The sequence below is a fragment of the Poecilia reticulata genome, chromosome 4, assembly GCF_904066995.2.
Source record: "Poecilia reticulata chromosome 4, P_reticulata-male-v2, whole genome shotgun sequence".
In the NCBI taxonomy this organism is placed as follows: Eukaryota; Metazoa; Chordata; class Actinopteri; order Cyprinodontiformes; family Poeciliidae; genus Poecilia; species Poecilia reticulata.
In genome coordinates, this window is record NC_088833.1 from 528,576 (window position 1) to 669,038 (window position 140,463).

General features: G+C 42.6%; 10 protein-coding genes and 4 pseudogenes across 20 annotated transcripts in view; 6 read left to right on the top strand and 8 right to left on the bottom strand.

The window, feature by feature from the left end:
- Window positions 1-4,512: 4,512 nt before the first annotated feature.
- LOC145551331 (NLR family CARD domain-containing protein 3-like) lies at window positions 4,513-21,172 on the bottom strand. Its single transcript, XM_081605817.1, has 11 exons — window positions 20,342-21,172; window positions 18,458-18,563; window positions 18,307-18,381; window positions 17,960-18,070; window positions 17,075-17,153; window positions 16,747-16,969; window positions 11,577-13,332; window positions 7,551-7,730; window positions 6,436-6,609; window positions 5,774-5,926; window positions 4,513-5,262 (listed from the first exon to the last, which is right to left on the bottom strand). Exons 2-11 carry the CDS (start codon window positions 18,487-18,489, stop codon window positions 5,247-5,249), a joined length of 2,799 nt encoding a protein of 932 aa, XP_081461943.1. The 5' UTR covers window positions 18,490-18,563; window positions 20,342-21,172; the 3' UTR covers window positions 4,513-5,246.
- A 1,435-nt stretch (window positions 21,173-22,607) lies between these two features.
- On the bottom strand, window positions 22,608-45,104 carry LOC145551332 (NACHT, LRR and PYD domains-containing protein 3-like; annotated as a pseudogene). Its single transcript, XR_014087139.1, has 10 exons — window positions 44,961-45,104; window positions 42,365-42,470; window positions 42,214-42,288; window positions 40,984-41,977; window positions 40,657-40,878; window positions 35,287-37,039; window positions 33,343-33,528; window positions 32,232-32,405; window positions 31,568-31,718; window positions 22,608-22,719 (listed from the first exon to the last, which is right to left on the bottom strand). The product of XR_014087139.1 is annotated as an NACHT, LRR and PYD domains-containing protein 3-like (transcript).
- A 1,335-nt stretch (window positions 45,105-46,439) lies between these two features.
- Window positions 46,440-47,281, top strand: LOC145551333 (uncharacterized; annotated as a pseudogene). Its single transcript, XR_014087140.1, has 2 exons — window positions 46,440-46,673; window positions 46,748-47,281. The product of XR_014087140.1 is annotated as an uncharacterized LOC145551333 (transcript).
- Window positions 47,282-49,600: 2,319 nt separating this feature from the next.
- Window positions 49,601-57,138, bottom strand: LOC145551261 (uncharacterized). Its single transcript, XM_081605748.1, has 2 exons — window positions 56,657-57,138; window positions 49,601-51,790 (listed from the first exon to the last, which is right to left on the bottom strand). The coding sequence occupies exon 2, from the start codon at window positions 51,773-51,775 to the stop codon at window positions 49,721-49,723; it is 2,055 nt and encodes a 684-aa protein (XP_081461874.1). The 5' UTR covers window positions 51,776-51,790; window positions 56,657-57,138; the 3' UTR covers window positions 49,601-49,720.
- A 3,355-nt stretch (window positions 57,139-60,493) lies between these two features.
- On the bottom strand, window positions 60,494-64,963 carry LOC145551267 (uncharacterized). Its single transcript, XM_081605762.1, has 2 exons — window positions 64,566-64,963; window positions 60,494-62,715 (listed from the first exon to the last, which is right to left on the bottom strand). Exons 1-2 carry the CDS (start codon window positions 64,735-64,737, stop codon window positions 61,331-61,333), a joined length of 1,557 nt encoding a protein of 518 aa, XP_081461888.1. The 5' UTR covers window positions 64,738-64,963; the 3' UTR covers window positions 60,494-61,330.
- Window positions 64,964-66,763: 1,800 nt separating this feature from the next.
- Window positions 66,764-77,046, top strand: LOC103463220 (uncharacterized). Its single transcript, XM_008406457.3, has 2 exons — window positions 66,764-68,607; window positions 70,910-77,046. Exon 2 carries the CDS (start codon window positions 70,925-70,927, stop codon window positions 72,917-72,919), a length of 1,995 nt encoding a protein of 664 aa, XP_008404679.2. The 5' UTR covers window positions 66,764-68,607; window positions 70,910-70,924; the 3' UTR covers window positions 72,920-77,046.
- Window positions 77,047-77,989: 943 nt separating this feature from the next.
- LOC103463250 (uncharacterized) lies at window positions 77,990-93,519 on the top strand (annotated as a pseudogene). The gene is made up of 2 exons (XR_014087093.1): window positions 77,990-78,626; window positions 92,709-93,519. The product of XR_014087093.1 is annotated as an uncharacterized LOC103463250 (transcript).
- Window positions 81,896-91,664, top strand: LOC108166219 (uncharacterized). The gene is made up of 2 exons (XM_081605744.1): window positions 81,896-82,601; window positions 86,991-91,664. The coding sequence occupies exon 2, from the start codon at window positions 87,192-87,194 to the stop codon at window positions 89,463-89,465; it is 2,274 nt and encodes a 757-aa protein (XP_081461870.1). The 5' UTR covers window positions 81,896-82,601; window positions 86,991-87,191; the 3' UTR covers window positions 89,466-91,664.
- Window positions 93,520-101,551: 8,032 nt separating the features above from the next.
- Window positions 101,552-106,711, bottom strand: LOC145547532 (uncharacterized; annotated as a pseudogene). Its single transcript, XR_014087090.1, has 3 exons — window positions 106,100-106,711; window positions 104,287-104,394; window positions 101,552-104,028 (listed from the first exon to the last, which is right to left on the bottom strand). The product of XR_014087090.1 is annotated as an uncharacterized LOC145547532 (transcript).
- A 484-nt stretch (window positions 106,712-107,195) lies between these two features.
- Window positions 107,196-112,561, top strand: LOC145551270 (tetraspanin-33-like). Of its 2 annotated transcripts, XM_081605772.1 has the most exons (8): window positions 107,198-107,684; window positions 108,142-108,199; window positions 108,534-108,658; window positions 109,858-109,932; window positions 109,999-110,094; window positions 110,161-110,289; window positions 111,579-111,740; window positions 112,068-112,561. In XM_081605772.1, exons 1-8 carry the CDS (start codon window positions 107,520-107,522, stop codon window positions 112,209-112,211), a joined length of 954 nt encoding a protein of 317 aa, XP_081461898.1. In that variant the 5' UTR covers window positions 107,198-107,519; the 3' UTR covers window positions 112,212-112,561. The 2 variants fall into 2 exon arrangements, with proteins under 2 accessions (XP_081461897.1, XP_081461898.1); XM_081605771.1 differs by having other exon boundaries at window positions 107,196-107,684; window positions 109,858-110,094.
- A 1,706-nt stretch (window positions 112,562-114,267) lies between these two features.
- On the bottom strand, window positions 114,268-125,208 carry LOC145551263 (excitatory amino acid transporter 5-like). Of its 2 annotated transcripts, XM_081605751.1 has the most exons (12): window positions 124,728-125,208; window positions 123,738-123,817; window positions 121,869-122,084; window positions 120,358-120,400; window positions 120,070-120,277; window positions 117,884-117,983; window positions 117,531-117,617; window positions 117,384-117,452; window positions 117,125-117,319; window positions 116,857-116,991; window positions 116,675-116,777; window positions 114,268-114,867 (listed from the first exon to the last, which is right to left on the bottom strand). In XM_081605751.1, exons 1-12 carry the CDS (start codon window positions 125,115-125,117, stop codon window positions 114,691-114,693), a joined length of 1,803 nt encoding a protein of 600 aa, XP_081461877.1. In that variant the 5' UTR covers window positions 125,118-125,208; the 3' UTR covers window positions 114,268-114,690. The 2 variants fall into 2 exon arrangements, with proteins under 2 accessions (XP_081461877.1, XP_081461876.1); XM_081605750.1 differs by having other exon boundaries at window positions 117,384-117,617.
- Window positions 125,209-126,816: 1,608 nt separating this feature from the next.
- LOC145551272 (zinc transporter ZIP3-like) lies at window positions 126,817-130,321 on the bottom strand. 3 transcript variants are annotated; one of them, XM_081605777.1, is made up of 3 exons: window positions 129,780-130,321; window positions 128,208-128,501; window positions 126,817-127,554 (listed from the first exon to the last, which is right to left on the bottom strand). In XM_081605777.1, the coding sequence occupies exons 2-3, from the start codon at window positions 128,412-128,414 to the stop codon at window positions 126,847-126,849; spliced, it is 915 nt and encodes a 304-aa protein (XP_081461903.1). In that variant the 5' UTR covers window positions 128,415-128,501; window positions 129,780-130,321; the 3' UTR covers window positions 126,817-126,846. The 3 variants fall into 3 exon arrangements, with proteins under 3 accessions (XP_081461903.1, XP_081461905.1, XP_081461904.1); XM_081605779.1 differs by having other exon boundaries at window positions 129,771-129,846; XM_081605778.1 differs by lacking the exon at window positions 129,780-130,321 and adding an exon at window positions 128,645-129,403.
- An 863-nt stretch (window positions 130,322-131,184) lies between these two features.
- On the bottom strand, window positions 131,185-137,556 carry LOC145551286 (small glutamine-rich tetratricopeptide repeat-containing protein alpha-like). Its single transcript, XM_081605807.1, has 13 exons — window positions 137,434-137,556; window positions 134,598-134,720; window positions 134,411-134,514; window positions 134,254-134,344; window positions 134,074-134,173; window positions 133,899-134,003; window positions 133,218-133,353; window positions 133,078-133,143; window positions 132,373-132,410; window positions 132,148-132,299; window positions 132,016-132,088; window positions 131,818-131,941; window positions 131,185-131,568 (listed from the first exon to the last, which is right to left on the bottom strand). Exons 2-12 carry the CDS (start codon window positions 134,695-134,697, stop codon window positions 131,830-131,832), a joined length of 1,077 nt encoding a protein of 358 aa, XP_081461933.1. The 5' UTR covers window positions 134,698-134,720; window positions 137,434-137,556; the 3' UTR covers window positions 131,185-131,568; window positions 131,818-131,829.
- A 1,976-nt stretch (window positions 137,557-139,532) lies between these two features.
- LOC145551280 (uncharacterized) overlaps window positions 139,533-140,463 on the top strand; it is a 3,494-nt gene continuing 2,563 nt past the window's right edge. Inside the window, exons 1-3 of one of the 3 annotated variants that reach the window (XM_081605794.1) lie at window positions 139,533-139,599; window positions 139,819-140,272; window positions 140,449-140,463. The exon at window positions 140,449-140,463 is cut by the window's right edge and continues 2,563 nt beyond it. The gene's annotated coding sequence lies outside the window, so the exon portion shown is untranslated. Of the gene's footprint in view, window positions 140,273-140,448 lie in introns of all 3 variants that reach the window. The other 2 variants (XM_081605793.1, XM_081605795.1) reach the window with 2 other exon arrangements.

The window sequence follows — 140,463 nt, forward strand, 5'->3', positions numbered from 1 at the left end:
GGAAGTGTTGAAATGAGGGGACAGAAGTGAACTGATTGAACGACAGAAGCAATAATGGCCGCCTTGCTCCAAACGCTGATGGGGAATCTCTTGACAAATGGCCGCCGGGCCCTGTGAGCGGGAAGAGTCCCTCACTCATCAATACTCACAGAAGAGAAACAAGCCGGACCGGACCAGAGGGGCTCCTTTAGTTTGGGAATGTAATTGTGACATTTGAACAACTTTTGCCAGGTTTTGTAGGTTTTCTGGTGGAACGAAACGGCCCAGATGTCTTTAGGGAGCCTTTACATGAGGCACATAATCAATATTCATTAAGAGAAAAATGAGCTTTTTATGACAGAAATAAAAAACTGGAAGCAAAAAGTACGAGTAATAACACTATTATCTTTATCATTAGCATCCGATGCCTCAAGAAAGCATTATGTAGTGTTTTTATATTTAAAGGGGCTCTATTATGCTAAATTCACATTTTGCACATTTTTGTACTTGTGTTTGGGTTTCACTGTTTCTAAAAACGCCCCGTTACCTAGCAACCCTACTAGAGCCCAGCCCCATTACCTAGCAACCCTACCAGAGCCCAGCCCCGTTACCTAACAACCCTACCAGAGCCCAGCCCCGTTACCTAGCAACCCCACCAGAGCCCAGCCCCGTTACCTAGCAACCCTACCAGAGTCCAGCCCCGTTACCTAGCAACCCAACCAGAGCCCAGCCCGTTACCTAGCAACCCAACCAGAGCCCAGCCCCGTTACCTAGCAACCCCACCAGAGCCCAGCCCCATTACCTAGCAACCCTACCAGAGTCCAGCCCCGTTACCTAGCAACCCAACCAGAGCCCAGCCCCGTTACCTAGCAACCCAACCAGAGCCCAGCCCAGTTACCTAGCAACCCTACCAGAGCCCAGCCCCGTTACCTAGCAACCCTACCAGAGTCCAGCCCCGTTACCTAGCAACCCAACCAGAGCCCAGCCCCGTTACCTAGCAACCCAACCAGAGCCCAGCCCAGTTACCTAGCAACCCTACCAGAGCCCAGCCCCATTACCTAGCAACCCTACCAGAGCCCAGCCTCGTTACCTAGCAACCCAAGCTGAACTACAGCACATTTGGTCAGTTGGATTTATGCACTGTACAATGGCTGCTGGAAAGACAAGTGTTTGTTGTTGACTTACCGTCCAGAAACCACTTGCTGCTTTCTTGTTGGTTGTGAAGGAGGTTCCACTTCTACTATTCAAGGATGTACAGTTGTACTATTGCACATCTGTTTGCAGCCATTTTCATTTCCGAGTGTAAACGTTGAGTCGGGGAGCGTGGCTAGGTGCAGCACATTTGGATTTAAAGTGGCAAGTGGCCATAAAACGACTCTTACTGAAAGAAGCTCAAATAGGTAGAAGAAAAGAAAATGTCTCTAAAAGGCCCTTTGGTCTGAGCGTGTCTGGAATTTATGTGTCAGATTAGATGGTGAGAGTCTGTGGATATCATCAGTTTTTATTTTAGTTATTGATTTAGCTTTGAATTCAGGTTTGGTCTTTGACTAGGCCATTTTAACACATGAATGTTCTTTGAGTTAAACAATTCCTCTATAGTTCTGACTGCACATTTAGGCTGTTGAACCATTTTCATACGTGTAGATCTTGAAAGTATAACTTATCTTCCAAGACTGGAAAACTATTTTCTGTTTTGATGAATTTTGCTTTAAAGCTTTGGTAAAATGTAGTATTTTAAATCCATGCATCACTTACAGCATCTGCAACTGGGGATATCAGAGCTCTGAGCCAGTTTAGATGAAAATATCCTACCCTGGCTAACTTTGAGAGTCAAAGTCTGGAAAACATTTAAACTAAAAACATTTATTGTTAATCAGCTTCAACCAGCTGAGATCAGGACCTCAAGCAGGTAGAACCACCTAAAGAACAATTAATACAATTAAAAAGTCAATGAAGCTTTTAAAAATATTAAACTGTAGTAAACAGAAGATTATTTTACATTTTTGTTTTTGCCAGACTCGCTCTCTAAAGCCCTCATGTGGTCACACATAGTAACTACACACTAAAATCCTTCAAACTTATGTAGAAGAATATAATTATGTTAATAGTTAAAAGTTATGTTAATTCACATTAAGATATGTTTTACTGAAAAGGAATGCATTATGTCGAATGTGCTGAGTCAATCTGACCCAGGAAGTTGTTGTGCAAGGAATTCCTGGCAAGTGTCCTTTCATTAATATTATTAATGAAAGGACACTTGCCATTAATATTATTAATATTATTAATTGAGTTGTTATTGCAGAAGGTTTTGGTGTGTCTCTTTTCCTTCCATTGTGCGTTGCACGAAAATGGAACAAAATCAGAACATGGAAAGGATGTCTGTTTGAACAGATAAGAACTAACAAATTGACTAATGGTCCTCTGAAGGAGCAGATTTAACTTCCACGAGGTCAAACCCAGAATTCTTGGAACTTCCAACACACACTCAACGTAAAACAGAGCCAGAAGCAGAATTCAGAACACCATTGGTCAGACGGTTTCCAGTACACAATAGCAGACTGAAACCGTAAAAATGCTCGAAGCCAGAAGCAAAAGACAAGACATTTTGGATTCTGAGACGATGAAAATGAGATGATGAAAATGTAATGTGTGATGCCGCAGATGTGCATTAAATGTCTTCCTGGTTGCCAGTGAGCCGGAGAGAATGGAGTTTTGTGTATCGTTTCTTAATTCATGAGTTTATCACCTTTGAATTCCTCCATAAAGTGGTGACCCCGACGTGATTCCTTTATTGTATTGTCACAGTTTTGTTCAATTCTGATTGACGTTGTTCCTTCACTGAGTGATAGTGGGGAGGAATGTTGAGGTGGTAATAATATGACATGGACAATATGTTAAATGTATATGGAAGGTCCTCATGCGCAGGTCACATGTGAGTTATTAATGGGACTTTAGAATCCAATAAGGAGCATCAAGGATTTCTCCATACAAGTAATGAAGACCTTTAATTGGAACATGTTGTACTATAAGATACTGCTCAGTTTTCCTGTCTTCTCAGGGCAACCAGAGTGACTGGCTGTTCAGGGACCCTCTGTGTGTTGGACTCAGAGACTCATGGACATGGGAATGTGATGGGACCCTGAACCTGGACAGCGAGAAGGCAGAGTAATAAAATCAAGGAAACATCAACCCGGAGCAACAATTTGCTTCTGCGACCGAGGACAGGACCTGTACTACACAACGCTGCACTGCATTGCTGCAGAGAAGTCAAGCTTACTACTACTCGGTTCAAACCAAGCCGATTGTCCTATGATGGTGTTTGAGTAGAAATCATTGTGGGTACCATGGTCATTGATTTCACTGGTGCCTGAGGGTGGTTGCCTGGAGGGCCATAGGATAATGTTTCCCCTCGGATGAAAGGATTGTCAGAGAGGGTTTTTCGATCCTATACCAATGGAACCTATGACCATGGGAGAGCAATGCACTACAGATTAACTAGAAAATAAGTGTACTTATTTTAGGGGGGAATGTTGAGGAATATAATTATGTTAATAGTTAAAAGTTATGTTAATTCACATTAAGATATGTTTTACTAAAAAGGAATTCAGTAAGATTGAATGATGAATCGGTTTAATGATAAAATCACGACCGATTATCAGTGAACTGAAGGACAGACTCCATTGTTCAGCATCAGAGTTTAGATCTGCAGCTGCTGATAATCAGTTTGTGTTTAAAACGAGCTGCTGCTTAAACCTGTTAGCATCGTTAGCATCGTTAGCTCCGCTCAGAGTCTCTGCCGGCTGACAGAGAAACCATTACAGTGAACCCAGGAGAAGAATCTGCCTTCATTTATATCACTGGGAACCAGTTAACCTGCTAGTCTGAAGCTGGTAACCAGTTAACCTGCTAGTCTGAAGCTGGGAACCAGTTAGCCTGGGAACCAGTTAACCTGCTAGTCTGAAGCTGGGAACCAGTTAACCTGCCAGTCTGAAGCTGGAAAACAGTTAACCTGCTAGTTTGAAGCTGGAAACCAATTAACCTGCTAGTCTGAAGCTGAGAACTAGTTAACCTGCTGGTCTGAAGCTGGAAACCAGTTAACCTGTTAGTGTGAAGCTGGAAACCAGTTAGCCTGGGCACCAGTTAGCCTGCTAGTCTGAAGCTTGGAGCCAGTTAACCTGCTAGACTGAAGCTGGAAACCAGTTAACCTGCTAGTCTGAAGCTGGAAACCAGTTAACCTGCTAGTCTGAAGCTGGGAACCAGTTAACCTGCTAGTCTGAAGCTGGGAACCAGTTAACCTGCTAGTCTGAAGCTGGGAACCAGTTAGCTCGTGTATTTTATTTAAATATTCTTGGTCTAAATAATGAAAATAAACTGCTGTCTAAATTAGAAGCTTAAAGCTCAGATCAACTGAACAGGATGTTTCTGTTGTTACTAAATAAACCTGTCAAAGTAAAAATGAACTTTAATATATTTTCTTTGTTGATCCGAATACAAAAAGCTGGACAGCATGAAGGATTAAAGTAAAAGGTGCAGTTATTATATTTGTACAAAGATCATTATTAAAATCTTTATTAACCAAATAACACATATTAGGTTAGAAGAAATATAAAAATAACATAAACCAATCAGCACATTATCCCAGTGATTCTCTGAGGTCTGAATAAGTCAATATAATCACAGTAAAGAGCCTGATGTGACACATCGAGTCCTAAAGTTCTCTAGAAAACTTAAAAACATGAAACATGGAGTTAAAAAAGTAAAACACAAAACAATCAGAGTTTCTGTGGGACATCCAGTTCTAAACTGGTTCAACTGGTTTCTGTGATGGAAGCTGAAGTTTCTCTGCAGTTTCCAGTAAAGCATCTTTTTATCTGTGGAGCTTTGAGGAACATTTTCCTGTCAGCAGAAGAAGAAGCAGCAGAGAAAAGAGGTTTGAATGTCTTTCATGATTCAGAGCTGAACTGAAATGATTCCCATGTTTCCATCTCAGACCATTTCTGGTTCCAGGATGAAAATGAACCAGAGAGAAAAAAGATCAACTTTCCAGTTGAATCCAGTTCAGATCAAAACTCCATGAAGCCTCTAAATGGAGCCCAGTTTGAATCGGATCTTTATTGATCCAAAGAGACAAACAACATCAGACACTAAATGACAGACATCTTGGAGGTCAGAGGTCATCATCAGGATCCAGTCAGAGTCTCTTTAGACTCAAACTGCTGCAGCTTCAACCTCTGAGGATCAGCAGGACACAGAGACCGTTCTCTACTTTACAGAGATCTGATCCTGCAGAGAGAAGAAGGATCAGATCAGTGAGTGTTTCCAGCCTCTCTCCTGCAGCAGTCAGTGACGCAGCACATCCAGTAGACGGTTTCCAGGCTGCAGTCAGACTGATCTCAGAGCTGTGACCAAGATGAACCTGATCATTTGTTTCCTGTTGAACTGAGAGAACAAGCAGATCTGAGATCAGATCTGCTGCTGCCACAGTCTGATGAATGAGGACCACTGTCTCTAGACATGCTGGACGGCTGGACGCTGGAGTCCAGCTGGACGTCCTGGAGACATGGACACAGCAACAACACTCATCTTCACACCAACACAAACACAGGAACACAGCAAGCTGCTGCTGCTCTGATTGGCTGGTTGCTGTCTCTGTGTCCAATCAGGAAGCCTGAACCATTCTCCTCCCACTGAGAAGCTGCAGCTTTACTGGGAACACTGGAGCTTTGCTCTGAAGCTAACTGGGTTTAGCTCAACATGCTGACAGCAGCTGGACTCACTACAAACATTTACTTACAGTAAAGTCTCTACAAAACGTTTCAGCTGCTGAACATCTGAATCCTTCAGGTTGTTTCCCTCCAGGTCCAGATATGTCAGACGGAGGCTGTTGGACTTCAGAGCTGAGGCCAGAAAATCACAGCTGATCTTTGACAACCTGCAGCTCATCAACCTGAATAAAGAATAAAAGATGAGCTGAAGCCAACAGGATGCAGGTGAACCAGTCCAACAGAACCAGTTAAAGATTCTCATGAATATTAAAACCAACAAGCTGCTGCTTCAATAAAGACCTGCTGACTTCAGAACCAGAACCAGGTACTGGGTCATGATGTGTTGGAGGATTTTAGTCAGTAAAATCATTCCAGGTTCTGATCAAAGTGTTGAAGCATCAATCATTGATTATTGATTTGTTCCTGTCAGATTCCAGGAATTCACTTTTCTAGACTGGGTTGAATGACCTTTGACCTGCTTGACCTGAGGGGGATTTCTACACACTGGGGGTCCGAATGCTGTCCTGTTCTGACCTCAGATCAGCAGGTCCAACTCAGAGGGACTAAATTAAACTCTGGATCCAGGAACAAACTCAGAAAATATTGATTAGATCAGAAGAAATGAACTTTGATTTATGATCAATTATAGATAATTATTCACTCAAATATCAATAATTATATAATTACAAACCTCAATCTCTCCAGTCTGCAGCCTTCAGTCTGTAGAAAACCACAGAGCTCCTTCAGTCCAGAACCTTCCAGGTTGGTTCCGTCCAGGTCCAGCCATGTCAGATGGGTCGGGTTGGACTTCAGAGCTGAGAACAGAGACGTCCAGCTGGTTTCTGACAAACTGCAGCTCCACAATCTGAATAAAGAATAAAAGATGAGCTGAAGCAACAGGATGCAGTTAAAACTGAAAAATGAACAAATAAATAAAAACGTAGAAAATGAATTTCTCTGAATGTAAAAGAAACTTGATGAACTGATTCTAACATCTGATCCAGTCAAACTGGGTTAAAGAGTCCAAACCAGCAGAACCAGAACATTTGATCAACAAAGAAACTCAAAGTTTCTCTGAGCAGCAGCCTGGATGAGGTGAGCTATTTCTGCTGGTTCTGATCATCAGCTGGAGACCCGACTTGGTAACCGGATCAGAACCACTCAGTTTATCCATGAATGGCTTTGGGTTCTTCTTAAAGCTGCTGAAATCAATGGAGGCCATTATTTCCTCAGGAGACGAGACGTGATGAAGCTTCATCACAGAGACGAGGCTCCAACCGACTGAAGAGGACGGTTCCTCTCTGACCCGGCCCAACAGAACCACAGCTTCAGGACAGAGGGAGGAACCTGCTGCTGCAAACCTCACTGTCATTCAGCTCATCTAGATTTGCTTTTCTACAATCAGTCACTTCTTAGATGTTTCATTAATGGTGATCTGAACTGGTCAGTGTTTGTGGCTCGACTGGAGGATCAACATTTCATTCTGGATGTAAAGATGAGAATCAGAAATAAAACCATCTGAATCTTTACCAACCAAACTGAAACATCTCCATCATTAATTCACTTCATTTGGATTATTTTACTCAGTTTGTTCATCAGTCAGAAACATTTTAAAAACTGAGAAACAAAGTTCAATAACCTCAAAGTCTGAAATGAGAAAATAATTCATTTATAAGGTTAAATGTTTTAGACATTTTATTCTGACATTTAAACATGTTGGTTTAAAATATTACAATAAAATTATTAATTAAACTAAGAACTAAAGTATCAATGAATGATTTTATTGTATAAATAGAGAAAACAAACCTCAGAATCTCCACTTTACTGACTGAACTCTCCAGAATCTCAGACAGATTCTTCACATCAGAATCTCCACCTTCAGTTATGAAGATCTGATTTATGTCCAGTTCAGTCAGATGTTGGTTGGACTTCAGAGCTGAAGCCAAAACTTCACATTCAGCCTTTTGGATCCTACAGCCACCAAGTCTGTGATGAGAGAAGAAATAAATTCAGTTCTAATGAAATCAATCTGGATCATAAACAGGTAAAATATGATAACAGTGATGTCATCATCTGATCAACATCTGATCTTCAGTTTCCCGAGTTTGACCCGACAGAGAGTCTGTGCAGCTCCTGACTACAGTCCAGGTTCTGGTTCTGGTTCTGGTCCAGGCTTCATGTCCTCAGACCTTCAGCTCAGTCAGATGTTGAAGATCTTCTATCATCTGTGAAGGAAAGTTCAGTTTCTCTGCAGCATCAGAGCCTCAAAGGAGCTGCAGCAGCTGATGCAGAGGCTGACTGAGCTGGATGAAGGAAACTACTGGAGATGATGGAGAGGAGGAGGAGCTGCTCACAGCTCTGACTTGGACTAGACCGTTTGGCTCCTTGAGATCTTCCATCCAGCAGGAAGTGAGTTATAAATGAAGTGAGCAGAGCAGGAAGTCCAGCCTGCTGTGGACCTCTGGCCTCTCTGGGTTTGTTTAGCCCATATCTGCTGCTGCAGCATCTAGAATCCACCTCATCATTAATAATAGTAGCATATTCTATAGAAACGTGGCTCCCAGCAGCAGATGATTAAATTCTGCCACAGAGGAAACTGGGAGCAGACCAGACACATGATGCTCCCAGTTGTGTCTCCGTCCATCTGCTGGATTTGATGCTTTAACAAAGTAGAAAGTGGACAGTCGTCAACCTGCTTCAGCTAAAAGCTGCAGATTGTTCTGGTCGTCCTGCAGAGCAGCAGCAGAACCGGTCCTGCTGCTCCTTCAGGTCTGGACCGTCCTCTGTTGGTCTGAGAGGAACTGGGACAAACTGGTTGGACGAGGGACACATGTCTCTGCAGTGGTCTGTCCATCGTCTCAGAGGAACAAAGGTTTGGATGTCAGAAGAAATTGTTGCTAAACTCCTAAAAAGCTGAAGAGCAAAACCCCTGGAGGAGACGGAGCGTTTGGGTCCAGCAGCATCTTCATGGTGAAGCAGTGAAAGTTCTCCAGGAACTAAAGAGGCTGGGATGTCTAAAGAGGTGAAGCTCATGTCTCTGCAGGTCTTCATGGAGGACAGCTAACAGCTTCAACAGAGGCTGCAGATGAAGAGCTGATGAGGAAAATGGCTCCAGCTCTGGAAGCAGATTCTCAGAGCTTTGGGAGGATCTGACAGAAACCAGGACTTTTTCTGGAACCAGACAACAATCACCACATTTTGGTCTCACACTCTAAAAAGTGTTTTTTGGGCTGAAGTTCATCTTATGGACTTATTGACATTAATTTAACTTAATTCTTTTGCTGTTGCTATGCCAACTTACTTTTTGTGTTCATTTAACACAAAACTTACACTAAATAGTTGAATCAACTTAATTGAATTGCTTCCAGAGGTAACAAACAATTCAATTAAGTTTATCCAACTTAATTTATTAAGTTTAACCAATTCAATATATTCTAATCATCCAACTCAATTTGTTAATTTTATTTAAGTATGTTTAAGATAACAGGTTTAAGTCACTCTTTTTAAATATCTTAATCTGAAGCATTAGTGTAATAATGTAGCTTTTGTAATGAAATATAATTTACTCTGTTGGAATTATTTTCACTCTTTGCTGTCAATAGCAGAGTTGACAAACTGTAATATATATATACTGCTCAAAAAAATAAAGGGAACACTCAAATAACACATCCTAGATCTGAATGAATGAAATATTCTCATTGAATATTTTGTTATGTGCAAAGTTGAATGTGCTGACAGCAGGTGAAATTGATGGTCAATCAGTGTTGCTTCCTAAGTGGACAGTTTGATTTCACAGAAGTTTGATTTACTTGGATAAATCAAACTTATAGTGTTGTTTAAGTGTTCCCTTTATTTTTTGAGCAGTGTATATTCTCTGGAAAAAAAGTAAGAAAAATATGTAGTTTAATTTTTGACAATGATTGATTTATAAATCCAATGTCATTTCTCAATAACGTATAAAAAATACAGGAAAATTATTTGTTTGTCTTGAAATATTAAATGTACATTAAATTATGGAATTATGTAAATATATTATTTAATAAAACACTGTAAAAGTGTGTCTGTTCATCAATTTCAATATAAAATTATCAGAATCATTTCTATCAAATAAAACATTGTGCTCTTTATTCAGAAATGCCCCAAAACAATTAAATAATCACATCAAAAGTTAGAAACTCTCTTTAGTCATATCTTTGATTGCCAAATATATTAATGTGTGAGAAAATGTGTCAATGGCAGGAATTAACTTAAAATACTTTGTAGAACGGCACTTTATAAAGTTCGGTCCATTTACCTGCATTAGCTACTGGCAGAGATGCCACATTCAATATGGCGGACGCTGTGACGTATCGCAGCAATGGGCCGACCCCCTCCATGACCTTTGACCCGCTCCATGAGGCGTCTACGTATTAATGTCTATGAGCGAAGGCCGCCAAGCAAAGAGGGCAGGAGTTTGCGGACTTGTTGAATCACAGATCCAAGTCAACCTGTGTAAAACTGGATGATCTTGTAGATGAGCAGAGAGGCAGCCGGTAAGACATGAGCTGTATTGTTATGAGATCGGACCGCAAAGTTGTCTACATTCCTCCAGCCAGGCTTCCAGTTTGGCCGATCAGATCATTAACACCTAATAGTGACGCTTGCCGTTCATTGATTGATGGACTTTTATGATTGAATTGTTTATTGTATTGATGAAATGGATTTTTGTACCGAGTTTGTTAATTCATTTATCATCTACTTGAAAGAATAATTTAAAGCTAAATTTATAATAAATATTTATTATTAATGTTGAGAAGCTGATGTTTGTATGTTAGGGTTAGGGTTATTTTTACATGTATGAAATGTAAAATAAATATTAACTTGAAATGCACTTTAAAGTTAAGCTTAAAGTTAACATAAGTTTAGTTACTTGTGTATTTAATTTTGATTACTTTATATGTTTATGTGATGGGTTGCTTGGTATTATCTAATTTGCCATTTCCTTTGCAATTGAGTGAAATTAATTTAAACAGATTAGTAATTATTATTTTTTGGGTTTGTTTAAAGGTTTTTACCTGCACTTTCTGGATCAACGGTGAACATGTCCATACACTGTAAAATAAATGGAAGTAAAAGCAAGGAAAACTGTTTGGTCTTTCGAGTAAATCCCTGTCATTAAGAGTCTCCATGGGATCATCAATCCCTTTTCAAGTGGGGAATTTGCACAGTTTAAAAAGAACTTGACAATAAACTTAATTGAATTGTTTTTTACCCATAGAAGCAATTCAATTAAGTTGGTTCAACTTTTCTTTTAGAGTGCAGTTACAAACTCAGAGGAAACTAGTGGAGGAGGAAGAGGTGAGGATGATGACGGGATGAGGAAGATCAACACTGTTCACAAAGTTTATAATTAATGCAATGGTTTATTTCAATGGTCCAACTTTCCATCAAACCTAAACAATTATTTTATAAAAACAGTCAAAGATCCTAAAAGGTGAATTATGGAGCAGCAGCTCAATGAGTGAAGAGTTTAAAGTTTAAAAAGTCTCTCTGGCTGATTGGATCTTAGAGAAAATAGACATTTTCTAGAGTTCAGGGTTTTCTATTCATTTCAATCTGAAAACTGATAAAAAGTTAAATATTTTTAAAATGATTAAAATGTCTAAAACACCAGAAGCAGCAGCTGTCTTGGATGAACTGAATGTTCAGGTGTTTGAATGGCTGAAATCATCCAGAGGATGAAAGAAATAGATAAAGGCCAAAAACATCCAGAATCAACTTAAAGAAAGAAGAAGAAACAGGAGGTTAATAGTGCTGAATCAGCATTCACACAATGAAAACATCTGGACTCACCGAGCCTTTCTGCAGTTTCTCACAGCTGGAACCAGTCTCCGTCGTCCATACTCTGATGTTTTGTACTTCTCCAGGTCCAACTCATCCAGAACCTCTGACATCTGCAGCATGAAGGCCAGAGCTGAACAGTCAGTCTCTGAGAGTTTCTTCCCTGAATCCAGCAGCCGTTGGATCTCCTGATAAAATGAGAGGTCATTCATCTCCACCAGACAGTAGAAGATGTTGATGCTTCTGTCAGCAGAGATTCTATCAGTGTTCATCCACTTCAGGTTGGTGATGATTCTCTGGATGGTTTCTGGACGGTTCTCTGTCTGACCCAGCAGATCTTCTAAGAGTCTCTGGTTGGACTCCACAGTGAGACCATGAAGGAAGCGGACAAACAGGTCCAGGTGGCCATTTTCACTGCTGAGGGATTTCTCCATGACTTTCTTCATGAACTCATCTAGAGATGTTTTGTTGTATTCTACTGCCAGGAATGTCTTGATCACCTCTGACCTTCTGCTGGTGAAGCAGTGGAGCATGTAAACTGCAGCCAGAAACTCCTGGATGCTCAGATGAACAAAGCAGTAGACGGAGATGTTTTGCGTTCCGCTCTCCTTTTTAAACATCTGAGTGAAAACTCCTGAGAACAACGCAACATCTTTAATGACGATGCCAAACCTATCAAGATCTTTGTCATAGAAGATCAAGTTTCCCTCCAGCAGCTGATCTAAAGCCAGACTACCTAGAGACTCAATCAGCTTCTTGTTCTCTGGACTCCAGATATCTTTTGTCTTTCGCTGTCCATGAATTTTTTTCTCCTTGATTGTGAACTGAAGCAGCAGGAACGTGATGTACATCTCAGTCAGGGTCTTGGGCAGCTCTCCTCCCTCTCTGGTCTCCATCACATCCTCCAGAACTTTAGCAGTGATCCAGCAGAAAACTGGGATGTGACACATGATGTGGAGACTTTTTGATTTCTGGATGTGGGAGATGATCCTGCTGACCTTCTCTTTATCTCTGAATCTCTTCCTGAAGTACTCCTCCTTCTGGGAGTCAGTGAACCCTCTGACCTCTGTTACCATGCCGACGCACTCAGCAGGGATCTGATTGGCTGCTGCAGGTCGTGTGGTTATCCAGAGGAGAGCAGAGGGAAGCAGTTTCCCCCAGATGAGGTTTGTCAGCAGAACATCCACTGAGCTGGACTCTGTAGCATCAGTCAGGATCTCCTTGTTGTGGAAGTCCAGTGGAAGTCTGCTCTCATCCAAGCCATCAAAGATGAACAGAACCTGGAACTTTTTAAAGCTGTGGATTCCTGCGTCTTTAATATCTTCAAAGAAGTGATGAATCAGTTCCACCAAGCTGAACTTTTCTTCTTTCAGTACATTCAGCTCTCTGAAAGTGAATGGAAATATAAACTGGATGTTCTGGTTGGTTCTGCCTTCAGCCCAGTCCAGAGTGAACTTCTGTGTTAACAGTGTTTTCCCAATGCCAGCCACTCCCATGGTCATCACTGTTCTGATTGGTTCATCACTTCCAGGTGGGGCTTTAAAGATGTCTTCTCTTCTGATTGTTTCTTGTTTCCTGGATGCTGTTTCAATCCGTCTGACCTCATGTTCCTGGTTGACCTCTCTAGTTAACCCCTCTGTGATGTGGAGCTCTGTGTAGATCTGGTTCAGAACCGTTTTATTTCCAGGTTCAGCAACGCCTTCAGAGAGACTCTGGAACTTCTTCTTGAGATGATCTTTAAGCTCCTTTTGACACCAAACATCAAAATCTGAAGAAAAAAAACAATAAAAACAATTTCTGATATTCTAAGAAGGGTTTGTGCATGAACTGCTATGATGGAAAAGTAATTACAGAAAACTAATTATTTTTGGGGGGCTGCACAGTGGCGCAGCTGGTAGAGCCATTGCCTTGCAGCAAGAAGATTCTGGGTTCGATTCCCGGCCCCAGTCTTTCTGCATGGAGTTTGCATGTTCTCCCTGAGCATGGAGGGTTTTCTTCAGGAACTCTGGTTTCCTCCCACAGTCCAAAAACATGACTGTCAGGTTAATTCGTCTCTCTAAATTGTCCCTAAGTGTGAGTGTGTGTGCGTGCATGGTTGTTTGTCCTGCGTCTCTCTGTGTTGCCCTGCAACAGACTGGCAACCTGTCCAGGTAACCTGTCCAGGTGAACCCGCCTCTCGCCCAGAACGTTAACTGGAGAGGCACCAGCACCTCCTGACCCACTAAGGGACAAGGGTGTTAGAAAATGGATGGATAATTATTTTTCTACCAAGGTGTCTAAACCTGAAAGTAATTCCAATTTCAAGCTTTGAGGAAATAGAAAATTATAATTCTGATTTTCTGAATAAAACTCCCACTGAGGCGACGGATAAAAGAAAACAGCAAATAAATAAACCAGGTTCTTTCTGCACAGACTTAATTCAATCAGTTTTGATCATTAAAACTGATTGTTTTTCTCTGGTTGAAGGTTTCAGTTAATCAGACATGTTTCCCACAGAGCGACCTCTGACCTTCAGAGTTTTGTCAAAGTGTTTAATTTGAAATATTTTTTTTAGCAGTGTGTGGTGGAAAATGACTACAAGTTAACATCTGCTGATCATGTTATATGAAATGCTTGTGAATTCTCACCACAGTGAAGTTATTTGGGTTCCATGAACCAGGTTGGGACTCGTTTCCCACAGCTGCATGAGAACCAGACTGTCTCAGCCATTGTTTTGGACTCTTTATCCTGGTATAAACTCATGTGTGTCTCTGGCAGAGCTTTTCATCCAGACCTGCTTCATAACTCATTGTCCTACAAGCTCTCTGAGTTCTGCACAGTTCACAAATAAACCTGATTGAGTGATTTCTCCTGAACAGTGCTTGGTGATCATTTTTTCCACAACAGTGTCTGCAAGCTGGAAACAAAAAGCCAAACTGGCCGCTTTATTAGGTACACCTCTCCAGTTGTTAATGGTTGGAGGTTTTAGAAAGGCAGCAGGAGCTGAGATGAAATCTTGTTGTAGTCAAACACATGAAACCTTAAAGGCATTCACCATTAGATGAAATAATAGACTGAGAAACATTTATTTCAAATGTAAAAAAATAAAAAAGAGAAAATATTGTTGCCTGTTCAGTTTTGATAAAAACTAAATATTCATCATCATTTTCCATTTCTTTTATTTTACTTTAGCTCCAGTTGATGGATTTAGGCCCAGCTAATATATACACCGGTCAAAAAATAAAGGGAACACTTAAACAACACAATATATCTCCAAGTAAATCAAACTTCTGTGAAATCAAACTGTCCACTTAGGAAGCAACACTGATTGACCCGACGAGGGTCCCCGTTGTCAATCAGTGTTGCTTCCTAAGTGGACAGGTTGATTTCACAGAAGTTTGATTTATTTGGAGTTATATTGTGTTGTTTAAGTGTTCCCTTTATTTTTTTTTCAGCAGTGTATATCAGACAGGTTTACTACTGTTCACATTATGAAAATGTTTTTTGATTTTAATTATTATTGCTTTGTAATATAGTTTAACTGAATATTGCTCAAAATGTATTTATATAAGAGCCCAGATGAACATTATTATAAAGTTTATTTGATAGGGACAGACACACATCAACATGGACAAACTGAATAAACATCATTCCTTGTTAGCATCATAGCAACAGCTAATTCGCAGCACTTGTCCCTAGATGGGCTTTTTAAAAAATAACTCTAAAAATTGAAGTGATAATCAGTTAAAATAACTGTTCTGAAGTTTTTCACTGACAATATTACCGCTTTTGTCCGATGTGTAAACAATGGTGTCATCAGCATACAGTTGCAGATTGACTTCAGGACAAAATTTCAGGAAGACTATTAGCATACAAACTAAAAAGGACCAGACCTAAGATGGTTCCTTGTGGAATCCCTGTTACAGTTTTGCAGAAGACAGATTTACTGTTATTAATAACAACACATTGTTCACGATCTTCCAAATATGATTTAAACCAAGACAATGACCGTTCTGAGAAATTAAATGATTTCATGTCGACTTCCTGATTTAAAAATCGGTTTCACCAAAGCTTTTTTCCATGCATTGGGAAATTGCCCTGTTCTGATGGAAATGTTGACTATATGAGTTAAAGGTTCTACTAAAATCTTACTGTATTTTTAAAAACAGTGTCTAAATTATACATATCCTTTGCGTGAGAATTATTTAAACTGTTAATGGCTGTTTGAACATCAGAGTAATGAATTTCCTTAATCTCAAAGAAATCAGAACAGTTTTTGGTTGGTTTTGCACCGTGTGTTTCCATTGGAGCTGGCAGAAACTTTGATGCCAAGTCTTTAACTGAAGAGAGGAAATAATCATTAAACATTGTTGCTAGCTTAGCAAGATCAGTTATGGTTTTTCCTGATATTGCAAGTTCATATTTATGTTTAGTGTTTGCATTGGGATTCAGTAAACTGTTTAGTTGTTTCCAGATCGTCTTGCCATTCCCTCCAGCTTATGATAAGACATTTGTGTAATATTTAGCTTTAGATTTGTACATTCTTTAACTACTTTGTTCCTCAAACTTTTAAAAAGCAGCCAATCTGTGGTCCTTTTATTTTTAAGAAAAGATTTTAAAGCATAGTCTCTCTTTTTCATTAACAGCCGAATGTCATCCGATACCCAAGGTATATGCATTTGTTGAGCTGGAAAACTATTAAACTGACAAAAGCAGTGATGGTCCAGCAACACCGATGTGTTGAGGCTGTAGATGGACGGTAGACAATCGGAGAGATCATGTCATGCAGATCAGCAGCAGTTTATCATTTACTCCATGTTGGCGCTGCTGCATCACAGTGTGAATTTGGTAGCTGTCTGTGTGTTTCTGCAGGATCTTCATCTGTAGCTGAATGTTACATTTTTATGTACTGGGTGCAGGAATTAATACAAAAATAGGTTTTTATCTTGTACATTGCTGCTATGTTTGTTTTTTACAGTCTTTTACGGTAAATATAACGTTCCCAAAGTTTATATTTCATGAGCAGCAACCAGTCACCACAGGTGATGTTTAAATTAAAAAAAACTGCTAAATACAGAACGTCATTGAGCTCATGTGACTGTTTGATTAAGATTTTCTGTATTTGTTGGTTTCTCTTGTTTGATTTCAGTTGAATTCATTTTCACATGTAATCATGTTTTAATTGTTGTAGAAATCCTCTTACCCTGCAGACGGTCAGCCAGCTCCTCCTGCTTCATCTTCCTCAGGAAGTTCAGGGTGATCTTCATCACCGCCTCTCTGCTGCTCCTCTGCTCTTCATCCTCACCCCTCTTCACCTCCTCATCCTCACTCTGACCCTCTGAGCATTCTGGCTCATCTGGACTCAGAAGCTTTTGGATCTTCTTCAGCTCGTTCTTCACGAATGTGACAATGTTTTCCTCCAGGACCTGGAACAGAATGAGAAGATATCAGACTAGATCTGGACATCAGGTCCATGTTGGACAGACTGACAGTCCTCTGGTCTACAGACTGAACAGAACCGAAGTACAGACCATAAATATGGAGTCCAGCTGGGTTTGGTGCTGTTGGGCAGATGGATCAGTGGGAACCTCTGGGCTCTGCAGATCCTCTCTGTGGAGGAACCGGGACAAATGAACCAGAATCTGTCTGTCCACACAGAGACAAACTGAGATGATGCTTCTCTGCAGATTGGAGGCAGAATTAGCTCTGCATGGTTCTTTAGTTTTCTAAAGCTTAAAACCGGCAGCACAGGTTCCATCGGTGTTTAACTGAGATATTTTAGGATCTGTTTTCTGATGACTGGGACTGAAACGCTGAAAGAAGGACAGCAGCAAAAGTCTGTTTGGTTTAGGTTTAAATATCCAGAACAGAATAAAACATGATCCACCTTCTTTATGCAGAAACAATTAAATTAGCTCTGATTTTAGAATTCAGACCAAAATTATTCATACCCTGGCAGATTTAATTTTTAATAAAATCAGTCAATTTAAAAGGAAAAAAAATTATGTAATTCATACTTTTCTCCATAATCAGAATTACAGGAATCAACTGTTTTAACCTTGGAGCTCCACTAATGTTTATCTCCTCCACAGATTCTCAACATTGTGTCAGCATTTCTTTAGATAAATCCCTAAAATGCTCCAACAGGAGGTTTCCACAGAGCTGGAATCTAAGATGGCAGCAGGTGGTGCAGCTCTCAGATCATTACATGTTTTCTCCCTGTTAATAAACTTTCACATCTTGTTCTGCAGCTGCAGAGTTTTCTAGGTTCCTCATGTCTCCCAAACGTTGCTAAAGACCCAGAAAGTCCCTAAAAACATTCAATCATGATGACTTTTTAAAATACAAAACAGAAAATGAAATGTGACCAGAACTGGTATATTTTATGATCATGTCAGTAGAACATTGAACAGAACCTTTGGACCCGGCTCTTTGTTGCTGGAGGCTGGTCTGATTTAAAATCAGTAAAAAAGTCCTTAGATCTGTTGCTCTTCCATGACACACAGCTGGGCTCAGCTGCACGACTCCTGCAAATTAATGAAAAGGTCATATTAGAAATGGATTGGTGATAAAAAGCCTCCCTGGTTGTTAGCAGCACGACTGGATTGTTTTCCAATAATCACATTAATATATTTGTATAAAACCGTCAGATTTCAGAGGAGAAATATTTCTTCAGGTGATAAAAGGCCAAATTTGTAAAGGTAATATTTGTTGGGCTCACATGAACACATTTAAAAAAATAACAAACTTAGATCCAGCTCACCTCTTTGAGTTGTTACTGCTGAAGGAAACACAGTTGGGTCCGGGTCCAGGTTCTGGTTCTGGTTCTGATGGCTTCCTGTGAATGGAGACAGTTTGGTGATTCCACTGCTGAACGTTGACCTTTCCTGCACAGGTAAAGGTCATGACCTGACCTGTGGTCCTGGTGTTCCCCACTAAGAGACATTTTAGAGGGAAGGACTGTGTCCTCTCCGTCCTCACACTGATCCTGCTGCCACTAGGTGGCGCTCCTCCACTCACCTGAAAACACAAATAAGTTTGAAAATTTAATTATTTTATCTTCATGTTTCATTGAATTTATATTTATTTTCTAAATCAAGTTAGAATCAAATGTTGAAATGATTAATGATTTGTTGAATCAATGAATAGAGTGGAAAATAATTGATAATTTTGTGTTTTGAGGAATCTTGATGAATCTGAGACTTTGAGAGAAAAATGGCAGGAGACACTCGTCCACATGACCTGTTAGTAAAACAGCTGGAGAATAAAAACATGAAGCTCATTGATTCAGAACTAAAATAAAATCAAGTAAGAGTAGAAATACGTCATAGTAAAATTACTCAAGTAAAAGTAAAAGCAAAGCGTAGAAAAGTATTTCTGAAAATACATTTTTCAAAGAAGTTACTCAAGCAAATAAAAACTAACTCTGACTGAAGTGGAGTTTTGAATAAGTGACATTTCTCCAGTGGTGGAGACAGTACTCAAAAAATGTACTTAAGTAAAAGTACAAACACACAGACAAAAATGTACTCAAGTAAAAGTAAAAGTACCACATTTACATTTTACTTAAATAAAAGTAAAAGTACTGGCTTTTAAAAATACTTAAGTATTAAAAGTAAAAGTACTTGCTGAATGGATTACCTAATCACTAATATCATTAAGTGAACCTATCATATTTAATTTTAATACATTAGAAATGTGCCATTTTAATGAACAATGCCACAGATAAAGCATGTTTTTATTATTTACTTTGTAACATAGTTTAGACTTAGATATGTGATTCAATGCATCATAATTTCAGGGATGGAAACATCTGGTCTCCTGTCCAAACATAACATGAACTTCACTTTTTTTTTTACAAGTAGTGGCTTTTATTTTGAAAGAAATCCAACTGGCAGGGGAGGACATGGAACCAAGGAGCCACGTAGCAGAGTTGTAGTCTGGACCACCGAACCTGAGACCAAATCAAGACCAAATCAGCGCCCGCCGCTACATGACACAAGAAAATTAAGTGCACCTATCAAAATTGCCTTTCTAATTGATCTGAAAGATCCACATTCCCATAAACACCTAGATATTAAATACTTAGAGCTGAAATAAATGTAACCAGTATCAATTCAAACTCTTCTTCATTCTGTTTTTATCTCATCTCTGTGCTACAATCCGCAGAGGTCTCCTGCCATCACTAAAAAAATAACGCCCTGGGCGGTTGCCCATATTGCCCATGTCAGAAGCCACAACTGTCTGCACCATTAAACATAGCAATTAACGATAAACAACTGTAAACTATGCACACTGTCCAAGGTGCAATAAGCAGGAAGTAACCAAACAGAAGGAGGTGACTGTTCTCATCCTCCCTCCTGCTGCAACGTCTGCCACCATGACAGGAGACGAAAACAAAGAGCAATGAGCATGCTCTGTGTTCTTACGTTGTTTTATTTATTCACCAATTAAATATATATTTATTTAATATGTTCTAAATATATATATTTTTTCAATTAAATAAAATAATAGCTACTGCAGTGTAGCACGCAGAGCATCACAAGAACACAGAACGTCTCTCAGTGAGGCTTCAGTCCTTTAGGATTTAGTAAAGATCCGTCCAGAAGAATCGGATCGTTCCTGAATGTCATATCACTATATTGCACTTTGGTCACAGCGTTGTCCCATATCTGCGACACCTCAGTCAACACCTCCACACAATAATTCAGCTCATGAGTGACAACTTGTTTTCATCGCAGATGCAACATGTGTCTCTGTACAGCTAGCTTTGCTAGCATCACATCCACAGATCTTACCTTTCTTTAAGCTTTCCTTCCAAGTGACGCTAAAAGTTGGACAAAGTCCCACCGTGATTTTACATGTCGCCATATCTTATGATTTATGCAGCTATTATATAACTGACATTAGACAGACATCTTCTCCCGCTCAGAGGAAACCACTGCGCATGTCTGGAGCTCCGCAGCGAGTAAAGGTGGAGCCGATGGGTGACAACAGACACTAAGTCACGTTATTGCTGGGATTTACGGCGCCACCTTAAATCCCTGAACTTCACATTTTAACCGCAAAAAGAGCAACGAGACTTGGATGTAACGAGTAACGCGAGAGTTTAGTAGAAATGTAGTGAAGTAGAAAGTACAGATACTTACTGTAAAATGTAGTGGAGTAAAAGTAGAAAGTATCCATTATTAAATCTACTTAAGTACAGATACACGAAAAATATACTTAAGTATTTCTAGATGAAATGTTAAAATTGTCATCAAGGATTAATGTCACATTCTTTTACCTCAGCAGTATTTAGTATTTCATATAAATATCTATGGATCCTATGAACGTCTTGCAGCTCCAGGCCGCCCGTGTTTTCTGCTGCGGGCAGATTTTCATCGGTTCCTTCCAGTTTCGGCTGGGAATCTGTTACTGGGAACTATGGAGCGGAAGTTTCTGCTGATTCTGAACGCAACGACCCTTAAAACGATCTAAACCATCACAACGAAAGAAATGTTAAGTTTCTTACCCACAGATTGCGGCAAATCCAAACTGCGTCAAAATGAGGAAAGTGAAAATAAAACTCAGAGACGTTCAGGGACCAAAGAAAAAGTCAGAAGAAGTCAGACTCAATCTAAAATAGACGGGAAATACAGTATATTTAAAGAAATTATCCTATTTAACTGATTATATTTCTCCCTCTAAATCAGAGGTTCCCAAACTGTGGGGCGCGCCCCCTAAATTGGGCGCCGTGCCATTGCAGGGGGGGGCGCGGGAAGCCGTCTGGATGAAAAAAGAAAAAACAAGAAACCCAGTATGCGCTGGGTTTTTACCTTAGAATGGCCAACTCTCTGTTATTCCTCTGTCAGTTTGATACAGTAGGGCTTCCACACTTCCCATCTCTGTGTCCTCTGTCACTTTTATCAGCAGTTAATACTGTTTAATCCGGTGTTAACTTGTGGTAACCTGTTTTTCCGAGCCGCCATTAAACGCAACATGAGCGCTACGACGCTCGCGCTGGGTTTCCACCTGTGCGGCAGTGAAGGAGACCTGCTGCTGCTGGGCGGAGCTGCACAGGTGTTAGAATCATGGCAGCAAACCAGCAAAACGCAAAGAACTTTTCACAGTTTTCCCCAAACTAACAGACTGAGTTGAGTGAAGCTGCTGGATGCAGGTAAAGTTAGTTAAAAGATGACTAGCTAATACCAATACAGCACCTGAAGCTTAACAAGTAGCCTGTAGGCTACCGGTGTTGTTGTCTATGTCCAGCTACGTACAATCATTTTGTTTGCCCCCAAAAAGTTCCAGCTCAGCTTCACCATGTCGGTATTTAGCTATAAAGATGCTACGAGTCAGAGCCCAACATGCTGAAAATGGCTTTTTATGAATGTGAAGGAAACATTTATGTATTTTCTATGACACTTTTGGATAATTTCTCTTTATTCTTGGCTTTAGCCTGTGAACCAGGACGTCTCAGAAGTCATTGAGTTCTCCCAGTGTGACCAGCAGACTGAAGCCTGTGACCAGTGTTCCCAGTATAAGAAATACATGTTTTATTCTTTCACTTTGTGTATTTTTAAATATCTCAATCTGAAGTATTAGTGTATTAATGTAGCTTTGTAATGAAATAAACATAATTTACTCTTAGAATTATTTTCACTCTGCTGTCAATAGTTGACAAACTGTAATAAATATTTATTCTCTGGAAAAAAGTAAGAAAAATATGTAGTTTAATGTTTGATAATGACTGATTTATAAATCAAAAGTAATTTCTCAATAACGTATAAAAAAGACAGGAAAATTATTTGTTTCTTGTCTTGAAATGTTAAATGTACATTAAATGATCTGCAGCTGCTTTAAATACACTTTGAAACCACGACAACGCATGTATATCTATCTAGTTATCGGATTCTAAACAATTTCATGACTTATTCTCGTCATAACTTGTTGCGTCTGCTGAACTGACAACTCCGCTGCCGGTCGATCTCCTCCTCGTACTGGACGATGGTTTTTTCCAGCTGGGTGAAGATTTCTTCAGCAGCAGCAGTTAGTCTCTCTCTGATAAACTCTCTCAGAGGCTCAACGGAACACATTGTTGCTGCGCAGACTCACAACACACCTGGACACGGCCTGAGACACACGAGCTAACGAAGCTAACCGGAAGCGGTAAAATGCAGCCTGCTGCTGCCACCTGCTGGACAGAAGTGAAGCTCAAACATGTGAACGTCAGAATAAATAATAATATAGGTATTATCTAATAATACCTGCTGGTTAAATGCTTGTGGTCTCACCAGCTCAAGCGGTTCGAGTCTCACGCAAAAGGCTGGAAGTTGTTTTTCCTGCAGCTGCATGAGAACCAAACTGTCTCTGGGGTCAAACTCTCAGCCTGCAGAGCTTTCAGTCCAAACAGTGACCGTCTAATATGCTCTGTTCTGGTCACAATATATGAAGAAATCTGATTCAGCGATTTCACCCAGCAGTGCTTGATATATAAAGAAACTAAATATTTATATAGCACTACATTTAGTTATTTCTTTAAACAAACTACTATTTATCTCCTTACACAAATCAGAGTTTATAGTTTCTCATGGTTTTTGCTAAATTAAGGGCCTTTTGTGCTACAGCAGAAATATTTAAAACTATTTTACTTTTAGCTCATGATGAGAAAAAACATCAACCATCAAACCCACAACATCTACTGGTGTTTATCTGCAGCAGTCTGGTCATCACACACACACACACACACACACACACACACACACACACACACACACACACACACACACACACACACACACACACACACACACACACACACACACACTCTGCTGGGTCATTCAGAGACCATGAGAGCCTGAGTGACCAAAGCATAGATAATAACTACATAGAATGAATCCTGTAAATTTCTTCATGTACCGATAAATAATTCACACAGATCAGGTCAGACTGACTTTAGTGTAGAAACAAGCAAACACCTCCAGGTTTCTGACACATGAGGAAATATTAAAAGGTATTTAATAAAGAAAAGTGTATTCAGGCCATCGGCGCCACCTGCAGTCAGGTGTAGCAACAGGCTCACAGAAAAGACGTTTTATCTCAGTTTCATCTGATTGTCATGAACAGCAGATCCACAGTTCAGACGCTCCGTTCGCTGCTTCTGGCTTCAATATGAATATTTGATAAGGAGTCAAATGAACAGCTGCTGGTTCAATCAATAACTAATGAAAACAAACACAGAGCTCTGACCATGAAGAGACGTCAGGACGTTTCCTGAAGCTTCTTGTGTCCTTTGAAAACTGTTCTTTCATTCAGATTAAGAGACAAAACTATTTCATCTGGAATCAAAAACATTTGGTCTTGGCTGTTTAAACAAAAGGTCAAAGTTCAGTTTTGAAGACAGTTACAATGAACTCAAACAAAACTAGAAACAAAAACAATCTGGGCCCAAACAAAATCAAAAACTTCTCTCCTCCCTCTCAGAAAATGGATTTTCCCAATGAGGCTGATTGAAAACACCAGGTCCTCGTCAGCGCTGCTCATGGGCGAGTTTCCATGGCAACACATGACCCGGTGACCTCAGAGAGATGAGAAGGTGATTAAAACAAGTAAATAAATCAAGTTACTTCCCCAAACACCAGATACATTCACTAAATAAGTGATAAAAGTAACAGAAACAGCAGCTGTTGGGGAGGGTCAATCCCTCACAGGCAGTTCTCTGTAGATGGAAACGGTGAACGAGGCTACAGGTTCAAATTGAACCTACTGTCTCTGTTTTCTGTTTGCTTTGTGTGATTCTGCTGGGGGACAATAAAGACATTTCTACTATTTTCTATTCTGTCTTTTATTTTGAAAACCTTGTTTTAAAGCTTCCACAAAGCGGGAATGTTCTCCTGACTGGTTTCTGATCAGTTTTACTCATAAAGTCCAGAAATAAAGACCCTGAGCTGTAAACTGTCCCTGCTCCGTCCCCCAGCAGAACCCGACCGGTACCGCCCCTCTAGTGCAGCTGCCCCTTTGCGTTGCATACAGTGCATACACACTGGAAGATGCTCTGAAGGTCGGACTTGGTGTGACTGGAGTTTCTTTAGCTTTGGGAGTCGACTCGTGATCATAGCTTTGCTAATCTGGAAGACTAACTAACCAGTCACCCAGTCACTGATGGTGAGAATCTGTTCTGAATGATCTGGACACATTTTAGGTTCTTAAACTGTTTTAGTTTCATCCTGATGATGGAAACAACAAATATCTGATTTTTATTGCTCTATTTGTTACACCTGCTTTAGGAGTGATCAATCATAGCTGTGATAATAAAAATGAAGGACATGAAATATTAAACATTTATTTCATCTTGTTTTAATTGTAAGGAGTGACTGTGGCTCTTTCTAAGTCAACTTAACTCCCATTAAAAATCTAAACCTGTTGCCACTACTGCACCTACCTGTTTTAACCTGCAGGGGGAGCATAACCCCATCAGTAAGGTGGACAGCAATTTGAGCATTTTAGTGATTTTCTAACCTAAACAACCGTCTACATGTTACTCAGTCATAAGCTGAGAGATAAGATGCACTATTACCTGTACAAGGTCTTTGGATCTTAAAGCTTCATTAAACGCTGCGCAGGAGTGGAATAAGTTCAGCCTGAAAGTATTTATAAAATCCTCCTGGGACCCGTCTGCTCCAGGACATTTATTATTTTAAGCTTTAATATAACAGACTTAATCTCTTCTGCTGCTCAAGACTTTAACATCAACACCCTCAATGTCTGTCATTATTATTTCTTGTTTTTATTATCATATTTTAGTATTTGTCATTGAGTTAACATCCCTATGCATGTTCATGTTATTTGTTTGAAATAAAGTTATATTTTAAAAACTTTACCTTAGTTCCACTTTGCTCGACATTTTAAATATAAAAGTATAAAAATCAAGAATAAAGAATTATTTTGTAAATATGTGTAACTTTTATATTTTTACAGTACATATTCAAATTCACTTCAAAAATAATTTATTGATCCCAAATTAAATGTTTTAATCATTGATTGAAATTCTTCATAGTCTCTGTAGATGGTGATGCTGTTGGCAGCAGGAAAGATTCTCATGTAGCAGTCTGTGTTGCAGTGAATTTGAAGACGCCTCTGACTGAAGACACTCTGATGAAGAGGATGCTAACGGTTGTCATAGCAACAGCATTGGCGTTGATTTAGTCTCCTGTTAATATATACAGGCCATCTTACAGCCTGGTTCCATTTGTTTACCAGTAATAATTTTAGTCATATTAAAACTCTTATTCAGACAAAGAAAAGCTTAAATATCAGAGACAAAATAATCTTTTGTTTATCTCAGTGCATTGATGTAGTTTAAAACCTGTGATGTGCGTCTCCTTGGAAACCTCTGCAGAATATTACTGCAGCTGGATTTATTTGCTAGAGTGAAAATCAAACACTGTACTGTGTGTTTGTTGGTATTAATGGAAAAACATCCATTCATTACGCCGGAGTCAGTCACTGATGTGGTTTTAATTCTTTCCTGTACAGCAGAGCCTCACAGCCCAGAGGGATGAAATACATTAGGTCTCAGTCAAACATGCAGACAAATCCAGTGTTGATTTTAGCTTCTTCACAGCGTTTATCACCATCACTATCATTCAAGGTGTCGACTAATTATTGCTGCTGTCAGCAAAACGCCATAGAAATGAACCTGTTTAGGACCAAACCACCTTAAGGATAGAAAATAGATGTTAAGCACTGGAGAAAAAGTGATTTGCAGCATCTTGTCCTGTGAGGTTATGAACACATGGTGGGAATACTGACAAACTGATGTGAGGAACGGAGAGAAAAGGAGGAATAGAGTTAGTGTAGGTGTTGTGGTTGACACCAGCTCAGTGGAACATGCTTTCCCACAGATTCACAGATCCAGGTCATGACCCCATCCGTGTTCCTCATTTCAGTGTCTGTCTGTCGCTGTTCAGCCACGTTAGGTTTTCTGGTGGAACGAAACGGCCCAGATGCTTTAGGGAGCCTTTACATGAGGCACATAATCAATATTCATCAAGAGAAAAAATGAGCTTTTTATGACAGAAATAAAAAACTGGAAGCAAAAAGTACGAGTAATAACATTATTATCTTTATCATTAGCATCCGATGCCTCAAGAAAGCATTATGTAGTGTTTTATACTTAGAGGGGCTCTATTATGCTAAATTCACATTTTGTACTTGTGTTTGGGTTTCACTGCTTCTAAAAACGCCCGTTACCTAGCAACCCTACCATAGCCCAACCCCGTTACCCAACAACCCTGCCAGAGCCCTGCCCCGTTACCTAGCAACCCTACCAGAGCCCAGCCCCGTTACCTAGCAACCCTACCAGAGCCCAGCCCCGTTACCTAGCAACCCTGCCAGAGCTCAGCCCCGTTACCTAGCAACCCTACCAGAGCCCAGCCCCGTTACCTAGCAACCTACCAGAGCCAGCCCGTTCCGAGACCCTGCTGGAGCCCAGCCCCGTTACCGAGCAACCCTACCAGAGCCCAGCCCATTACCTAGCAACCTTCCAGAGCCCAGCCCGTTACCTAGCAACCCAAGCTGAACTACAGCACATTTGGTCAGCTGGATTTATGCACTGTACAATGGCTGCTGGAAAAGACAAGTGTTTTGTTGTTGACTTACCGTCAGGAAACCACTTGCTGCGTTCTTGTTGGTTGTGAAGTAGGTTCCACTTCTACTATTCAAGGATGTACAGTTGTACTATTGCACATCTGTTTGCAGCCATTTTCATTTTCGAGTGTAAACGTTGAGCCGGGGAGCGTGGCTAGGTGCAGCACATTTGGATTTAAAGTGGCAAGTGGCCATAAAACGACTCTTACTGAAAGAAGCTCAAATAGGTAGAAGAAAAGAAAATGTCTCTAAAAGCCCTTTGGTCTGAGCGTGTCTGGATTTTATGTGTCAGATTAGATGGTGAGAGTCTGTGGATATCATCAGTTTTATTTTAGTTATTGATTTAGCTTTGAATTCAGTTTGGTCTTTGACTAGGCCATTTTAACACATGAATGTTCTTTGAGTTAAACAATTCCTCTATAGTTCTGACTGCACATTTAGGCTGTTGAACCATTTTCATACGTGTAGATCATGAAAGTATAACTTATCTTCCAAGACTGGAAAACTATTTCTGTTTTGATGAATTTTGCTTTAAAGCTTGGTAAAATGTAGTATTTTAAATCCATGCATCACTTACAGCATCTGCAACTGGGGATATCAGAGCTCTGAGCCAGTTTAGATGAAAATATCCTACCCTGGGTAACTTTGAGAGTCAAAGTCTGGAAAACATTTAAACTAAAACATTTATTGTTAATAACTTCAACCAGCTGAGATCAGGACCTCAAGCAGGTAGAACCACCTAAAGAACAATTAATACAATTAAAAAGTCAATGAAGCTTTTAAAAATATTAAACTGTAGTAAACAGAAGATTATTTTACATTTTTGTTTTTGCCAGACTCGCTCTCTAAAGCCCTCATGTGGTCACACATAGTAACTACACACTAAAATCCTTCAAACTTATGTAGAAGAATATAATTATATTAATAGTTAAAAGTTATGTTAATTCACATTAAGATATGTTTTACTGAAAAGGAATGTATTATGTCGAATGTGCGGGTCAATCTGACCCAGTAAGTTGTTGTGCAAGGAATTCCTGGCAAGTGTCCTTTCATTATGTCGGAGCTGAAATATTATTGAGTTGTTATTGCAGAAGATTTTGGTGTGTCTCTTTTCCTTCCATTGTGCGTTGCACGCAAATGGAACGAAAACAGAACATGGAAAGGATGTCTGTTTGAACAGATAAGAACTAACAATCTGACTAATGGTCCTCTGAAGGAGCAGATTTAACTTCCACGAGGTCAAACCCAGAATTCTTGGAACTTCCAACACACTCAATGTAAAACAGAGCCAGAAGCAAGATTCAGAACGCCATTGGTCAGACGGTTTCCAATACACAATAGCAGACTGAAACGGTATAAATGCTCGAAGCCAGAAGCAAAAGACAAGACATTTTGGATTCTGAGACGATGAAAATGAGATGATGAAAATGTAATGTGTGATGCCGCAGATGTGCATTAAATGTCTTCCTGGTTGCCAGTGAGCCGGAGAAAATGGAGTTGTGTATCGTCTCTTAATTCATGAGTTTATCACCTTTGAATTCCTCCATAAAGTGGTGACCCCGACGTGATTCCTTATTGTATTGTCACAGTTTTGTTCAATTCTGATTGACGTTGTTCCTTCACTGAGTGATAGTGGGAGGAATGTTGAGATGGTAATAATATGACATGGACAATATGTTAAATGTATATGGAAGGTCCTCATGCGCAGGTCACATGTGAGTTATTAATGGGACTTTAGAATCCAATAAGGAGCATCAAGGATTCTCCATACAAGTAATGAAGACCTTTAATTGGAACATGTTGTACTATAAGATACTGCTCAGTTTTCCTGTCTTCTCAGGGCAACCAGAGTGACTGGCGGTTCAGGGACCCTCTGTGTGTTGGACTCAGAGACTCATGGACATGGGAATGTGATGGGACCCTGAACCTGGACAGTGAGAAGGCAGAGTAATAAAATCAAGGAAACATCAACCCGGAACAACAATTTGCTTCTGCGACCGAGGACAGGAACTGTACTACACAACGCTGCACTGCATCGCTGCAGAGAAGTCAAGCTTACTACTACTCGTATCAAACCAAGCCGATTGTCCTAGGATGGTGTTTGAGTAGAAATCATTGTGGGTACCATGGTCATTGATTTCACTGGTGCCTGAGGGTGGTTGCCTGGAGGGCCATAGGATAATGTTTCCCCTCGGATGAAAGGATTGTCAGAGAGGGTTTTTCGATCCTATACCAATGGAACCTATGACCATGGGAAGCAATGCACTACAGATTAACTAGAAAATAAGTGTACTTATTTAGGGGGGAATGTAGAAGAATATAATTATATTAATAGTTAAAAGTTATGTTAATTCACATTAAGATATGTTTTACTGAAAAGGAATTCAGTAAGATTGAATGATGAATCGGTTTAATGATAAAATCACGACCGATTATCAGTGAACTGAAGGACAGACTCCATTGTTCAGCATCAGAGTTTAGATCTGCAGCTGCTGATAATCAGTTTGTGTTTAAAACGAGCTGCTGCTTAAACCTGTTAGCATCGTTAGCTCCGCTCAGAGTCTCTGCCGGCTGACAGAGAAACCATTACAGTGAACCCAGGAGAAGAATCTGCCTTCATTTATATCACTGGGAACCAGTTAACCTGCTAGTCTGAAGCTGGTAACCAGTTAGCCTGGAAACCAGTTAACCTGCTAGTCTGAAGCTGGAAACCAGTTAACCTGCTAGTCTGAAGCTGGAAACCAGTTAACCTGCTAGTCTGAAGCTGGAAACCAGTTACCTGCGCTGAGCGGAACCAGTTAGCCTGCTACTCTGAAGCTGGATACTAGTTAACCTGCTAGTCTGAAGCTGGGAACCAGTTAACCTGCTAGTCTGAAGCTGGGAACCAGTTAACCTGCTAGTCTGAAGCTGGGAACCAGTTAGCTCGTGTATTTTATTTAAATATCTTGGTCTAAACAATGAAAATAAACTGATGTCTAAATTAGAAGATTAAAGCTCAGATCAACTGAACAGGATGTTTCTGTTATTACTAAATAAACCTGTCAAAGTAAAAATGAAAACTTAAATATATTTTAATTTCTTTGTTGATCCAAATACAAAAAGCCAGACAGCATGAAGGATTAAAATAAAAGGTGCAGTTATTATATTTGTACAAAGATCATTATTAAAATCTTTATTAACCAAATAACACATATTAGGTTAGAAGAAATATAAAAATAACATAAACCAATCAGCACATTATCCCAGTGATTCTCTGAGGTCTGAATAAGTCAATAAAATCACAGTAAAGAGCCTGATGTGACACATCGAGTCCTAAAGTTCTCTAGAAAACTAAAACATGAAACATGGAGTTAAAAAGTAAAACACAAAAACAATCAGAGTTTCTGTGGGACATCCAGTTCTAAACTGGTTCAACTGGTTTCTGTGATGGAAGCTGAAGTTTCTCTGCAGTTTCCAGTAAAGCATCTTTTTATCTGTGGAGCTTTGAGGAACATTTTCCTGTCAGCAGAAGAAGAAGCAGCAGAGAAAAGAGGTTTGAATGTCTTTCCTGATTCAGAGCTGAACTGAAATGATTCCCATGTTTCCATCTCAGACCATTTCTGGTTCCAGGATGAAAATGAACCAGAGAGAAAAAAGATCAACTTTCCAGTTGAATCCAGTTCAGATCAAAACTCCATGAAGCCTCTAAATGGAGCCCAGTTTGAATCGGATCTTTACTGATCCAAAGAGACAAACAACATCAGACACAAATGACAGACATTTGGAGGTCAGAGGTCATCATCAGGATCCAGTCAGAGTCTCTTTAGACTCAAACTGCTGCAGCTTCAACCTCTGAGGATCAGCAGGACACAGAGACCGTTCTCTACTTTACAGAGATCTGATCCTGCAGAGAGAAGAAGGATCAGATCAGTGAGTGTTTCCAGCCTCTCTCCTGCAGCAGTCAGTGACGCAGCACATCCAGTAGACGGTTTCCAGGCTGCAGTCAGACTGATCTCAGAGCTGTGACCAAGATGAACCTGATCATTTGTTTCCTGTTGAACTGAGAGAACAAGCAGATCTGAGATCAGATCTGCTGCTGCCACAGTCTGATGAATGAGGACCACTGTCTCTAGACATGCTGGACGGCTGGACGCTGGAGTCCAGCTGGACGTCCTGGAGACATGGACACAGCAACAACACTCATCTTCACACCAACACAAACACAGGAACACAGCAAGCTGCTGCTGCTCTGATTGGCTGGTTGCTGTCTCTGTGTCCAATCAGGAAGCCTGAACCATTCTCCTCCCACTGAGAAGCTGCAGCTTTACTGGGAACACTGGAGCTTTGCTCTGATGCTAACTGGGTTTAGCTCAACATGCTGACAGCAGCTGGACTCACTACAAACATTTACTTACCGTAAAGTCTCTACAAAACGTTTCAGCTGCTGAACATCTGAATCCTTCAGGTTGTTTCTCCAGGTCCAGATATGTCAGACGGAGGCTGTTGGACTTCAGAGCTGAGGCCAGAAAATCACAGCTGATCTTTGACAACCTGCAGCTGATCAACCTGAATAAAGAATAAAAGATGAGCTGAAGCCAACAGGATGCAGGTGAACCAGTCCAACAGAACCAGTTAAAGATTCTCATGAATATTAAAGCCAACAAGCTGCTGCTTCAATAAAGACCTGCTGACTTCAGAACCAGAACCAGAACCTGGTACTGGGTCATGATGTGTTGGAGGATTTTAGTCAGTAAAATCATTCCAGGTTCTGATCAAAGTGTTGAAGCATCAATCATTGATTATTGATTTGTTCCTGTCAGATTCCAGGAATTCACTTTTCTAGACTGGGTTGAATGACCTTTGACCTCCTTCACCTGAGGGGGATTTCTACACACTGGGGGTCCGAATGCTGTCCTGTTCTGACCCGAGATCAGCAGGTCCAACTCAGAGGACTAAATTAAACTCTGGATCCAGGAACAAACTCAGAAAATATTATTAGATCAGAAGAAATGAACTTTGATTTATGATCAATTATAGATAATTATTCACTGAAATATCAATAATTATATAATTACAAACCACAATGTTTCCAGTCTGCAGCCTTCAGTCTGTAGAAAACCACAGAGCTCCTTCAGTCCAGAATCTTTCAGGTTGGTTCCGTCCAGGTCCAGTACTGTCAGATGGGTCGGGTTGGACTTCAGAGCTGAGAACAGAGACGTCCAGCTGGTCTCTGACAAACTGCAGAACTTCAATCTGAATAAAGAATAAAAGATGAGCTGAAGCAACAGGATGCAGTTAAAACTGAAACATGAACAAATAATAAAATGTAGAAAATTAATTTCCCTGAATGTAAAAGAAACTTGATGAACTGATTCTAACATCTGATCCAGTCAAACTGGGTTAAAGAGTCCAAACCAGCAGAACCAGAACATTTGATCAACAAAGAAACTCAAAGTTTTCTCTGAGCAGCAGCCTGGATGAGCTGAGCTATTTCTGCTGGTTCTGATCATCAGCTGGAGACCCGACTTGGTAACCGGATCAGAACCACTCAGTTTATCCATGAATGGCTTTGGGTTCTTCTTAAAGCTGCTGAAATCAATGGAGGCCATTATTTCCTCAGGAGACGAGACCTGATGAAGCTTCATCACAGAGACGAGGCTCCAACCGACTGAAGAGGACGGTTCCTCTCTGACCCGGCCCAACAGAACCACAGCTTCAGGACAGAGGGAGGAACCTGCTGCTGCAAACCTCACTGTCATTCAGCTCATCTAGATTTGCTTTTCTACAATCAGTCACTTCTTAGATGTTTCATTAATGGTGATCTGAACTGGTCAGTGTTTGTGGCTCGACTGGAGGATCAACATTTCATTCTGGATGTAAAGATGAGAATCAGAAATAAAACCATCTGAATCTTTACCAACCAAACTGAAACATCTCCATCATTAATTCACTTCATTTGGATTATTTTACTCAGTTTGTTCATCAGTCAGAAACATTTTAAAAACTGAGAAACAAAGTTCAATAATCTCAAAGTCTGAAATGAGAAAATAATTCATTTATAAGGTTAAATGTTTTAGACATTTTAATCTGACATTTAAACATGTTGGTTTAAAATATTACAATAACATTAATTAAACTAAGAACTAAAGTATCAATGAATGATTTTATTGTATAAATAGAGAAAACAAACCTCAGATTCTCCACTTTACTGACTGAACTCTCCAGGATCTCAGACAGATTCTTCACATCAGAATCTCCAGTTCCTCCATTGATTAGTTGGATCTGATTTATGTCCAGTTCAGTCAGATGTTGGTTGGACTTCAGAGCTGAAGCCAAAACTTCACATTCAGCCTCATAGATCAAACAGCCACCAAGTCTGTGATGAGAGAAGAAATAAATTCAGTTCTAATGAAATCAATCTGGATCATAAACAGGTAAAATATGATAACAGTGATGTCATCATGATGTCATCATCTGATCAACATCTGATCTTCAGTTTCCTGAGTTTGACCTGACAGAGAGTCTGTGCAGCTCCTGACTACAGTCCAGGTTCTGGTTCTGGTTCTGGTCCAGGCTTCATGTCCTCAGACCTTCAGCTCAGTCAGATGTTGAAGATCTTCTATCATCTGTGAAGGAAAGTTCAGTTTCTCTGCAGCATCAGAGCCTCAAAGGAGCTGCAGCAGCTGATGCAGAGGCTGACTGAGCTGGATGAAGGAAACTACTGGAGATGATGGAGAGGATGAGGAGCTGCTCACAGCTCTGACTTGGACTAGACCGTTTGGCTCCTGGAGATCTTCCACCAAGCAGGAAGTGAGTTATAAATGAAGTGAGCAGAGCAGGAAGTCCAGCCTGCTGTGGACCTCTGGCCTCTCTGGGTTTGTTTAGCCCATATCTGCTGCTGCAGCATCTAGAATCCTCCTCATCATTAATAATAGTAGCATATTCTATAGAAACGTGGCTCCCAGCAGCAGATGATTAAATGCTGCCACAGAGGAAACTGGGAGCAGACCAGACACATGATGCTCCCAGTTGTGTCTCCGTCATCTGCTGGATTTGATGCTTTAACAAAGTAGAAAGTGGACAGTCGTCAACCTGCTTCAGCTAAAAGCTGCAGATTGTTCTGGTCGTCCTGCAGAGCAGCAGCAAAACCGGTCCTGCTGCTCCTTCAGGTCTGGACCGTCCTCTGTTGGTCTGAGAGGAACTGGGACAAACTGGTTGGACGAGGGACACGTGTCTCTGCAGTGGTCTGTCCATCGTCTCAGAGGAACAAAGGTTTGGATGTCAGAAGAAATTGTTGCTAAACTCCTAAAGAGCTGAAGAGCAAAACCCCTGGAGGAGACGGAGCGTTTGGGTCCAGCAGCATCTTCATGGTGAAGCAGTGAAAAGTCTCCAGGAACTAAAGAGGCTGGGATGTCTAAAGAGGTGAAGCTCATGTCTCTGCAGGTCTTCATGGAGGACAGCTAACAGCTTCAACAGAGGCTGCAGATGAAGAGCTGATGAGGAAAATGGCTCCAGCTCTGGAAGCAGATTCTCAGAGCTTTGGGAGGATCTGACAGAAACCAGGACTTTTTCTGGAACCAGACAACAATCACCACATTTTGGTCTCAAACTCAGAGGACACTAGTGGGAGGAGGAAGAGGTGAGGATGATGATGGAATGAGGAAGATCAACACTGTTCACAAAATTTATAATAATGCAATGGTTTATTTCAATGGTCCAACTTTCCATCAAACCTAAACAATTATTTTATTAAAACAGCAAAGATCCTAAAAGGTGAATTATGGAGCAGCAGCTCAATGAGTGAGGAGGAGTTTAAAGTTTAAAAAGTCTCTCTGGCTGATTGGATCTTAGAGAAAATAGACATTTTCTAGAGTTCAGGGTTTTCTATTCATTTCAACCTGAAAACTGATAAAAAGTTAAATATTTTTAAAATGATCAAAATGTCTAAAAACCAGAAGCTGCAGCTGTCCTGGATGAACTGAATGTTTAGATGTTTGAATGGCTGAAATCATCCAGAGGATGAAGAAAGAAGTTAAAGGCCAAAAACATCCAGAATCAACTTGAAGAAAGAAGAAGAAACAGGAGGACAATAGTGCTGTATCAGCTTTCACACAATGAAAACGTCTGGACTCACCGAGCCTTTCTGCAGTTCCTCACAGCTGGAAGAAGTCTCAGTCGTCCTTTATCTGATGTCTTGTACTTCTTCAGGTCCAACTTATCCAGAACCTCTGACATCTGCAGCATGAAGGCCAGAGCTGAACAGTCAGTCACTGACAGCTCCTTCCTTGAATCCAGCAGCCGTTGGATCTCCTGATAAAATGAGACGTCGTTCATCTCCACCAGACAGTAGAAGATGTTGATGCTTCTGTCAGGAGAGATTCTATCAGTGTTCATCTCCTTCAGGTTGGTGATGATGCCCTGGGTGGTTTCTGGACGGTTCTCTGTCTGACCCAGCAGATCCTTTAAGAGTCTCTGGTTTGATTCCACAGTGAGGCCATGTAGGAAGCGAACAAACAGGTCCAGGTGGCCATTTATACTGCTGAGGGATTTCACCATGACTTTCTTATGAACTCATCTAGAGATGTTTCTTTGTATTCTTCTCCCAGGAATGTCTGGATCACCTCTGACCTCCTGCTGGTAAAGCAGTGGAGCATGTAGACGGCAGCCAGAAACTCCTGGATGCTCAGATGAACAAAGGAGTAGACGGAGATGTTGTGCATTCCTCTCTCCTTTTTAAACATCTCAGTGAAAACTCCTGAGAACAATGCAGCATCTTTGATGTCAAAGCCACACTTATCAAGATCTTTGTCATAGAAGACCAGGTTTCCCTCCAGCAGCTGATCTAAAGCCAGATTACCTAGAGACTCAATCAGCTTCTTGTTCTCTGGACTCCAGATATTTTTTGTCTTTCGTCGTCCATAAATTTTTTCTCCTTGATTGTGAACTGAAGCAGCAGGAACTTGATATACATCTCAGTCAGGGTCTTGGGCAGCTCTCCTCCCTCTCTGGTCTCCATCACATCCTCCAGAACTTTAGCAGTGATCCAGCAGAAAACTGGGATGTGACACATGATGTGGAGACTTTTTGATTTCTGGATGTGGGAGATGATCCTGCTGGCCTGATTATCACCTCTGAATCTCCTCTTGAAGTACTCCTCCTTCTGGGGGTCAGTGAACCCTCTGACCTCTGTTACCATGCCAACGCACTCAGCAGGGATCTGATTGGCTGCTGCAGGTCGTGTGGTTATCCAGAGGAGAGCAGAGGGAAGCAGATTCCCCCAGATGAGGTTTGTCAGCAGAACATCCATGAGCTGGACTCTGTAGCATCAGTCAGGATCAGATTATTATCAAAGTTCAGTGGAAGTCTGCTCTCATCCAGACCATCCAAGATGAACAGAACCTGGAACTTTTTAAAGCTGCGGATTCCTGCGTCTTTAATATCTTCAAAGAAGTGATGAATCAGTTGCACTAAACTGAACTGTTTCTCTTTCAGCACATTCAGCTCTCTGAAAGTGAATGGAAATATAAACTGGATTTTCTGGTTGGTTCTGCCTTCAGCCCAGTCCAGAGTGAACTTCTGTGTTAACAGTGTTTTCCCAATGCCAGCCACTCCCATGGTCATCACTGTTCTGATTGGTTCATCACTTCCAGGTGGGGCTTTAAAGATGTCTTCTCTTCTGATTGTTTCTTGTTTCCTGGATGCTGTTTCAATCTGTCTGACCTCATGTTCCTGGTTGACCTCTGTAGTTAACCCCTCTGTTATGTGGAGCTCTGTGTAGATCTGGTTCAGAACCGTTTTATTTCCAGGTTCAGCAACGCCTTCAGAGAGACTCTGGAACTTCTTCTTCAGATGGTCTTTAAGCTCCTTTTGACACCAAACATCAAAATCTGAAAAAAAAAAACCCAATAAAGACCATTTCTGATATTCTAAGAAGGGTTTGTGCATGAACTGCTATGATGGAAAAATAATTACAGAAAACGAATTATTTTTTGGGGGCTGCACAGTGGCGCAGCTGGTAGAGCCATTGCCTTGCAGCAAGAAGGTTCTGGGTTCGATTCCCAGTCTTTCTGCATGGAGTTTGCATGTTCTCCCTGTGCATGGTGGGTTTTCTCCGGGTTCTCTGGTTTCCTCCCATAGTTCAAAAACATGACTGTCAGGTTAATTGGTCTCTCTAAATTGCCCCTATGTGTGAGTGTGTGTGCGTGCATGGTTGTTTGTCCTGCGTCTCTCTGTGTTGCCCTGCAACAGACTGGCGACTTGTCCAGGTGACCCTGCCTCTCGCCCAGAACGTTAACTGGAGAGGCACCAGCACCTCCTGACCCACTAAGGGACAAGGGTGTTAGAAAATGGATGGATAATTATTTTTCTACCAAGGTGTTTAAACCTGAAAGTAATTCCAATTTCAGTCAATGAGGAAATATAAAATTATAATTCTGATTTTCTGAATAAAACTCCCACTGAGGCGATGGATAAAAGAAAAAAGCAAATAAATAAACCAGGTTCTTTCTGCACAGACTTGATTAAATCAGTTTTGCTCATTAAAACTTTGATTGTTTTCTCTGGTTGAAGGTTTCAGTTAATCAAACATGTTTCCCACAGAGCGACCTCTGACCTCTGACCTTTTGTCAAAGTGTGTAATTTGAAATGTTATTCTTTTTTGCAGTGTGTGGTGGAAAATGACTGCAAGCTAACATCTGCTGATCATGTTATATGAAATGCTTGTGAACTCTCACCACAGTGAAGTTATTTGGGTTCCATGATCCAGGTTGGGACTTGTTTCCCACAGCTGCATGAGAACCAGACTGTCTCAGCCATTGTTTTGGATTCTTTATCCTGGTATAAACTCATGTGTGTCTCTGCCTGGCAGAGCTTTTCATCCACACCTGCTTCATCACTCATTGTCCTACAAGCTCTCTGAGTTCTGCACAGTTCACAAATAAACCTGATTGAGTGATTTCACCTGAACAGTGCTTGGTGATCATTTGTTCCACAACAGTGTCTGCAAGCTGGAAACAAAGAACCAAACTGGCCACTTTATTAGGTACACCTGTCCAGTTGTTAATGGTTGTAGGTTTTAGAAAGGCAGCAGGAGCTGAGATGAAATCTTGTTGTAGTCAAACACATGAAACCTTAGAGGCATTCACCATTAGATGCAATAATAGACTGAGAAACATTTATTTCAAATGTAAAAAAATTAAAAAGAGAAATTATTGTTGCCTGTTCAGTTTTGATAAAAACTAAATATTCATCATCATTTTCCATTTCTTTTATTTTACTTTAGCTCCAGTTGATGGATTTAGGCCCAGCTAATATATACACTGCTCAAAAACTAAAGAGAACACTTAAACAACACAATATAACTCCAAGTAAATCAAACTTCTGTGAAATCAACCTGTCCACTTAGGAAGCAACACTGATTGACCCTCGTCAATCAGTTATATTGTGTTGTTTAAGTGTTCCCTTTAGTTTTTTGAGCAGTGTATATCAGACAGGTTTACTACTGTTCACATTATGAAAATGTTTTTTGATTTTAATTATTATTGCTTTGTAATATAGTTTAACTGAATATTGCTCAAAATGTATTTATATAAGAGCCCAGATGAACATTATTATAAAGTTTATTTGATAGGGACAGACTCACATCAACATGGACAAACTGAATAAACATCATTCCTTGTTAGCATCATAGCAACAGCTGATTCGCAGCACTTGTCCCTAGATGGGCTTTTTAAAAAGTGACTCTAAAAATTGAAGTGATAATCAGTTAAAATAACTGTTCTGAAGTTTTTCATTAACAACAATACCGCTTTTGTCTTATGTGTAAACAATGGTGTCATCAGCATACAGTTGCAGATTGACTTCAGGACAAAATTTCAGGAAGACTATTAGCATACAAACTAAAAAGGACCAGACCTAAGATGGTTCCTTGTGGAATCCCTGTTACAGTTTTGCAGAAGACAGATTTACTGTTATTAATAACAACACATTGTTCACGATCTTCCAAATATGATTTAAACCAAGACAATGACCGTTCTGAGAAATTAAATGATGAAAGCCTTGAGATCCGTAAATTGTGATTCACCATATCAAAGGCCTTTTTCAAATCAAGAAAAAGTGCACCAGTAATTTGTGCCTTGTCAAGTGATTGTTTAACCTTTTCAAGCAGCAAACTTTCAGCGGTCTCTGTGGAATGTTGACGTCTGAAACCAAACTGAAGCGGATGCAGAAGATTGTTACTTTCTAAATGCAGTAGTAGTTGTTCCAGAATAATTTTCTCCAGCACTTTTGACATGACCGGAACCAGACTTATTGGCCTGTAGTTGATGATTTCATGTCGACTTCCTGATTTAAAAATCAGTTTCACCAAAGCTTTTTTCATGCATCGGGAAATTGCCCTGTTCTGATGGAAATGTTGACTATATGAGTTAAAGGTTCTACTAAAATGTTACTGTATTTTTGTAAAAACATAGCGTCTAAATTATACATATCCTTTGCGTGAGAATTATTTAAGCTGTTAATGGCTTTTTGAACATCAGAGTAATGAATTTCCTTAATCTCAAAGAAATCAGAACAGTTTTTGGTCGGTTTTGTACCGCGTGTTTCCATTGGAGCTGGCAGAAACTTTGGTGCCAAGTCTTTAACTAAAGAGAGGAAATAATCATTAAACATTGTCATTAGCTTAGCAGGATCAGTTATGGTTTTTCCTGCTATTGCTAGTTCATATTTATATTTAGTGCGTGCATTGGGATTCAGTGAACTGTTTAGTTGTTTCCAGATTGTCTTACCATTCCCTCCAGTTTCTGATAAGACATTTGTATAATATTTAGCTTTAGATTTGTACTTTTCTTTAACTACTCTGTTCCTCAAACTGTTAAAAAGCAGCCAATCTGTGGTCCTTTTATTTTAAGAAAATATTTTAAAGCATAGTCTCTCTTTTTCATTAACAGCCGAATGTCATCCGATACCCAAGGTATATGCATTTGTTGAGCTGGAAAACTATTAAACTGACAAAAGCAGTGATGGTCCAGCAACACCGATGTGTTAAGGCTGTAGATGGACGGTAGACAGTCGGAGAGATCATGTCATGCAGATCAGCAGCAGTTTATCATTTACTCCATGTTGGCGCTGCTGCATCACAGTGTGAATTTGGTAGCTGTCTGTGTGTTTCTGCAGGTTCTTCATCTGTAGCTGAATGTTACATTTTTATGTACTGGGTACAGGAATCAATACTGAAATGGGTTTTTATCTTGTGCATTGCTGCCATGTTTGTTTTTTTTTTACAATATTTTACAGTAAATATAAAGTTCCCAAAGTTTATATTTCATGAGCAGCAACCAGTCACCACAGGTGATGTTTAAATAAAAGCTGCTGAATCCAGAACGTCATTGAGCTCATGTGACTGTTTGATTAAGATTTTCTGTATTTGTTGGTTTCTCTTGTTTGATTTCAGTTGAATTCATTTTCACATGTAATCATGTTTTAATTGTTGTAGAAATCCTCTTACCCTGCAGACGGTCAGCCAGCTCCTCCTGCTTCATCTTCCTCAGGAAGTTCAGGGTGATCTTCATCACCGCCTCTCTGCTGCTCCTCTGCTCTTCATCCCACCCCTCATCACCTCCTCATCCTCACTCTGACCCTCTGAGCATTCTGGCTCATCTGGACTCAGAACCTTTTGGATCTTCTTCAGCTCGTTCTTCACGAATGTGACAATGTTTTCCTCCAGCAGCTGGAACAGAATGAGAAGATATCAGACTAGATCTGGACATCAGGTCCATGTTGGACAGACTGACAGTCCTCTGGTCTACAGACTGAACAGAACCAAAGTACAGACCATAAATATGGAGTCCAGCTGGGTTTGGTGCTGCTGGGCAGACGGATCAGTGGGAACCTCTGGGCTCTGCAGATCCTCTCTGTGGAGGAACCGGGACAAATGAACCAGAATCTGTCTGTCCACACAGAGACAAACTGAGATGATGCTTCTCTGCAGATTGGAGGCAGAATTAGCTCTGCATGGTTCTTTAGTTTTCTAAAGCTTAAAAACGGCAGCACAGGTTCCATCGGTGTTTAACTGAGATATTTTAGGATCTGTTTTCTGATGACTGGGACTGAAACGCTGAAAGAAGGACAGCAGCAAAAGTCTGTTTGGTTTAGGTTTAAATATCCAGAACAGAATAAAACATGATCCACCTTCTTTATGCACAAACAATTAAATTAGCTCTGATTTTAGAATTCAGACCAAAATTATTCATACCCTGGCAGATTTAATTAATAAAATCAGTCAATTTAAAAGGAAAAAAATTATGTAATTCATACTTTTCTCCATAATCAGAGAATTACAGGAATCAACTGTTTTAACCTTGGAGCTCCACTAATGTTTATCTCCTCCACAGATTCTCAACATTGTGTCAGCATTTCTTTAGATAAATCCCTAAAATGCTCCAACAGGAGGTTTCCACAGAGCTGGAATCTAAGATGGCAGCAGGTGGTGCAGCTCTCAGATCATTACATGTTTTCTCCCTGTTAATAAACTTTCACATCTTGTTCTGCAGCTGCAGAGTTTTCTAGGTTCCTCATGTCTCCCAAACGTTGCTAAAGACCCAGAAAGTCCCTAAAAACATTCAATCATGATGACTTTTTAAAATACAAAACAGAAAATCAAATGTGACCAGAACTGGTATATTTTATGATCATGTCAGTTGAACATTGAACAGAACCTTTGGACCCGGCTCTTTGCTGCTGGAGGCTGGTCTGATTTAAACTGAGCAATAATGTCCATAGATCTGTTGCTCTTCCATGACACACAGCTGGGCTCAGCTGCATGACTCCTGCAAATTAATGAAAAGGTCATATTAGAAATGGATTGGTGATAAAAAGCCTCCCTGGTTGTTAGCAGCACGACTGGATTGTTTTCCAATAATCACATTAATATATTTGTATAAAACCATCAAATTTCAGAGGAGAAATATTTCTTCAGGTGATAAAAGGCTGAATTTGTAAAGGTAATATTTGTTGGGCTCACATGAACACATTTTAAAAAATAACAAACTTAGATCCAGCTCACCTCTTTGAGTTGTTACTGCTGAAGGAAACACAGCTGGGTCCAGGTTCTGGTTCTGGTTCTGGTTCTGATGGCTTCCTGTGAATGGAGACAGTTTGGTGATTCCACTGCTGAACTTTGACCTTTCCTGCACAGGTAAAGGTCATGACCTCACCTGTGGTCCTGGTGTTCCCCACTAAGAGACATTTTAGAGGGAAGGACTGTGTCCTCTCCGTCCTCACACTGATCCTGCTGCCACTAGGCGGCGCTCCTCCACTCACCTGAAAACACAAATAAGTTTGAAACTTTAATTATTTTATATTCATGTTTCATTGAATTTATATTTATTTTCTAAATCAAGTTAGAATCAAATGTTGAAATGATTAATGATTTGTTGAATCAATGAATAGAGTGGAAAATAATTGATCATTTTGTGTTTTGAGGAATCTTAATGAATCTGAGACTTTGAGAGAAAAATGGCAGGAGACACTCGTCCACATGACCTGTTAGTAAAACAGCTGGAGAATAAAAACATGAAGCTCAATGATTGAGAACTAAAATAAAATCAAGTAAGAGTAGAAATACGTCATAGTAAAATTACTCAAGTAAAAGTAAAAGCAAAGCATAGAAAAGTATTTCTGAAAATACATTTTTCAAAGAAGTTACTCAAGCAAATAAAAACTAACTCTGACTGAAGTGGAGTTTTGAATAAGTGACATTTTTCCAGTGGTGGAGAAAGTACTCAAAAAATGTACTTAAGTAAAAGTACAAATACACAGACAAAAATGTACACAAGTAAAAGTAAAAGTACCACATTAACATTTTACTCAAGTAAAAAGAACTGGCTTTTAAAAATACTTAAGTATTAAAAGTAAAAGTACTTGCTGAATGGATTACCTAATCGCTAATATCATTAAGTGAACCAATCATATTTAATTTTAATACATTAGAAATGTGTCATTTTAATGAACAATGCCACAGATAAAGCATGTTTTTATTGTTTACTCTGTAACATAGTTTAGACTTAGATATGTGATTCTATGCATCATAATTTCAAGATGGAAACATCTTGTCTCCTGTCCTAACATAACATGAACTTCACTTTGTTGACACCAGTAGTGGCTTTTATTTGAAAGAAATCCAACTGGCAGGGGAGGACATGGAACCAAGGAGCCACGTAGCAGAGTTGTAGTCTAGACCACCGAACCTGAGACCAAATCAAGACCAGACCAGCGCCCGCCGCTACATGACACAATAAAATTAAGTGCACCTATCAAAATTGCTTCTCAAATTGATCTGAAAGATCCACATTCCCATAAAACACCTAGATATTAAATACTTAGAGCTGAAATAAATGTAACCATTATCAATTCAAACTCTTCTTCATTCTGTTTTGCTTTCATCTCTGTGCTACAATCCGCAGAGGTCTCCTGCTATCCCTAGAAAAATAACGCCCTGGGAGGTTGCCCATATTGCCCATGTCAGAAACCACAACTGTCTGCACCATTAAACACAGCAATTAACGGTAAACAACTGTAAACTATAAAGACTGTCCAAGATGCAATAAGCAAGAAGTAACCAAACAGAAGGAGGTGACTGTTCTCATCCTCCCTCCTGCTGCAACGTCTGCCACCATGACAGGAGACGAAAACAAAGAGCAATGAGCATGCTCTGTGTTCTTACGTTGTTGTTTTATTTATTCACCAATTAAATATATATTTATTTAATATGTTATAAATATATATATTTTTAATGAAATAAAATAATAGCTACTGCAGTGTAGCACGCAGAGCATCACAAGAACACAGAAAGTCTCTCAGTGAGGCTTCAGTCCTTTAGGATTTAGTAAAGATCCGTCCAGAAGAATCGGATCGTTCCTGAATGTTATATCACTATATTGCACTTTGGTCACAGCGTTGTCCCATATCTGCGACACCTCAGTCAACACCTCCACACAATAATTCAGCGCATGAGTGACAACTTTTTTTCATCGCAGATGCAACATTTGTGTCTCTGTACAGCTAGCTTAGCTAGCATCACGTCCACAGATCTTACCTTTCTTAAAGCTTTCCTTCCAAGTGACGCTAAAAGTTGGACAAAGTCCCACCGTGATTTTACATGTCGCCATATCTATGATTTATGCAGCTATTATATAACTGACATTAGACAGACATCTTCTCCCGCTCAGAGGAAACCACTGCGCATGTCTGGAGCTCCGCAGCGAGTAAAGGTGGAGCCGATGGGTGACAACAGACACTAAGTCACGTTATTGCTGGGATTTTACGGCGCCATCTTAAATCCCTGAACTTCACATTTTAACGGCAAAAAGAGCAACGAGACTTGGATGTAACGAGTAACGCGACAGTTTAGTAGAAATGTAGTGAAGTAGAAAGTACAGATACTTACTGTAAAATGTAGTGGAGTAAAAGTAGAAAGTATACATTATTAAATCTACTTAAGTACAGATACACGAAAAATATACTTAAGTATTTCTCTATGAAATGTTAAAATTGTCATCAAGGATTAATGTCACATTCTTTTACCTCAGCAGTATTTAGTATTTCATATAAATATCTATGGATCCTATGAACGTCTTGCAGCTCCAGGCCGCCCGTGTTTTCTGCTGCGGGCAGATTTTCATCGGTTCCTTCCAGTTTCGGCTGGGAATCTGTTACTGGGAACTATGGAGCGGAAGTTTCTGCTGATTCTGAACGCAACGACCCTTAAAACGATCTAAACCATCACAACGAAAGAAATGTTAAGTTTCTTACCCACAGATTGCGGCAAATCCAAACTGCGTCAAAATGAGGAAAGTGAAAATAAAACTCAGAGACGTTCAGGGACCAAAGAAAAAGTCAGAAGAAGTCAGACTCAATCTAAAATAGACGGGAAATACGGTATATTTAAAGAAATGATCCTATTTAAATGATTATATTTTCTCCCTCTAAATCAGAGGTTCCCAAACTGTGGGGCGCGCCCCCTAGAGGGGGCGCCGTGCCATTGCAGGGGGGGGGGGGGGGTGCGCGGGAAGCCGTCTGGATGAAAAAAAAAAAAACATGAACGCTGTATGTGCTGGGTTTTTACCTTAGAATGGCCAACTCTCTGTTATCCCTCTGTCAGTTTGATACAGTAGGGCTTCCACACTTCCCATATCTGTGTCCTCTGTCACTTTTATCAGCAGTTAATACTGTTTAATCCGGTGTTAACTTGTGGTAACCTGTTTTCCGAGCCGCCATTAAACGCAACATGAGCGCTACGACGCTCGCGCTGGGTTTCCACCTGTGCGGCAGTGAAGGAGACCTGCTGCTGCTGGGCGGAGCTGCACAGGTGTTAGAATCATGGCAGCAAACCAGCAAAACGCAAAGAACTTTTCACAGTTTTTCCCCAAACTAACAGACTGAGTTGAGTGAAGCTGCTGGATGCAGGTAAAGTTAGTTAAAAGATGACTAGCTAATACCAATACAGCACCTGAAGCTTAACAAGTAGCCTGTAGGCTACCGGTGTTGTTGTCTATGTCCAGCTACGTACAATCATTTTGTTTGTCCCCAAAAAGTTCCAGCTCAGCTTCACCATGTCGGTATTTAGTATTTAAATATTATTTAAATACTAAAATATTACATACTTCAATAGTATTTAATATTTAAATACTATTCAAGTATTTATTTCATAAAACAAAAATCACAAATACAAATAAAACAGGTCAGTGCATATCAAATCAATAAGTTTCACAAAAGATTAAATATCCTCGATGTCAGCAGAAACAACCACAGTAAACAGAAGTATTTTCCAAAGCTGTAGGTCATCATAGAGTTTACTTGTCCCAGTGTTGCAGGAGAGGAAACAGTTCCAGGATTTCTTGAAGTTCTTCATGTCATCATTTAGTTCGGCCAGCATTTGTTCATAAGACACTATTTCCAACATTAATTCCAACCAGCTCCTAATATTCGGAGCGATTGGAGACTTTCACAGTCTGAGGATTATTGTGGCAGCTGTGACCGTCGCCACCTGCATTACAGTATTTTGGTGTTTTGACATTATGCGTCACTGTTTGATCCCCTAATAAGCAGAGTCTTGGTGACATAGGTATCCCCACACTTATCCACTTCCCAATGTACCATAATGCTGTTTTCCAGAATGGGGAAATTCATTTACATTCCCAGATCGCGTGGATAAAGGTTCCCGGTTCAGTTTTGCATTTCCAACATAGGTCATTGGTGAGCAGACCCATTCTATGGAGCCTGGATGGGTGAAATAAAATCTATGTACCATCTTATAGTACGCTGACGGTTCCCTTCCTGCAGCGCGGCGACCTGCAGGCCGACGACTACGTGGCCTTCATGATGCAGGACGTCCTGCACCTGCTGACGGTGACGGACCTGCTGGGGAACATGAACCGCAGGCTGCTGCCCAGCGACCTGAAGACGTTCATGCAGGATCGCTACCGGAGCTTCTCCGACTACATTCTGGACCGGTTCAAGCTCAAAGTAAGGAGGTTTTCCTCCGGTTGGTGAAACACAGAGAGGTTCTGGTCCTGACCTTCTGCTTGCTGCTCTGCCAGGCGCCGCTGGACATCAGACCCATCCCGGCCTTGGAGCGGTACCTGCTGGACTACAGAACCATCATGGACAAGGAGAAGCGTGAGTCTGCTGCCCTGCTCCAGGCTCTGGATCTGGATGGCCAACAGCCTGGAGGAAAGCTACTGCAACGCCTACTTCGTCTGGAAGAAGGGCAACATGCACGGCGACCCGGAGAAGCACTACAAGGTTCTGCTCAACGAGAACCTGAAGACGCCCGACCAGATCAAACGGGCCAACCAGATCTTCAGGCTGCAGATGCAGAACGAGCAAAACTTCTTCGCCGCTTCGCTGGTGGAGTAGAGCGAAGTCTGGTCCCCGAACCGGAACCGGTTCCAGAAGCAGAGGGAACTCTCAACTCTGGTACCGGAACCGGTTTATCACAGTGGAGGTCCAGAAGATCCAGTCGGATCACGACAAACAGCAGCTTAACGTAGAAAGAATATTAAAGCAGTTCCAGCTGTTATGAAATGATAATCATCAATCTGAATAAATAAAGTCTGATTTCATTTCTCTGATTCCTGAAGTTTCACATCAGCGTCTACGGTGGCCTGGATGGACCAAGAGAACCACCATAAATACAGATTAGCATTAAACCAACTGATATTTTCTCAGATTTTCCTTAATGGTCAATGCAAATGATGGTCCGTCTAATTTTCAAGTCATGAACTTTACAGTATAAATGTAATTTTACTGAACAAAGCTCCCAATGACAGCTGTATTTTCTTCACCAATAAGAAACTCAAACTGTTCCCAGTTATTATGCACAGCAGATTTTCTAAACATCTTATGGATTATGAAGTCTTTGTTTGAATGTGCAGCATTACGGGGTCACAGGTTCCTGCTTCCACTGACCTGGTGAGTTTGTGGAAAGTTTCTGCTTTCATTTCTCTGCAGGAAGTCAGAAAACCTCCCAGAGCTGCTGGTTGATCTGAACTGCAGGTCCTCAGGTCTTCTGCTAGAGGAAACTCCAGAGGTCAGAGGTCACCACACCATGAGCTTCATGCCCTTAGCAGCCAATGACAGGTTTTCCTTGCAGTTTTTGAACCAGGAGAGAAAGTGATCAGTCAGAAAGTCCAGAAACTTTGCTGAGGTCATTTTCACACCTTCAGGGCCCTGAAGGGGCGACCAGCTCTCTCTGGCCCACAGCATGACTCCACCACCTCCTTGCTGATGTCCTAGTGGGGACGTGGTGGCCATCCACCACCCGTCCACCATCCGTCCATCTGGACCATCCAGGGTTGCACAGCAGCCAGCAGTGAACAGGTCTGTCTGAAAATGAACCTCCGTGTACGGCTGGGCCCACTGCCACCGTTCCTGCCAGTCAGCCTGGTTAGGGGAGGCCGGATGGTGGGTTCATGCACCGCGAGCCTCTGGAGATCCGACACCTGGAGGCTCCACCAGCAGCTTCTAGTGACTGTTTGCTGCTTTGTAAGGACTCTGCATTTGAATAGAAATAATCTATACAACAGGTAATATTTAACAGTTACAGATGTTGATTTTGTATTTGACTTACGATGATTATTGCATAACGCAACTACGGGGTGTCATTTATAAATTGCTTTCAAAATAATCACAATTATAAAGTCCAGAATTTGCAGATTTTTATTCAGAACTACACATTTAGTGTTCCGATGTCAAAAACATTCAAATACTGTAGATGAGAGTTACTGCTATATAAATGTATCCTTTACAAAAAGCAGGTCATGTAACTAAAACCTTTTGGCTCCTCATGTAAGACACAGAGGTGAACAACATGGAGTTTCATCACAGTAAATGATAAACAGCACAGACTCCTGGTCTCAGTCAAAAATCTACAGTAATTTGGGTTATTTAGTCTACATAAAAGAAAAGAATTGGTGTTAATTTTTCAAAGTAAAAACTTTACTATGTTAACTCTTTTTTAAATGTCAGCTAAAACTAACTTCTTAATGAAGAGACTAGATATCCATCTTCAAATGTGCCTGAAATATTAGCTCCTATTTACACACATATATATGCTCTATATTAAGGCTAACACATGTACACATTTACAGTATTTATACAATAATATAATTAGAGGTCAAAGATCACATGAACTGTATGCAAAAAAGAAATAACTTCAGCCAGTGTTTGGTTCACCACTGGCTGCAAAAAACAGTAAACTGATGAAATTAACTATTTTAGTTAGATTAACAGGGTTCCCACTGGTATTTAGAAAAACATTCCATGACTTTTCCATGACCTTCAGTATAATTTTCCATGACCCAGGCACAACAGGTTCATAAAGAAAAGTGTGACTGACAGACCGACCCAAGTGGAACTACAGAGAACATGTAAAAATGAGGCAGAGGGAAGAAATATAAATGACAGAAATGTGGAAATGAAGCCCAACAGGCTGAATTGCAAAGTGTCAACATATTGACTAAGGAATCATATGATGATGATGTCATAAACAATAACATATTGGCAGTAATGCAAACAAGATTATACATGTATGTAGAACTAACTTCTACAAAAGTTCAGAACAGGCAGACAGACTGCAACACCGCTTCAATGATTAATATATATTTTTAAAATTGCAGCTGCAACAGCTCATTTACAACAAGGATGACATGGCAAATGTTTCTAATTTGTGTGAATTCTGACTTGATTAGTTAAACTACTTCTGGAACAGATTTGTTTCCACTGCTTTAGATCAGAAATTCTTCTAATCTGTGTGAGTTTTTATGTGACGATTCAAATTACTTTTACGACCAAAACTTTTCCCACATGTCATACATGGAAAAGGCTTCTCAAACGTATGTGTTTCTATATGTCCAATCAACTCATCTCTTTCACTGAAAGATTTTCCACAGGTGTTGCAATGGAACATTTTTTTCAGGTCATGCCTTCTCACATGGTCAGTTAAGTGACTTTTTTCATAAAAATCTTTTCCACAAGTTCCACACGTGAAAGGCTTCCCTCCTGTGTGAGCTTTAATGTGGCTGTTCAAATGGTTTTTGTGTCTGAAACTCTTCCCACATGTTATACAAGAGAAAGGCTTTCTCACCTGTGTGAATTCTCATGTGGACCTTCAAAACATGTTTGTAACGGAAACTCTTCTCACACTTTATACAAGAGAAGGGTTTTTCTCCTGTGTGAGCTGTTATATTGCAAGTTAAAGTACCATTGTCATTGATGCCTTTTTCACAGCTTATGAATGAGAAAGGTTTCTGTTCTGAATGAACTTTCATGTGCTGGCTCAAACAATTTTTCTGATTAAAACCTTTTCCACAATTTATACATGAGAACTCACCAAGGTGAATTTTCATGTGGCTATTCAAATTATGTTTGCGAGTGAAACTTTTCCCACACTTTACACATGAGAAAGGCTTTTCACCTGTGTGAGTTCTCATGTGACCAGTCAAGATATTTTTTGTACTGAAACCTTTTCCACATGTTACACATGAGAAAGGCCTCTCACCTGTGTGAATCCTCATGTGGCATTTCAAATTATGTTCCTGACTGAAAAATTTTCCACATGTTAGACATGAGAAAGGCTTCTCACCTGTGTGAGTTCTTGTGTGACGAATCAAACTGCTTTTACGATGGAAACCTTTCCCACATGTCATACAAAGAAACGGTTTCTCACCAGGGTGACTACTTAAGTGCCCAATACATTTAAGACTATGTCTGAAACCTTTTCCGCAGGTTGGACAAGGAAATGGCTTCTCTGTGTGAACTCTCATGTGGCTATTCAACCTACTCTTTTCAAGGAAACGTTTCCCACACTTTACACATGAGAAAGGCTTCGCACCTGTGTGCGTCCTCATGTGTCTATTCAAATTAGGTTGGTAACTGAAACATTTTCCACAGGTTAGACATGAGAAAGGTTTCTCACCTGTGTGAGTCCTCATGTGTACAGTCAAATTATGATGGTAACTGAAACTTTTCCCACATGTCATACATGGAAAAGGCTTCTTACCAAAGTGACTACTTCTGTGTCCAATCCACTTAAGACTTTGGCTAAAAGATTTTCCACAGAAATGTTTTTCCCCCGTGTAATTTCTCATGTGGTCAGTTAAATGACTTTTTTCATTTATAAGATGTAGAAAAGTTTTTTGTGAAAACAGCGTCTCTTCTGAATGAACTACCATGTGTTGACTCAAACTACATTTTTGCCTGAAAGCTTTTCCACAAGTTACACATGAGAAAGGTTTCTCACCTGTGTGAGTTCTCGTGTGAATTGTTAAATACCAATTCCATTTGAAACTTTCCCCACACACTTTACATTGTTTGCATTTTTTACTTTTGTGAATTTCCCTGCCCTCCATGCCGTCCTCTACTTCGTCCCTCTGTCCTCTGGTTTTCTGAGCTCTCTTCTGTTGCTGATCATCTCTGCTGGATCCTGAGGCTTCATGAAGCTTTATTTCCTGATGGTCTTCTGCTTTAGGGAAGTTCTGAAGGAGGATTTGGTCTCCATTTAGTTCTGGTAGTTGGTTGTCTGCATCAGCAGTCTCCTGCTTCTGAACATCCTGGTCTTCATCCAGACTGAAGCGTTCAGCCTCCATCTTCACCATCTGCTCAGGTCCTGATCCATGCTCCTCTTCCTTCACTTGCTTAGGTTTTAGTTCCACTGGTTCCTCTTTGATTCCAACAGGTGCAGAGTCTCCTCTCATTAAGGAATCTGCCTCCTGATTCAGTACAGCCTTATTTTCATACTGACCGAAGTCTTCGACCTCAGTCTTCACCACCTGCTGAGATTCCAATTGATGATAATCTTCCTCCATCTGTTTCGGTTCCTCTGGTTCTTCTTTTATTTCAAAAGATGCACATCCATCTGCTCCTGTTACAGGATGCGTTTCTTGCTCAAGTTCTTCTTTCTTGACAAACTGCAGCAGTTCTGATCCATACTCTTCTTTGGGTTCTGTCGGTTCTGGTTCCTCTTGCCTTCCTGTGGTTTGTGGAGATTCTGTTTCCCTCAGGTCCAGATCAGCAGTCTCTTGCTGGTTGAGTATAAAATGATGAGAATCTTGCTTAGTAATAAACATAATGTTGTGGCAAATCTGAAGAAAAAAAAAAATCAGAATTGTTATTTTGAAATTTTAGGTCTGTACCTACAACAATCGGTTTCTTTTTCATGTCTCATTAACATGAGTCCAATCCATTTAAGACTTTGCTTAAATGCTTCAGCAGCAACTAGTCAATGAGTTGCTGCTTGATCCCATTGGTTAACTTTTACTTCTGCTGGCCTATATTTGTACTGCAATTGCACAGAGAAATGTTGACTCTTATATTTTTTCACACTCCTTGATGCTCCCATCTGTGCCTTTTGTTCAGTAAGAAGGTTTTTGTTAACTTTGCTTCCTTATCCTGAAATTTTCTGCAGAAAACTTCCAAATTGATTTTATCTCACTGACTTCTTGAGGTTCTACTCCATCCTGTTCGGCCATTTTTGTAGTTTGATAGCAGCAATATGAAAAGACACCAATAGAAAAACGTTTTATTCCAAAGTTTTTAAAGATGTCAACTAGGAATGTATGTTAAAAACGGTATATGGTAGAAACAATAACGATAGAGATCTGCAGTCGACCAGCCAACCACAGTAATGCTTGTTGATGACATAACCGGCTAGCATCAAATCAGAGCAGCAGGAAGCAGCTGAGAGCGCAAAGGAAGAGCTCGTTAAAAGAGGGTGTAAAACGTAAATGATCTGGACCTGGTTCAGGTTTAACCGCCCTCAGCCTGGCGCTCAGGAAGAGTGTGGCAGATGTCACGGTCAGACAGCTGCGAAGCGAGAGGTAAAACGCACACTGGATCGGTGCGAGCCCAGCCCTGAAAGACGCGCACAGGGTAAAGCTCACCGAGTCTAATGGACCCGTCTCTTTACCCCAGAGGTCTCAGCAGGAACAGAGCAAGTTCCACGATCGGAGCAGGGTGGCGGTCTTTCTGAAACCAGCACAACCCCGCCGGACCGTGCACAGAGTAAAAAACCTGTGGGGTTTAAATGACCCGACTCTAAAAACCACAGGATTGTTAAAGGAGCAGAAAAATCTAATCTGCAAAGTGAGTGGAAGACAGAAAATACAAGCAATTTGTTTTACCACCTTTAAACGAAGCGTGATCTCTAAGTTTAGTACAAGTTCTAGTCACAACAATGGGAAGAAAATACTCTTCATTTTTTTATTTAAGTTTGATTTAACCAGGTGGTCAGCAGCATAAAAACCAGCTACACATTGTGTACAAATAACACCAGTTAAATGAGTTTTAACAGATACATCTCACTCATTCAGCATGTGATTGTTTCATTTCTACTGTGAGTTTTATACAAATCACATCATGATAAATATTGTTACCGTCACCCATCATATGGTGATATGAATGTTATGCCATATCACACATCCCTAGTGTCATCAACCATCAACCGTCCTCACATGTCTGAGCCGGAGCAGCAGAACGAAGACGAGCTGCAGAGACGAGGATTCAGCTGAACAGTGGAGTTACTGCATCTACACACACCGTCCAAACCAGCCACCTGCAGCACGGATCCTGGTTTCACCACTGCCACATACTATTAATGCTACCACAATATGAATGACGTAAACGAAGCCTCCACATAACTATGGAGTTATTAGCAGTACAGTTATGTCCAGAGGGAGGAAGCAAAAAGCTAGCACACAGCGCTAACAGTAGCTCAATGCTGCTATAACGGCAATGGCCATTATCAACATTATAAGCTGCTAATAAAGCTGTTATTAGCCGCTTAGCGCTTTGCCGTTTCCCTCGTTTGCATAGAGAAGGAACTGACCCTCAGTCAGTCGACGTCTTTCGGTAAATTCTTCCTGATCCTGGCGGAGGTTGCAGAAGCGCTCATCCTAAAGTGCTTCGCATAAACAGACTTTTCCCTCTGATTGTGAACATCCCGATAAAAATAAACCTTAACCAGACAGTCTGAAGAGGCGCTGATGCCAGGGGGCGATGTGGGGGGTCCCTGGGTTCCCCCCACCAGGCTTCTGCTTTTACTAAAAAATTATTCTTTATTTTTTGTAACAAGCCGAAATGCAAGCGTCTCTTCTGCAGTGAACATTTCACTGGCAGGGCAGAATTATTCCTGAAAGAGAGATAGTTTATAGTTTTTATAGTTTTAATAGTTGATGCATTGAACAGGAAATCAGAATTTAACAGATTTAGTGAAATCTGGGACAGGGGGCCTAGTTGAATTAACCAGGACTCAAATGTAATTGTAGTTTACTAAGATGCATTAATGCAACTAAAACTCAAAGATTAACCTTATAGCATCATATTGTTGCTATGGTAACAAACCAATCTAACTATGAACTTTTATCACGTAAACTTGCCAGCTCCTTAAAATCTTACCATGAAAGTTGACCTATGCTGAAACCATTAAATCAAACTTAGCAACATTGACCATGTCTTAGATCACTTATGCCTTGGGCCGGCTCGGCTCTAAATCAGTGGCGGAGCCAGAGGGGGGCCAGGGGGGCCAGTGCCCCCCTGTCATCTGATTGGCCCTCCCAGTGGCCCCCCCTGATGGTTGACATGTATCAGCACCAGGTTATTCCTGTACATTATTTGGAATCATTCTAAGTCAACCTAATATCTAAAGAAGAAAAACAATAATAAATATATGAAAATAAAATGTATAAAACTTTATATAAGTCCATGTGATGACATAAATAAATAGATTTTCATCACCAGCCTCCTATATACTCATAAGAACAAGTTGATATTTTTCTCCTGGATGTTTCAGTTGCTGCTGTGGTGCAACTCAAAGCCTAAAGCCCTTCATACCTAGTGGTGATGGTAAAACACCAATAAGTTATTTATTGATCCCTCCACAAAGAGAAAAACCTGAAGAGAAACCACAATGTTCTAGTTTGGAGCAGAGGTTGGGTTGGAGTTTTTTCGTTGTCCGTCAAAGAAAAAAATCATTTTATTTCCAATTTGTAGTCATCAAACGAAACATTTATTATTTCTCTGTTGGAACGTTTTTGAAATCAGGTAACATTTCACAAAATGACGTGATTAGAAGACGACAGAACTCTGATCGGTTCCTGATCCCGCATCACTTCCTCCAGAAGCGGATCAGCTGCTGGACGCTCCAAAGCCTCTGGTCCGTTAAAGCGTCCAGATCAGAGATGATTCTCTGACAGATATTGTTCTTAGTGATTAATAATGATTAATAATGATTAATAATGAGCTCCACGATGTTCTCTGTGCGTAAAGTTAAACTGTCTGAGCACCAAGTGGTCAGCTGATCACAGTCTGGACAGAAACCAGCGAACTGCTCTCTGTTCTCATCAAGACGAGGTGAGGAGGGAATCTGACATATTAACTAGGTTAAGTTTTTACTGGTTTGGTTTTTAAAACACCGTTAACTCAGCAGTGTAACTATATATTGTATATTTGGCGTTTGTCATCTCGTGTGATTAGTTGGAGCATTTATTGTCCAGCGCTCTGCGCTGGTTTCTAACGGATCTGCACTTTAATTTCTTTCCTTTCTCAACAATCAGCTGTTATTCCTCTACTTAAACTACAATAAGTAGATCACATTCTCTTTAGGTTTTCTCTGTGTGCTGCAAACTCATTAAATATAAACTCATTAGAAGCCGAACCACCATCAGGCAAACAGTTTTGGTCCGACCCAAAATATTGTTACCTGTCCAATCAGAGCTTCCTAACCAAGGTGTCCATAACTCTTCAACTCGCTGTCAGCTCCGGTCAGAAAGACGCATTTAGTTCAGTCCATGAGATGATATTCAGAAAATATATTTTATTTGATTGATTTTAGTTTCCTCTGTGATGAACTCTGCATAAAGTCTATCATGTCTCCATGTGCGCCAGTCAAAGGTGTTAATTATAACATGTCAAATGACAGAAGGGCTTTAAAAATAACCAAATATTCAGTTTGGTTATTTTTAAATAACCAAACTGAATCATTCAGTTTGGTTAGTTATATATATATATATATATATATATATATATATATATATATATATATATATGTACACACACAAATTTTTAATTTTGCCCCCCAGACGTAGTCCTTGCCCCCCCTTGCGCCCCCCCAACTTTAAAAGTCTAGTTGCGCCACTGATCTAAGTGTGATCAGCATTGCGTCATGTTTTTGGATCCACTGACTGATGATTTATTTGGTTTTAATAGAAGTGCAAATAAATGATATTTAATTGCATTTCTTAATTTGCTGTTTTTAAAACTGTAGTTGTGGGTGGAAGTATTGCCGCCAGTGTTTCCAGTAACATAATTACCCAGGAATATTGAACGTTTCCTGTCAATTTAACATCTTTGAATAAAAACGGGCTGAACCCGAAACCCTGGAATCCTGAGAGATAATAAAAAACATTTAGACGTTTCTACTTCCAACTTCTGAAAAACTGAACTTGAACAATAAAATCTCTGCGAGGATTTACAAAACTGATCAACCGGAAGTCATGACGTCATTCCAAACCAAAGACAAAAAGCGTTACATGCAAAAGAGAAAAATTAAAAGACCGGAAAATAACCCGGAAGAATATAAAAACATCTAATCAGCATCAGGAGAAAATAGGTTTTAATTTTCCAGTTCTAGACACTAAAAGTACAAAAAAATGTATTTAAGGGCTAAAAATGGGATTTTGCATAATTTGTCCCCTACAGGTTGATGAGATTTTAACATGAATTTGTTTTTATGTGGTTTTGTGCCCTAACCTCTAAAACCACAACATTATGAAGCTTTTGTGATTTATGATACCATGAAAGGTTTTATAAATCACAAACTCTTAGCTTTTGTTTGTGTGAAATAATAAAACAAAGGTTTCAGATTTAGACCTCCAGAGTTAAAAATGGTCCATATCCATTAATTACAGCACAACAGACTTTAAATCTAGACGAGCCTGAAACAGCAAACAGACCTGGAGGTTCCGAAGATTTGGGGATCCAGCGGGGATCCAGTGGGGATCCAGCGGGGATCCAGTGGGGATCCAGCGGGGATCCAGTGGGGATCCAGCGGTCTGAGCCGCAGATCGTCTCTCCTCCTCCCGGATGTGGTTTATGTTTCTCCAGCAGCAGAAGCAGCTGGTCTCTGATGATGAACCGAAGAGTTTGTTGCTGCAGACAGAAACAGTCAGAAACCATCTTCTTATCGACGACAACCACGAAGAAGCCTGCAAGCTAACGCTGCTAGCGCCATGTCGTTAACTTCCGCCGGAAGTCTTACACGGAAGTCTTCCCCCAGAAACAGACAATGCGCTTTAATTTCCGTCTCCCGCTACAAGTTTCTATTTTCTCCAAACACTTATTTTTAACTTGTTTTGAGACATAAAACACAGACTGTTGAATTGAGCAACTTTTATTCCGACTTTATATTCTGAATAAACTAATTACATCTACAGTTATATTCTTCCAGAGCAGGAACTCTTAGTTTGTATTATTAGAAACTGTGCAGTACTCAGTACTTTTACAAATTTAGAGCTCGCCTATAAAGTCCAGAAGATAGTCAGTCAGTCAGTCAGTCAGTCAGTCAGTCAGTCAGTCAGTCAGTTAGTTAGTTACTTACTTACTTACTTACTTACTTACTTACACTGATTTATCAACCCAGAAAAACTACCTCAGCAACTACTTTTTAGACTCTTATTCTCCCAAACCGGAAAAGGAAATAGACCAGAGAAAACTTTAACTTCTCTACCAAGGACCATCAAGTTTTATCAAGTTATGAATCAAGAGAAGAACCTTCTTTACTTTTTTCTCTTGCTTTTGTTTTGTTTGTATTTCCTCTAGCTCATGTAAAGCACTTCGAATTGCCTTGTTGCTGAAAATGTGCAATATAAATAAAATTACCTTATAATATTTAATCAAGTTGAATGTTTGTCATTTTCTGATTTGATCTTTCTCCAGTTAGGATTTCTGATCAGTCTTTGTTTCCCTGAACTCCCCAGAATGAAGAAACAAATGTAGAGTCATAAAAGCAGGGAGCAAAAACATGGCTGCCAAATGCAACTAAATGCATTAAAACATGAAAATTACTTAAGATAGTTTGATAAATTAAGACAGAAAAAAATAACTTGAAAGTTTTTTTCAAACGTATAAAAACATTTCTCAGTTCCAATGACTTTCAGCTGAAGGATAAAAAACGTTTTCATGCAGAAAATTAAAAATATTCAGGAATTCAACTGCATAAAAATGGTTTTACTGAGATCTAAACGTAACAGATTTGATTTATTAGCTTCAGAGAAAACGAGGGTGAAACACGGTGGTGTTCAATAAAACATCCATCTTGCAGGATTAGAATGTATTTATAATTTGTTGATCGTCTCTAAAGTCACTGAAAATTCACCCAAAATAAGACAAACACTTAAGTTAATAAAGAATTTTATTAAACTTCAGGATGCAACAGGCAGATTTTTTCAATTGATCAATTAAAATTTGTTCAGAAGTAGGAGTGTACCAAGACTATTTAAATAAAGCCTCTGAGTCCAACAGGCTTTTATTTTGAAACTCTTCACACTGAAGCAGGGGCAGGGACTGACAACGTGAAATATTAGTATAAATGTAGTAACATGAACATCATAAAGAGTAGACCCGCATTGGCGCAGGAAACATGGCGGCCATCTTGGAGGGCTAAACCTGGCTAAACCAAAACAGCAGGCGATGCCTCAGCACCGCCGGACATTTCTGTTTAGATCATCGGAGTTTTGACGTGAGATCTCAGGGGACAACGTTTCACAAGTAAGATGGACATATTACCGTTTATATTATGTGAATAGAATATTACTAAACTGTATTTATGTCCACCGGCGAAAACCCAGCTAATATTAGCTACAGCACTTGGTGTAATACTGAGGTTCAGCTATGAAGGCTGACCCAGAGTAAATCTTTTATTTATTTACAGGTCCTTCTCAAAAAATTAGCATATTGTGATAAAGTTCATTATTTTCCATAATGTAATGATAAAAATTAAACTGTCATATATTTTAGATTCATTGCACATCAACTGAAATATTTCAGGTCTTTTATTGTTTTAATACTGATGATTTTGGCATACAGCTCATGAAAACACAAAATCCCTGTCTCAAAAAATTAGCATATTTCATCCGACCAATAAAAGAAAAGTGTTTCAATACCAAAAAAGTCAACCTTCAAATAATTATGTTCAGTTATGCATCAATACTTGGTCAGGAATCCTTTTGCAGCCTTCAATGCGGCATGGAGGCCATCAGCCTGTGGCTCTGCTGAGGTGTCATGGAGCCCAGGATGATTCGATGGCCTGAAGCTCATCCAGACTGTTGGGTCTCTCAACTTCACAACATCCCACAGATTCTCTATGGGGTTCAGGTCAGGAGAGTTGGCAGGCCAACAGTAGCACCATGGTCAGTATACCACTGGTTTTGGCTCTGAGGAGGTTGTGCTGAAAAATGAAATCTCCATAAAGCTTTTCAGCAGATGGAAGTATGAAGTGCTTCCATCTGCTGACCTCCTGATAGCTGCTGCATTGACCTGCCCTTGATAAAACACAGTGGACCAACACCAGCAGCTGTCATGGCTCCCAGACCATCACTGACTGTGGGTACTGGACACTGGACTTCTGGCCTTTTGGCCTTTCCTTCTCTCCAGTCTTCCTCCAGACTCTGGCACTTTGATTTCTGAATGACATGCAAAATTTGCTTTCATCTGAAAAAAGTACTTTGGACCACTGAGCAACAGTCCAGTGCTGCTTCTCTGTAGCCCAGGTCAGGCGCTTCTGCCGCTGTTTCTGGTTCAACAGTGGCTTGACCTTTGACCTGGGGAATGCAGCACCTGTAGCCCATTTCCTGCACGGTGGCTCTGGATGTTTCTACTCCAGACTCAGTCCACTGCTGGAGGTCTGGACTCGGTCCTTCTCCACCATCTTCCTCAGGGTCACCTCGTCTCGTTGTGCAGCGTTTTCCTTCCCACTGAGGAGCCTTGATACTCTGCAAACAGCCTATTGGTTCAGAAATGTCTTTCTGTGTCTCACCTCTTGCTTGAGGGCGTCAGTGATGACCTTCTGGACAGCAGTCAGGTCAGCAGTCTGACCCATGATTGCGGTTTTGAGTAATGAACCAGGCTGGGAGTTTTTAAAAGCCTCAGGAATCTTTTGCAGGTGTTTAGAGTTACTTTGTTGATTCAGATGATGGTTAACGGCTCGTTCAGAGAACCTTTTCATGATATGCTCATTATTTTGGGTTTTCATGAGCTGTTTGCCAAAATCATCAGTATTAAAACAATAAAAGACCTGAAATATTTCAGTTGGTTTGCAATGAATCTAAAATATATGACAGTTTAATTTTTATCATTACATTATGGAAATAATGAACTTTATCACAATATGCTAATTTTTTGAGAAGGACCTGAATATATAAACGTGCATTTAAATATGAAATGTATAGCCCAATATATATTTGTATTAATGTGTATATTTATATAAATATGTATTGACATTACTACATAGATATTTATAAAATCTATTTGTGTGTTTTGTAAAATAACCATCATAGATTAAATCAGGATATTTAAATATGCTGAACCACATATCAAATTCAAAAATACTTTAAAAAGTAAATGTCCTTGTACATGGAGCTATAACAGTTTGAATAAGGTTTACAGTAAAAAAGTGTGAAAATCTGTTTAGTATTTAGCAAGTTGCTATTAAATGTGCTGATTCTTCTTGGTGCCTGCCAAACATAACGCTGCTCCAAGATGGCCGCCCTGTTAGCAACAATAGGCAAGAGCGGTGCATGATGCGTCTACTCTTTATTATGTCTAAGGCACAAACAACCACACAGAAAAAAGTGGATTTTATCAAAAAATTAATAAAAAAAAGAATTTAAATGTAAAATCTTAATTACACATCAAGCTGACTGTGTGAACGTAGCCTTAGACATTGGTAGAAGTCAAGCGGACGGACATTACTTTGTCCAGTTTTCAGCAGCCTGCAGTAGTAATTCACTTTGATTCTGATTTCCTGGTTCCTGCAGGTAACCAGGAAAACCCAGACTGGAGCTTTATCTGCACGTCTCCTATGAATCAAATGGAATTAATTTTCTTGCGAGATGTCTCAATCAGGGCTGCACAGTGGCGCAGTTGGTAGAGCTGTTGCCTTGCAGCAAGAAGGTTCTGGGTTCAATTCCCGGCCTGGGGTCTTTCTGCATGGAGTCTCCATGTTCTCCCTGTGCATGGTGGGTTTTCTCCAGGTACTCCGGTTTCCTCCCACAGTCCAAAAACATGACTGTTAATTGGCCTCTCCAAATTGCCCCTAGGTGTGAGTGTGTGTGCATGGTTGTGTGTCCTGTGTGTCTCTGTGTTGCCCTGCGACAGACTGGCGACCTGTCCAGGGTGACCCCGCCTCTCGCCCGGAACGTTAGCTGGAGATGGGCACCAGCAACCCTCCCAACCCCACTGAGGGACAAGGGTGAAAGAAAATGGATGGATGGATGGATGTCTCAATCACAGCGTTTATTGTGACACCGATGCATTCAGCCATTCATACAGCCACAGCTGCCCTGGAGCAGACTGACAGAAGTGAGGCTGCCATGCACAGGCATCACATGTTGGGCCCTCTGACCTCTCGGTTAAACCGCCTCGTCTGTGTGAGTTTTCATGTGGGCAATTAAATAAAGGTTCTTGGTAAAACCTTTTCCACACTTCTGACAGGAGAAGGGTTTCTCACCCGTGTGAGTTCTCATGTGACGAGTTAATTGACATTTTACTGCAAAGCTTTTTCCACATGTAAGACATGAATATGGTTTCTCCCCTGTGTGAATCCTCATGTGGAACTTCAGATTACCCTTTAAACTACAACGTTTCCCACAGATCTGACAAGAATAAGGCTTCTCCCCAGTGTGGGTTCTTATGTGCTGGGTCAAACTGCTCTTCATGATGAAACGTAGTCCACAGGTCAAACAGGAAAAGGGCTTTTCACCGGTGTGAGTTCTTATGTGTGTGAGCAAGGCACTTTTCTGATTGAAACTCTTTCCACAGGTTTGACACATAAACGGTTTCTCTCCTGTGTGTTTCCGTGAGTGAACTTTGAGACCTGGTTTCTGAGTGAAACTCTGTCCACAGATCTGACAGGAGAAAGGCTTCTCCCCTGTGTGACTTCTCATATGACTAATCAAAGTACCTCTGGTACTAAAACTTTTTCCACAGGTTTTACAAGCATAAGGCTTCTCTCCTGTGTGAGTTCTCACATGAGTAGTTAACTGACTCCTGCTAGCAAAGGTCTTGTTACAAATTTCACATGGAAAGGGTTTCTCGCCGGTGTGTGTTCTCATGTGAAGAGTTAAATTCATCCTCTGAATGAAACTTTTCCCACAGGTCTGACAGGAGAAAGGCTTCTCACCGCTATGAATCTTCATGTGGTTTTTTAGATGACTTTTGAGAATGAACTTTTTGGCACAGGTGGAACATTTAAAGGGTTTCTCACCTGTGTGGGTTCTCATGTGTGCCATCAGATACTTCTGAGTGAAAGTTTTTCTACAAATTTTGCAAGATGACAGATTATAATTGGTGCCACTTTTTCTGTGCCTTTTTAGTTTTGTTTTGCGACTTCCCTCGTCTTGCTCTGACTTTTCCGTGCTGGATCCAGAGTCGTCTTCATTGCTTTCTTCCCGATTCTGGTACTCGGCATCAGCAGAGTTCTGGTCCGTGTTTGGTTCTGGTTCTTTCAGGTCATCGTCATCAGAAACGGGACCCATTAAAGCCGCCGGTTTGAGGTCGCTGTTTGGTTCTGGCTCTCTGGGGCGGTGCTGCTCAGGAACAGGACTCATCTTGAAGGTACACATCTCTTCTTTCAGAACCAGTTCTGCGTTCTGACTGACACACAGCTCATCGTGTTCCTCTTTGATCTGCACAGATTCTACTTCCTCCTGATCCAAACGCACCTCCGCCGCTGGGCTGCAGGGCTGCTGGTCCGTCTGAACCTCCTCCTCCTTGCAGATGTAATGCTGCGGGACGTCTGCAAGCAAAACAAAGGAAACGGATCAATGTGGCTCAGAACAACGCCACACTTTATCCACCATGTTAACAGAAGCCATCTGCACTGGAGAGACTCCTGTGTTGCGGGTCTAGAACTAACCGAGCCGAACCGACTCCAGCTGATAACCAAGTAGCTGGTCAAGCGGCTAACAATCCTTGTGTGTTGCCACGAGTTTATTTTCTCAGATTTCACTCGAGTGTTTGAGGAGGAAAAATAAACTTTCACTGCGCTCCGATGTAAAGATGAACAACAAATATTTCACAGTTTTGCATAATTGTTTTACAAGAGCAACTGATTCTCAGCCAAACTCCACAGAAAACAAACTACGGTGGAAAAACCGTGTGGCTCTGCTGTCTTCGCTCGTCTGTCTCTCCGTCATCACGCCAGCACGGTACTCCTCATTTGCATAAATTGCACAGTGGCCAATTAAGCTATAAAACATGCAAACTTCTAATAAAACACTTATTCACAATAAAACATTATGAAATGACCTGCATGTAATGTAATAGTTCCACCTAAACCTCAACTGCACTAATTAAACAGTAACTGAATATTTTCTACATTCTCGCCCCCCCTCCCTGGTTTCGCCCCCCACTGCTCCCCTCTGCCCACCTGAGCGCTCTCGCTCCAAAACAAGCAGACGTGTAAATTAAAACAATGAAGGTTTTGTTTTTATTGTGTTTGTCACTGTTAGAATCCCAACACGTTCTAAGAACATGCCCGCAGCATGACACCACCTCCACCAGCAGCAGCCAGGAGGAGGAATGGATCCAAACGTTGGTCACGTGACACTGATGCAGTGAAGGATTGTGGGTTTCTTAACTGAAGCAGAGAAATAATGTTAGAGATTCAGGAAACCATCGACGTCTGTGACGGAGAACAAAGGCTACAAACATGAACAATGATTTTCACTGATTAGCAGTTTGTCCTACAGTCTCAGCTCTGCGCATTTTAACCGACCTGCCGCCGTTAATCGCATCAGTATTTGAACTCTGACAGCTTTAGCTCTGTAATCATCGCTGTTTCACATGAAGCTGGCTGGTCTCTGTCTGGCATTGTCCTCAACAGATGCAATGAAATTAAATATTTGGGACATTACATAACTGATGACCTGTCTGATGATTGTGACATTCGTAGGCAGTATTGTATGATGTATGCACAAGCTAATACTTTGGTCAGAAAGTTTAGTATATGTTCTGTGAAGATAGCTCTTTTTAAAGCTTTTTGCACTTCACTTTACACGGCCCATCTGTGGCGAAGATACAACAAAAGTAGCCTGCAGAAACTTTATGTGGCCTACAATGACGGCATGAGGCTCCTACTCAGAGTGCCTAGATGGAGCAGTGCTGGCCATATGTTTGTACATAATGATGTTCCCACATGTGCAGCTGTGCTCACATGTGGGAACAGCTGCACATGTGTAGATTTTCTGTGTCATGCAATAATCTAATTGCAATTTTAGTAAATCCTGTTTTTAGTACAGTGAGATTTTTCTCAAGATTGTGGAAACATTGGTGTCGTCATCATTTATTTGTGACTCAGTGAATGTCATGTTTTTTTTATTTTTTATTTTATTTTTTTTAATTTTATTTTTATTTTATTATTTCTCTCTTATTTTGTTTTTACCTTTTTTATGGACCTTTTTGGTCTGGAATAAAGATTGATTGATTGATTGATTGAAGCTGGCTGGTCTCCACACCGCCTGCCTGTCTTACAGCCTCTGGCCAGCAGGGGCCTCTGTACCCAGCAGGCCTGGATAAATTCAGCCCCAGGTCTCGTTAAACTGGATCTGCCAGTAAAACCGACAGCAAACCCGACCGGTACCGAACCTGCTCGCTGTAAGCTGACCCGGGGTCTCCAGCTGAGGTCCAGCAGCCTCCGCTGCCGGTCGATCTCCTCCTCGTACTGGACGATGGTTTTTTCCAGCTGGGTGAAGATTTCTTCAGCAGCAGCAGTTAGTCTCTCTCTGATAAACTCTCTCAGAGGCTCAACGGAACACATTGTTGCTGCGCAGACTCACAACACGCCTGGACACGGCGACAGCTGCTAGCAGGATGCTAACCAGCTGCTAGCAGGATGCTAACCAGCTGCTAGCAGGATGCTAACCGAGCTATAGTAGGCTAACGTTGCTAGCGCCTTTGTTTTCCTCCACCGGAAGTCTTGCCACCAGTTTCCGGTGTGACGCCTGACTTTAGGCGGAGCTGTTTTACCAAACAGTGAAAAAACGTGTCTGAAAAAGCAGTAAAATACGTTTTTCGGTATTATTTGTGTTTAAAATGCCGTGGCTCTTCAGTATTTAAGCCAAATAAATGAATTACAGGCCATTTAATACGAGTGATGCTCATTGCATTGGGTTTCAGGTCCTCACCTGCAGCATCACAGAAACTCCATTATTTTCTTTTTTTAGTTCTGCAGCTGACGAGCTTCGCTTCGTTCTCTTCAATAAATAACCATAAATCAGATCTTTCTTCTCTAAGAAGCTGTGCGTTATGCTGCAGTCTAATAAAAAGACCCAATCAAACCCGGATTTATTTATTCAGTGAAAGCAACAGGAAGCAGCTGTGCAGTAGATCTTTACTCTTTTTACTCCAAGCTACCAAAATACCCACTTTCTGCTGGTTTGAAATGACAAATTACCCGGAAGTGATTCTGACCTGATGACTGACCACAACTTTAATGTTTTCCTATTAGCCAACCATTACATACAAAATGTCACTTCCTTATTTGATACAGAGGAAGAATGAGTTACATTTGTTTTATAAGTCTTTGTTTTGTGGAGTCAAAAATGCTTTTAAGTTATTAAAAAAAAGATTTGTACTTTAATGCAGAGAATTTTTTCTGTTGTAAACAATTTGCTACATTTTCAATTATTTTTGGGTCATTTGTTGTGTTTTGTAAGTATGTAGTGTGAAGACATAATGTCTACGTCATGGTACCCTTTAGATGTTGATTGTATTCATATTAATAATAATAATAAAAGTAGATGAAGTTGAGACCTGAATGTTTGCAGTGTCTCCCCCTGCTGGACGGAAGCCGTTCAGCTCTGGACAGGATGAGACTTTCAGCCTCTGACCTCTGAAGCAAAGTGTTCATTATTTCTGTCCTTTTATTTTGCTTTCCAGTTTTATTTGTTCCCTGTGATTTTGTTCATCTACCTCATCATAAACCAAACCAACTTTCAAATCATCTAAAGTTAGAACGTTTAATAATAATTATTTTCATAAGGAGCTCAGCTCGACCACGTTGGTCTGAACTGTTCAAAATAAATAAATCCTTATGTGAACATCAACACTTTATTTTAGAAATACACAAAAGCTTTACATGGTTGTTTGTGTTTAAAAAACAGTTTTTACAATAAATTATTACAACTTTGACAACTTGAGATGCATTTTAGATTTAGAGCAGAAAAATAGTGAAACAGCAGAAAAAAGACAAAAGTCAAACTACCATTCAGACGCCAACTTCAGCACCACGAGGCTGAAACCTGAGGAGCAGAAATCAGCTCAACGTTCACTGGGTTTCTGCAGCTCAGCTTTTCCCACATTAAAATGCCATCAGCAGTAAATGTTTTATACTTTTATACATTTTTATGTTTCCTTCCATTCTAACTCAACATTTTTCAGCTCACTGTGTTTTTCTGGATCTTTTCCTCAGGCTGGTCGATGTTATCAGCTCAGCCCTGGAGCTGCAGGCGACGGGTCACCCAGTAAGAACATTTTAACTCTGAGGTTCAGAGTTTATACCTTGAACTGAACTAAATCCATCCAATGACTTGTTGGAAACTCAACAGCAGAAATCAGTTAATCGTCTTCATCATTTATTGAGAAGCAAAGAGCAGGATTCTTTTTATTCTACTAAACAGAACAAGGATTTGATCAGAATCAGAAAGGGAGCGATGAATGGAGGCTCAGGCTGCACAGTGGTACAGTTGGTAGTACTGTTTCCCTGCAGCAAGAAGGTCCTGGGTTTGATGCCCAGCCAGGGGTCTTTCTGCATGGAGTTTGCATGTTCTCTCTGTGCATGGTGGGTTCTCTCCAGGTACTCCAGCTTCCAAGGGAACAGAAGCTCTTCCCACACATCTTGTACATGAAAGGTGTCTCCCTGTGTGACTGTGAAGTTTCAAAGTGTTTAACAGCCTCAAGGCCTTTCCACATGTCTCACAGGTGAACAGTTTCTCACCGGTGTGGATTGTGATGTGATGCTTCAGGGTTTTGTTTAACTTAATCTTTTCCCACAGGTTTTGCATTGGAAGGGTCTCTCTCCTGTGTGCGTGGTCAGTCAGCTGACACTTCTGACGGAAACTTTTTCCACACTTGTAACACATGAACGTCTTCTCACTCGTGTGGATTTGGAAGCGACACGTCAGCTGCCCTTTCTGTGTGAAATTCTTTCCACAGGTCTTGCAGATGAACGGTTTCTCTCTGCTGTGCGTTCCCATGTGGTGATTCAGGCTGATTTTCACTCTGAAGCTTTCCTCAAACATTGTACATGTGAAAGGCTTCTCACCTGTGTGGATTCTCATGTGAACAAGCATGTGGCCTTGAGTGATACTTTTCCCGCAGACGGTGCAGCTGGAGCAGTTCTGTTTCTTACACTGGTCCCTGGTCTGTAGTCAGATCTGGTTTGGGTCTTTAGAGCCTGGGGAGAGCAGTGCGCCCCTCTGGGGTTCTCTGAGTTCTGCTTCTTCAAAAGCAGCAGCCATCTGCTCTTCATCCTGATGGATGAAGAGATGAAGAGACGCAGAGTAACATCAGTTCTGCCTTCACTTGCAGAGATTTTAGAGCCTCTGGATCTAAACTGGAGATCCTTTGCTGGTTGCAGAGCAGATTGATTCTTCAGGCTTTTTAAAACTTTCTTCTGGTCGTCTTATAAAATGAACTCTGCAGCTCCTGGTAGTTATGTGTTTCGCCTCGATGCCCGTAAATCCTCAAGATTATTAGAGAAATCTTTTTTTACCGAGATAATAGATCATATTCTAAATATACGCCTATTTTTTCAAGATGCCTCGTCTGTTCCAGCCTATTTAGGGCGTTAGCTACTCGTTGTGATCCATTTTGCTTTGTTTTTAACCTGAGAAATCCACTTCCGGACCTCCATCTGAATTTTGCGCATCATCCGGATCACGTGAAAGTCAGCGCTGCAAACTGGCATTGTTAGTTTCTGCATTTCCTGTTTTTAGCTGTAGATTGTTGATCCACTTTTTTCCTCTTTTTTCAGTAAGTTTTTTAAAATTACCTCCCTTGTGACCAACTACCTTCAAAACACGAAAATAACATGAATCCTTCTCTCTATTAGAACGGTTGGAACAACCGTACAGGACTTTAGACATTTTGATGCTGGATCAACAGAAATAAATGGGCTGAATTTACTTCCTGCCGTCCATCTGCATTGGGTGACGTCGTGCTACGTCATCTGAAACGCAGCAATATCTGACAAGACCTATTATATTCTGTGATTGTCTGTATTTCCATAACAGTCATAATATTAGAGGTCAAATGTTAGGTTCGGCTTATTATTTATTTTTCCTTTTGTTTCAGTATATGGTGCTCACAGAATATAGCGGAACACCGGAACTAAAAGCGTCTTTTCTATTTCTGGGCTAGATCTTCATGTGACACTTCCGGCGGAAGTAACCACACTGAGCTAGCAGCGTTAGCTTCCAGGCTTCTTTGTGTTTATCGGTGGTTAAAAAACGGCTTTTCTGGATGAACTGAATGTTTAAGAGTCTGCAGTAACAATATCTTCGGTTAATCTTCGGAGAGAATCGATCAGAGAGAGACTAACTGCTGCTGAGCGGAAATATTCAGCCTCACCGGAGGAGGAAGGATCGACCATCCGCTCAGACTGCTGGGAAACCCGGATCAGCTCCAGGTAGTTTGTTGATCCAGGCTTTACTGGAGCTTCGACAGTTTCTGGTTTAAAACTTCATTTAAATCTCTTGTTGTTGAAGTTGTTAATAAAATCCCGTTTATTTCACTTCACTCTAAATGTGACACAAACATTGAATGTTTAAAATTGAGCTTCATAATTTTATACAAACAAAAGATGAGAGTAAAACACGTTTTGGTTTTAATTTCCTATCGTGGCCAAAATGGACAGAATTATTGTAGTTTGAAAATCTTTATTCAACAGATTGTGAATTGAAGTTTACTGCGGCCTGAAGCTGGTATTATTGAGATTTATCTAATCTAAACCTTTTACTCTAGTTTGGTAACAGAACATAAATGTGTGTATTTTTCTTTATACTCAGTTGAAACCGATTTAAACTCATCAGCTTTAGTTTTGCATCACTTATTTTATCTTTTGCCTAAAAAATGAATTTTAAACTTTCTTTGGACTTGGAGAACTAAAAATTACTAAGATATAGTTATCTGACTAAAACGTTTTTTTAAAATAAAATCCTACAAACGTGTCTGTTGCAATTTCAAAAGCCAATAATACAAATATAACAATCATTGTGACAAGATAAGTAATATTTTCCCGTGTGGACGGGGCATCGTGCTCTGCCCAGGAGGCGTGATGAGCTTCCTCTCTGAAACGCTCAACTTTATTTGGGGAATATTTATTTTAGATATAAAACCAGTACAGTGAGTTATTCATGTAAAATCCACTAACCTGGTAAGTAGCGGCGCACCGATTTATCGGTGCCGATTTCCTTGATTTTGGGAGATCGGCTGATTTTTACATGTGAATCCGATCTTATCCGTCGAGGTTCCTGTGTCGATACAGTTATTTCCAGCTGTGATAAATAACTTTGGTCTTTTAGCTCAACAAAACATCACAACATAATATTCACTGGATTTGCATCAATATCTTTTTTTCAGCACTATTAAATTCTGTACAGTGGAATAAATAACTCACCGTCACTAAATGCTTCATCAGTGTTTCAGAGGGAAAAGGCGCGATGTCAGCAGAGCAGCCATGTAGAGAACATGCTTTCCCACCTATTAACGAGTATCTGATTGGTTTTTTTACCCTTTTAAAATGAAATTACAATCTAACTTTTAACACATTGCCACTAAATATTAGCTTGTGGCTAATCGGTAGCGAACCAAGCTAATAATAGCTCAGAATTCACCAGAGATTCACATGAAGAGATAAAAAAACAATTCAAAAACAAATTTGAGATTTGTTTTTGAGATCCGGCCTCCGTCCATGTCGGATCCCTGCAGGCCGGGTCCTGGAGGGATCCGGAGGGATCATCCTGCATGTCTTAGTCTCTCCCTGTTTAAACGCACCTGGATCCAATGATGCTCATTAGAGGCCGAAGAGGAACATTGACCTGCTGAGAAGGTTGTTTCTACCACCAGGGAGAGAATAAAACCTGCAGGATGCCGGGCTGCATGTTTGAATATTGCATTCAATATTTGCAATCTAAACTGTCAAGAAGTATTTCAATCCTCAATAAAGCAAAACAAGTTTTGGGGCATGGTACACCTCATTCTCTGTACGGTACCTTAATCCTACCATACAGACTGGAGGAGCGGGAACTGCTTCAGTCCTTCAGTGGAACCAGCTCCCTCTTCTTCATCACTAGATCTAGCTTCTTCCTCCAAAGCTGCAGATAAATCGCTCGCAGCTTCCTGACCTTCTGTGCACTCAGCCTTAGTCCTTTACGTTTTGACAGACCCTCATTATGTCACAAGATGGCGGCGGCATTTAACCCAGTTACTACAGACGAAAACGGTGACACTCTGCAATGACGTGGAGTTTATAGTAGCCTGATAAATATTTATAATTAAAAGCTTTTGTGCTCACAGAATGACAGCACAGTTCCAGCTGTGTGTTTAGAGTTTCAGTTTTTAGTACTTGTTACCACAGTGTGTTAAAAATGAGTACATTTTATTATTTTTTTGGTCAAAATTGAAGGTCCTGACTAAGTCAATAAGCCTTGAGGTAACAAAGTAGTTTATGGAGCATCAGTGCCAACCTTAAGATTACAGGAAGGTTTGACATGATCTGTTGAAGTATCTCTGTCCGTCGGTTTCAGGCTGCGTTTTGATAGTTGTCTTAATGCTGTGTTAACTTTAACTCTGAAGACGATGTGTAGAAAAGAGCTTAAAGTCGAAAAGTGAACTTTGACCATCGGTTGGATTCTGAAATGTTGAAGTTCATCTGTGAGGCAATAAGCTAAAACTTATGTTACATTTTCTATTTGTCCTTTTATTTTCAGATTTGCCTCAACAATATGTCTGTTATCAGGCAAGATGTTGCTGCTCACTATTTTGTCCTCAACCAACAAGAGATTTCTGTTTTGGACCAGAGCGAAGCAGAATCTCTAAAAACTGAGAGAAGAGCAGAAGAACCAGAACTTAGACAAGTAAAAGAAGAAGAGTATGGATCGAAACCTCTGCTAAATGTGAAGAAAGACAAAAACATAAAGCAAGAGACGGACACATTACTGGGAACAGATTCTGGAACTCTTCAAATAAAGGAAGAACCAGAGGAAACAGAACTGCAACAATTGAAAGATGACTATTGTCAATCAGAGTCTCAGCAGATGGTAAAAATTGAGGTTGACAACATCAGTCAGGATGAAAATCAGGAAGTACTGAAGCAGGAGACGGATACCCTAACGGTAACCGATTCTGGATCTCTGGAACTCAAAGAGGAACCAGAAGAACTGGAAACTAAAGAAGTGAAGGAAGAGGAGCATGGATCAGGACCTCAGCAGATGGTAGAGAAAGATGCTGTAAGCATCAGCCTGGATGAAAAGCAGAATGTACTGAAGCAAGAGACTGATAATTTAATCACAAAGACCTCTGATGGTGAAACAAACCACCAACAACCACAACTCAAAGGAAACCAAATCCCCTTTCAGAATATCCCTGAAACAGATCATCAGCAGAAAATAAAGACTCACAACAAAGGTCAAAGTGGCAATGTAGAGAAAGGGATGAAGGGTAGGGGAACTTACAAAGGTAAAAACTATAAGCAATGTACAGTGTGTGGAAAAAAGTTCAAATGCAGGAGTGATTTAACAAGTCACATGAAAGCTCATATAAATGAGAATCCTTTCTCATGTCTAACCTGTGGGAAATGTTTAAGTCGCAAACAAAGTTTAGACAGACACATGATGACGCACACAGGTGAGAAGCCTTTCTCATGTCTAACCTGTGAAAAAGGTTTCACTCAAAAATGTTTTTTGGACCAGCACATGAAAACTCACACAGGTGAGAGGCCTTTCTCATGTCTAACATGTGGAAAAGATTTCATTCAAAAAAGTAGGTGGACTTGCCATATGAAAATTCACAAAGCTGAGAAACCTTTCTCATGTATAACATGTGGAAAAGGTTTTATTCAAAAATATAGTTTGACTTGCCACATGAGAACTCACACAGATGAAAAACCTTTCTCATGTCTAGCTTGTGGAAAAAGTTTCATTCAAAAAAATATTTTGACTCGCCACATCAAAACTCACACAGGTGAGAAGCCTTTCTCATGTTTAACCTGTGGAAAAGGTTTCGTTCAGAAAAACAAATTGATTCACCACATGAGATCTCACACAGGCGAGAAGCCTTTCTCGTGTGTAACCTGTGGGAAATGTTTCTTTCAAAAACATAGTTTGACTATACACATCAAAACTCATACAGGTGAGAAACCTTTCTCATGTCTCACCTGTGGAAAAGGTTTCCTTCAAAAACGTAGTTGGACTTTTCATATGAGAAGTCATTCAGGTGAGAAGCATTTCTCATGTTTAACCTGTGGAAAACATTTTATTGAAAGTAGTTGTTTGAGAAAGCACATGAGAACTCACACAGGTGAGAAGCCTTTCTCGTGTGTAAGCTGTGGAAGAGATTTCACTCATAAATATAGTTTGAATTGCCACATGAGAATCCACACAGGTGAGAAACCTTTCACATGTGCCACCTGTGGAAAAGCTTTCATTCAAAAACGCAATTTGACTGGCCACATGAGAACTCACACAGGTGAGAAGCCTTTCTCATGTCTCACCTGTGGAAAAGGTTTCCTTCAAAAGCGTAGTTGGACTTTTCACATGAGAAGTCATTCAGGTGAGAAGCATTTCTCTTGTACAATCTGTGGAAAAGATTTTAACCAAAATAGTTGTTTAAATCAGCACATGAGAACTCACACAGGTGAGAAACCTTTCTCATGTATAATCTGTGGAAAAGGTTTCAGTCATAAATGTAGTTTGAGTAACCACATGAGAACTCACAACTGAGATGTTTCATTAGAAGGGCTCAAAGTTAAAAGGGTTTAAATGGCCAATAGATAATGTTCTAGATAAAAATATTCTCAACTATTCTCAACTTCTCAATTTTAATGTATTGTACTTTTTATTTTGTACATAGTTTACTATTAATTTTCTCAATGTGCTCTGAGCAAGTATATTTGATGGTGACACAACATGGCAAAATAAAAGTCTCACACCAACAGAAAACAGATCTGAGTACTTTGCATGTTCTTTAGTTTTGTGAGTTCGCTGTGGTGTAATTGTATATTTAGTTACTATAAAAGTTAATATATTACATTATGAAAAATATGCTTGATATTTGGGGCCTGCCCCACACAACGCATGGCAGGCCCCAGTTTAATACTTATTTTTATTCTGTCACCATTAATGCAGCCCGAACCGCTGCGTGAAACCCCACAAAATATGTCAAAATGTACGGCCTGGCCTCGAGGAGGAAGTTGTTACTTCTGTTGGTGTTTTGACTTGCCATGCCAATGTAGTTGATAAAAAACAAACCACACCTTTAAATTACAATGGAAGTGAATGTACCCTACAAAATAAAAGCCTTTTTATGCTACACATCAGGTAATTGCTACTTTGGCTTGTATATGACTGGTATAACCCAACTACTGCTACCCTTGGGATTTTTATGGCCTTTCAAAATGAAGCTTACTGAAATTTTCAAAATAAAAGCCTCATGGTTCCTTACTTACTCTCTACATATTAACAGTTCAATTGGATGTTGGTTTAGGACTCCACGTTTGTCAGTGCTCACATTCAATTGGTAGAGTCAACATGCTAGCCCAAACATTAAAGCTAGCATTTAATGATGGCTGAAATATTTGGTTCCCTGTGTTACTTTGGAAAATAAGGAGCTAATGTTTTAAAATTCTCAAACACAGTTGTGTGTGACGTTAGGATTGAGAGACCTAAATCTCAAGATGATTGGTTAATTTTTGTCCCATGGGGAAACAAAACATTACAAATTGTGAGTTTTATACGGAAATAAAACATTTTTCTTTTTTGAAAAGGGAGGATATCTTTCATTCAGTAATCTGTCACATGTTACATTAGAACAGGATTTCCCAGAAAGCCTACACTCTTCAGGAAGTCTAATTTTTTTGTGTTCCGCTATCAGCTAGCTTCTATCCTTTTATCTCAGCACTAAAAAATTATAAACACACAATGTGTTGGAAAATAGTATTTGGTGACCGATATTTGTCAGGCTAAAGTGAAAATGACAAACGTAGGCGAAAGATGGATTCTCTTGGCTATTAAAAAAATACAAAACAGTGTAAGAAGAATCCCACACAAGGCCAGGTTTATATTTTGTTGCTGTTTTTAACAGTAGCTGTTGATGAAACAAAGTTACAACCTTGACATGATTACTGATCGTTTTACTGAGAAATCGATCAGAAGAGCCGTGAAAATGTTCTGATCTGGCTGCAGTGTACAGCCAGACACGGGGGTCAAACTAAGCTCTGTCCAACTTATCGGACAAAGAGTCTGGGATAATGTTCTGTTTTTTGTAGAGATGTGCCGATCAGGGTTTTTCCTGCCGATTCTGATTCCGATCACCCATGAGGGCCGATCACCGATACCGATCACATGATTATTATTTAATCATAAACACTACCGGTTACATTATGTGGAAAAAGGAACCATGAATTCAACTTAATTTAGACAAAAACTTGTTTTTAATAACTTTTTCCAAGAAGAAAACTAAACAAAACAGGCATTGTGCAAATTGTCCTGCTATCAGTAAAACTATCTTTAACAGACTGAAAACATATGGAGGCTCTGAAGAGGCTAAATTATGCAAAGAGCCAAAATAAAACCTCAACATTGCCAAAAAAATTCAAGTGTAAAACTTAACATTCAAAGGCAAAAATAGGATCCATTACAATAAACAATCCAGAGTTACTGAATGAAAACTTCCTGTTAGCATGGCGGCTAGCTGATCACTGCTAGCTCTTATTGGCTGTTTCTGACTGAGCAGAGTAATTATGCAGAGCAGGGAGATCGATTATTTTTTAGAGATTATCTGTCTCATGTTAGGACAGTGAAAGTTTTAATACGTATGTAAAATGTATGTTTTAAGGTTAGATGCTGCAGCTTTAAGCAGAGGTTCGGTGTGAGAGTCACTACCAGGTGGAGCAGAGGCGGCGCTCCGTCTGTCAAATATTACTACCTGTAGCGTAGCAGCGGTTCAACAGCGAGAGCAGAACCAGCGTCTTACATCGCAGCTCCAAGACTTAAATAATTTTGCGGGTTATTTGTTTAGCTTTCTGATCGTCATGCTAATCCTGGTGAGTGTTTGTAGCTGTGCTGCTTTACCTGCTATCTGATCCTCCATGTCTTTTTACTGCAGTGAGCCTCGATGTAGCCAAACTCCGTCAAGTATGGCTTTGTTTTTATGCCATATTAGCTTCGTTGTGTTGATGCATTTTGACCTGCTTCAATTTTCCACAGCAACATGCAAACTTCCCCATTCACTCAGTGCGTTATAGTTATAGTTCCACATCGCTTAGGATTTGTTGCTGCGCGTTTGGCAGAGTGAAGGAAAGAGGAGACCAGCTGCACAGGCAGGCTGAGAAATGAGATGCAGGTGATCGGTATCGGCAACAAGAGCCAATGATCGGCGATCATGCACTTTTTCACGAAAATCGGCCGATTATGATCGGTGGCCGATCGATCGGGACACCTCTAGTTTTTGTTCTTTTAATTCTACAGATTTAGTCTGAGTGATTGTTTTTCTGTATTTTCTATAAAAATAGCGAATAAAGCATGTAAGTTGCTGTGAAGCATCTTTGCTTATGTTTATGTACCTGTGACTAGTCGACTTTTATCATCTTGATGTTGACTTTTAAAAATCTGAAGTTGTGTAACCCCTATTCTTAATCTTATCACTTCGGTGTCACATGTAAAACAGTCTGATGTGAAAACCGTTTCTACCAGGCGGCTTTTTGTGCGACACCAAGTACGCGGTCATAAAAACGGATCTTTGCCGGACGTGTAAGCGGACGGCCGTGTTGAGTACCTGTGGCCCTCTGGACTGAAGTACCCCTGAGTATGTGGGGGTCTTTAGGATGACCCAGTCAAAGTCCAGGCCTAAACTGATGCAATCTGTCTCAACATCTTCATCTAATCTGACTGAGATTGAGATGTTTGGCAGAAGAACGGGCCAAAATTTCAGTCACTAGATGTGCAAAGCTGATAGAGACAAACTCACAAGGTATCGACTCAGGGGGACTCAATACTTTTGCACAAAGCGGTTTTCAGTTTTTATTTGTAGAAAAGGTCTGGAACCATGTATAATTTTTTTTGCTTCATAATTGTGTACCACTTTGTTTAGGTCTTACATTAAATTGCAATGAAATTTATTTATGTTTCTAGTTTTAATGTGACAAAACATGGAAAAGTTCAAAGGGTATGAATATTTCTGCAAGCCACTGCCTGCTTGGTATGAGGGATTGCTGTAAAGTCAACAACACAAGGCAAGCAATTTTCTGCTGTGGCCCCCTGCTGGTCCGGGAGTGACACTGCATGTCAATGACTCAATGCTGGGTTTCCTTGGAAACGTTTTAAGCTACTTTGAATAATTAACTGGGCTTATTGTACTGTTTTATAACTAGGATCAATTGGAATGTATGTGTGACATTAACCAAGTCGACCATGAAGTTGTGAATAAATGAAACTCCTCCCACAGACTGGGATCTGACTGATCCCAGTCTGACTGGGATAATAAACTCATCAGAAATGATCAACCTGGACAAATCACTGCTGCAGAATCGATTCAAACGATGGAAAATACTTTGTTTCAATAATTAGCTTTTTTCAACAATGGCAAACCGTTTTGACGTCTTTCAGTCCAGTTTGTTTTGAGTCCGTTGTGGTCAAAGTGTTCAGTGACCCGCATGAATACACACTGCTCTGTTTTCACTTTCAATCATATTTCTGCTTGTGACATTGTGCAGGATATTATTATTACCAGCGTTATTTGTTTTATATTTTTCTTAGCACTCTTGGAACTTTTGTGTGAACTTATATCTGATGCTGCTATTGCGCCTGAGTTTTCACTTTTTACTGTTGTAATAAAGAATATTTCTATTCCATTGTAAAGTTCCCGTCATTTTTTGCTTCCTCTGTTTTTCAGTGATTAATTCAGATCGCAACAAATTCAATAATAAATATTATGTACGATACTTATACACATTTTATATTGTATTATAGAGTTGTGTATGAAAAGGTTCTAATTCAGTGTTTTTAATTTTAGTTGGATAAAACTGTAGTTTCATTTAGTTTATTCAGATGCTAAACTCAAAAGTTGCTCAACTTGTGTCACAACAGACAAAATAACTAGTGAACAGAATATAAAGGTCCATGTCAGATATTGCTGCCATGTGGAGGTAACAACTGTAAATGAGCATTTGCTGACATTGTACCAAAGTAACATTTATGGGCTGCACAGTGGTGCAGTTGGTAGAGCTGTTGTCTTGCAGCAAGAAGGTTCTGGGTTCGATTCCCGGTCTTTCTGCATGGAGTCTCCATGTTCTCCCTGCATGGTGGGTTTTCTCCAGGTTCTCCGGTTTCCTCCCACAGTCCAAAAACATGACTGTCAGGTTAATTGGCCTCTCCAAATTGCCCCTAGGTGTGAGTGTGTGTGTGCATGGTTGTGTGTCCTGTGTCTCTCTGTGTTGCCCTACGACAGACTGGCGACCTGTCCAGGGTGACCCTGCCTCTCGCCCAAAACGAGATGGGCACCAGCAACCCTCCCGACCCCACTGAGGGACAAGGGTGCAAGAAAATGGATGGATGGACAAAGTAACATTTATCTTGGTTTGTGTTTAACATTTAGTCCAGCTGCTGTCAGTGAGCATCAGTACTCAGTGAGTTATTTACTCAGTGCATTGTGGGACATGTCCACTGGGTCATCAGACAAGATGAGCACAATAAACGGCCCCAACATGTCGCGTCACGTCATAAAGCCTCAGATGTCGTGGAGCCGGTGGCCTGTTGGACGTCCAGCAGAGCAGCAGCTGCCCGGCTCACTGCCGGTTATCGGACCGCCGGCCGTTTAAGAGCTGCTTTCCAACAGACTGCAGATCCTCGTCTGACCGACTCGCCACATCGGCTCGTCCATCGGAGGATCGGCTCAGACCAGCGACTCACAGCTGATTGGTCGGAACTCCAGACGCATCAGACTGTAACCGCCTACGGGAAGCCAACTGGGTCAGAACCAGACTCCTCAGCCTGACCCGATCATGACTGTCAATCCGCTACAAACGGCCGAACCTCGATGTTATTAATGCCGATATGAAGATCAGTAATTACTGAAAATGTATTTTCAGTTTCTCTATAAACTGCAACCCAAATGTTCATAAAACTCTTATATTTGACGCTTTGCATGTTTGTTCAGTGTAGTATGTGGACAAAATTTGATATTTGTAGTTGCAGGCGGAACTTAAAAGCACGTTGTCTGTTTCTGGGTGACATCTCCGTGTGAGACTTCCGGCGGAAGTTACCAGCAAGGCGCTAGCAGCATTAGCTTCCAGGCTACATTGTGGCTTTTGTCAGTTAGAAGGCGGTTTCGCTAAATATCTTCGGCTCATCTTCCATCTTCAGAGAGAAACTAACTGTTGAAATCTTCAGCATCGGAGGAGGAAAAGCTCGATCATCGGCTCGGAACCGGCAGGTAATGTTTGCTGATCCAACCTGGCTTCTGCTGCATTAATGGATCTGAATGTTTAAAAAGGAGATTCATTCTTTTATGCAAACAGATGTTAAGTAAAATACTGAATGTGATTCTTGAATCCAAATTAAATGAATAAATTAAATTTAAATAAAATAAATGCGTAAAATTGAACCATGACAATGAAAAAACCCTAAATGGGACCAAATGCTACTGAGAAATAAGTTTTTTAAAAAGAGAGACTTAATGACACGAAGCAAAGACGCCTGGATGATATTCCAAAGTTTATGAGCCACAACAGGAGCAGCTGGATCTGTTTCTGCTTAGTTTGATCTAAACTCATCTGGTCAGCTGATCTAAAGGATCACAGGAGAAACAGCTGGACGGTGAGAGCTGCTCATGTTGCTGCTGGAAAGATTATTCAACATTTAACCAGGGGTGAAAGTAGTTTTAAATTCTTGGGGGTACTATAAGAAAAATAAATAAATAAATAATATATATATATATATATATATATATAGTTGCTGGTATCTCTTGAATTGCTACAAAATAAAGCTGCATTTCCTCCTTCAGCCCACTGGCTGCCATGTTGACACCTTGAGATGCCATGAGACCTAAACTCTGAACTTCATGGCATGGAGAACATCCCAGTTTTCCATGTCTGGCATATAACCATTCATTTTACCTTTTAAACTGGTTCTACTGGTCCTGTGTCCAGACAGAGGGATAATCAGTAGCCCAGCATCATGACCTGTTTGTTCTGAAGATCCTGCAGCTTCTCTTCCTAACATGGCGCCTCCTCACCCTGACTCTCACACTGACAGTAGGAACCACAGAGCTCTGTTAGGTTAAAGCTCATCTTCTGAAGTTGGGATGTTTTTCCTCCAACAGGTTCCAGAGGAATCACCTCAAACCAGATGTTGGATTTTATTTCATTTGTGAATGTTAGAGCTTCAACAGTGGAGCTATACATGTTGAAAAAGGTTATTATTTTGGAGAAAATCTCATCAACATCAATATTTCCACTAAATAAGAGGCAAAAAAATCAGTTTGATAAGGAAAAGTCTCTCAGACTCTGAGCTCAAAGCACCAAACTATATTTTATATTAGACAATTAATTTAATTTCACATAATTAAATTAATTATGTGAAAGAAGCCATTTGTTTGTTAAATACTTAATGAGACATATTTACCGTGTTTGATGTTTGTTATAAATGACTTATAATCACAAAGATCGAGGTAATTAGTCCAAGTTTGTGTTTATAGAAACTACAGCGGCTGTGATGAGCCGCTGCAAAGGTAAAACAACCTGAACAGGTGATCAGCTCTAAACCACTCGCACATTTTTCTCTGTCATTTAAGCTCACCCGTTGCCATGGCAACCTGCTGCGCTCCACAAGCCGACCAGAGATTACGTTAAAAACATAACATTCAGCCCGTTACAATATCAGGTTTTCAGGATTGATATTTATTTTGCATCATTAATAACCTCCTGAGGACCTGCTGCTCTCAGCCAATCAGAGGACCTGCTGCTCTCAGCCAATCAGAGGACCTGCTGCTCTCAGCCAATCAGAGGACCTGCTGCTCTCAGACTCTAAACCTTCAGATCCACATGTTGCTCCGCTGCTGTAGGATCAGTTCAGAAACGATATGAAATGAGAAACAAGCTATTTATTAACTGATTAAGTCTGTTTTAGATTGTTCTTGAGAAACTAATCAGTCACGGCTCACAGTGACCCGTTCATGTTTTACAGCTGACAGCTGCTCCTCTCTAGCAGGAACTGTGTTCCTCCACTAAACCTTTTAGGGGTAGCAGCACCTCCCTGCCGTCCCCCCTTACTTTCACTCCTGCATTTAACCAAAACTCAATTACTTGTTTGCACCCTGCTGTAAAAAAACCAAACAATTTATTTGAGTTCATATTTAAAATAAAATCTTTTTTGCAACTCAGGGACTTTTTGTTGTTGATGTTTGAGTTGAAAAGTTGCTGACTCCTTGGTTATTTTATTTTTACTTTTATGGAGGATAAGTCTAAGAACTCAAATTATCAAGAAAACTATTTCTTTGCCATCTTTGTTACAGTTTTATAAATCTTCCCAGAGCTTTTTAAACACCATGCAGTTCTGTTTGTGACAGCCAGCAGTAATTAATGTTTCTTTGCATGACATATTTCATATTTCCATTTTGCTACAGAATCTGTTTGTAATATTTCTTCTTTTGCTCGTTTATATCTCTGGACCTTGGTGTGTTTCACAGATGGATAACAAACAAAATAGTCAGAATATCATTTATTACTAATTCTACTATTATGAAGCAAAAATTGTATGGACAGAACATGATATTATAGATATAGTTTTGTAAATATTTTAAGGTACTTGCTCTTTATTAATAGTTTGTTTCGACTCCATATATTTTTTATTTATGAAATTGAATGCTATTTGAACTGTGGGCTTTTGTATGCACTGTTTTACGCTTATTAATATTGAGATGCATGTAATTCAGTATGAAAGTATTTAGTGTAATACTGAATCAGATGGAATCGTGACGTTCTTAACTTCCCGCCTTGAATCCAACATTCAGCCATTGCAGCTCTCCTATGTGCAGCAGCTGCGTTTTCATTAAAAATATTTGTAAAACTTCACATTCTGTTGTTGAAAAAACACAATTTCACAATTGTGATGCTTCCATTAAATAAGAAATGCTTTTAATATCACACTTGACTAAATTTGTTCACGCGCCACCATCCCACTTCCTGTTGTCGTCTTCGTAACATTTGGTTGTTGGTCACAAGTCGTGATGCTGGAAAGTTTCCATTGCAGCTTTCAGACAAACGCACATTTTGATACAGCTGAAAAACCACTTTGTCCTCAAAGTCTTTTTTAATTCCATTAAGCAAATGCATTTTGTAATTCCAACTTGCAAAATGGAAACAGAAAGATGGTTCCACACTACCAAAATGGCGACAGAGTTCCTGGATGTAGGAAGACGTGGAAACTTTCTGAGCTCCACCTAGAATCTGAGTTTGATCAGATCAGGATAAAGTAGTTAAATTTGAGTCGTGCTTTTATGTGTATTTAATGCGTCTTGCTGAAGAGTTTTGGTGAATATTATTATTTGTCAGAGTTTAAAGCAGTGTGCATGTTTCATATTTGTGAATTTGTGGTTCATGCTTATCTTAATTTTTAGTTTTTGTCTTGTTTAAGTAGTTTTAAAGTTTTTCTCAGTGTTTCTTAGTTGGCTCATTAATTGGCTGCATGTTGGTAGTTAAGAGCTCATTTATGGGAAAATTCAGCTGTAAAGTTGGACGACTTTGTTAGTAAATTTTCAGCCTAAATTGAAGATAAATGTCTGAGGCCATTCTTTGCAACGTGACGAGTTCTTCTTCTGGTATTTATGTTACATTAAATTATTATGGTCTTACCTGGTTTTGCAATTGGAGGTAAAATTGGCCGGACAGAGTGAGAGAGCGCGTAGCGGCGGCATTAGGACGGTGGTTTACTGCTTTATTTACTTTTTTTTTATTGCCAATTGTTTTTATTGTTGTGTTGTAAAGGAAATGTATTATTATTATTATTATTGTAATACCTCCAGCAGCACCATGACTTTCACCTTCATCTTTCTGCTCTGACTCTCTGACTAGCAGCACATGAAATGTTTTTATGCACACAGGACCGTCTGCACCACTTTGACTCCTTTAACCACTAATTTTTTGCACAAGTACTTTTGTACTTGAACTATTTTCAGATCAGACCTTCTGTTTCTTTCCTCACCGCAGCTTTAGGTGGTGACAATCTTTCTGTCTGACGTCGTAAAGTTGGCTAGATGGTCTCTGTTACTTTTTTACTTGTTTTAGTTTTTTCCTCAGAGCCCAACTGACAAGCTGTGGCAGCCTCCAGGGGGCGCTCCACACTTTGAACAGCCCTGGTTTATTAAAACTGCCGCAGCTGGGATCTGCTCTCTGTCCTCTGATGTTTGCTGGTTAGTCAGTTTTTACCACATCTTGGATTTGTCAGATTCTGCTGCATTTCCGTCCCGCTTGCTGCTGTTAGCCGCTTGTTGCTGTTAGCCGCCTGCTGCTGTTAGCCGCCTGCTGCTGTTAGCCGCCTGCTGCTGTTAGCTGCTTGTTGCTGTTAGCCGCCTGCTGCTGTTAGCCGCTTGTTGCTGTTAGCTGCCTGCTGCTGTTAGCCACCTGCTGCTGTTAGCCGCTTGTTGCTGTTAGCCGCCTGCTGCTGTTAGCCGCCTGCTGCTGTTAGCCGCCTGCTGCTGTTAGCTGCTTGTTGCTGTTAGCCGCCTGCTGCTGTTAGCCGCTTGTTGCTGTTAGCTGCCTGCTGCTGTTAGCCGCCTGCTGCTGTTAGCCGCCTGCTGCTGTTAGCTGCTTGTTGCTGTTAGCCGTTGCTGTTAGCCGCCTGCTGCTGTTAGCCGCTTGTTGCTGTTAGCTGCCTGCTGCTGTTAGCTGTTAGCTTTTCAGTTGGGCTCTGAGGAAAAAAAACAAGTCTGGCCAATTGCACCTCCAATTGCAAAACCAGGTAAGCCCATAATAATCTTTAAAAAATATTTTATTGAATTTTTTCCAAATTGACATACATACATTAAGATAACAGATCAAATTCCCACCCATCCCCCACACGCACCAAATCGGCACATCAGAAAACACAGTCAGGACAACATCATAAATACACCAAATGATCCAAATCATTCCACAAACGTACAAAAAACAAAAACATGACGGTTACACAAGCTGCTAAACATTGGTGGGTCTGTCATTAACAGTCTTTCTTTGGAGGAATTTTAGTACAGGGCCCCATGTTTTCTCAAACACATTGACTCCATCTTCATTGCAATATCTCAGTCTTTCCAGATGCAGAGTATTTGCTAGTTCCCCAACCACAGATCAAATGTGAGCACCGAGTCCTTTTACAAAATCTCAAAATCAACCTTTTAGCAATCACCATACCAAGCAAAACTGTCATTTTCTCATTTTTAGTGGCTGGTTGCATAGCACTGGAGACCCCGATGATGGCAATAAGTGGTTCTGGGTCCCGTTGTTTTCCAATAGCCGTTGAAAAAAAGTGAAAAATGTTCTTCCAAAAGAAGTGAAGCTGAACACATGACCAGGAGGAGAGTGTCAAGTCACCAATAGCAGCCTGACAACGATTACAAATTGGAGACACGCTTGTAAAGAAAGTGCAGTTTCTCCCTTGAATAATGGAGTCTATGTAAAGTTTTGAACTGTATGAGATTGTCTGGCATTGACTGAACAGTCTTGTACACTTCATCAGATAGCTGCTGTCCCAACTCATCCTCCCATGCTTTCTTTATCCTGGTTGTGTCTACAGGTATGCTATTAAAGATCTTATGAAAGTATGACACTGCCCCCTGATTGATAGGATCAAACTTATTTACTTCCTCCAGGGTTTCATGTTTCTTTAAAGCTCCAAAATCCGCTACATTTTTCCTAAAATAGAACCCGTTATCTGCAGGGTTCCGTTATCTGTCCCTGCAGATAACGGAACAAACTTGACGGGAGAAGATGATAGTCAGAACGTAACTGTGTTAAAGATGCAGAAGTTCCACTTATATATAGGTCACCTATCACACCGGTGGCAGAGAACTGGAGGAGTGCTGTCGTTATTCAGGGTTTTAAGAAAAGTCTCTGTAAAAGAAAACAATCTTATTGTCAGAGATTTCTGCATTGCTCTTGACTTTTGCTCTACGTTTGTAAGCCACCTGACTGCCTGAACCAAATCCCATTTCTTTAAATTCCAGGATAATTTCCGGTTTGAATGCTGCTGCCTCACTGTGGCTGCATCTGTCCACTAAGTCAACCTGACACAAACACACTTTCATTTACTTCTGCATTAAATTCAATACCCAATGGTTATTATGATCATAAATAAATGCTAGTTGTACTATAGCATATTTCCCAGTCAACTCATGACTCCATTCTGGTCATAATTCTGATCAATGCAAAGTACAAGCTAGTTACTAAACTAGCTAGTGCGTAGTGGGTAGTATGTACCCAAGGCAGCGTTATTGGCGAGCGAGCCAGGAGTCATGGTTTGTGAATGAAAAACGGCTGTTAAAAAATGGGGTGTAATAATGGATGTTTTCATTCAGTCAGGGGTAAACGTGCTAATCAATGGTGCTGATAAATTGATTGGTTAAAGAGTTATGGGACAGTGAAACACTTTGTATGTTAATGATCTGAATAGTTCATTCTACAAAGCTTGGCGGTCAAGTTTGAATAAATAAGTGAATGATTCATTCAGGGGGAAATCCACATTTCAGTACAGCTCATCCAAAGAAGGAAAAACAAAGAAACATATAAGACATTGGTAGACAGGTGCAGCCCTGGGGGTGACACCTTTTCATTAGATGAGAATAACCACATTAAGGAAAAATCATATTTCACACTATTTCCTATTTGACGCAAAGTAGGGTTGCAAAAAACCTTTGCACATGTCAGCAACATATAGACCACATAAGGAGAGGAGGCAGTGAAGGCGGTGAGATGAGGTGTGTTTATAGCCAGACATTGTGTGTGGATTTGTAAATAAGTCTGTGAACACTGTTTCCCCCCCACCATAGTCTTTGATAATTGATGGAGCATCATCAGCGGACTGTAGGCTTAAAAAGAACGGCCCACCTGTTCTAAATAAAATGCATTTGTTTTCAAAACTTGTTTGATCTACAAGTACCACCTTCTTAACTACTGTATTTCAGAACTCATATCGCCAAATAAGGTAATTTTATTTATATACCACATTTTCAGCAACAAGGCAATTCAAAGTGCTTTACATTAATTAAAAGGAAATACAAACAAAATAACAAACCAAAGGAAAGAAAAAAGAGGAAAGAAAACTAATCTAATGTTCTAAAGTATGTAAACTAAGTGATGCTGTTCAGGGTTGCTAAGTATCTAATTCAATTTCTAAATAGTGAAACTCTACAGTTTCTGATAAAATAAGCTAAAACTGATCTAATTCCTTTTCTGGGTTAAAGTGAGTACTCCACAATTCCAAGTTTGTTCTAAATATTTTCTGGGTTAAAAGTAATATAAACTAAGCAGTGACTGTTCCTGTTAAGTATTTCTGGATTCAGGTTTGTAGTTATTCTAACTCTAATTTTGATTCCATTTCTGGGCTGTATAATGTTGATCTAAATAGTGCGTACTCCACAATTTCTGATATTACTAATAAACTAACATAATCCTTTTCTGGGTTAAATAGGGAGTACTTCATAGTGAGTAACAAAAAAGAGGAAAGGACACATTAGGGCAGGTGGCAACATTCAGACAAAACAAAGGGCAAAACTAAGACATTGGTGAAGGCGGTGAGGTCAAAGGGCCATGAAACCAGGTGGCTGAGGCTCCTGGCAAAGTCCGATAGAGGTGTTGTTATCCAGGAATGATGTCCTTGGGAGCGCTCAGCTACACAACTCCATGGAAACAGGAGGGGTGAGGAGGGAAGAGCGTTGTGTTTACATATCTTCAAGGAGATTAGAGATATGCAGCCCTTCCAAGGCCACACGGGGGAAGCCAATTCAGAAACAGAATGTCTGAGGTCGGGAAGATTATAAATTTCAATCTTCCCTAAAGTCTCTCCGATGCATCTCAGTTCCCAATCATCCAAATTAGTTTGATCGTTCCACTGAGCCGAAACCAGCAGCTTCTCCAAGATCGATTCCATCCCGTTAGTGAGTTTTAGAGTCCTCGTCTCTGTCCACCAACAGTCTGAGTGTTTTCTAGTTCGGCCAAGTCCGTCACAAATGTGTCGATAATCCAGGAATCCAGAAGCTCCAAACAGCAGAAATCCTGTCATCACGAATAAATCCAGGATGAATCCAGCAGGACAAGAGGCTCTCTGTGCCCAGACTTCTCATCGAAAGTTTGATCAATGCATTGAGAAATCGGTTGATCAGATCCATAATTTGTAGATTTGGATGATGTGCAAAGAAAGGCTCCAAAAAATATAGAAAAATAGAAAAAGACGAGAGAGAAACAGAGCAAGCAGGGGAGGAATGGGCAGGGAGGGAGCAGAGGGAAAAAGTCTCCACCTTCACAGAGAGCAAGAGAGAAAAAAAAGTACATAAACCAAAGTATTTGTTCTGGGAAAACATGGTATTGAGAAAACCTGAGTATCAGTAGTTGCCTTTATAGTGTGCCCTGTCTAAAGACTGTAGAGAAACCTCAGTCTGCCTTAATTTTTGCACAAAAAAACTCAGTTGAACAGTGAGCGCCACCTGTCTGTTACATATGCAACATGTTGATCTGCAGCTGTCAAGCTTCTGGTGTAGCAACTGGTCAATGGAAGATGAACACAGAAAATAAGCTAAAATTAATATTACATTTTCTGTTCTTTTTTTCAGATTTCCCACATCATTATTTTTGTTATTAAGCTAGATGTTGCTCATTGTTTTGTCTTCTACCAACAAGAGATCTCTGTTCTGGAAAAGAAGGAAACAATCTTTAAAAACCAAAGGGAGAGACAATGAACCAGAACTTGGACACGTAAAAGGAGAGTATGGATCCGAACCTTTGCTGAATGAAGACGCCATCGAACTAAAGAGATGAATATCGTATTGGGGACAGATTCTGGATCTCTGGAAATAAAAGAAGAACCAGAGGAACTAGAACCGCAACAAGTTAAAGAAGATTATGATCAATCAGAATTTCAGCACATGGTAAAAATTGAGGTTGAAGACATCAGTCAGGATGAAAACCAGGATGTACTGAAGCAGGAGAGGGATCCCTTAATGGGAGGAGATTATGCACCTGTTGAACTCAAACAGGAACCAGTAGAACTCAAATCTAAACAAGTGAAGGAAGAGGAGCATGGATCAGGACCTCAGCAGATGGCAGAGAAAGAGGCTGGAAGCATCAGTCAGGATGAAAACCAGGATATACTAAAGCAGGAGACTGATAATTTAGTCCTAGACTCTTCTGATAATGATACAGACCAACAACAACCACCAGATGTAAATGGAAACCAAATCCTCTTACAGAACTTCTCTAAAGTAGAGCTTCAGGAAATACAGACTCATGAAGCCTCAGGATCCAGTAAAGATGATGGGCAACAGAAAATGGCTCAGAAAAGTGATGATGCAGAGAAAGGGATGAAGGGCAGGAAAATTCAGAATGGTAAACAATGTAAAGTGTGTGGGAAATGTTTTAAATGTAATAGTGATTTAAGAGTTCACATGAGAATTCACACGGGTGAGAAGCCTTTCTTATGTCTAATCTGTGGGAAATGTTTCAATCACAAACATAATTTAAATAGCCACATAAGAATCCACACTAGTGAAAAGCCTTTTGCATGTAAAACCTGTGGAAAAGGTTTTAATCAAAAAATTAGTTTGAAATGCCACATGAGAACTCACACAGGTGAGAAACCTTTCTCATGTCCAACCTGTGGAAAAGGTTTCAATCACAAACATAATTTGAATAGCCACATGAGTAGTCACACAGGTGAGAAGCCTTTCTCATGTGTAACTTGTGGAAAATGTTTCATTCAGAAGTTTAGTTTGACTATTCACACGAGAACTCACACAGGTGAGAAGCCTTTTTCATGTGTCACTTGTGGAAAGTGTTTCCGTCATAAACCTGATTTGAATCGCCACATGATGACTCACACAGGTGAGAAGAAGCCTTTCTCTTGTTCAATCTGTGGAAAAGGTTTGGTTCAGAAACGTAATTTGAGTGTTCACATGAGGACTCACACAGGTGAGAAGCCTTTCTCATGTACAACCTGTGGAAAAAGTTTCATCCAAAAACGTAGTTTAAATAGTCACATGATAAGTCACAGAAGTGAGAAGCTCTTCTCATGTATAATCTGTGGAAAGGGTTTCAATAAAAAATCTAATTTTACCTGCCACATGAGGATTCATACAGGTGAGAAGCCTTTTTCATGTTTAACCTGTGGTAAAGGTTTTAATCAAAAAAGATTTTTGAGTACCCACATAACAACACACACAAGTGAGAAACCTTTCTCATGTCTAACTTGTGGAAAAGGTTTTATGCAAAAACATAGTTTGAATAGCCACATGAGATATCACACAGGTGAAAAGCCTTTCTCATGTTTAACTTGTGGAAAAAGTTTCATTCAAAAACGTAGTTTGACAAGCCACATGAGATATCACACAGGTGAGAAGTCTTTCACATGTGGAACTTGTGGAAAGAGTTTCAATAAAAAATCTACTTTTACTAGCCACATGATAACCCACACAGATGAGAAACCTTTCTCATGTTTAACTTGTGGAAAATGTTTTATTCAAAAACGTAGCTTGACTAGACACGTAAGAACTCACACAGGGGAAAAGCCTTTCTCATGTATAATCTGTGGAAAGGGTTTCTATAAAAAATATAGTTTCACTTACCACATGAGGATTCATACAGGTGAGAAACCTTTCTCATGTAAGACCTGTGGAAAAGGTTTTAATCAAAAACGATTTCTGAATACCCACATGCTAGCTCACACAGGTGAGAAGCCCTTCTCATGTCTAACCTGTGGGAAAAGTTTCATTCAAAAACGTAGTTTGACTAGCCACACGAGAACTCACACAGGTGAGAAGCCTTTCTCATGTATGACCTGTGGGAAAAACTTCCTTCAAAAACGTGGTATGACTAGCCACATGAGAATTCACACAGGTGAGAAGCCGTTCTCATGTATGACCTGTGGGAAAAGTTTCCTTCAAAAATGTAGTTTGACGTGCCACATGAGATCTCACACAGGTGAGAAACCTTTCGTATGCGGAACTTGTGGAAAAGGTTACAGTCGTAAACATAGTTTGATTAAGCATCTTACAACTCACAAAATAGAATCCTTTCCCATTTCATACTTGTAATAAAGTTCTCTGTAGTTGTATTTTACCTACTGAAACTTGTAAAAATGTAATTAGAAACTGTTTTCAAAATTACCCATACAAGTCAGAAGGATTTATTGTTATTAATCTTGCTGCTGAATTCAAAGACATTTAAATTCTCTTACATTTGTGCGAATCTTTGAATAATTAAACCTACTTTTGCAGATAAATATTATAACTTTTGAGATCTGTGCTCAGATTTTCAGACTTTCTGGCGCTCTCACATTGTTTAGACCTGGCATGTACTTGTTCTGGTTCCTTTAACTGGCAAATTTAGCTTGAGACCCCCGGCATAGATACGTGTTAATAATTATACATGATAGTAATGACGCATTGACCTCACAATACGAACTCTGACGTAAGAAAGTGGGTCTATTGAGAGTGAAAAAACAACTGAAGATGTAACATAAATGCACCAAGCAGGCGACTGGCTACAAAAGCGGCATCAGAAGATGTTCCTTTAAATGAGTCTGAGATGGGAATGAGGAAACATTTGGTTTCAGTTTTGGTCTAAATATTCAGTTCAATCTGCAAATAGAATAAGACATAATAGTGCTACCCCTGAAGTAGGTGGAATCTGAACTCAACAGTTGGGTGTAGGCCTGTCGCGATAAACGATAAATCAATTAATCGCACGATAAATTAAACCTATCGACCTCATTTTAATTATCGGCTTTATCGTCTCTTCCGGCCTTTTTTCTCTCTGTTGATGACACTGAATGAAAAAAGGCTCCGGTCTCTCCACTGACCCTCCCTTCCTCATTTCCTTAGTCTAATGTCCAGCGCACACGACACGAGCTGTCGGCCCGTTTTCAAAACCTGAGAGACACATTAGCCAAAGAAATCCCAGGTATAACGGTTCGATCGTGCTGTGTGGTCCAGCCACACAGCCATTATTTTGGACTTGTAGCCCAAAATAATGTCTTCAAGTCCAGTTAACTAATCTTAATATCAGGCATTAATCGATGCTTTACTAGAATCTACCTGTGATGATGTGGCTCAGCATAAAGTCTTGACTGAATGAAAATCATTATAATCTATTTATGTCACGTTAACGAAGAACAGCTGAAAACTTACCGGGTTCATCAACTACTGTAGCAATTTGGCTCCAACTCCTCTCCTTGTCATTTCTATATTCTTTGCACAAAATGTTGAATTAACATTAATGTTGTTTCCACAAATCATCTCCGATGTCCTCTGGACTTCATGTTGCGCCGTGTCAGCTGTTTGGGATTCCCCTCCGTTATTTCTCCTCAGAAAGCAGGAGGAGAATCCGGCTTTCTGATTGGCTACCTGTCACATTCAGCGTTAAGATCCCAGTCGGGGAAAACCCCTGATTTAGATCGGAGCGGCCACGATGATCCACCGTAACACACCACACACCGCAGGATGATCGGTTACGAAATCACGTCTTGTTCCCTTCCATCCATCCATCCATTTTCTTTACACCCTTGTCCCTTAATGGGGTCAGGAGGGTTGCTGGTGCCTATCTCCAGGTACCCCGCTGGGCGAGAGGCGGGGTACACCCTGGACGGGTCGCCAGTCTGTCGCAGAGCAACACAGAGACACACAGGACACACAACCATGCACACACACACTCACACCTAGGGACAATTTAGAGAGACCAATTAACCTGACAGTCATGTTTTTGGACTGTGGGAGGAAACCGGAGTACCTGGAGAAAACCCACCATGCACAGGGAGAACATGGAGACTCCATGCAGAAAGACCGGGAATCGAACCCAGAACCTTCTTGCTGCAAGGCAACAGCTCTACCAACTGCGCCACTGTGCAGCCCACGTCTTGTTCCCGTCTCCTCTATTTAAATCTAGTGATTACTGAAGGATAGTACAGACTTCATAATCTGCACTCTTTTGGTTGAATGCAGTATTTATTTCCACTTTGGCTTCATGTTGTTTAGTTTTTATTCAAGTGCGTTTTTTGTTAATGGAGACTGAGAATCCATTTTATTTTCTTTTTTGTTGTTTTGTTTATTTAGTTTATTAGTTCCAGTGTTACGTTCACTGAAAATAAAGTGTATCTACGGCAAGAAATCACATGCATTATTAGTCATGTCCATTAAATCAGTGTCAAACAGTCTTGAAACAATATTATCGTTTATCGCAATAATTATTTAGACAATTAATCGTCCAGCAAAATTTGTTATCGTGACAGGCCTAGTTGGATGTTATCTACATGGCAGATCAAAGTTGAAACTCTACTGTCAAATGATTTCTTTGCATTTCACATTTGTGAAAGGATTTTAAATATATTGAACTCTGTTGTCTTCTAGTCTTTATTCTCAGGTGGGTTTTTATTCTTAACCTTAGTTTTTATTTTTGTGGGAGTGGGAAGCTTAAGTGAGTAATGAGAAAATGGGAATATCAAAGTTTGTTGCTTTCTATTGTTCCTTGTAGCAGTTTGTCAGTTTCTATCAGAAGTGATGTTCAGGAAAAATAACTCCATAAAGATTAATGGCTTTTTATGGGATGTTTGTAATAAATTGCCATAACAGTTTTGCTTTGTCTGTTTTTTCACAGATTGTATTGAAATGATGTAAAATCAATGATGTGAAATAAAAAGAATAATAAAAAGGACCATTTCTCTGTACTTTACCAGTGACAACTATTCAAATGAATGAACATGCCTCTCCATGTATGGAGGCCTAAGTCCTCAATTTACAGCCAAAAAAACTCTTAAAAATGAATAAAGTCTGTTGTGAGGATTAATGCTGGACTTAATTATATTAATGTTCATAAAAAGACCAGCCTGTCTATCAGCTCAATACTAAACTCAGTCAAACTTAGACCAGGGCTCCATCAGTCGACAGAATGAATCTTATGATGCTGCATATGAGCGTTTGCATGACCTTCAACCTTCTCGATTATTTGCTGGGAAAATTTAAATCAAACTACCAAACAATCACTATGAATAACAAATACAATTATGTATCTGAAAATAACAGCTCTCATCATCTTTCCAAGTCGCCTTGTTCATCGGTTCCAGGTTGTTGCCTTAATGCTGAGTTCACTTTGGCTCTAACGACGGCACCTGTAGAAAAGTTGAGGCTTCATCGTCAGTGAGCTCCTGCAATCAGTTGTATCTTGAAAATGTTTTCAGCTGTGATGCTCCTTTTTTTTGGTCAATAAAAGATGAACAGAGAACCAACTGCTGCAGGTAATAAGTTAAAATTTTAATATTCAATTTTCTGTTTTCATTTTTTCAGATTTGACACATGTCTGTTATCAAGCAAGATGTTCTAGCTCATCATTTTATCCTCAACCAACAAGACGCCTCTTTTCTGAACCAGAGGGAATCTCTGAAAACCAAAGGGAGAGCAGAGGAACCAGAACTTGTACAAGAAGAAGATCATGAGTCGGGACCAGACCTGACCAGATGGATGACACAATAGGAAAAGATTCTGCATCTCTTGAAATCAAAGAGCCAGAGGAGCTAGAACTGCAACAAATGAAGGAAGATGGTTGTCAATTAGGATCTCTGCAGATTGTAAAGATTGAGGTTGAAGACATCAGTCTGGATGAAAACCAGGATGTACTGGACCAAGAGACTGATACCTTAATGGGAACCAATTCTGTATCTCACCAAATCAAAGAGGAACCAGTAGAACTAGAACTTAAAGAAATAAAGGAACAGGAGGATGGATCAGGACTTGAGCAGATGGCAAGTCAGGATGAAAACCAGGAAGTACAGAAGGAGGAGATTGATATCTTAATCCTAAAGCTTCTGATGATGAAACAGACCACCAACGACCGGAGCTCAATGGAACCCAAATCATCTTCCAGAACATCCCTGAAGCAGATCATCATCAGGGAATAGAGACTAACGAAGCCTCAGGATCCCACAGAGATAAACGGCAACAGAAAACCAGATGTGGGAACAAAGAGCAAAGAATGAAGGGCAAGAAATTCAGAAGGATAAAAAATTGAAACAGTGCAAAGTGTGTCATAAAAGTTTCAAATTCAATTGTGGATTAACAGTTCACATGAGAACTCACACAGGTGAGAAGCCATTCTCATGTATAATCTGTGGAAAGTCTTTTAATCAAAAAGGTAATTTGATTAGCCACATGAGAACTCATACAGGTGAGAAGCCTTTCTCATGTCTGACCTGTGGAAATGTTTCAATCAAAAACATATTTTGAATTGCCATATGAGAACTCACACAGGTGAGAAGCCTTTCTCGTGTAAAACTTGTGGGAAATGTTTCAGGCACAAAAATGATTTGAATAGCCACATGAGAATTCACACAAGTGAGAAGCCTTTTTCATGTTTAACTTGTGGAAAGGGTTTCAATACAAAGCGTAATTTGACTAACCACATGACAAATCATACAGGTGAGAAGCCTTTTTCTTGTATAACTTGTGGGAAAAGTTTCAGTCAAAAAGGTCATTTGAATAGGCACATGAGAACTCACACAGGTGAGAAACCGTTCCCATGTATGACGTGTGGAAAATGTTTCAATCAAAGAGGAAGTTTGACAAGCCACATGAGAACTCACACAGGTGAAAAACCTTTTTCATGTATAATTTGTGGAAAGGGTTTCAATGCGAAACGTAATTTGACTAACCACGTAAGGAATCATACCGGTGAAAAGCCTTTCTCATGTGGAACCTGTGGCAAAGGCTTCAGTCATAAAAAAGTTTGACTAACCATGTTATAATTCACACAAAATAGAAGCCTTTCAAGTCACGCAAGGTCATGTGACCGAGGAATGTAGCTTGTTAACCGTAGCTTCACACTTTTCCCTGATGTACCTTTGTTTTTCCACATATGTGATCTTTTGGTTGACATGTTTACCAAGTAGAAAGTGATGGTGACATCGTCACTGAACCAATCTGTCAAACAGGCTCAAAAACAAATGAATGTCCGCTCTGATGACAATGAAGAAACTGCTAACTAGTTAAGCTAGCAGTAGCAGAAGCCAGAACTACGCTAGTGGAAGAAGTGGTTGCCCAATTTTCAGCCAAAACACAAACCATGGTGACGGAGCAGATCGCTGAAAATCTGAGATGTTAACCATCCGAGCAGACGCCTCAGAGTATCTAGAAACCACCAAAAGCCGCCTAACAGGTGTAGATAGCCGCCTCTCTACATTGGTGGGCAAGCTAGCGACACTGTGCCCCACACTGGAGGAAAAAGTAGCTGATTTGGTGGACAGGTCAGCCAGAGATGGATGGGATCCCCAAAGCCCTGGAAAGCCTGACCTTCCCACCTATTTGCTCAATGCTGTCCTGAAGTGGTTCCTGGAGATGCCTTCAGTTGAAATCGTGTGAATTCATTTCATTTATTTCATTTATTTATTTATTTCGAACAGACATTAAAAACAGTCAAAAAAAAAAGAAAACAAAATAGAATGAGACAAACTTAAGAAATAAAATGTAAAACAAATTATTTTGCCCATGTGACATGCAATTTTATATTTCTGTTTGAAAGGAGCAGGTAGGAGATACATCTTATAATTTCCTGCCCCTTTCATACTAGTCAATGTTTTATCAATTAACTTTCAGAACATCAACAAGAAACAACTTGTTTCCATTTTCATTATGTTTAACTATGTACAATTATTTTAAGTACTATTTATATAATCATTTACATTATAAACTATTAAACATGGTCCAACCGTAAGCCAATTCTGTTCCCTTCTGCTGACATTTACTGACAGCGATGGGTCCAAAGTGTGGAGATGAACAGACTCGTTAAGTGCTGGTTATGTTGTAAGAATGTTCTGCCTTCCTTGTTGAAGCTCTCTAGTTCCACAGTGACAGGAATGTCTCCGGGAAGGAAAAGCTCCTCTATGCTAATTTACCAGGACAGAGAATCTACATAACACTTTATGTGACCAGCAGCTTCTACGTTTTAAATTCATACCCTGAATGTTTCGCTCCCAAGAATGGATTCGCTATGAAAATGATCACATTTCCTAATTATGACTTTTGCACACTTAATAATCATTATTCACTTGTATTGGCTTGTGCCAATGTGTTTGTAGACCTTTTAATGACAATGAGACAACAAAATGACACGTCTGTTCGTATATCATTTGAAATGAAAAAACAAAATATTCTAGTTTTTCGTTTATTAAACCATAATCAGAAATCGGATAACGGCTCAGCTCGGCTCTTTATCCATTTCCCTTTTCATTCACAAAGGAAAATGGAAACAACGGATAAGCAGCGCTCAGTTTCGGTTCTCATGATTTCATTCTGACCAGGAAGTTCAGTTTGGTTTGTAAACTCGTCCAAATTGGCATGTAATTAATTTGATCATGATACTTTCACACAGAAAGCCTTTAAACTCCGACTTTGTTTCCTAAATGAGCTAATGGCTGATAAATGCAGCTTCTGATTCAGTAAATGGCTAAAGGGCCAGTCCGCCCAGTTTTGACCAGCCTTTAATCTGCTCTGGTTTAAAAGACTCGAACCGCGACTAGAACATTCTGCCCGTCATTCAGACCTTCAGTTCTCCTTTCTGAGTAGCATTAGCATCAATTATAATCTGGTATGTTATGAACAAGCAGGCAGAAAATGTTACCCAAATATAAAAATGTATCTATTTCTACCAGGTAGGAAATGTTGGAGGATTTGGGAAAGAAAACAAATCATCATTCTGACTTTAATCTAGAAAACTATCTTGCACATCAGTTGGTGTTAGAATAATGTTTTAGGCCCCTTACTCTGACTGTCCAGTTAGACATGAAAACTTTTGTCCCTTCATGAGATTATTTATTATAACTTATTGGACTCAACTGACTAAACATAATGAACAACTTTTGAGTTTATTCTTTATCTCTGGATTTATAAGCAAGAAACAAAAGAATTATTTCATATTTAATGTGTATCAACCTTTATGTAATCAGAGCTTTAAACTCAAATCTTACAAAATAAACAGACAAAACATTTTCATAGAAATTTATTACAATAACATACAAGCAGATATTCAGCCAATGTTTGGGGAATCATGAAATAATATTCCTATAATTTATGTATATAAAAGATGAGACAGTGAGGAAGACGATGTCAGGAGGAGGAAGAGGATCAGGGGGAGATTCTGCATCCAGACCTGGAGCTGAGGCGTCTCCTCCTGTATAAAACAATAAAAATAAATATTAAAGAAGTTCACACTGCACATAAGAAGCCAATCAAAGGTAAGAATATATTTCACACACACAAATAATATGAATTTACAAACTACAAAAAGATCAGAGGAAGGGAATATTAATAACTAGTATCGGATGATGTCAATGTTTAGAACAGGGGTGTCAAACTCCAGTCCTGAAGGGCCGCTGTCCTGCAGTTTTAGATGTGCCACAGGTACAAAACACCTGAATCAAATGGCTTAATTACCTCCTCAGTTCTCCAGAGCCTTGCTAATGACCTAATTATTCTATTCAGGTGTGGTGCAGCAGAGGCACTTCTAAAAGTTGCAGGACACCGGCCCTCGAGACTGGAGTTTGACACCCTGATTTAGAAGATACTAACATCTTCAGAAATATCAAACTCTGCAGAGAGAAATATTATATTTTAACACACGTATCAAACAGTATATATGCAAACACATTAAACTTCATGTCACACTTTGAGAAGCTACGATCAGATACCAAGCAGCAGAATAGACAAGGTGACTTACCCAGACGGGGTGAACACACTCCACCTGCCCGCTGAGCCTGGAACCCCCTGCAGCTGCCTGGAACCCCCTGGAGCCGCCTGGAACCCCCTGGAGCCGCCTGGAACCCCCTGGAGCTGCCTGGAGCCGCCTGGAACCCCCTGGAACCGCCTGGCCCCGTTAGCGGAGCTACGCTGCTCTGAAAACTCCGGAGTTTATTTCAAACTGCACATAACTAAGAGCGTAAATGAAGCTATCAGAGCTACTTTGTAGCCTAAAAACACCTTGAAACAACTTTTTGTGACACATTAATAGTGTACTTACTGTTGTCGCCGCTGGAGGCGCAGTGCAATGGCAGCCATCTTGCTGGTCCAGAGACGAGACGAGTTTGGCTGCAGTGGAAAGCCACTCCCCGGTGCGCTGGCCTTTCAAAATAAAAGACTTACCTAAAAACTCCGGCTAACCGTTTTTCTCCAGATGTTCGGTGTTATTTGTTACTTTAACTGACTTGCGGTTGGCAGAAACAGTAAATATCCTGAAACGAACAAGCTTGTCTCCCTGCAGCCTGCATGATGTGTGAGTTCCGGTTCCTGTGTCAGCCGGACGGAGAACTTCCGGGTCAGACCGACTGTCAATAATGAAATTATGAAAATCAAAATTGAGAGCTTATCAGTTTTTTCCATTTTCGTTTTCTGCGCTAAATTGGGATAACGAGCCAAAAATCAGATTTTGTTTTTCTAACCGAAAGATGAAGAAACAAATTTATTTCCGTTTTTTCATTTTCCATTTCAAACGAAAAAATGAACTTCCTGAAAATACAAAGAGCCTCTTGGATGAGATGTGTGAGTTTGAATTGACACAAAACTAAAGGAGATGATTGAGGGTCTGTTACGTCCAGCATGTTTGATATTTCTGCCCTTTGTGCTCATAATCTGCTCCATCCTGTCTGGTGACGTCACCAGACGTCTGGTGACGTCACCAGACGTCTGGTGACGTCACCAGACGTCTGATGACGTCCAGCACCTGAATGACTGGAACCGTTGGTGACCCACAGCGACACGAACAGAACAGAAACCCAGACGGATCTCTGGGTTTCTGTTCTGTGACAGAACAACTCGACTCTCTGGGGAGATGATGGTCAATGTGGATTTAAACTTGGTGAATAAAACAAAAGCTCACCATGCAGATAGTTTTTCTAAGGTAAGTTACACTAATTTCTGTCATATAGACACACAATGTTCCTCAATTACCAGCTTGTGTTAAATTTAGTAGCTATGAAATAACTCATATGGTGATATCTTCATTTTAATGTTTGCTTTTTCTGCGCTGTAAAGTCAGTTGGTTCACTGATATGTGTCACTATTATCTGTGGAACATGTGAGATTTATGGAGGCTGAGGCTGAAACCATCTTGTTAAAGACACAATCATCCTTAAATGTTAATGAAACAGCAAACATCTCAACATCTGCACCTTTTTTAAACGGCCAGCTTTCCTCAGCTTTCCTCAGCTTTCCTCCCAAAAGGCGGATGTGAGTCAAAGATTCCCGTCTCTTGCTGAGCGTCAGTGAGGTTGAATGCAGGACGGATCTGAAAACATGTCTGATTCTCTCAGGTGGGACAGACATGCAGAGGTCAGACCTGATCGTCAGACCTGATCATCAGACCTGATCATCAGACCTGATCATCAGACCTGATCATCAGACCTGAGCGTCAGACCTGATCATCAGACCTGATCGTCAGACCTGAGCGTCAGACCTGATCGTCAGACTACGACCCATTCACTTTTCTCTTTTAGTAAAATATTGTGGTTTGATTCTCTTTCATGTTGAGTTTAAATTTTCATTAATTCAGTAATATTTGCCCATTTTATTTTGAATAGCTTTGGTCTTGATTTATGGTAACATATTCCATGAAGAATGCAATATGACGTTTGTTATATGTAGATTTTCATCCTACTGGCAAGATCAGAAACATAGATGTTTATAAAAAGTTAAATCTGTGTGTATATATATTGTATTTTCACAATAACTTTATGCCACAACTGGGTAAAAACGACTCATTTTGAGTAATTTCAAGTGAAATGAACATTTTTACATTTTACATATAATTATGTTGACTAGATTGTAGATTTAGTTTAGTTAAATTTGATCACACTTGGTTGACCACAACAATTTATTTTGGCTAATCTGAATAAAAACGTTGCTGTAGAAACTAACACTGCATTGTGTCCGTTTGGTAAATGTCTGATCCACATGTGGAGGTTTTAGCTGAGGAGCGGTGAGTGTGCAGAAGGGCGGACAGCTGAGGCAGATGAAGGAGGAGGAAGAGCAGAGAAACCGGATCTTCACTGAGAGTTGTAGGAGGAAACCAGGAAGCTGCACAGAGGGTGGGAACCAGACTGGTAACCTTTAAAGCAGCTATTCTTAACCACAGGGCCGTGGCCCACATTTGGGCCTCCAGCGCCACCTAGAGGTCTGCAAGAAACTCAGGTTTTTACCAGTGGGCCGTGGGGGAGTGAAGTTTACAGAAACCAGAAGCGTCACTGTCAGAATTCAGGCGCTGAGTTACAATACAAGTTTCCACCACTTGGTGGCAGTTATGTGCCATCAGTTGTTTAATAACTATCAGCGCCTCCAGCGGCTGATAGTACTTTGTACTGGACATGGACATAATATTAGAGTAGACCCCGCATTAGCTGCTCCGGCTCAGGAAATACGGCGGCCATCTTGGAGAGGTCGTCCCTCCTACTTTGCTCAACCAAAACAGCAGAAGATGCCTCAGCACTGAGGATATTGTTGTTCTGATCGATGGACTATTGATGTGAGGCTCCACAGACAATATTTCAGAAGTAAGATGGACATATTACTGTGTATATATTGTGATTAGAATATTACTTTACTGTATTTATGTCCACCGGTGAGATACCAGCTAATATTAGCTACAGTGCTCGGTGTAATACGGGTTCAGCCGCTATGAAGGATAACTGAGATTCTGTAAATCTAAAATAATTATTCTCTAACATTGACTTAGATTATCTGACACAAGAGCCTATATTAGAAATGAAACAATGTAACACATATTATAAAACTTATATTATGTGTTATAACATTCACCAGCAAAGTTTACACAGGTGGTAAAGACTATTATTTATATGTAATTCATCCCAAATCTTCCGTTTTTGTTTTGAAGGTTTCCTAAAGACACGATGTGAGGAAGAAGAGGGAGAATCTATAAAGAGAGACGGATTCACTGCAGGATGAATCACATCAGAGTTTGGACTCAATCTCAGCTGCTGAGTCTCTGAAGATAGAACTAGTCGGCTGGAAAACAGAGATATATATATTTATACATGTATCCGATATATATTATTCAGTATTAATCATTATTTGTGTTTGTATAGTTATATAAATATGTATTGATATTACTAAATAATTTATTAAATAAATGATGAACAGCTGTGTGCTTTGTAATCTGCTCATCATTCATCAATATCAGAATATTCCATTCCTATTCTATTGTTATAGCCACTAATATTTAAATATGCTGAACTATGTATTAAAAACATACTTAAATACAATTGTTTATAAATGTAGCTTTGATAGATGATTGAATATGGTTTCCAGTAACAAAAAGCGTGTTATGATCGATTAAATGCGCTGATACGTCATTGTGCTGCTAAACACATAACGCTGAGTGGAGTGGTGGACCGCTCCAAGATGGCCGCCCGCTCCAAGATGGCCGTCCTAAATCTCGTCAGCGACAATAGGAGAGAGCGGCCATGAGGGTCTATCCTTATATTATGTCTATGGAACTGGAGACATTTTTAATGTTACAATCCTTCCGTCTCCTCTTTCCATGAACAACCAGTGAACCCAGTGGATCAGGATTCTCCTTTATGGCTGCAACAAAAACCAAAACCCGAAACTCTCCGAGCTGCTGGAGGTTCAGGCCGCGAGCCGCCGGAACCAGACTGGATCTGAAACGAGCATCTCATTGGGATGAGAATCAAAAAGAACGTCTTAGGCATCAAAAGATAAACTTTGGTTTATTTTCATGTGTTTACTTTTGAGAACATAATTTAACTTAACCAATTTTCACATTTTCCCAGTTCTGAGTCTTTAGTTATCTTGATGGCACAAATCATGTTACTCATATTAACCCCATGATGTTCAGGTTTTAGGTCTCCTGGTGTCAACATGGCAGCCAGTGGACTGAAGAGGAAATACAATTTATTTAGTAGCAATTCAAGAGCTTCCAGCTTTTTTATATATATTATTTTGTTTTGTCATAGTACCCCAAGAATTTAAAACTACTTTCACCCCTGTATATAATCCATCTTTAATGTTCAACAGCTGTTCCTGACTCAGGGAAATTGCAAACTTCATGAAAGGACGAGGCATTTATGAACATATTTAAAATCTAAAAATCAACAAATTAAATGATTACATCAGATGATTAATAATAATTTATTTACTTCATGGATGAATAAAGTGAAGACACAAGAAAAAGCATCAAACGTAACAGAGTCTGAACCTCAGAAGGTGCCGTTCAGACTCACGGAGCTCCGTCCAGTAAAGTCGCCCTCTGACCAGACTGGCTGCTGGTCACACTGGTTTTGTGACCTTCACCAGTTAGAAAAATGATCATTCTGAGACATTAAAGTGGATCAGACTCATCTCTGAACTCCTGGGCCACGGCGTGTTGATGTTAAAGGAGTTTTATGAAAGATTTGAATGATTTTAAACCTTTAGTTTTCATCCCAGATGTAAACTAAGCCGTCTTCCTTCAGCATCTGGCAGGAGAAAGATTCATCTAGAGTCTAAATATTCATCATAACAGCTTAATAATTATAAATGTTGCACTTAGACAATCTCAGGACAGTTGTGGAAACAGAAAGTTCATAAATTCTTTTTTGACTCTAGTGGCGTCAGTGAACCGCTGATGGACAGGAAACAGGGAGGAGAGAGAAGACAGAGACCAGGAACTGAACCCAGGACAGCAGCTGCTGCGCTCCACTGACTGAACAACGCAGCACCATGTTTCTTAGTATTTTCTAAATTGAACTGACTTTCAGCTGTTAGTAATAATAAATAGTTTTTATCTTGAAGCTTCCAGATCATCTCTAGGTTCAGTTCTTCACACATCAGTCCACCTTAATCTGACTGATCAACCACACAGCTTAGATCCTCACCTGTGTGAGTCTTCATGTGACGAGCCAAGTCATTACTCTGTCTGAAAGGCTTGTCACACAATGAACAGCTATACGGTTTCTCTCCTGTGTGGGTTCTGAGGTGACGGGTCAGATCGTTTCTCTGTCTGAAGGATTTGCAGCATAGCTGACAGGGGTAAGGCTTCTCTCCGGTGTGGGTCATCATATGATACCTCAAGGTTGTTTTCTGGACAAACCCTTTACCGCAAGCCAGACACTGGAAAGGTTTCTCTCCTGTGTGAGTTCTATGATGACGGGTCAAATCGTTCCTCTGCCTAAAAGACTTATCACACACTTCACAAGCATACGACTTCTCCCCAGTGTGAGTCCTCATGTGTCTGGACATGCTGCTGCAGTCACTGAATGATTTACCACACACCTTACAGCAACAAGGCTTCTCACCTGTGTGGGTTCTCAAGTGAACGGTCAAATGCCCGCCGAAGCGGAAAAGCTTCCCACACACCTTGCAGATGTACGGTTTCTCCCCAGTGTGAGTCCTCATATGTCTGAGCATGCTGCTGTACTCACTGAAGTTTTTACCACACACTGAACACGAAGATGGCTTCTCACCTGTGTGAGTTCTCATGTGACGCGTCAGGTCGCCATTTTGTCTGAAAGATTTGTCACACAATTCACAATTAAACGGTTTCTCTCCTGTGTGAGTCCTCAGGTGACGCACAAAGTCACAACTCCGCCTGAAAGATTTATCACACGACTCACAGGAATACGTCTTACTGCCTGCGTGAACTCTCAGGTGACGACTCAGCTTAGACTGCTTGTTAAAGGCTCTCCCACAGGTCACACATGAGAAAGGTTTCTCAGCCATGTGTGTCCTCCTGTGGCGAGTGAAGTCACTGCTGTGTCCAAAAGATTTCTGACACACCTCACACTGATACGGTTTCTCACCTGTGTGGGTCCTAAGGTGGCAAGTCAAATCACTCCTCTGTATGAAGGATTTACCACAGAATTCACAGCTGTGCGGCCTCTCTCCTGTGTGCGTTCTCATGTGGTAACTTAAGGTGGTTTTCTGGATGAAACCTTTACCACACACCGGACATTGGAAGGGCTTCTCACCAGTGTGGGTTTTCATGTGCAGAGTCAGGTCCGGCTGCCTGAGGAAACTTTTCCCACAAGACTGACATGAAAAAGGCTTCTCACCTGTGTGAGTCCTCAGGTGAGCAATCAAGTACCTGTGCTGCCTGAAACTTTACCACACACGTCACAGGACACATCTGTCTTACGTCTCTTGGACTTTGAGTTGTCCTCATGGCTTCTGGACGTCCAACATCTCTCCTGTGGGTTCTGGTCTGTCTGGGATCTGAATGCGTTTTGGGCTTCGGGGGAGAACTGGTTCTGGTTTGGTTCTGGGTCCATGGGGTCATGGACTGGTATCATGATGGTTTCGGTCTCCTCCTTCACTACAACCTGCTGGTAGCAGCAGATGTCCTCCTGCTCCTCCTTCATCTCCATCGTCTGCTCTGGTTCCGGATCCATATGGACCGTTCCCAGGTCAGCAGGGCTCATCACAGAGCTGCTGCTCTCCTGCTTCACTACAAGCAACCCTTCATCCTCGTCTTCCTCACCGAGTTGAGCTTCTGGTTCCTTCTTGGTCGCCCTCATCTGCTGTGGTTCTGGTTCCTCCTGCTCCTCGTTCATCTCCGGTCGTCTGGGATCTTTGGGTCAACAGTTGAGTCTCTCTTCCTCCACAGTCAGAGCTGAATCACAGCAAGACATGGGAAATAAAACTGCAACCTTAACATTTTATTATTGCAGATCACAGAAACAATACATTTATCATAATCTGCTGTTATACACACAAGAGGATTAGGGCCAAAAAAATCTGAATTATAAGATTAAAGTCAGAATTCTGGGGAAAATAATTTTATTATTTTCTTCTTTTTTTCAGTTGTCTCAATTCCTCAAAGTTGCGTCTAATTCTGAACATTATTGAGTGAATTATTGAACATAAAGACCTGAGACGTGATGTTTCCTTCTTAGATCATTTTAACACACAGGAAGTTGATGTCCAGACACAGGAAGTTGATGTCCAGACACAGGAAGTTCTTCTTGTCAACAGGATCCTGTGGGAAGAACAAAATGTCAAAAAGGTCAACAAACAAGCCAGGTTGAAATATTGATAAGGAATGTTTTAGTGATGAAGGTTTTATCACAACAATAGGCTCAAAACGTGGGAATGTCAGGAGGATCCAGTCCGTTATTTTCCCTCAGTCAATATGGAAATTACAAACCAAATATTCCTGAAGTCATTTTATACTCATTAATCTGAATATGTTGCTTTCATATTTGAAAACATGCTTTTATTTTGAAGGCGCTGCAGGCTCTGTGGCAGTGTCTCATTTTTGGATCATGTAGGACAAAGTAGTGATGCTGCAGATTAATATTCATTTAGTTGAGTTACCGTAGCAACATTTGCTCTCTAAACATGGCAGGAAGGATTTCTGACAGAAATCAGCCTCAGTTTGTTGTGAGACAGGAAATCAACTCGTCGGCCTTCTCCCAGTGCCAACTGAGGAAATACTAACCAGAACCAGGAGGGCCTTAGCGCTGTTAATCACTCACATGTACATGCTGCTCACTCCCTCCCTCCCTCTCTCTCTGCTATGCTACAGCTGGATCACCACAGCAGAGCCTATCATGAATGCTACGGCTTGTTAGCATAGCCAGTGATGACAGAGGATAAACCGTTTTCCTGGACGGGTAAATTGTTTCTCCTCCTAGCACATTAAGCACCGCATACACGAGTTTGATTGACAGAGCTAAGACCCTCCTCTTGGCTCTGATTGGTTGTTTCTGGCCGGGGCGGTGCATTTCTGTAGATGCTAACAGTAGCATTGCTCAATTTTTTCCCCACAGATTAACTGTCTTATATTATACTGTCACAAAGTGATGACACTTAACATTTGTAAAACATTTTTTAAATAAAAAGTTACACAACGAAGCTTTAGAAAAGGAATCAAACAGAATTATTTACGTTTTATGTACATTTATATCCATGTTTGACCTTCATGTTGTGAATCATTCACGTTTATAAAATCTAATTACAGTCCTGCTTCCCATCTGGGTTTTTATTTAGCCCTCTTTAAAACATCATGGATACCCGCCTGCTCAAAAGTCCCAAACCTTCTGCTCATTACAGCTAAACAAGAGACGTTTGATCTGATTTCACTTCAGACATGGAGGGAAAAGGTGCATGAGTTTATTTGGGCGTATGTAAACTTGTGGCCTCTGCTGTAGATATTTATATTATCTCGTTTTTAAAGCCTCTGCCACCAATCGTGACTTAGTCTGATGGGAACCTGCGTACGGCAGCAGTTTCCCCAGACTCAACCTAAAGCCATTTTCTAGATTCTCTCTTGCTACAATTGTTAAATGAACAGAAACTTGTGAATAACAGAAAACACAAAGAACTGAAAAAATATTCACAGTACTGCAAATATATAACTGAATTATCAATAAAATGTTATATTTTCCCTGTAAATAACACATCCCACATCTTGTATAATAAATTCATTTATCGTCCTCGTGTTTTAATCAGCATCTTCGTAGCGTCTATAAACATGGCCTCAGGCGCAGAGGATAGCGAGTAGATCTGAAACACCTCCTACTGGGGACGAAGCTAAAATATTCCGGTTTTTGGGTCAATTTCTTGGTTTCTGGTTTAACATCTGCTGGGTTATTATTTATTCTGATTATTTATCTGCAGTTTTCTTTTCTATCGCAGTAAAAAGGGAAAGAAAAGACCGAAATGGCAATAAACACGGATACCTTCTGTTTCCTCCGCAGCACCAACTAGATTCTTGATCCTCCTCTCGGTTTCGTTAGCTCATCGGAACCGAGCCCAATTAAACCACCTTGTTCTTCCGGACCGGGTTCGGTTCTCCACCAGTTTCCCAAGAAACCAGTACACTGATAGATTCAGCTCAAGCAGCAAAAAACACGATAGACAGAGGATAGCGCTGCTAGCGGAATGTTATTTATTTCCACCGGATGTACGTTCAACGGCGTTCAACCAGGAACAGTGTCCGCCCCTTGAGTTCCGCCTCCAGCTGGAAACTTTACAGAGGGCGTTTACTTTTTGCTTCCGTTTCAAACATAATGTGTAAAATAAATAGTTTTATCTACAACTAAGAGTGAAACTTTACTGCTACAGTAAGAAAATAGTTTTAAAAGTCTAAAAACCAGAGAACGTGACCAGAGATGGGCAGTAACTGGTTGATTTGAGAACATTTTGTTGAGAAACATGATCTGTTTTTCTTGAATAACATTATTGTAGATAATGCTACTTTTACTCGAGAACCATTTCTGGACCCTCAACTCGGTACAAGCAACATGTTCTGCTCAAATGTATTGTTTCGTTGTGGTGATTTATTTTCTTCATTATTTTGAGAACCGAAATCTGCTTTTTTTTTTTTTTACTTTTTTTTTACATTATTATTTTTTTTTTTTACAGCTTGTCCCTCAGTGGGTCAGGAGGAGCTGCTGCCCCTTCAGCTCACGTTCCGGGCGAGAGGCGGGGTCACCTGGACAGGTCAGCTGGACAGGTCCGCTGGACAGGTCAGCTTGGGAAATCTATATGTAGTACCTGCCCTAGCCAGTAGTGGGAGCCCTCCTCTGTTCAGAGAACTCACCATCAGCGGCCAGGAGCATCAGAGGTCTCACTACGTCATCACATTATTTATGATCCAAACTACGTCACAGTGAACCTGATTTAGTGTTTAATCTTCTGCCACGCAGCTTAAATCAATTTGAGCTTGAAATTGATCCGATCGGAGCATCTGGAGAAAACATCAGGGCCGAAGGAAATCACTGCCTGAGGTGCGTCATGTGTGACGTCATGCCGGACTGGATCCGGTCGGTTCTGACAGAACTGTTATCCAGTTTTCTGCCCGCCATGTTGCCTGGTTTATTGCGGCTCCTGACTGTTTATGTTGAAGCTTTTTCATCCACAAACCTGGAAGCTCAATTACATTTAGTTTAGTTACTTTTATTTTGAAAAGTGTAAATGTTACCACACTTTTTTACTTTAGTATAATTTTGGGTTTCCTGCCAACCTCATGTTAAAAAACAGAACATTTTAAAAACACACTAACGTGCTGCTCCACACGCTGCCTGCCGGGGGCGCTGTGCTGGCCGGCTGAGCAGGTGTGGAGGAGGAGGAGGCTGCAGCTGGAATGCTGCAGCTGGAATGCTGCAGCTGGAATGCTGCAGCTGGAATGCTGCAGCTGGAATGCTGCAGCAGGTCGACACACGCCCTGCTGCAGCAGGAACCAGCAGCCTGTTCCTGACAGACACCATGAGAGGATACCGCGGCGTCAAGTACACCTTGTTCTTCTTCTGCTACTGTTTCTGGGTGAGTCCGCGCCGCGGCCTGCGTCCGGTCCGGTCCGGTCCGGTCCGGTCCGGTCCTCCATCTGGGCCGCACGCCTCGCCCTGCAGGGAGCTGATGGTCCAAATGTCAGCAGGAAGGAGGAATAGTTTAGTTTTCCTGTATGTCGGTGAAGTCAGGATGGAGGGAGACGGTCAGTAAAGGTCACCGGGTCGGAACCTTTACTGGTTCCGGGTCGGCCGTCACGGGCTGGTCCTCTGTCCGGCCCGTGACGGCCGGACAGAGGACTGAAAGTTGTGGGTCACAGACTGATGGACTAATAGGAGAGCAGCTGCTGGAGGTTTGATTTGTTCTGGTCCAGTAAATCAGAACCTTCAGAACCTTCAGACTGCGCTTCAGAACCGGGTTGAATGTTTTGACCGCTGTGGTCCTGTCCGGTCCTGTTTGGTACTTAGTGACCAGAACCTCTGTGTGACTGCAGGTCGTCAGCGCCGTCCTGATCGCAGTCGGGATCTACGCCAAGGTCGCCAAAGAGAAAGGTCAGTGGAGGTCGATTCCTGGTTCTGTTCAGAACACGACCCAGGTAGAACCGGGCTCAGGCTTCTGGAGCTTTCAGGACGGGATGCAGCAAAGAGGAAACCAGGAAACGATCCAGATCCAGACAAGTTTCAACTTTTCCTCCTGATGGTGAAACAGCTCGGCCCTGCGGAGGTTTCCGTCTCCATGGGAACCATCAGAAAGGAATGGAAGTCAAACACTTATTCTGTGTGTGTGTGTGTGTGTGTGTGTGTGTGTGTGTGTGTGTGTGTGTGTGTGTGTGTGTGTGTGTGTGTGTGTGTGTGTGTGTGTGTGTGTGTGTGTGTGTGTGTGTAGATGTAGTCGACACTCTGACCGTGGACCCAGCGCTGCTGCTGATTGTCATCGGATCGCTGATGTTCCTCATCACCTTCCTGGGATGTTTCGCAGCGCTCCGTAACGCCACCTGCCTGCTGAAGATGGTATTTAATCATCTGATTGTGATTATTTACCGTTTTCTCCAGAGCGACTGGGAGTCAGCAGAGAAAACCTTCAGAACCCAGTGGGATGATTCTGTGTTGACGACAGAACCGGTCTGAGTTTGACTGAAGGGATTTTTATCCAAAGTTTTTCTGGAGACAGAAATGAAAACCTCGGTCTGACCTGAATGTCTGAGAATCTCCAGAATGATTCTGTACCTCCTTCTACAAATGGAAAACCGCGGTGGCACCGCTAGCTAAAGCGCTAGCTGCACTAATCCAAAGCTTTAGTCATAAACATTAGTTTCACTAATGCTAACAAAATGCAACACATTGTTTAGGGGAAGCTAATGCTAAAAGACTATACTGATCCATCCATCTTCAGGCTGAAGCTAATGCTAAAGCAATATACCTGAATGGTAGCTAGAGGAAGCTAATGCTAAAGCAATATACCGAATGGTAGCTAGAGGAAGCTAATGCTAAAGCAATATACCGAATGGTAGCTAGAGGAAGCTAATGCTAAGCAATATACCGAATGGTAGCTAGAGGAAGCTAATGCTAAAGCAATATACCTGAATGGTAGCTAGAGGAAGCTAATGCTAAAGCAATATACCGAATGGTAGCTAGAGGAAGCTAATGCTAAAGCAATATACCTGAATGGTAGCTAGAGGAAGCTAATGCTAAAGCAATATACCGAATGGTAGCTAGAGGAAGCTAATGCTAAAGCAATATACCGAATGGTAGCTAGAGGAAGCTAATGCTAAAGCAATATACCGAATGGTAGCTAGAGGAAGCTAATGCTAAAGCAATATACCTGAATGGTAGCTAGAGGAAGCTAATGCTAAAGAAATATACCGAATGGTAACTAGAGGAAGCTAATGCTAAAGCAATATACTTAAATAGTAGCTAGAGGAAGCTAATGCTAAAGCAATATACCTAAATGGTAGCTAGAGGAAGCTAATGCTAAAGCAATATACCGAATGGTAGCTAGAGGAAGATAATGCTAAAGCAATATACCTGAATGGTAGCTAGAGGAAGCTAATGCTAAAGCAATATACCTGAATGGTAGCTAGAGGAAGCTAATGCTAAAGCTCCAACTTCATTTCAGATTATATCTGACTCTTAAGCACCAATTTAATATTTTACATAATTTTCTGGTTGGTTTCCTGTTGATGTATCTTCCTCTCTGCTTCCTCCTGCAGTTCCTGTCCATCCTGGCTGTGGTTCTGGTCCTGCAAGTCGCTGCTGGAGCCGTGACTTACGTTTTTACCGACCTGGTAACAGAACACCGCGAGCAGAATGCAGAACGCCAGAGATCCGGTGTGAACTCTGATGCTGTTCAGGTGATGGAGAGGACGGAGACGCTGATGATGAAGGCCGTCGTCCGCTACAGGGAGGATCGGGACCTGGAGAACGCCATCGACTTTGTCCAGAAGAAGGTGAGCTGGATGACCAAAGCAGCTTTAAGAGCGGCGTGGATTTAACGGAGAGCTGCTGTGTTCCAGCTCCAGTGCTGCGGCGTGGAAAACTACCAGGACTGGTCCCGTAACGTCTACTTCGAGTGTTCCGACAGCAACCCCAGCCTGGAGGTCTGCGGCGTCCCCTTCTCCTGCTGCGTCCACCTGCAGAACCAGGTCAGACCCGCTGGACCCAGTCCTGCATGAAAATTTTTGGAGGCTCAATCATATTATCTCACATAACAATCATTGACAATTAGACATTTCCTGACCCGTTTCCCGTTCAACGGATTATTTCAGGCAGGTGAAATAATCTGTTCCCCCTCATAACTTTGGCAAATAGAGAAAAATACACACAACGTGTTGGAAACGTGTTTGTTGGCTTTGGGCAGAATTTCACAGAGGACCGGTGTCCTGTCCATCTGTCCATCTGTCCTCCTGTCCATCTGTCCTCCTGTCCATCTGTCCTGTCCATCCGTCATACGGTAAGTCCAGCATACCTGATGGTCATGCGCACATCGATGTTACGTCACTGCTTACTCAGCAGATTTCTTCTAAATCCGTGTTTTGCTTCTCAAAGTTTACGGTAAATGTTATTTAATTAAGCTGCTATTAATATCAAACATATGAACATAAATGACTTTTGCTGTTTCCAATATTGTTACCAAACTGTAAACAGACATTCGTCCCGTTTAGCGTCATTATTACTATAAATACTGTTGGACTGCAGATAATCTACCGTTTTAATATTTTAATATTTCTTTAGAAAACTGCAGGAATTTGTCCTAAAATAACATAAATGACGCTGGATGCTGACCGGAGCAACAAGCAGAACATCTTTCTGGAATAACGAGATTTTTATTATTTTAATTGTTTTTATTTACCGTAAACATCCCAGAAATAAAACACACAAAATGAGGCTTCTGCAGGTATGACGGCGTTATAAGAAACGTAGCATCGATGTGCGCATGCGCATTACCACAAGGTGCGCTGGGTTTACTGGCTCCACCAAAAACACCGGGCCGGTTCCGGTTCCGGTTGTGAGGCTCAGAGTCCAAACCCGGACGGAAAACACCCTGGAAGCGCATTGCTGTCACGGAGGGGAAAACTTTTCCAGCGTTATGACGTCATAAACTGTATAAAGATGATAGTGATCTAGTTTAAATGTGATCACTTCCTGTCCAGCAGGTGGCGGTAGTGTGCTTTGACTGCAGCCATAGAGAAACAGGTTACAGGTCACCATGGAGACGCTGAAGCTGCTCCGCCCAGCAGCACATTTATGTTGTTCCATGTTGATCAGCTGATGTCGAGTAAATGACTTTATTCAGTAGGAACAAAGATAAACACACTTCATGCCCTGTGACCAGCAGGAGCTGCGCCCCCTGCTGGACGTTGTGAGTCATGTGGACGTCCTGCTGACCAGCAGTGGGTTCTGTCCACAGCCTCTTTGTCTCCTGCCCCTGCAGACGGTGCTGAACACCATGTGTGGCTACGGCCTGCAGCAGCAGCAGGAAGCGGCGGCCCGGCAGCACATCTTCACGGCCGGCTGCCTGCAGCGGATCGTCCTGTGGGCCCAGAAGAACCTGCTGCTGGTGGCCGGGCTGACGGCCGGTCTGCTGCTGCTGGAGGTACCGACACCCGCCGGCTGACCTCTGGCTGACCTCCTGCTGACCTCTGGCTGACCTCCGGCTGACCTCCTGCTGACCTCCTGCTGACCTCTGGCTGACCTCTGGCTGACCTCCTGCTGACCTCCGGCTGACCTCCAGCTGACCTCTGGCTGACCTCCTGCTGACCTCCTGCCGACTTCCGGCTGACCTCTGGCTGACCTCTGGCTGACCTCCGGCTGACCGCCGGCTGACCTCCGGCTGACCTCCGGCTGACCTCCGGCTGACCTCCGGCTGACCTCCGGCTGACCTCCGGCTGACCTCCGGCTGACCTCTGGCTCTCTCCTGCAGGTGTGCATGATGGTTCTGGCCGCAGCGCAGAAGGCCTGGATCCACCGGGTCCGACGGAGGCAGAAGGTCAGTGAAGGTCGCAGGTCAGAGGGCAGGAAGGAGAGGCTCTGGTTTCCCGCCTTCGCTGACTTCACTGAGGAATGATGAAGACGATGATGATGATGAGCTTCGTCTCAGCAGAACCGAACAGAACCAGGAGGTTTCTGAGGCTCCTTCTCATCTCAGAGCTTCAGGACTTTAGAGTGTGACCTTTGACCTGTCGGGTTTCCGGTCTCCTTCAGGCTGCTTCCTCTCTAATCTGCTGTAATCTGAGGCGGATTAGCAGCAGGATCACCTGCGGCGGCAGCATGTTGCTGCGGGAGGCGGCGTGCAGCCGTCACGCTCGCCTTATTGGATTCATGACCTCAGGGTCAACCGGCGTGTGTGTGTGTGTGTGTGTGTGTGTGTGTGTGTGTGTGTGTGTGTGTGTGTGTGTGTGGTAGGTATGGGAAACCTCGTGTCTCATTGATCCTGTATTTCATACGAGCCCATCGCCATGGAAACGCTTTAGGCTTTCTGCTGGAGTTCATCAGAGAAACAAACCAAAAAAATAATACAAGGTTCAAATCTGAAAAGTGTGGTGTGTCCCCATAAATACTCCGGTCTGTTCTGGTTCTGAAAATATATGAAATTGTTACATTTCTGTAATAAAATGTTTTGGTCTGAAGTAGAAAATCATCAGATGAAGAGAGAAAAACTCGTTTCAGGTTTTATTTGGCTGATCAGAGAAATGAGGAGAAAATATGGAGAAGCTGAAACCTGAGCCGTCTGAACGGCGCAGCCAGCATTCCGACCTGCTTCAGCCAGCATTCCGACCCGCTTCATCCAGCATCCCGACCCGCTTCAGCCAGCATCCCGACCCGCTTCATCCAGCATTCCGACCCGCTTCAGCCAGCACTCCGACCCGCTTCATCCAGCATTCCGACCCGCTTCAGCCAGCATTCCGACCCGCTTCAGCCAGCATTCCGACCCGCTTCATCCAGCATTCCGACCCGCTTCAGCCAGCATTCCGACCCGCTTCATCCAGCATTCCGACCCGCTTCAGCCAGCATTCCGACCCGCCTCAGCCAGCACTCCCACCCGCTTCATCCAGCATTCCAACCCGCTTCATCCAGCATCCCGACCCGCTTCAGCCAGCATTCCGACCCGCTTCAGCCAGCATTCCGACCCGCTTCAGCCAGCATTCCGACCCGCTTCAGCCAGCATTCCGACCCGCTTCATCCAGCATTCCGACCCGCTTCAGCCAGCATTCCGACCCGCTTCAGCCAGCATTCCGACCCGCTTCATCCAGCATTCCAACCCGCTTCATCCAGCATTCCGACCCGCTTCAGCCAGCATCCCGACCCGCTTCAGCCAGCATTCCGACCCGCTTCATCCAGCACTCCAACCCGCTTCAGCCAGCATTCCGACCCGCTTCATCCAGCATTCCGACCCGCTTCATCCAGCATTCCGACGCGCTTCATCCAGCATTCCGACCCGCATCATCCCGCATTCCGACCCGCTTCATCCAGCATTCCGACCCGCTTCATCCAGCATCCCGACCCGCTTCATCCAGCATTCCGACCCGCTTCAGCCAGCATCCCGACCCGCTTCAGCCAGCATTCCGACCCGCTTCATCCAGCGCCAAAACGTCCTAGTCAAAACCCGCCTCCAGGAGCTTTTCTGTCTGAAATAATGAAACCTTTAAGGCTTCAAGCAGCTTTTCATCATCACAGCCGTCCAATAAAAACCAGCAGATATAAAAACAGTTGGCAGAGGAACGTAGAGGTCAGAGGTCACGTTAAGGCGGGTCTTTCCTGGCGTTGGAAACGAATCGCCGAATCATCTGAGAACCGAAGAACCGCCTCCGGTTCTGATCCGAGTCCCGACGAACAGAATCAGAACCTCTGATTCCCAGAATCCTTCAGCTCCTCGAGAGGAACAGTTAAAGCACGGCGGCTTCACGAGGAAGAGGAGCGCCGCGACGAAGAGCACTTGGACTTATTCATTACCTTTGACCCCTGACCGGGGTCGGCACCACCAGCCAATCAGATCGCTCCGTTCTGCTGCCACACACATCCGGATCAGAACTCTGGATCCATGTCAAAGGTCAAGGTTTGAATCCCAAACCGGGATCCCTGCAGGTTCTGGATCCGGTCGGTTCTGGATGGTTCTGGATCCCTGCAGGTTCTGGATCCGGTCGGTTCTGGATCCCTGCAGGTTCTGGATCCGGTCGGTTCTGGATCCGGTTGGTTCTGGATCCCTGCAGGTTCTGGATCCGGCCGGTTCTGGAGAACCCGGCTGTGTGTGAATCCTCCCGGCTTCAGAACCGATCATCGGTTTTTTTCAGCCACAACAACAAAGTCGATCCGTCTGCATGAAGGGATTCTGTCCGGTTCTGACCCGGTTCCAGGGATGAGACAACCTGCCCCCAACCAGCAGGATGAGGCGGATCACTTCGGTCTGAGCGACCTTTGACCCCGTCTGGAGCTCACCTCCAGTAGGACCGGCTGGTCGAAGAGTGGAACGGAGAGTCCAGCTCTGGTTCTTCTCCGGTCCCAGACCCGGCGGTCTGAGGAGCGCTGCCTGACCCGGTTCTGGTCCATCACACCTGGCAGATGTTGTAGTAGACGGTGTGAGCCCGGTGGGGGCCCGGCGGGTCGCCAGGCGGGTCGCCAGACGGGTCGCCAGGCGGGTGGCGGTGGGAGTGGAGCTCCGTCATGGGAACGCTGAGGCTGTAGGAGTTGCTGTGGCGGTTCTGGGTTCCGTACGACGGAACCGGCTGCAGGGAAACAGAACCGGTTAGAACTCAGAATAAATTCAGCTGAGAAAACTAAACCCGTTGCCCCCGACGACACATGAAGGAATGTCTGACCGTGGGAATTTTTATGGCTAAAACTTTGTTGAACATCGAAACGAACTGAACAGCCGGTGATCCGGATCCATGTCGGAAAAACCCGACTCCAATGACCCGACCCTGATGGACCCGACCCGAATGGACCCGACCCTGATGGACCCGACACAGATGGACCCGACTCTGATGACCCGACCCGAATGAACCCGACTCTGATGGACCCGACCCGAATGAACCCGACTCTGATGGACCCGACACAGATGGACCCGACTCTGATGACCCGACCCGAATGAACCCGACTCTGATGGACCCGACCCAGATGGACCCGACTCCGATGACCCGACCCGAATGGACCCGATCCTGATGGACCCAACTCTGATGGACCCGACCCTGATGGACCCGACCCGAATGGACCCGACCCTGATGGACCCAACTCTGATGGACCCGACCCAGATGACCCGACCCTGATGACCCGACCCGAATGGACCCGACCCGAATGGCCCCGACCAGAATGGACCTGACTGATGACCCGACCCGAATGGACCCGATCCTGATGACCCGACCCAGATGACCCGACCCTGATGACCCGACCCTGATGGACCCGACCCGAATGGACCCGACCCGAATGGACCCGACCCGAATGGACCCGACCCTCATGACCCGACCCAGATGACCCGACCCGAATGGACCTGACTGATGACCCGACCCGAATGGACCCGACCCAGATGACCCGACCCTGATGACCCGACCCTGATGACCCGACCCTGATGGACCCGACCCAGATGACCCGACCCTGATGGACCCGACCCAGATGACCCGACCCTGATGGACCCGACCCAGATGACCCGACCCGAATGGACCTGACTGATGACCCGACCCGAATGGACCCGACCCAGATGACCCGGCCCGGATGGACCCGACCCTGATGACCCGACCCTGATGACCCGACCCTGATGACCCGACCCGAATGGACCTGACCCAGATGACCCGACCCTGATGGACCCGACTCTGATGGACCCGACCCGAATGGACCCGACCCTCATGACCCGACCCAGATGACCCGACCCGAATGGACCTGACTGATGACCCGACCCGAATGGACCCGACCCAGATGACCCGACCCTGATGACCCGACCCTGATGACCCGACCCTGATGACCCGACCCTGATGACCCGACCCGAATGGACCCGACCCAGATGACCCGACCCTGATGACCCGACCCGAATGGACCCGACCCTGATGACCCGACCCAGATGACCCGACCCTGATGACTCGACCCAGATGGACCCGACCCTGATGACCCGACCCTGATGACCTGACCCGAATGGACCCGACCCAGATGACCCGACCCTGATGACCCGACCCGAATGGACCCGACCCTGATGACCCGACCCAGATGACCCGACCCTGATGACTCGACCCAGATGGACCCGACCCTGATGACCCGACCCAGATGACCCGACCCTGATGACTCGACCCAGATGGACCCGACCCTGATGACCCGACCCTGATGACCTGACCCGAATGGACCCGACCCAGATGACCCGACCCTGATGACCCGACCCGAATGGACCCGACCCTGATGACCCGACACAGATGGACCCGACCCTGATGACCCGACACAGATGGACCCGACCCTGATGACCCGACCCCGATGACCCGACCCCGATGACCCGACCCGGTCAGTAAAAAGTTCTGGCTCCTGATGCTAATGAATCCATCGGCTGTTTTTTACCTTTCCTGCTTCGCTCAGAGGGAAATCTTTCCGGCACAGGTGTGCGATGATGCCTGCGGCCAGGGCGTCGCCGAGGACGTTGATCATGGTGCGAAACCTGTCGCTGTGGGGCCAGAAGGGGGCGCCGTCAGGCTCAAAACAGATCCATCTCTGCTTGCACAAGGACAGGAACCGGTACTTACAGGATCCAATCAATGGCCACTATCAGTGTGATGTCATCAGGCGGCAGGCCCACAGAGGTGAGGACGATCACCATGGTAACCAGCCCGGCCTGTGGGATGCCGGCGGCTCCGATGCTGGCGGCTGTGGCCGTGATGCTGCAAGGCGAGGGAGACGGTCAGAGTCTCTTTTTGGAGGATAAAATGAGAGAATCGTCTGCATACGGGCGAATCCCCTCGTCTCCACGGAGACGCCCAACCGTTTCTGCTCAGGCCAGGTGAGGCTCCTCACCTGATGGTGACCAGCTGGCCGAGGTCCAGCTCGTAATCGTTGACTTGAGCGATAAAGATGGCCGCCACAGCCTCGTACAGCGCCGTGCCGTCCATGTTGATGGTGGCTCCGACGGGCAGGACGAAGCGGGCGATCTGCCGGTCGACGTGGCAGTTCTCCAGCAGGCACTTCATGGTGATGGGCAGCGTGGCAGAGCTGAGGAACACGGAGGTTTCACCACCACAGCCCAGGTGATGCAGGAGGCGGGAGCGGCACTCACCTGGAGGACGTGGCCAGCGCGATGACCAAGGCCTGCAGCAGTCCCCGGATGTAGCTGAACGGGTTCTTCCTGGTGAGGAGGAAGTAGAAGAGAGGGAGGAGGACGAGGCCGTGGACGAAGAGGCCGGTGAGGACGGTGACGCCGTACCAGCCCAGCTTCTTCCCCAGCGTGCTCGGGTCCTGCATGTCCAGGATCTTCCCCGCCACCAAGAAGATGATCCCAAACGGGAAGTACCTGAGGAGACAGCAGCGTCCTGAAGGCGGAGCCAAAACAGGGCGGAGTCCTGCAGTCGATGACATCACAAGTTGCATCTTTCCAGATCAACTCAACCTCAGAAGACGGAGAATCGTTGTGTTGGAGCGGAAATTCTTGGGAATTTTTCAGATTCAGACAAAGAAAAGGGAACGAATCGTGTTGACAACAGATTCAGGCTGAGCTCCTGAGTTTGGTTCTGGTTGCTCAGAAAGGCTGGACCCGCTGATCCGACCGCTTTGACTCACCACACAGCAGCGTTGATGATCTTCATCACACACTCGTTGTTGCACTGACAGACGTTGACCACCGGGGCGCCGCGCTCTCCCATCCTGCCCAGCAGCAGCCCTGCACAGCAGCCAGACACCTTTTACTCCCTGAGCAGCAACAGGAAGTTCCTCTCCGACATGAATCCTGCTGATTTCCAGGATGATTCCCTGGGAATCCTGTGAATGTTTGGTCAACATCTGCTGCTTCTGACCTGATGAAGGTCAGGGCAACTTCAGCTTCAAAATGTCTACACTAACCTGCAGCCCAGAGAACAGATCCAGGCTGCCGCACACCCAGCGGTGGAAACTCCACATAGCAGATTATATTCTGGATCCATCTGGTAATCTGATTACTGAGGCCGGAATCAGTTACAGTCCATCCAACACAGGTTACAGGTTTTATACGCCAAGCAGGTTCAATGAAAACAAAAAACTTAATATCTAATAAAGTGAATGACCAGCATAGCCATGCTAGTTGCTAACCAGCCTATCCAAGGCTAACGCTAGCTTATTGAATGCTAACGCTAGCTTATTGAATGCTAACGCTAGCTTATTGAATGCTAACACTAGCTTATTAAATGCTAACGCTAGCTTATTGAATGCTAACGCTAGCTTATTAAATGCTAACGCTAGCTTATTGAATGCTAACGCTAGCTTATTAAATGCTAACGCTAGCTTATTAAATGCTAACGCTAGCTTATTGAATGCTAACGCTAGCTTATTGAATGCTAACGCTAGCTTATTAAATGCTAACGCTAGCTTATTGAATGCTAACGCTAGCTTATTAAATGCTAACGCTAGCTTATTGAATGCTAACGCTAGCTTATTAAATGCTAACGCTAGCTTATTGAATGCTAACGCTAGCTTATTGAATGCTAACGCTAGCTTATTGAATGCTAACGCTACTTATTAAATGCTAACGCTAGCTTATTGAATGCTAACGCTAGCTTATTGAATGCTAACGCTAGCTTATTGAATGCTAACGCTAGCTTATTAAATGCTAACGCTAGCTTATTGAATGCTAACGCTAGCTTATTGAATGCTAACGCTAGCTTATTAAATGCTAACGCTAGCTTATTGAATGCTAACGCTAGCTTATTAAATGCTAACGCTAGCTTATTGAATGCTAACGCTAGCTTATTAAATGCTAACGCTAGCTTATTGAATGCTAACGCTAGCTTATTGAATGCTAACGCTAGCTTATTGAATGCTAACGCTAGCTTATTGAATGCTAACGCTACTTATTAATGCTAACGCTAGCTTATTGAATGCTAACGCTAGCTTATTGAATGCTAACGCTAGCTTATTGAATGCTAACGCTAGCTTATTAAATGCTAACGCTAGCTTATTGAATGCTAACGCTAGCTTATTGAATGCTAACGCTAGCTTATTAAATGCTAACGCTAGCTTATTGAATGCTAACGCTAGCTTATTAAATGCTAACGCTAGCTTATTGAATGCTAACGCTAGCTTATTAAATGCTAACGCTAGCTTATTGAATGCTAACGCTAGCTTATTGAATGCTAACGCTAGCTTATTGAATGCTAACGCTAGCTTATTGATGCTAACGCTAGCTTATTGAATGCTAACGCTAGCTTATTAAATGCTAACGCTAGCTTATTGAATGCTAACGCTAGCTTATTAAATGCTAACGCTAGCTTATTGAATGCTAACGCTAGCTTATTGAATGCTAACGCTAGCTTATTAATGCTAACGCTAGCTTATTGAATGCTAACGCTAGCTTATTAAATGCTAACGCTAGCTAGTACTCTCCTCCTCATTTGCCAGAGCTGGTTGCCAAGTTACCAGTGCTGATCTATGATTAATCAGATCAGTAGCTTCAGAATGGATGTAGACCAGGGGTGGGCAGCTCCAGGCCTGGAGGCCCTGGAGGGCCTGGAGGGCCTGGAGGGCCTCCTGCAACCTTTAGATGTGTCTCCACTTCAACACACCTGAGTCAAATAATGAGGTTGTTAGCAGAACCTGACTGCACTGAGGAGGAGATCCAGCTATTGGATCCAGGTGTGTTGGACCAGGGAGACATTAAGAGCTGCAGGACTCCAGGACCTCCAGGACCTCCAGGACCAGGACCGCCCACCGCTGACGTATCCACCGCTGCTTGTGCAATAGTCTTAATTTTGGCCCTGACACCTTGCCATACTCACCCATGGTGGCGGAGAAGATGACGATGCCGAGGACGTTCATCTGCTGGCTGCTGCCGGGACTCGTCTTGTAGATGACGTCTGGGGGCGGAGTCAGCTCCAGGTAGACTGTCCGTCCTTTAGGGTCGTTGTCGTCGGGGACAACGTAGACAAAGTTAGGCTGGATGGTTTTGGTTGGGACTCTGAGGATGGGGATCAGGTCCGTTTTGTACTGCAGCAGCAGAGTCAGGAGGTTAGAGGAAGGAACCGGAGCAGAACTGACAGGAGCCTCAGACCTGCGAGGAGGTTTACCTGCTGGAACGTGGCTTCGATCAGGTTGGAGGGAACCATGTTCCTGTGGGGGAAGGAGAGAAGAGGAGACCTTCATCACAGACACAGTGCTGGAGCTCCACTGGGCCGTGAGCTCGCTCCCCTGCTCTTTACTGTTCTGGCTCAGAACCAAACATCCTGAAGGTAAACATGAAGTACGGCAGCCCAGAGAGGACAATAATCTGTGTCCACTCCCCACCTCAGCAGAGACCGAGGCGTCCATCAGTTACTGGTGCTGCTGGTCAGAGTCCTGTCCAAACCAGAGGTTCCCATCAGAACACGCCTTGTTCTGCGGTTCGGGTCGCTCTGTCCCCGGGTTCTCTGGCCGTCCTCTCTTCAGTGTGTGCTGCCCCCTGCAGGCCAGCGATGTCCCGCAGACTCCTGACCACCTGCAGGAGCTTCCTCTGCTCTCTGGAACAACGGGTCTTACAGCACAACAAAAACAGACGGCAGGCTGCTGCACGCTCAGAGGTCAGAGGTCACCAGGATGACGGTGAAACGTGCAGCAGCAGAGATCAGTGACTCGGTTAATCTGCCTCTCATCCCGCAGGATTACTAAAAATACCGCCATGAGCCGGAGCTCTGAGGGGATGAAGAGCTGCTGCGGTTTGTTGGGCTCTTCGTTTCTGGATGAAACTGATCAGCTGCATTCATGCGTCTCATGCTGCAGGTTGCTAGGTTACATCTTTGACTGGCTGGTTGGACATCAGAAAGGAGACGAATGTCTTTACATCCCAGACGAGCCCCCATGTCGTCTGTCTGCTGACCAGGTAATTTCAAAATGGGTTTTTATTTCAGGGCGTCAGAGTAAAGGTGGCTGAACACCAAGACATTCCTGTTGTGGCTCATTTACACTTTTATGTTAAGCATAATTTGCTATTATTAATTGAATTGAACATGATTGTATATAAGGGTGTAAAGAAAATGGATGGATGGATGGATGGATGGATGGATGGATGGATGGATGGATGGATGGATGGATGGATGGATGGATGGATGGATGGATGGATGGATGGATGGATGGATGGATGGATGGATGGATGGATGGATGGATGGATGGATGGATGGATGGATGGATGGATGGATGGATGGATGATGGATGGATGGATGATGGATGATGGATGGATGGATGGATGGATATAATTACAAAGGTGAAGTATTTACCTTTGTAAGTGGGAAACATGATTTATTTGAATAGAGGAAGTCTTTTATTTTGAAGAATGCTCAACAGGATCTGGTTCTGTTTTGTCACCGTCTCGCTTTTGTTGATTTTTGGTTGCTAGGTTACGAACAGCTGTTGCCGTTATCAGCGTTTTCTCCTCAATAAAAACTGAACAGAAATGTTCAGTGAAAGACAAACGAGCCTCCATCTTGTTTGAAGTTTCCACCGTTTCTGTGAACAACGTCAGACCGTTTTCCTTCCATGTCGCAGGTTGGCCTCCAGTGCTCGTAAAGCAAATCACACGATGAAAATGACCTTTGACCTCCCTCACCTGATCAGGTCGAGCAGGGCATCGGCCGAGGTCATGACCGGCCCGCCGCCCAGACGGTTGCTGTCCATCTCCGTCCCCGTGCCGGGCTTGATGATGAGGACGAGGACGATGCCGACCACCACGGCGATGAAGGTGGTCCACAGGTAGTAGGTGACGGTGAGGACGCCCATCCTGCAGCACGCTTTGGACTCCATGGACGACAGGCCGGACATCAGGCTGCAGGACAGACAGGAGGACACAACCGTCACGCAGCCTGTGGAGCCCCAGGAATGCCTCCACACCAAATCAGCCCTTAAATTATAGAACAATATTAGTGCCGAAATGCAGACTACAGCCCACATAGCGGTGGCTAATTGTCACAATGTGAAGCTAACTACTGATCTGATTAAGGACAGACTGGCATCAGTAACTGAGACAGGCTAGCATTAGCCTTAGACAGGCTAGCATTAGCCTTAGACAGGCTAACAACTAGCATGCCTATGCTGGTCACCTGACCAACCTCTGAGTTTCACTAATCAAAATTGATTTATGTTGATTTCAGACATTGTATCCAAACATTTGTCTTTATAAAGTTTCCTTTAAAGGAAAAAGCACAAGTCACCAATGGTAGCCTAGACATGCTAGTTGTTAGCCTTTTCAATGCCAGTACTAGCCTATCAAAAGCTAATGGACAGTGTTGGAGCTGAAAATACCATCTAAGGAGTTGTTTTTGTTAAAGGATTCTCTGCAGGCTCTAGTTCAAATTGACCTGACTCCCTTCCTTCCATTTGTGTACAAAGTGCACAGATGGACTCGGAAGGAATGTGGTCTCGAGGGATAGCATTAACAAATTTGGTCTGTTTGGTAGTTCTGAGAAGGAGCAGATGATTAGGTCTGTTGAAATCATGAGGTCTTATGTCCTTGTTTGGACTCGTATTAAAGGTCGGCCAACAAACACTGGAGGAAAGCAGCTGAGAGTCTGTTGGCAAAAACAACACCCTTTCTCCATTGGTTGAAACCTTCCAATGAACACTCATGGAGACTTGAGAGTATAAAAACTGTTGAATTTGAGACTTGGGGGAGATTTTTGTTGAGAGAATTTTGTTATGGATTTTACGTGTTGAACTGACGAAACTGATTCCGTGGGTGTAATAAATCTCCGGCTCGTCTATGGCCTAGCAGCAAGAACTACGTATCTGTGTATTATTTCCTTACTTATATCTTTGAGAATAGTCACCCTTCAATTCCTCAATAACAGCTGAGGCAATGCATGAGCAGCCTCAGCATGGTAGTCATGGTAGTCTCAGCCCCTCTAATGCTAACGTTGGTTAGCACTCGTCTCCTCATTGGCTGCTCGGTTACCGGCGCGGCTGGCTTTGGATTGGACACAGCTTCATGCTACAATGAAGTAGCCACCGCCAGGTGCGCGATAGTCTTGGTGCAGATTCAACAACTTATTAAATTACTGCTTCATGTTTGAACTTCATCATCTTATCGTGTTTATCGGGTCCAGACTGTTTTCACCCGAATAATAACAGCTGGAAACATCACAGGCTGTCGGTCAGCCTCCAGGCGTCAAGACGGAAACACAGCAATGACCTGCTGCTACCCTGGGAAGGGTCAAAGGTCATCCCCAGAACATCTGAAGTCCATCAAACAGCAGAAACGCCTCCAAGCATGTGTGAAGCACGGAGGTGGACGGATGGTGATGAGGGTTATTGGATCAAAGGTCAGGACTGATTCATCATCATCGTCTGCCAGCTGTTTGGGCTCCCGGTTCTACCGGTCCTAAAGGTTCTGGTTCTTCCTGCATCCGGGCCTGCGGTCGGATCAGAACCAGAACTGGACCGTTCTTAAACAGACCGCTGAGCCGGTTCTGCCCGCTCCTACCTGGACGTGATGAGAGGAAGGATGAGCATCTTCAGCATCCTCATCAGCAGCTCTCCAGGGAAGGAGAAGTAGATCTTGGCCTGAGGACAAAACAGAGACGTTTCACGTCCAACTGGGTCTAATCAAAGTAAAACCTTCTCATCAGCTCTGAATTAAACAAACCAGAATCATGTTGCTTTGCTTATGTTGCCATAGAAAATATACACACAGTGGAAAATGTTTGAGAAACAGCTGCATCATTTTTCAGCCGACGTTTTGGCGCCCGCTGCAGCCACTGTGTAGATAAATATCCATATTCATCAATAGATATGTCCAACTGATCAGTGTGGTCAGTAGAACAGGTGGAGACGTTTAATTACAGAAGATGATTACTGAGAAATTACATTTTACTGCAGTAGAAAATATTAAAGTATTTATTTTAAAAACCAGCTTTTTACTTTCTCTTTAATTTCACAGTCAATAAAATTTATCTGACTTCTAAACAGACTTTAGAGCCAAATCTGGTTTATTTATGAAACCTTTAATACGGGAAGCATTTTAACGAGGCGCTGCACCAGAGGGGCGTCAGAGCCCGTCTGGAGGGGCGGCGCGCCCATGACGTCTTGGGGGCGGGGCGTATGTTTTCCTCGCTCCTTCACCCTGACGTAACTTCCTGGGGGGATTCATGTTTTCATCCACCTGAATAACGTGCAGTAGCGACCCTGGACTTAATGTTTAGCATGTTTTGGTTTAATCGAGCCGATTAGATCCAAATCAGTTTTAGATTTTATAGACAAAATGTTCACAACTGGAAACGTTTACAAAGTGACGTCAGTCTGTGAATCACGAACAACGTTCTGTGAAGAATTTTGACAGACATGTAAAATGTTCTGGTTCTGGTCGGTGTGGCTTCCAGTACAGCTGCAGCGGAACCAGAACCGTTTGGGCCAAGCGGAGCTGCAGTCCGAGTCCAGAAAGGTTCTGGTTCCGGCTCGGTTGGAGGTTCCGTACCTGTGTGGACAGCTCGGTTCCTCTCAGCATGAAGCCCAGCGTGCAGCCGGTAACCACGGCGATGACCGACAGCGTCAGCAGCCCGTTCCTGCGGCAGAAGCCCCTCAGGTTCCTCCAGCAGTCCCCGCCCACGGCGGCCCTCAGCCAGGCCCCGACCCGGCCCACCGGGTCGGACCGGGCCTCCTCCTCGCCGCCGCCGGGCAGCAGTAGCTCGTCCATGGCCTCCGAGGTGGTGGGGTCGTCCTGGCAACGAGGCGCGGGGCAGCCGGCCTCTTCTTCCATGGGGGAGAAACAACCAGCAGCAGCAGGCAGCGGGAGGCTTACCGCCTTAAGAGGCTTACGGTGGACCGGAGGGGGGCGGCGTTTCCTCAACAGCTTCAGGACGGTCATCAGAGGGCAATGAAACCGACTCCACCAACAGGACGTGACGTCACGCCCTGTGAACCGGACTCTGGGCTCCAGGTACTTTCAAGAAAACCTTAAAACAAACCAGGGGGTCAGACTGGGCCCAGAGTGAGGTCCAGAGTGGCCTCAGACTGGCCCCAGACTGGGCTCAGAATTTGGCCCAGACTGGGCCCAGTCTGGGCCAGAGTGGGGTCAAAGTGGGCCCAGTCTGGGGCCCAGAATGCGGCCCCCGGGCCGTTCACAGCCCTCCACCTGAGTGTTGTCCTGGATGACCGTTAGAAAACTGCAGGGTTTGGTGAAGCAGTTTGATGTAGAAACATGTAAAAACACAAAACATGACAACATTCTCATCTGTTAGCGTTAAAGTTTTATTAAAGTTTCATTTTATAGTGAATATAGAAACAGAAACGGGTGATTTGGTTCTGCTGTTCAGCTTCAGCCCTGATGCTCTGCATGGTGACCAGAGGAACTGGACCTGCTGACCATCAGCATCTTCCTCAGACAGATTTTAACTCTGTTACGTTCAATTGTTATAAAAATCCTTTACATGTCAAATATGACTTTTACTTACTGATTTCATATCTTGAAATTGGATCGCTGTCTCTTTCTGAAGCTCCGCCCCCAACATGGCTCCTCTATTAACCCCTTAACGTTTCTACCAGCGCTGCTCTGAGCTCAACTAATTGCTGCTGGCTAGTCTGAAGGAGCTGAGAGGGGGAGGAGCTTCACCTTGAAGGCGGGGCTAGGTCTACCAGGCGTTTCTAACAGCTGGATGGTTGCCATGGAGATGCAAGGATTCCTCAAACATGAAAGAACTGCAGGGAATAATAATGTAACATGATAAAAACAGATGATTTACAAGATACTGGACCTTTAAATAAATCAGTTCAGTTCTGTTAAAACACCCGGAACTTCAATCAGAACCTTCAACAGATTATTCTGCTGATCTCAACATGACCAGAGATCATGTCTGGATTAAACAGAGTCTGACCGGACCTCCGGGTTCCGACAGGTCACACATCACAGTCTGGTTCCTGGTTCTGATCCATTTACTTCACACAACACAGTCTGAACCCGAACAGATCTACAGGAGGCACAACAGGAAGTGATGTCACAGAGGGTGGAGGTCTTGGTTCTGATGGTGAGGGTGTTCGGGTTCTGGTTCAGGTATGGAACCGGTTCTGATCCAGAACCTGTAGAACGGTTCTGAGCCTGCCAGACGAGGTTCAGGGATCAGAACCAAATGGTCTGAACTTATAGAGCTTTTCCAGTCATTCTGACCACTCAGCGCTTTACACTAGAGCCACATTCACCCATTCACTCTCACACATTCATACACAGATCGGTAGGCAGTTTGGGGTTAAGTGGAACAGGAGGAAGCCGGAATCGAACCTACAACCTTCTGATCACAGGACGACCACACAGATAGTCGACTGTACAGCAGAACATGTGTGGGCTCACCGCCCGGCGCCCCCTGCAGGAGGAAGCAGGCGCCATGCAATAAGAGCAGCAAACACCTGCAGGTCGTATGGGAAGGGGTCAAAGGTCAGGGATAGGGGTTCCCTCTTTAAGTCTCTTATTCAAGTCGTAGTTCCTGCTCTCCACAGCGATTGGAGAGAGCAGAGAGACCCCGCCCCTACCTGAGGCCCCGCCCCTTCCCGGAGGCCCCGCCCCATCCCGGAAGCCCCGCCCCACCCGGAGGCCCGCCCTGCCGTCACCACCTGACGAGCAGCAGCGCGGCGAGCGCGGCGTAGCCCAGGACGAGGCAGAGCACCTTGAGCAGGCGGTCGTTCCTCTGCTCCAGCTCCGGACTCAGGACCTCCATGAAGGTGACGAAGAGGAAGGTCCCGGCGGCGAGGCCCTGCAGCAGCAGCGAAGCCACGCCGGCCGCCAGCGTCCGCGCCGCCTGCACGCCCATCCCCGCCGCCGCGCCCAGGGGGATCGTCATGGCGACGGCGGCGGCCAGCTTGGCGGCGTCCTTCATGCCGAGCGCCGCCTTGGCCACGCTGACGCCTAGCGCGGCGGCGGCCAGCGTCTCGTGGACGGCCACGCCCAGCAGAAGGCCGCCCAGCTTGGCGCCGTCCTCCTGCAGGCCCAGCGCCACGCCTTCGAACAGCGAGTGGGCCGACAGCGCCAGAACCAGGCCGGCCAGCCGCAGAGGCCCCGCCCCCGCCAGCTGGCCCGGTCCAAAGTGTCCGTGGCGATGGCCGCCACCCAGGAAGGGGGCGTCGTACTCCGAGTCGCTGCCGGGTTCCGATCCGCCGGCGTTGAACGTCTCCAGGGCGATGAAGGACGGCTTCTCCTTCCTGAAGGTCAGGACTGCCTGCTCCACAAACAGCATGATGAAGAAGCCCATCATCATCATGGTCTCAGCCAGAGGGTAGTCGCCGCTGACCTGCAGCTGCTGCAGGACGCCGGCCGCCTGCAGGGGGAGGGGCCATTTTACCACTCACTACAATTAGTCATGTTTTCAAAGGTATTTGTGGATCACACACTGGAGACAACAGTAAAGAGTCGAGGCTGAACTGATTTCTGATGTTTGTGAAGTCAGAGGAACCGTTTCTGTGTCTTCAGCATTTATGGTGAAAATCTCTCAGCTGGGCTACAATTTTGATTTATTGTCTTGAAAAACTTGCATTAATCTCAAAAAACAAAACTAGCTTTATTAGTTATGTTGCTGTGACGACTTCCTGAAGGCGGAGCTTCAGAAAGAGCAGGAGTTCTTAAAGGGACAGATGCCCAATTTCAAGGCGTTAAATATTGAAGTCATATTTGATATACATAGTATTCTATAACAGCTGAAGGTAAAATAGAAACCTGATGGTGCCTTAAAATGCCTGGAAAACACCGTCCCTTTAAAGATGTTCCTGAAATCAGCTGCTTATGAAACCGTTTCCTCCTGTGTGTTTGTCTGTGTGTGTCTGTGTTGTCTGTGTGTGTGTGTGTTTGTCTGTGTGCCTGTGTGTGTGTGTGTTTGTCTGTGTGTGTGTGTGTGTGTCAGTGTGTGTGTGTGTGTCTGTGTGTTGTCTGTGTGTGTGTGTGTGTGTTTGTCTGTGTGTGTGTGTGTGTGTGTACCTTGTCTCTGACGGCCGGCAGCAGAGCGTTGAAGCACGTTGCCAGGAACACGCCTCCTCCGAAGCAGTTTCCGAGCGCCAGGCCCCGGTGGTAGCGCCCCGCCTTCTCGCTGTCGGCCAGCAGGAGGCGCACCGGCAGCAGGATGCCGGCCAGCATCAGCGAGGTCAGGCCCAGCAGGCCCAGCAGCTTCACCACCAGGAGCTGCATCCTGAGCTACAGACGCTACCAGCAGCACAGTGACATCACTTCCTGTGTGGTGGGCGTGGAGGAGCTGCAGCGTCTCTACTGGTTCCACTGGTGGAGAAACAAACACAGCAGCTGTTACTGGGTTACAACCAGAACAAATGGGGCTAAACTGAAGCACAACCTGAAAGTTTCCATTAAATAATAAACCGTTAAATTCATTTATTCTTTAAATTTTTTTTATACTGATTCACCTCAAAGATCCACAGAAACAGGAAGTGATGTATTTCCTGCCCTTCATGTCCAAAACAAGGAAGAAGTGAATTGACTGGCAAAGCAAGTTAAGTTCACCTTTACTCACTGCTCAATATGCTAATGGAGGAGAAACAACTTACTGTTACAGGAAAACCATTTATCCGCCATCATTGTAACCATGCCGACGAGCCTGGTATCCAGGACAGGCTACAAATGGGGGAACAGCAGCACCAAGCAGAGAGTGATTGACAGCGCCAAGACGCTCCTCCTGGCTCTGATTGGTTGTTTGTAGTTACCACTGGGAGATTTTTTCAGATTATCTGTCTCATAGATAATCTGACAAAGCAGGTGGATTGGGGCAGCGCCTGCCGTGAAGGGGGCGCGGTACCGGTAAAAAGCGAAGCTCTCGATTTACCGGTCGATCTACGTTCCCACCCTCATCTATGGTCATGAGCTTTGGGTCATGACCGACCAGATCCCGGATACAAGCGGCCGAAATGGGTTTCCTCCTCCGCAGGGTGGCTGGGCTCTCCCTTAGAGAGAGAAGCTCGGTCATCCGGGAGGGACTCAGAGTAGAGCCGCTGCTCCTCCACGTCGAGAGGAGCCAGTTGAGGCTCGGGCATCTGGTCAGGATGCCTCCTGGACGCCTCCCTGGTGAGTTCAGGTCCCACCGGGAGGAGGGGAGAAGATATTCTTTTATAAAGAGTCCATACTGCACCTTTAACCCAGAGTTACCCTGTTTTCTCTGATTTAATCCCAGCAGGAAAGTTCAGTAGCTCGGTTCTGTTGCTTTCTGCTCCGGGTCCAGGTTAATGGTTCTGAACAGAACCAGCTGTTTTTGGGTTCCCATCAGCAGCAGCAGGTTCTGGTCCAAATGAGCGGATTTACCAGAACCTGAGCAGAGACCCTGCTGCTCTTCAGTTCAGAAACAAAAAGTCCAATTAATTAAAAACGCTACAACCTACTTCCGGTAAGCTATCCTGCTAGCAGCAGCTAGCTAAAGCAGCCAACTGGGCCGGCCCGGAACCGGTCCGCTGGGTTAGAACGGTTCTGGACCAAGTTACTGAAGGTCTCTGAGCGTCTCTAGAACCACAGGAACCGGGTCCACCCCAAACAGAACCTCACCATGTTTACCTGCTCGAACATCCGTCCTCTGCTCCGGCAGGTGCATCAAAACGCTTCCGTTCCAGCGTCACCCGACGTGCTCACTGATTGGTGGGCTCCTAGTGACGTAGAACCACGTTCTAAAGCGTTTTTCTGTATTTACACCTAAAAGCGGATCATTTTGTTCCATCTTTTGTTATTAAAAGCAGAACTGGAAGTTTTTACTTCAACATTTTTATTATTTTTATCAAAACCTTTCTTTTTTTTTTAACATTTAGAATCAAATGCTTGCCTTCTTCTTGCTGGATCCAGAATTTGGTTCTTTCAGTTGGAACATTTTCTGCAGCAGGCTCCTGCGGTTTTGATGCAAAGTGATGAAACCAAGACAAAGACTTCAGAACATCCGTCTGCTGATCAGGCAGATTGAACTAAACTGGAAAATATGGCTGAAATATACTGGTCAAAAACATAAAGGGAACATTTAAACAACACAATATAACTCCAAGTAAATCAAACTTCTGTGAAATCAAACTGTCCACTTAGGAAGCAACACTGATTGACCCGACGAGGGTCAGACAGTGTTGCTTCCTAAGTGGACAGTTTGATTATTGTGTTGTTTAAATTCCCTTTATGTTTTTGAGCAGCGTACTTTGAAGGAACTGCTGTAACTGCAGACTGGTGACCTGCCGGCTAGTCAAACTCCAGAGGAAGAGTCTTGCTTCGTTTCCGCTGAGCAGTATGGTTCTGTTCGGTTCAATTTATAAAGTGGTCCATTGAACCGACCCGACCCACTCCATTCCCGGGCTCTATTAAGTTCCCAGGTCAAAGGTCAGGTTCAGACAAAGCCACTGCGGTTCGCAGTCCAGTTACAACAGGAATAGTGACAAGATGGTGAAACACTTTCCTGAACATGCTGGACCGCAAAACGACTTACAGAACCGAACCAAACGGAGCCGCTGAGCGGAAACACGGCATTCAGAACCCTCCAGCCGGGTCAGACAGAACCCAAGAGCTGTTCAGATCCTGGGCTTTTGCAGCTCCTCTTTAACAAACCATGTGTTGAAACGACCAGACCTGCTTCCTGTTGAACGTCCTCAGGTCTGCACTGCAACTTTACTTTAGATTTTATTTGAGCCGTTGAGATGTCAGTCGCCTGCTTCCGGTTAAATGGCTCCATTGTTGCCATGGTTACACATTATAGCAACTGCCCAAAAGAAAAGAGCAACAGCGTACTTCTAAGGTTCGAGGCGATAAAACAACAAACAGAAATCTAGATTTTATGAAGTCCTTCTTCCGTACGGTTTGATCCGTCCGAATCAACCTGCAGGTTCGCTCCAGATCTTTACACTCCTCCATCGTCATCACCGAACCAGGAGCGAGACGCCGGAACCGCCGGCCTGATCGGTTACCATGGAAACAACAACCAGAGGAGGAGTAAAATGGTGAGATGCTCTTTTTAATACAGGTGTCAAACAGCCTGGCTCCTGCAGCTCCAGGTGGAGGAGCCAGAGCTCAAACTGCCTCTCAGAGACCCAGAAACAGGCAGAGATGCTTCTTCAGTCAGTCAGTCTGCTGCTCTCACAGGGAATGAAACACATGTGAAGCTGTGGAAGGTGTGATGGTGGGAAACGCTGCCCTGCAGACACACACAGAGCCGCGGGAGCAGAGGGGGGTTGGTGTTCCTGAACAAAGCCGACACTCGCTCATGCTGCCATTACAGTTACTGAAAAACAAGACATTTCCTTAAAGTCCTTTGAGTTTTACAGTCCAATCAGAAAGGAAATCAAACCAGATGCTGCCTCCACCAAACCTGTCCAACCTGCAAGAGACAGAGAGAATCAGATACCAGCAGCAGGAATTTGGGTCGTTTAGAAGAGAAACAATAGAATTAATGACGTTTTCTCCTTATTTATTCATCAAATGTCAGTTTCAAACTAACTCAGTAAATCTGTAGCTTCAAAATAAACAAGGTAGATATTTAGCTTGTATGGTGGTGGCACCATGATGATGTGGGGCTGACTAATTCAAAGTAATTAAATCTTAAGGATCAGTAATAATCAGTGCGTACAGTTCAGAAGCGTCACTGCTGCTCCTCGTTCCCGGCGCTGGGCGTCCGGTTGCGGATCTGACTCCTTAGCTGTTCGATGAGTTCCGGGTTCTGCTGCTGCATCTGCTGGGCGAACTGCTGCCCCCTGCAGGCCGAGCAACACACTGCAGTCAACAACAGCGCCGCGCTTCAGGCCTGACTGAAGGAGCGGGAACTCACGCCTGGATGAGGCCGGACAGATCCGCTGGTCCCTGAGCTGCTGAGGCTCCGCCCACTCCTCCTCCTCCTGCTCCTGCTCCAGCACTGCCGCCGGCCCTCCCACTGCCGCTGACCCCCCCGCTGATCTCCCACTGCCGCTGACCCCCCCGCTGCCGCCGACCCCTCCCCTGTCGCCGACCCCTCCGCTGCTGCTGACCCCCCCGCTGCCGCTGACCCCCCCACCTCCTCCAGCTCCGCCTCCTGTCGCTCCCATGCCATATGCGCCTGACATCATCCCGGACATCCTGAGAGAAACCATGGAAACGGATCAGGGATGGAGAGGAGGAGGAGGGGGAGGGATGAAGGTGAGAGACTTACAGCTGCTGAACCTGAGGGTTGTTCATGAGGGTCGACGCCTGCAGAGAGAGCAGCATCAGTCAATGTTCAAGGTCAGTTCAATGACACTACCAACAGAAATTCATAAACTGATGTCATGGAGCCAACATGGAGCCGGCTCCGTTTTTATCCTGATGAAGGCTGAAGCACTCCTCGTCTTCCTCACTTTAAAAGGAAACCAGCTTCATCTTTTTGACAGGATAAATATCTGAGTATTTATATCTGAGACTCCAGGTCCTCCAGCCCCGCCTCCAGGCCCAACTCCAGCCCTCCAGGCCCGGCTCCAGGCCCGGCTCCAGGCCCGGCTCCAGGCCCAACTCCAGCCCTCCAGGCCCGGCTCCAGGCCCTCCTCCAGGCCCGGCTCCAGGCCCAACTCCAGGCCCGGCTCCAGGCCCGGCTCAAGGCCCGGCTCCAGGCCCGGCTCCAGGCCCTCCAGGCCCGGCTCAAGGCCCGGCTCCAGGCCCTCCCCTGGACTAGAGGCAGTCACAGAAACGGGTCTGTGTGTCACATTATTCTAGCACATAGAATCGTTTCCAGGAATAATTCAGACGTTTCCCAAAATGGCTGAACTCGTCTTGTTTTTCAGATCTCCCCAGAAACCGGGCCAGAACCAGCTGACCCTGTATGGTCGTCCTGCTCTCATGCATGCAGACGGTCAGGTGATCATTTCTTTACGTCAGAGCTCACCATGTTCATGAAGCCGGGGTTGCTAAGCAACCCAGCCAGGTCGATTCCTCCCAGACCCGCCGCCGACTGAAACAGAAGAAGAAGAAGAATGAAGCGGAGACAGAACCGGCCCAGGTCGGACCCGGTCCGGTTCCTCTTACCGGGCTGGACGTGTCCATCTTCTCCTCGGCGATCTTCATGTTGGTTTTGTAGGTGTCGTTATCCGGGTCGAGCTCCAGAGCCTTCCTGTAGTAACCCACTGCCTCCGTGTGCTTATTGAGGCTGGCCAGCGCCAAACTGACACCAGAACCAGAACCAGAACCAGAGAGAGAGTCAGGAGGAAGAAACATGGCACAGAAACTGGATCAAGTTTATATAAATGAGCCACAAACCCAGCCAATCACAGACAGTTGTTATTCCTCAATAATATTCAACTGAATAAATCAGCAGAAAGTCTAAATTTGGCCCAAACTGCTGACATTATTGAACAAATAAAACTAATACAAGAAATAATTTGTACCCAACGAATATCGAGTTAAGGATACAAACACTTATCGTCAATTTTAGGTCATTTTTCGTTAAATTTACTTTACTTTTAAAGGTGAATATCAGAACCACTCAGAGTCTGAACAGAGGTTTGGTGGAACCTGGGAAAAGGGGCGGGGCTTCACTATTCAGACTTAAAACCAATCAGGGATAATTGGTCGTTATGTAAACCGAGCTCCAACAGAAAGACTCACCTCAGCATCAGATTGTTGTCATGAGATTTAGTTTTTGCACTTTTACAAAGTAAACTATCCTTTAAATCTTAATATCAGTTCAGATGTTTGTGTTGGTCTCACCCCATCCGGCCGTACGCCTTGCTGTAGTTTGGGTCGATCCTGATGGCCCGTTCACAGTCCTGCACGGCGCCGGCGTAGTTCCCCAGCTTGCTGTACGCCGCAGCCCTGAAACCACAGCAGGACATGGGTCAGAACCGGGCGGCTGGAGTTCTGGCCGGACCGGGTTCTGGCCCACCTGTTGCAGTAGTAGACGGCGTTCTGAGGGTTCAGGGCGATGGCCTTGGAGTAGAACTCCACGGCTGCTGCAAAGTTTTCCACCTTCATCTGGTCGTTCCCTGCAGAGCAGAAAACACAAAACAGATCCGCATGAGACAGATCCTCCAGAACCAGAACCGCAATCTGAACCTGAACCCACCGTCAGTTTTCAGCCGCTCCGCCTCGGCTTTCTGCTCTTCTGTTGAAGAACTGGGCGCCGTGTTGTTGTTGGCGTGGGACTCGGCTGGGAACTGGAAGACACAGAACCATCAGAACCATCAGGTTCCTCTGGACTTCCTCCGGCAGCAGGAACTGACCTTGGCCGTGGCCGAGGCGAAGATCTCTGGTAGCGTCATGGGAACAGCCAGACTCTGGTCGTCCGTGGAAACGTCAAAAGCCGTCTCCAGACATTGGACAGCAACTAGAAGACAACAAGGAGGTGTCAGGCAGCAGAACCCGAGCAGAACCGGTCTGGACCCGGTTCCAGCTGTGCTCAGGACTCACCCTCCAGGCTCTCCTGGGCGTCGGAGGTCAGGTCTCCGGCCTGCAGCTGGTCATGGAGGAACTGGATGATGGAGAAGGCGAGGCGCTTGCTGTCCGTCATGGTGGACGCTCTGTGGGGGACACCTGGACAGGGGACAGAGGACGCGCCTTCATCACATGACTAACGGGTTAGTTCACTGGTGTGGATCGAGCTGATCCAAACGGGAACATGTCTCCATGGAAACAGCAGGGGGTTTTGTAAATGCTGCCTTGCTAGCCCAACCTCTAACCTGACCTTTGACCCCAAACAGAGAAACGATCACAGACTCCAAGTTGGAGCTGCAGCTGAAGAAAATTCAAGAAAGGATCTGACCTGCGCTTTCTGCCTGACTTCCTGACCAGAGCATAGCAGGCGGATTAGCAGCTGCAGAAATTCATCTCCGTTTTCACGTGACTGACGGGTTAGTTCATGTCAGGGTCATGAACTAACCCGAACATGTCAGAGACATGAACTCTGACATGTCAGGGTCATGAACTAACCCGAACATGTCAGAGACATGAACTCTGACATGTCAGGGTCATGAACTAACCCGAACATGTCAGAGACATGAACTCTGACATGTCAGGGTCATGAACCAACCCGAACATGTCAGAGACAGATTCCTCTACAGGAGATCACCTTCAACGACTCTGAAGAAACTTTGATGATATTTAATTTCCTGGTTATGTTTAGCACCACCTACAGGAGAGGGGGCGTAACTACAGCAGTGTTTCTGTGTGGGCGGGGCCTCCGGTAGATGAGGATCCCTGAAGCTAAGCCTGATGGGAAATCAAGTGACCATAAAAAAGACAGAACATTTAATCAAGGACTCACTACCGTGTTCTGTCTTTAAACGCTTCAGTACTCAACCTACATCAACAGTGATGTAATCATTGCTGGGTTTCAGTCACGTGACCCGGATGACGTGCGAAATTCAGATGGAGGTCCGGAAGTGGATTTCTCCGGCTCAAAACAAAGCAAAATGGATCACAACGAGTAGCTAACGCCCTAAATAGGCTGGAACAGACGAGGCATCTTGAAAAAATAGGCGTATATTTAGAATATGATCTATTATCTCGGTAAAAAAAGATTTCTCTAATAATCTTGAGGATTTACCGGCATGGAGGCGAAACATAACTAACTACCAGGAGCTGCAGAGTTCATTTTATAAGACGACCAGAAGAAAGTTTTAAAAGCCTGGAGAATCAATCATTTAGTTTCATTTTGGGTCAAACATTTGGGATCAAAAGCAGCTTTAGATGGATGTGACTTGTTTCTGCCGGGTGAGTAGCGAGTTGTGCTATTTAAGTAATTAGTCTACGATAACGATGCTATGCTAACAACGAGCTAACCATGTTATTTTATGAGCTTTAATCTCCTGGTAAATCATTTATTTAGCTTCTGTAAACCAAATTCATGCTGGAGTTGTACGTTAATGTTGAGTCGCTGCTGGATTCAGGTCAACGATTTGCTCCGATCTACAGAAACTCCGAGTTCGGGTCTTTTCGGGTCTGTTCGGGTCTGGAACAGTAACAGCTCACTGAATGGCTGGCAGGTTATATTTAATTTATTTAGCTTTTTTTTTTTAGTATGAAAGTCCCACTGAATAAACGTCATATTTTCTGTCCGTGACTCGCACTGAGCTAGCTGCTAACAGCATTATCACTCAGAGGACAACCAGGCATAAAAATAATATATCTACCTTACATATGAACGCTTGTCTTTCTAAGCAACTGTCCAATAAAACATCTGAAAATTTAAATGATGCGATCGTTACCTGTTAGAAAGTGGCGCTGCAAACTGGCATTGTTAGTTTCTGCACCTCCTGTTTTTAGCTGTAGATTGTGATCCACTTTTCTCCTCTTTTTTCAGTAAGTTTTTTAAAATTACCTCCCTTGTGACCAACTACCTTCAAAACACGAAAATAACATTCATCTCACTATTGGAACGGTTGGAACAACCGTACAGGACTCAGATTTCAGGCATTTTGATGCTGGATCAACAGAAATAAATGGGCTGAATTTACTTCCGGCCTCCATCTGCATTAGGTGACGTCGGTGCTACGTCATCTGAAACCCAGCAATATAATAATGCCAAAACAAATTTAATCTAAAGGAGAATGACGGCAGATCAGTGGGGAGAAAAATCATCTTCCAACTGAAAGGTTGTGGGTTTGATTCCAGCTTTACGTTGATGTGCCTCAGAGCAAGGCACTGAGGCGCTCAGTCTGCTGGGTTTTAAAGCGGATGTTTCATCAGGTCTCTGCCTCTCGGTGGGTTTATTTGATATTCTTTCTGTTTCCGTGGTTCTTCTGAGTGGGCTCCACGTCACGCACATCGAACCGGGATTAGCCGTAAGAATGTTCTGGCACCACCGGGCCCGGGATCCGCATCTGGTCCCAGCTAATGATCCAGAACCCAGCTGCTGGCTCTGAGCTGAACCAGAACCGACACCTGCAGGTGTTTCGCTTCTGAAGGAGTTCGGAGCCAGACCCAGTTTCCATGTTGGCTAACTTTCTTCTATAAACTGGAGCCTCTAGATGTGAACATCTGAAAGCTTCCAGAGCCATCTAATACGCGCCGAACCGAGCAGCAGGTCCAGATGTCTGAACCGGAGGACAAAATGGGTTCGTAATTCGTCGCGGTTTTCTGTCCCACGGAGTTTTTATTGTTTTTAGGTGGAGTTCGGCGCGAACGCCAGCTCACAGTGCTATCGCCCAAAAAGCTAACGGTCCCATCAAATTCTGGTTCTGCCGTCAAACTAAAACGGTTCTGGTTCCGGTTCAGAGCCGGAAACACAGCGGCGGGTGGTTCCTACCTGGTGTCTCCGGGAATCAGGTGAAAAACCGCCAGGTAATCCCGACGTCAGCCGCGCTGGGTAACCTCGCTGTACTAGCTAGTCCTGGAGCTGCCGCGGAGTGATGACGTCACCCGGAAGCGCCGTGACGTAGAGGTTTTAAAAAATCACCCAGAGTTGTAAATATTTTAATTCAAAATGACATTTTCATTCAAATCTTTTTTTTTAAACTTTTTTCAATTTTAATTTTAATTTACAATTTAAATTATAAGCTTTAAACAAACACAAGTTAAACCTTTTTATACCAAAGACTGTAAAAATGTTCTGTTCTCCAGAACCACAAGATTCTGCAGTTACTAATCCACAAGAAGCACAAGCCTTTAAGAAACTGGCTGCTCATCCAAGGTGACTCATAGAAAGTTTAGTGGAAGGAAAAAGTATGTAGGGAAAAGGTGCACAAATCCTTGTGCACCTTGTGCAGAACCTGGACCCTCAGGGCTACAGGCTTCCAGGGTTGTTCTGATCCAGAGAAACAATATCCTTCACTTTACCCATAACTACCTCAGATGTTTCACCTTATCGGCAGAACATTATGACCACTGATGTCTGGATCAATAAGCTTCAATATTACAACATTGAACCAGTATTTCACATCCAAGAGATAACAAAATCAGCAAATGATAAAAACCTGAAATAAGAAAAAATCTAAATACATTTAAATTGCACATATGACAAATATTTATTCGTCTATATTGCTTTTTGTTCTCTGAATCTGAGAATGTATCAATATACAGTTTGACAAATGAAGAGGTCAACAATTGATTTCCTTTACATAATTTTACTTTTATAAAGATGAAACTTATTAAACAAATTCAGACTGATAAGAATATGGAAGAGGAATCTTTCATCTTCAAATCTGTGATGAACATTTTCAGAATAAAGGGGGGAAATCAGATTATTGTAAATGCTTTGAAGCCTTTTTATTTAGTTTAAAATAAAAAATCAGCACTGTTCCTTTAATATAAGTCACATTCATATCCAATTCAACAAATTCTGATCAAATCAATAACTTAAAGCCCCTTTTTGTGTAGTTCGGGATGTTTAACTATAACAGCTTATGAGTAGGAGATTCGCTCTTCTTGTGCCTCCTGAGCTCCCGTAGATCCCTTCACATTCCTGCTACTCAGAGGTGAGTTCAATATGGAGCCTCCTCTGCTGCTCTGTTTTCCTCCTAAATGTCTCCATTTATGTCCTAGCGATCACTCTGAAATGTTCAGGGTTTGCTTTATTATCTAATCGAGGCGCTTCATTTCCAGTTTTAACGGTAAATATCAGTTTTATGAGCGTTTTTGTGGAGCCAGTTTAAAGGACATTTAACGCAAAGCCCCCTGGTGGCGCGTCGCGACACTGCATGTAAAATGTAGCGATCTGTAAGAAAAATAACAAAAAATGTAAATATTATATTTTAATATTATTGATCTCATTCATTTGTATATAAGTTTTATACAAATTAATGGAGTCATTGTTATAATGTATTTTAGAAAACAGCAGTAATTGAGTTAGAGATATTTATGAGGTGTAGAAATGGAGACATGACCTGTGATCTGTGGTGTTTGACCTTAATGACCGTTTTTAAGAGTCTGAGGACACCAACCTGTGAAGCCTTGGAGTGGCAGCATCATGCTGTGGGGCTGCTTCACTGCAGGAACCACAGCATAGATGCTATCGGTGAATGACTGATGCCACATCTAAAGCCAGGAAGCTGAAGGCTGGACACAGTTGTGTCTTCTAAAGGGTACAGTGTCCCTCAGCGGCTCACAGTGTTGCTGAAGCTGTGGTTGTGGTCCCTCACGAGGACAGTCCTCAGAGTTCAGAGGTCAGCTGGACTAATTCTCTGCTTCCTGGAGGCCCCAGAAGTCCAGCTGTCTTCTGGATGTTTCTGCTAAATGTCCTCCTTATGAACACAAGGTCCGATTCCAGGAGTTTAATCATCCAGACGTCAGTGGTCATAATGTTCTGCCAATCAGGTGAAACGTGTGAGGTAGTTACCTGTTCAGGCCACTAGAGGGAGGCGCTGCTCTGACGATGTTGGTGTAAAGTGCGCTTCTGTCTGTCTGTCCCTGCAGGGATGCCGTAGTCCCTGCAGGACGCCACCTTTCTCCCAGGTTTGTCCTCATGGTGAAGAAGGTGAGCAAAGATCCAGAAGTTTACATAAACCCAGTAAAAGACACCAAAAGTTAAATCAGAACAACATTTTCTTGTTTTAGATCAGAATAAACTTTATTTTTATAAATGCCAGAAAATAAATGTAGTGAGAACATTTATTTGTACGTTTGCATACATCTGCTCAGTATTTGTCTGATGTGGGTCAAATATTTTGGGTTGTCTTCCACAAACCTCTGATAGATGAACTGACACGGAGTTATTTAGCCGTTTACCTGTGGATGTATTGTAATGATGCACCTGGAAGTCTCTGCTTCCTGGTTCGACTCCATGGGAAAGTCACAGCGTGACGGGAAGCTGTGGGAGGAACTGGGGAACTTCATCCACTAGACGGCATCGTGAGGAAAGAACCTAATGTGAAAATATTAAGGCAACATCTAAAGACGTCAGCAGGAAGTTAAAACTCTGGATGGACAACAACCGTCATCATGCAGAATGGTTAGAAAATGGCTTCAGAAGAGGAACGTCGGTGTTCTGCTGTGGCCGTCACAAAGTCCTGATCTCAGTCCTATGGAGAAGTTGTGGACAGATCTTAGATGGCCTGCAAACCTGACCCAGTTCTACCGGTTCCATTAGAAGCAGTGGACCAGAACTCCAGTACACAATGAAGAGAAGCTTGAGGAAGGAAACCCAAAAGGTTTGACACAAGACATGCAGTTTAAAGACAATGCTACTAAACATCGAGATGTATGCTAACTTGTAAATTTGAAGAGAGATACAACAAAATCTGTAGAAAATGTTCTTGCTGCTTTCCTGACATTTAGCAGATATCCAGTGTTCTTGGTTCCATCTGTGGTTCCTGGTTCTCTGCAGAACGTCCAGCTGGAG

What these genes read in the sequence shown, in the direction of transcription:
- LOC145551331 (XM_081605817.1), bottom strand. Translation starts at nt 18,489, where the DNA reads ATGTCTCTTAGTGGGGAACACCAGGACCACAG. An exon ending in AGCAGTAACAACTCAAAGAG is followed by an intron (nt 18,071 to 18,306) that starts GTGAGCTGGATC and finishes ATTAATTTGCAG; the next exon opens with GAGTCGTGCAGCTGAGCCCA. An exon ending in AGTAAAGTGGAGATTCTGAG is followed by an intron (nt 6,610 to 7,550) that starts GTTTGTTTTCTC and finishes TTCTTTATTCAG; the next exon opens with ATTGTGGAGCTGCAGTTTGT.
- LOC145551261 (XM_081605748.1), bottom strand. Translation starts at nt 51,775, where the DNA reads ATGTTTATTACTAAGCAAGATTCTCATCATTTTATACTCAACCAGCAA.
- LOC145551267 (XM_081605762.1), bottom strand. Translation starts at nt 64,737, where the DNA reads ATGTGTTCCGTTGAGCCTCTGAGAGAGTTTATCAGAGAGAGACTAACT. An exon ending in GGTCAGCTTACAGCGAGCAG is followed by an intron (nt 62,716 to 64,565) that starts GTTCGGTACCGG and finishes TTTTGCTTGCAG; the next exon opens with ACGTCCCGCAGCATTACATC.
- LOC103463220 (XM_008406457.3), top strand. Translation starts at nt 70,925, where the DNA reads ATGTCTGTTATCAGGCAAGATGTTGCTGCTCACTATTTTGTCCTCAAC.
- LOC108166219 (XM_081605744.1), top strand. Translation starts at nt 87,192, where the DNA reads ATGAATATCGTATTGGGGACAGATTCTGGATCTCTGGAAATAAAAGAA.
- LOC145551270 (XM_081605771.1), top strand. Translation starts at nt 107,520, where the DNA reads ATGCTGCAGCTGGAATGCTGCAGCTGGAATGCTGCAGCTGGAATGCTG. An exon ending in TCTTCTGCTACTGTTTCTGG is followed by an intron (nt 107,685 to 108,141) that starts GTGAGTCCGCGC and finishes GTGTGACTGCAG; the next exon opens with GTCGTCAGCGCCGTCCTGAT. An exon ending in TCGACTTTGTCCAGAAGAAG is followed by an intron (nt 110,095 to 110,160) that starts GTGAGCTGGATG and finishes GCTGTGTTCCAG; the next exon opens with CTCCAGTGCTGCGGCGTGGA.
- LOC145551263 (XM_081605750.1), bottom strand. Translation starts at nt 125,117, where the DNA reads ATGACCGTCCTGAAGCTGTTGAGGAAACGCCGCCCCCCTCCGGTCCAC. An exon ending in GCCCTGCTCGACCTGATCAG is followed by an intron (nt 120,401 to 121,868) that starts GTGAGGGAGGTC and finishes CTTCCCCCACAG; the next exon opens with GAACATGGTTCCCTCCAACC. An exon ending in GGCCAGCTGGTCACCATCAG is followed by an intron (nt 116,992 to 117,124) that starts GTGAGGAGCCTC and finishes CTCGCCTTGCAG; the next exon opens with CATCACGGCCACAGCCGCCA.
- LOC145551272 (XM_081605777.1), bottom strand. Translation starts at nt 128,414, where the DNA reads ATGCAGCTCCTGGTGGTGAAGCTGCTGGGCCTGCTGGGCCTGACCTCG. An exon ending in TGCCGGCCGTCAGAGACAAG is followed by an intron (nt 127,555 to 128,207) that starts GTACACACACAC and finishes CTCCCCCTGCAG; the next exon opens with GCGGCCGGCGTCCTGCAGCA.
- LOC145551286 (XM_081605807.1), bottom strand. Translation starts at nt 134,697, where the DNA reads ATGACGGACAGCAAGCGCCTCGCCTTCTCCATCATCCAGTTCCTCCAT. An exon ending in TCGCCTCGGCCACGGCCAAG is followed by an intron (nt 134,345 to 134,410) that starts GTCAGTTCCTGC and finishes TGTGTCTTCCAG; the next exon opens with TTCCCAGCCGAGTCCCACGC. An exon ending in CAGCGGGGGGGTCAGCGGCA is followed by an intron (nt 132,089 to 132,147) that starts GTGGGAGATCAG and finishes GTGCTGGAGCAG; the next exon opens with GAGCAGGAGGAGGAGGAGTG.